Source organism: Pithys albifrons, chromosome 12 (assembly GCF_047495875.1).
Source record: "Pithys albifrons albifrons isolate INPA30051 chromosome 12, PitAlb_v1, whole genome shotgun sequence".
NCBI lineage: Eukaryota > Metazoa > Chordata > Aves > Passeriformes > Thamnophilidae > Pithys > Pithys albifrons.
Window position 1 is genome coordinate 18813206 of NC_092469.1, and position 134640 is coordinate 18947845.

Here is a 134640-nt window from a genome sequence, read left to right on the forward strand (position 1 = left end):
GAGGGCAGGGTTAGATGGGATATTGGGAAGAAATTCTTCCCTGTGAGGGTGGGCAGGCCCTGGCACAAGGTGCCCAGAGAAGCTGTGGCTGCCCCATCCCTGGAAGTGTCCAAGGCCAGGTTGGACAGGGCTTGGAGCAACCTGGGATGGTGAAAGATGTCCCTGCCCATGGCAGGGGGTGGAACTGGATGAGCTTTAAGGTCTCTTCTAACCCAAACCATTCTGTGATTCTATGAAATTACACTTCACATTTTTGCAGCTGTGACAAAAGACCAAATCCAGTTTGTAGGGTGCTTTCAAAGATGCTTTTAATGAGGAGTAGACAAACACAAGAATGACTTCCTAACATTAAACTTAATTGCATTGACAAAAGATATCTCCAGTACTCATGAAACCAAGCTTTGTTTCCCCTGGTGTCTGTGTCATCCCTTCAAAACCAGAGGCTGGGAGTGAGTGTGGGACATCTCACGTGTTATTAAAGGTCACTGAGGGGTCGTACCTGTTGTTCCCATAAGCATTTTTTCCTTATTGGAGTGACAAATGATTCCCATTTGCACCTACAGGGCCCAGGGCAGTCAGTGCTGCTCATGGCACAGTCTGGCAGAGTGCCCCTAGATTTTGGATGTACCCAGCCATGGCTTACCATCCCTCAGGAAGTGCTGGCAGATAGCACAGGGGGGTAACTGCTGAACTGCTTTGGGCAACTGCTGTGCTGGAATTCTGCACCAATGGGCCACACGAGTGGATTTCTCTGCTTTTCTTGGTCTGAACAGCCCCTGGGTGAGTAGTGAGGCCCAGCAGAGAGAAGGTGTATCCTCCTGGTCTGTACTACTGCACCTGCACACCCCACTGCCTTCATCCCTGAGCTCTGTAAAGCATTGGAAGCACCAGCTCCTTCTTCCTGCCCCGGGGAAAAATAACTACTGCTCTACCTCATGTCTAAAAAGGCTCCCATTGCCCAATTCTGAGAATAGCTCATTTTACCTGAAACAAAACAGCTACCAAAACCCCTCATGTTTTCTCTTCCCACACTTCTATGTCTGCAGCTTGGCATGGGCACATCAAGGAGCTGCTGCCTGGAACCCTGACATTGGATAACAAAAATCCCTCTAGATACCCTGAGGAAAAATTACACTGTGGTGTGAAGTGCAGTTGTTTTGAAGGCTTGAGAATGAAGCTGAAAATATTTTTGTTCAAAAGTTTAAATCTTCAATTGAGAGAAATGTGCCTGTGTCTGTCTCTGTAAGAGATCAGACTGTTTTCTCCCAAAGACTGGTGATTTTTCCTGGGCTGTTTAGGATTCTGTATTCTTGCGTGACAGCAAAAAGGGGTCATGTGTCTAGGGAATGTAAAGAAAAAAATTTAACCTTTAGTGCTGTCGCTGAGAACAATTGAACTTGCAGAAAACAAGCCCAGATTCAAATTGTGATTCTTCCCTTGATGACACATCTTAGCGATGCTCTGACCAGTAAGAAATTGCTGGGAGGGGGGGGGAGAAACTGGTGTGTCAACCTTTCTATATGATTTTATTTCAGCTTCTTGACCTATTTCAGTTCTCATGAATGTAATAATGAGGGAGATGTTAATTATTCTTTCATGAACTTTGAGTTGTCTTAGGGACCAGGTCAGGGCAGAGGGAGAGGTTCTTCCCTGTGCTATGTGAGTCAGAGCAGGGATGAGCTCCAGCTACTCACAGTTCCTCCTCCTTACTGGTAACTCTGGTACTCAGTGAGGGACACACAGCCCAGCCATGGGTTTGCTGAGATCACACACATTTTTCTGTTCCTTCTGGAACTCACAGTAGCTTGGGCAAAAAATCCTTACCTTTGTTTATGCCATGATGGTGACAGAACATCAGGGGAAGGTGAGACAGAGACTTGCAGGTTCTTCTGAGGCTGCAGCATTTAGAGATTATTGCATAAGGAGAGAGGAGACTTGTATTTAAGATAAGGATCAATAAGTCAGAGTTAATTAGCCAAAATTGATAATTGAAGCACAAAATGCACTGAGTCAAGCTTCCACATGATCTACTAAAGGCTTGTCCAGACTTCAAATCTGTTTCAGGTTAACTTGAGTTGGCCCATGCTTACATTTGTCACATCAACAAATTCAATGTATTTGTCACAGATTTAGGAATACAGAGTTTGAAGTCAGGTTTGCATGAACCCATTTTTGGAATGGAACACGTGCTGTTGGTGCCCTGTGCTGCCTGGCTCAGGGCTTCCACCTGCAGAACCATTCCTGCACTGCTGCCCTCGGCTCCCCTTTGCCCATTCCCAGTGCCTGCTCTGACCTGGGACATTTAGGGCTCAGAAAGTTCAAAAATTATTAGACAAACTTGTTTCAGTGCTCCAGGTACTCTGGATTTGGGAAAACCTCAGCAGTGACTGCCCAGCACAAGCAACTTGACCAAAAGAGAGCTTGGACAAGAAGGACTTAAGCAAATTCTGCAGGGGAAGGGGAAGCACTTTGTTGGGGCTGTAGAAATGTTTTATGCTGGAGGAGCCCTGCGACAGCTACACCACTATTTACAGGAGCAGGGAGTGACAGGACAAGGGGGAATGGCTTCCCACTGAGAGAGAGCAGGGTTGGATGGGACATTAGGAAGAAATTCTTTCCTGTGAGGGTGGGCAGGCCCTGGCACAGGGTGCCCAGAGAAGCTGTGGCTGCCCCATCCCTGGGAGTGTCCAAGGCCAGGTTGGACGGGGCTTGGAGCAACCTGGGACAGTGGGAGGTGCCACTGCCTGTAGGTGGGAGTGGAACAAGCTGAGCTTCAAAGGTCCCTTCCAAGCCAAACCATTCCATGATGATTTTGTTATCTCTGACACTGACCTAGAGCTGGCTGGTTCTATACTGAAGACTTAAAATACCATATTTTTGATATAAGCCAACTGAGATCCAGCCAGGGGAGGTGATTACTGCTTGCAAACACTTTATGTAGGCAAAGCCCTTATTGTACCTAGAAACTATTGGGATAAAAGTTCTGCATCTCTAAAATGAAAGCCTGAAGATCTCCAGAAGCTCCTGGCAAGAGGATGAAGCTCTACAAGGACAGCACTAAACCTCCTACAGCCATCAACCAGTTTCTGCAGCACTACAGAAAGGTATTCCCTTTGCCCCTGAAAAAGTGATGTGAGGGTTCTGAGCACTTCAAATCCTCAGGTCCCTCTAAAAAGTGCTCAAAATTCTTTCACCTTCACCTCCGGGGCACTGTCATGAGCCCAGGTCTCATGACCTGGTGAAATCATGTGGAGCATGGTATGGAAGGACGAGCCATTCCCAAGCACTTTGCATTTACAGGAGGATAAGAGAAATTACAGCAGCACCTGAGAGGCAGCTGCCTTGGGAGTGGTTTATCCAGATCCCTGGCTGCTGTCAGACAACCCTGTGTTTCTACAGCCACGGACCTCATTTCTTGTAGATGTATTTACAAATAAAGTCAGTTCCATGTCGTTAGGACCATGACTTCATGAGCATGGAGACACAGCAAGAAAAACACAGCACTGGTTAGTTTTGATTTGCAAAAGCAATCCTGTTTGGGAGCTTTTTCTTCGGCCACTGGCATGGAAGAAAAAGATTGAAACTAAAACTTGTGCAATGAAAGCAGTAACAAAGTAACAGACCACTATAAATAAAAGAGAACAGAGTAGATTACACTTAGATTAAGTGTTAACCGACTTTACAATTAAACTATATTAAGAGGGGATAGAATTGGAGGTGTTTTAAATGTTGCTGAATGAGACAATGACAGCGTTTCGTTCCCACCTCAGTTTTCACCATCAGCTCTGGTTTTTAACTGCTCTGGTATTTGAATTTTGTGCTTTCTAGGCTGGAGACACTGTGCTCATTTGTATTTTGAAGCAGTCAGTTTACTTAGGCAGCATTGTGGGCAGAAAGGAATTTTGCCTTCAACCAGACGAGCCACGTAAGGGTTTTCACTCCATTATTTACCTTGTAAATGAGACTCCCGAGGGTAGAGGGGCTTTCAGATGTTTGAAATGCTGTATGCAAAAAGCCTGTACATTTGTCTCCCTTTTTTGTTCCTCTCTTTTAATATTAACCAGCCACTTTCAGTGCTGGTTCTCTGCCTCAGGACAGCAGAGCAACACTTGCTAGAGACAAAAGCGAGGGAGAGGCAGCTTAGGTGTGTCAGCTGGAAGGGCAGAAGCTGATAGAGAAAATCATTTACTGTCATCAGCACACAGCAAGTGTTGCACTTCACAAAACAGGAGGGAAATGCCCTTGGCTTCGAGACAGGGAGGAATCTTCTTCCCACTTTTCATGAACCTTCTCTCTGAGCAGCCAAAAACACAAAGTTCTTGTGTCTTCTTTTCTTCCTTCTCTTGATGTGAAGCTTTTTCTCATACTTGCTTCCCAACTGAAGCAGACTTTTGCAGGACTTGGTGGTTTGTTTAAGGAAAAAGATATGGAATAAATTAGTGATTAATGTAATGGATTCTGTCCTAGGGGTTTCAGTATTGTTATGAGTCAGTCTTCTCAAAATCATGAGATTGGCTTAGTCATCCTTTATTTTTTTTTCCCCAGATACAAACACTGAACCCATTCCCAAACACTGAGCCCATTCCCAAACACTGAATCCATTCCCAACCACTGAGCCCATTCCCAATCACTGAATCCATTCCCAAACACTGAGCCCATTCCCAAACACTGAGCCCATTCCCAAACACTGGGCCCATTTCCAAAACACTGAGCCCATTCCCACCCTGGTTATTTGGGACACAGATGGGACAGCTTTGCTCTGGCAGTATCTGGGCACGCAGCCTGTCACCTGCCAGAGGGACCCTTGGCACCACAGCCTTCTACAGGTGGAATTTGGACATTAGGAGGAATTTCTTCACAGAAAGGATGATTAAACATTGCAAGGGGCTGCCCGGGAAGGTGGTGGAATCACCATCCTTGGAGGTCTTCAAGAAATGATTGGACATGGAACTCAGTGCTCTGGTCTGGTTGATAAGATGGTGATCAGGTGGACTCGGTGATCTCACAGGTCTTTTGCAACCTAATTATGGAATCACAGAATAGTCAGGGTTGGAAGGGACCTCTGGAGATCCTCCAGTCCAACTCTCTGCCAAGGCAAGGTCACCCAGAGCAGGTGACACAGGAATGTGTCCAGGTGGGTTTGGTTTGAGACTCCACACCCTCCCTGGGCAGCTGTTCAGTGCTCTGGCACCTCAGTGGAAAGTTCTTCGTCATGTTGGGATGAAACTTCCTCTGTTTTAGTTTTTGGCCATTGCTCCTTGTCCTGGGCACCACCAAAAAGAGTCTGGTACCATCCTGGCACAGACTGCCCTATCCCTGGGAGTGTCCAAGGGCAGGTTGGACAGGGCTTGGACCAACCTGGGCTGGTGGGAGGTGTCCCTGCCCATGGCAGGGGGTGGCACTGGATGAGCTTTAAGGTCCCTCCAACCCAAACCACTCCACGATTCCACAACCCTCTTGGTGCCCACCTTGGAGATATTTATATATTTATTACTTATCTATAACAAAATCCCCTCTCAGCCTTCTGTTCTCCAGATTAAACACACCCACTACCTCCTCACCACAGAGATGCCTCCAGGGGTGGTGCTGGTGGTGGTTCCAGGGGGGATTTTGGGGCTCAGGGGGGTTTTGGGGGCTCACAGGGGTGGTGTTTGTTCCAGGATGGTATTTTCGGTGCCCTCAAGGGACGGTGATGGTTCCAGGGGGGTATTTTGGTGTATTTTCAATGCCTTCAGGGGGCAGTGGTGGTTCCAGGAGAGGTTTTTGGTGTATTCTGGGTGCCCTCAGGGGTCAGTGTTTCTTCCAGGTGTGTTTTTTGGTGTATTTTGGGTGCCCTCAGAGGGCGGTACCGGTTCCAGGGAGGGTATTTTGGGTGCGCTCAGGAGGTGGTGCCTGTTCCAGGTGAGGTTTTTGGTGTATTTCGGTGTATTTCGTGTGCCCCCGGGGGCGGCGCCGGTCCCAGGTGGGGTATTCAGGTGTATTTCGGTGTATTTCGTGTGCCCTCAGGGGGCGGTGCCGGTTCCAGGTGAGGTTTTGGGGGTATTTCGTGTGCCCTCAGGGGGCGGTGCCGGTCCCAGGTGGGGTATTTTGGGGTATTTCGGTGTATTTCGTGTGCCCTCAGGGGGCGGTGCCGGTCCCAGGTGGGGTATTTCGGTGTATTTCGTGTACCCTCAGGGGCGGTGCCGGCTCCAGGTGAAGTGTTTGTGGTATTTTGGTGTACTTCGTGTGCCCCCGGGGGCGGTGCCGGTCCCAGGTGGGGTATTTTGGTGTATTTCGTGTACCCTCAGGGGGCGGTGCCGGCTCCAGGTGAAGTGTTTGTGGTATTTTGGTGTACTTCGTGTGCCCCCGGGGGCGGTGCCGGTTCCAGGTGGGGTATTTTGGTGTATTTCGTGTGCTTTTAGGGGGCGGAGCCAGTTCCAGGTGAGGTTTTTGGTGTATTTCGGTGTATTTCGGGTGCCCTCAGCGGGCGGTGCCCGGATCCAAGGAGGGTATTTCGGGTCCCTCAGGGGGCGGTGTCGGTTCCAGGTGGGGTATTTCGGTGTATTTCGGGTGCCCTCAGCGGGCGTTGCCCGGATCCAAGTGGGGTATTTTGGTGCATTTCGGTACATTTCGGGTCCCTCAGGGGGCGGTTCCCCCCGCTCTCCCCTCACAGCGCGCGGCGCTCCCGCCCGGTGCGCGCGCAGCGGAGCGGGCGGGGCCTGCGCATGCGCGGTGGGGCGCGCGCCCGCCCGCCCGGCTGGTGCGTGCGAGGGAGAAGATGGCGGCGGCGGGGGCGGCGGCGGCGTGAGCGGCCGGGACCGCCGAGTGCCCGCGGGACGCGCGGCCAACATGGCCCTGCACGGCGCGCAGGTACCGCCCGTCCCCGCGCCCGGACCCTGCCCAACCGCACAGCCCCCCCCCGACCCGCGCGGGGGCTCCCGGCGGGCGGGCGGGCCCCGCGGTGGGGGGGAGCGTGGTGGCCGGGAGTAGGCCCAGGGTGATTGTGCACGTTCATTGAATGTGCGGAGCGGCCGCGGGCGCGGCGGATCCGGCGTTTCCCGCGTGGAATCGGAACTCTGGAGGGGGTCTGGGGGTTGGGGGGTGGCCCTGGGCCGGGGTCGGTGCCACCACGGTGGGGGTCGGTGCTGAGCCCGCGCCCGGGGGTGGCTCGGACAGAGCCCGTGGCTGCGGCTTCGCGTTTTTATTTTGGGTAGGGGGGAGAGAGGCAGAAGCGATTCTATAACGAGAAGGGAATAAGGAGATTTGTAAAGTAATCCTCCCCCTTCCCCCCGCCCAAACCCTCGCTAAAGCCCGAGCGCATCGGGGTGCAAAGGGCTGAGTGTTGCAAGATCGCCGCGCACGGGGCTGCGGATTCCCTGATCCCGCTGGCTGAGCCGCCCGGATTTGTGCACAGAGTGGGGAAAAAAAACTGCAGGCGTGGTGGTTTTTCTGCTGGAAGTTTACAGCTCCGTTCCTGGGCTAATCCGGGGTGTGCTTAGAGCAAAAGGATTGAATGGGTTCACTTCGCTGTTTCTTTTTCCCTTTAAGGTTTTTCTCCCCAGGAAGGTTTAAGGCAGGACTGTCAGGAAAAACCTGTGTTTATTTGCAAGACTTCGTGCAACTTTAGGAAATAATAAAGTTTGGGAAAGTTTGATGGTGTTAAAGGTAATTTCGTCAAGGTTCCCTGTGTTCTGTAACAGACAATGTACTTCATAAAACAGAAGTTGTTTCGAAGAAGGTGATGCTTTCTTTAGAATTGTGTATTTTTTTTCCTGAAGGCATTTCAGGTACACATCAAACGAAGTTGTGCTCTGGTGGCACTGACAGGGATTTCTCCATAAAGAAAAGTTTGTAATCAGTAAAGACTATAATGATATTTCATGTCCAGCCTCATTTATTTATATTTGAGAGCAGCAGGGGAGTGATTTTGTTTCCGTAGGTGGTCTGAGGCCCATGTCAGTTTCTGGAGTTTGTTACAAATTGTTTGAAAATATTTGTATCTTTCAACTTTGCTTTCAAAGTGGAGGAAACTCACTCTGGTTTTGGACTTTTTTTTTTTTTACTATGCTAATGAATGGTGATTACAATCAGGTGTATCAGAATGATTCAATGTCCAGCTCGAGGGCTGTTTCACACCTCGTTTTCCCCTCCCCTGTTTGGTAAGTTTGGGGTTCCCATTGCGGATTTTTTTCTTTATTTAGAAGAATTAAGGGCATTTTTGTGTCTGTAATTAATTATGTTGGTGTACCTTGAAACAAAACCAAGTCAGGCTGATGGTTTAGTTGGCAGTGAAGTTCTGCAGAGCTGAAATTAAAACTAGACTGTAAATTCATCTGAAGTAGTAACTTGAACATTTGCTATTTTAAATCGACTCCTTCTATAGGTTAATGCACATATTTGGGTCTCCTGAGGATTGCTGTGTGAATTTATATAAACTTTGGAAGCAAATCTGCAAGAAATCTTTTAGCCAGTGCTTTGTTTGTGTCATTAAACAGCCCGTTTTTGTATTTTTGGATTTTTTGTTTGTTTCCAAGTGTACAAAGTTTATTTAGATGCTTTCTGGGATTCATGTGAGTACAAATTCTAGAACAATATAATGCCAATTTAAGTAACAATGTTTTGGACTCTTTTGGATGAAAACCCTGAAGAAAAGTTCAGGGATAATATCAAGTGTAGGATTTTTCTTTTCTATTTTAGAATGATAGTGTTGCAGATGAGTAGAAAAAAATAAGATTTTTGATACAAGTTGTCTGCTCTGAGCACAAGATAAATAACATTATTGGGTCATTCTGTTCCTGTCATGATGCAGAGTTGTGGGCAGAAAGAAGTGTGTCATTTTTCCCTGTCATTGTAATTTGGGTGTACAGTAATTGAGATATTTTTTGTCACACAGGGGGATAAAGGTCTTCAAGAAAATGATGCTGCTCTTACAGCCCAAATGCACAGTCAGATTCATGTAACAGTGGGCAGGAATGTTTCCTGTCAGTCTGCACGTTGTGACAAACGACTCATGAAACACTCATATAAAAGGCTTCCTAAGGGGCATTAATTTGGGATGGTCAGCTCATCAGCAAGCACAGGAGTGTGTAGGATAACACGGTTTAGGTATTGCTGGTTTGTCCCTCTGTGTTCCATGTCATTATTTCATAATCATTTCATGAGATATTTAAGTGGTGCTGTCAGACTTCTGGGTGTGTGCTGGGCAAATTCAAAATCTGTCCCTTTTTTTAAGGTGAGCTTTTAGTAAACCTGCTGTATCACTACATGGCCCTAAAGATGTTAAGCTGATCTAGTTAAAACCATTTGTCATCAAGGGCATCTAAAAATCTCTTTAGAAAAAAAGAAAAGAGCTGAAAAACTATTTCCCTGTTTGGAAAGAGTGAAACTGTCGAACTGTACAAACTGTTGTTTTAGCCCCTTTTTCTATTGTTTTTCATAGAAAGAATTAATACAGAGGCATCATTTCTAAATCCTGTGAAAACAAGTTGAGCAGAAGAAAGGATCCCATGGCAGGATGAATCATTTATGCTTGTTTTGTCCTTCCACCATTACCGTGGTGTCAAGTGAACCCGGTGCCATTTTAAACGTCCCTCGTTGCCCCCAAACCAGGCTGGGGTAGAAACCAAGCGGGTTTGGGTGCAGGAAAAAGCTGAACAAGCTCCTGAGCTGCTCATCCTCACCCAGGATGTGTCTGTCTGGCAACCAGAAGAACTGGAACTCGGAACATGGCATGCAACCCGACTCCTGAAACACTGCACTGCAAAGTGCCTCTTTTATGGCCGGCTTGGAGGGCTGTTCCCTGGCAGGGTGTAGGTTGATGTTCCCTTAAGCCAGGGCTGTTTCTAGAAGAACAAAAAAAAAAAAAAGGCAGCAGTCTGCAGGCATTTGTGCTGTGCTCCCTTTGCAGTGCATTGCCTGATGTTTGTGGGGATTAGGAAATCGATGTCTGAGAAATAATGTTAAAAAATGGTTGTTCTGCAGCTGGATGAGTTTTTTGTGTGTGATGTTGGAGTGTCCTTACAGGGAGAAAGAAGTGGCTGGGGAGAGGGCAGTGTGGATTGTGGAAACACACTGAGAATAGGTGGGACACCCTGACCACAGAGTGAAAGGTGGCTCTGGAAAAGGGCAGTTTGGTTGGATTTGGAGAGAGGTGTTGGAGTTCATCCTCTGCTGCAGCTGCTGTTCAGTTGCTGTCCCGTGTTTTAAAGGGCTGGAGAAGCTGAATTTGTGTCCCATTCTTTTATTTATTTTTTGAGCCCTGCTCTCACTGTTCAGGAGGGTCCATCCTTTTGCCCACGGAGTGAGTGGTTACTCAGGGCTTGTGTGATCTGGGAAATTCAGGCTGAATCTGAGAGTTTCTGTAACCAGAAGGTCTCATTTGCCTTTCTAAAATGTGAATGGTGAATCCACACGGAGTAAAGTGGGTGAATGTGGGTTGCTTGACTTAAAAAAAGGAAGTCTGGGAAAACTGACATAGAACTTAAATTTGGAGCTATATGGAAGCCTGCAAATAGACTAAAACCCACAGGTTTTGTGAATCACTGCTATTTTTTTCTGTGCATTGTAGACTATAGCACTGATCTGGAGACGTTTTAGAATGGATCCAGCCATCTACCTATTAATAAATCCAGTTTTTATAGGCAGTTGCTTAGACACACTGCTTTGGCCATTCATGGAGCTGTTAAAATACTTGTAAAGTTAAGTGGGGTTTTGTTTATAGGTAAACTGAGCAGTCTCCTTTCTGTTCAGTGCTCGACACACAACATGCTGTGTCGTACAAAACAGCCAAATCTGTTGTAATAGAAGTTGCTGGCCTTGGGCCATTGGATTATAGTCATTTGTCACTCTAATGCCATTTCAGCAATGTAGATGTTCATTTCCAAAGAATTAAACGTGCTGGAACTGCGTTTTTTTTTCTTTTTGATGGAAGTGTTTTATGTGTGACCATTAAACATACAACTGGGGATTAGGGAACAAAGGGCTGTGCTTCATGGTGAAAAAAAGTGTGTGTGTCCATGTGTGTGTATGGACATTCCATAATGGAATAGTCTGATGGTTTAAAATTGGCATTCTGAGCCCTGTTTTTATTTATGAAATCTCAGCATATGCATTTAGGACTGTTTTAAGTATTCTAAATAATGATTATTTTTGAAACACTTTAAAGGATTCTGTTATGTTGGTGCTCATGTTAATATATTCATTAATGCTTTAATAGAGTAAAACTTTGATGTGCATCAGTCTTTTCATTTTGTATTTGACTCTCTAATACCTCCCTTATTTGCAGATGTTCTTGATATTTTAAATATGTGTAAGAACTTTTCCTCCTTGTTTGCCAGCATAGGATTTATTGATCTTTCAGTGTGTGCTACAAGGTCTGTTTTTCTTCACCTGTAGTCAGGCAGGGGGTACCTTAAATCACAGTAGCCCTAACAAAGTGTTTGTGTAAGGCTTATTTAAGTCATGCACCTTATGAAAAAGCACCTGAGCTTAAAATTAAGAAAGGCCTTTTTGATCCTCTGTGGTAGTCACAGATGTTGGTGCTGGAGGAAAAAAAATGTGCAGGAGAGTTTTGGGGAATTTTGCTTCTTACAATATTGTATGTGAATTCATACCATGTATGGAAGCTTTAAAAGAAGCATTGTATGTTATTTGCATTGGAATTATAGTAGGAAAGAAAGGGATATAAAATCAGCTTCCATGGAGGGTGATGTTAACACAAACTGGAAAATCACTCAGGGGATCTGTAACTTTCTTACTTTGTTAAAAAAGTAAATACCCCAGTTGAGGTTGAGCTTTGAGGTGGAAGAGAAAAATGCACTATCTGTAAGAAACTGTAAAGAAGAACATGTCTCTAAAGGCTGTGTGAAAAGATGCATTTAAAAAAAACATGTAAGAAAGTCGCTTTTCTTCAAAGATTTCTGTGTATGAAAGACTTATTTTGTTTGAATTGCACTGAGTGTGCAGCAGAAACAGCAGAGCTGTTCCCTCAGTGCAACGAGCATGTTTTCCATACTTTCAGAGCCTGTTGTGGTGATTCACAGGTAGCCTGCCTCATTTTTCTCCATGAATGTTGCAGGCTGGCAGAGCGTTTGCTGCTGTAACTTCAAATACAGAAGTCATGTATCATTCATACAAAGAAGTGAGGGCAGCTTTTGGTGTGGAAATATTTTGGCTTGTGTGAGGGATGCCTTTGTAGGTGGTACAGCAACGTGGTACCATCAAGGATACTGTTAATCCCTTTGGTTCTTGGTGCAGGAATTGGGCTGGATGGAGAGGGACATGGAAAATATTCAGTGTCTTTGTGTGATGGGAGGAACAGGCAATTAAATTACTTGTGTTCAGATAATGATTGTGGATCATGTTACTTAGGAGGCTGTTTGGTTGAAAATGAGGCTGTACTGGTACAAAGTATGGGATGGCCTTGTCATTTTAGATGTAAGGATGATAAAAGGAGAGGGAAATCAAGCAGAGAGAAAAGGAGTCATTGTCAGCACAAGAAACAGCTGAAGTGCAAAAAGAATCAAGTTCTCTTGAGTTCCAGTCTCCTTCAGTCTATCCATTAAATCATATGGGCTCCAATAATAGCTGTTACCCAAGAAAGCAAGAAATGGCACTTTAATGTCCTAAAGCATGGAAAAACCTCACTTGCTGTTCCTCTCCTGCCTTTGGGATACAAACCCAAAGCTGCCTCTGCTTGAAAATTTCTGTGGAGCACTGTAGTTGCTGGACACAAAGTTGGAAAAAAGTCAAAGACAACTTACTTGGGTGATTTCCAACACTCCCTTTCTTCTCAGCTGAAGCCTCTGACCACAGACCTTCACAAGGAGTTTAAGCTTGCTTGAATCACAGGTAGTGAGACCTCCCTGACAGAACCTGGGACATCCAAAAAAGGGTTTATGCTGTGCCTGTGCTTTCAGAGCCAGCAGGAATGAGAGACATAAAATCACCATCCTGGCATTGCAAGCGACACAAAATGTAAGTGCAGCAGAACCACGAGGGTGTGAAAGAGGAGCAGTCAAGCTTTCAGGGCAGGAGAAATAAAGCTGCAGAGTGTGCTCATGACAACAGGTTTGTGTTCTCAGTCTTTTGATCTTCACCTTAATCCAGGCACAGCCCTGAGCTGTGGTGGCCACTCTTGTTTGCTGCGAGTCCAAGTGAGCAGAAACAGCAGATGCTGGGATGGCATTGCAGGTGTTGCCACAGCTCTGAGTTTCCTGCACTGGGGGCAATAAAGATAGTGGGCATGTATTACACTTAGCACTAATGGTTGTCACATTAAGGCCAATATGACTTCCAGCTGTAGTGTAATTACATCCATAAAATGGAGCTTTCCCTGAGTTCTCCTCAGTGTTCACCCCTGGATCGATGCAGGAGGGGCAGCTGGGCACATTCTCTCCCCTCTCCCCTCTGTGCCCCTGGTTTGGTGCCCATGGCCAGGAGTTGCCCTGGGCCAGAGGGATCCCTCATTCCCCACAGTGCTCCATGGGGGGGCTGAGCTGTGTAGCACATGCACGTAGAGCATTGTCATGGGAATATGACTTGATAGTTGGTCTGAATTCCTCACAGATGTTTGTAGCCCAAAATTGTAGCACTAGAAAAAAAAACAATATGAAAGGTGCTTTTTAGCCATTTGTTTTGCACATGAATTTTTTTGTGTTTGTGCTTTAAATTTATTTATTTTATGACAACATTTTTAAAACCAAACTGCTTACAATTAGTGAACAACTGCTCATTGGTCAGCCCCAAGTGTGAGTGTCCAGCACATTCATTGTGTTTACTGAGTAGCCAGCAATATTTGGTAATGTCAGACATCACTAGCTTGAAACTGGAATCAGTTTGTTTTTTCTAGTTCAGTTGGTATTTTCTGTCTTATTTGCAAAACAGCCATTTTGAACAATTGTGTGAGTAACTCATCACATTTATGGAATGTCTTTATGATCTGCAAGATGTTTTAATTAGATTTGGGACCAGAGGAGGCAGACTACACCCCCATGAGAAGCGTGTTCTTCCAAAAGCTGCCTAGATTGGTGCTGTTTGAGAGTGGAAGGTATTATAAATTCCCAGTGTGCTGAAATGTGAGGGTGTGGTTTGTTCAGCCTTGTCAGTGTCATGGGCTAGATTGTAATTTGCTGCTCCTTTTGTGGAGGTCTCCAAAAACCATCAGTGGGTGATGGAGAGGATGGAAGAGGTGCTGGAGTTGCAGACTCCTGTGGGGAGAGGCTGAGGGAGCTGGGGGTGTTTAGCCTGGAGAAGAGGAGGCTCAGAGGTGACCTCAGCACTGTCTGGAACTGCCTGAAGGGAAGTTCTGGCCAGGTGGGGGTTGGTCTCTTCTCCCAGGCACTCAGCAATAGGACAAGGGGGCACGATGGGCTCAAGCTCTGCCAGGGGAAATTGAAGTTGGAGAGCAGAAAAAACTTCTTTGCAGAGAGAGTGCTCAGGCATTGGAATGGGCTGCCCAGAGAGGGGGTGGATTCCCCATCCCTGGAGGTTTTGAACCTGAGCTTGGCCATGGCACTGAGTGCCATGATCTGGTAAAGGGACTGGAGTTGGCCCAAGGGTTGGACTTGGTGGTCTCGGAGGTCTTTTCCAACCCAATCCATTCTATAATTCTGTGATTCTATGGATGTGGCACTGAGTGAGAATCCACCATGTCTTGATCCAACCCCACTGTGATCACCAGAGTGCCCTGGGCTGGTGATCACAGTGGAGTTGGATCAAGGGTTGGACTTGATGATCTTGGAGGTGTTTTCCAACCCAATCCATTCTATGATTCTATGGATGGAGCTGTCTGTGTACTCTGATTGCAGAGCCTTGTGGGCTTTATCAGTAACAGTTTGTCCATATACTCTGGTTTAGCCCCTTTTTCTCCCTCAGAAAACAAGAAAATTTCAGTCTTTGGGACTGTAAATATGTTGAGAATTACCTTCAGTGCTCTGTTCTGCATTCTGTTCATTCATATTGCAAAACTAATCTGGATGCTAATGGGAGATCTTGTCCAGGGGAGGGCATGAAGTAGCAGCACTATCAGTGTTAAGTCTTTTGAAATGAGCTATGTAAAAACAAGTGTTACAATTGTCACTGTTACCGTGCAGTGAAGCTACTGCTGTATTCATACCTAGTTTTTAATGCTGTCACTTAAAAATATGAGTGTTTAATATGTTTACTCTCTGGGTGTGGTGGCAGCAGTGCATTAATCTGTGCCCTTGTTCTAACAGTGATCTTGCATCTACATCAAATTGTGTTGCAGATCCTTAAGCTCTAAAATGATCTCAGGGGGCGGTGGCGTCGTGTGGTGTCCCAGTTCTCATTTTAACTTCCGTACCCCTTCTAAATACAAAGTTGCTGTCGAGAGCTTTGCCAGATCCTCCCAGGTTTCCACCTGCCACTTTGCCACACGTTGTGCTGGTAGAGGAGATGAATGGCTGAGAATTCCCTGGGAATCAGGACTTTGGATGGTGTCCCCAGGGACATCCAGCACACACGGGTGTCACCTGGTGAAGTGCTGGGAGGGCTTGGAGTTCCTTCAGGGAGGAAACAACCACTGTAGAATTGCTCCTAAACTTCAGCAGATACAGATCTTAAAATATCAGAGACTTTATTATGTAGTGCTGGTTGTGTTTCATTTCTGTGATTCCCTTGACTCATTTAGCAATCACTGTGTTTTTCACAAGTTCTCTGGTTTATTTTTGGCTGTTTGTCTTTGAGATTATAACTGACTGTGGGCAGGTCACAACTTGAAAAGGAGAAAGTCTCATTCCTTCTTGTTCCTGGCCACTTGAATCTTCTGCTTTATGCTGGTAATTATCTGGATCGTTTTTTCCTCAGTTTGAGTGTTAAGCATCTCACTGATCATTCTGTGTGTGCCAGATCTGGCACAGGGAAAGAGGTGGGGTTGTGAATCCAGCCAAACAAAAAGGCAAATAAAACCTGTGTGGCCTTGGTGAATGGAGCAGGTGGTGTGTGTTTGTAATGACCAGGCAGTGTTTTACTGTCACTGCTGATTGTGTCACCCCTGGACAAGCTCTGGGTATCATTACCTTTTGCATTGACTTTTTTCATTCTCTCTTCCTGGCCAACATGGCTTTGATAGGACTTTGCACCATGTTTAGGTGAATACTAAACTTTTTAGGTTAAATCTCGATCCTGTGCATTCAACACTTCAAAACTTTAGGGTTGAGATGTGAAGTTAGACCTTCAAAGGAGGTGTGCCAGTCCTGGGTAAGGGGCTCAGCTGCCTTCCCAAGGTGCTAATCTGTGTTCCTTGTCAGGAGGGAGTCCAGATAGGTCATTTTTACCTCACCTAATCTTAGCAGTCTCAAATCCTGCCCTGAGTAATTGCTTGTGAAAAGCCTTGTGTGGGTGACTCGTCTGCCGTGCTGCTCTCAGGGATAGGTTTTAATTTTCCACAGCATTTGGCTACAGTCATTCAGAGCCTGTGCATTCATTTCCCAGGTTGTTCCAGTGGATTTTTCAACTTGTTTGACAAACTGGAACAGCAATTTCCTTCCTGCCCAGGGTGGAATCATTCCCCGGGATGGGTCTCTATTGATCCTGTGAGATGTTGGTCCTCTGTGAAGATGTGGAGAGTGGGAATAAGCAAAGAAAATGCTGAACATGCACAAACCTATGGGAAACAAATAAAGATACAAACAGCCTGAATTTCTGTGCAGCTTTGCTTTTGATTCCTTGGCTGTAGAAACGTCATTTCAGTGTAATTTAAGTGTCTTAATATGGTGCCACCTTGGATGTTGGACACTGTATTTGCAAGGTTGGCACTTCCAGCTTCTTGGAAAGAGTGTCCACATGGAGCAGCTCACAAGAGAGACAATATGAGATACATCCTCTCTAAGTGAAGAGATTCCTGACAACAGTAGAAAGATTACATGATTCCAGAATTTTGGTTGATAGTTCAGCTTTTGGAGGGCAGGATGGGCTGACAGGCACTGACCAGTTCTTTTATTCCTTTGCTGTCTACCAATAACTTCAGATCCTGTGTCAGCTCCTCATCTGATTCTTGTTCCTCATCTTCGCCCTCATCAAGCCAACTGTAATATTCTTGAACTACTTAAAATGTGCCTATATTTAAACCTGTTTAATTTCTTAAAACTCACGTGCTTGCACTTTCTTCCTAGAGCTCTGCTTCTCTCTTTTCCCTTTTAATAACCTCATCCATGTCCAGATCTATTAGTTTTACTTCTTTAAACCGTGGATTTGAAGGATAAAAGCAGAGCCTGTGAGGTAAATTCAGGTATAGTAAGCACAGAGGAAGGGCTTTGCTCTGCCAGGGCACTGCCAGGCACCTCTGTGAGCTGGAAGCCATTCCAGGAAAGCCTTTGTTCCAGTAGCCCAGAGCATCCTGCCTAGCTGGGATAGGAATGTGCTGGCTCCTGGATACCTCAGGCTGTGTGTGCATGGCAAGGGAAGCTCCATGTGCTGCTCTTCACCTGGAGGAACTGAGAGAAGCTTGTGGAAAAGAGTCCTTCAGGATCTGAGTTGCCAGCATGTCTGCTGAATAAAGATTCAGTAAAATGTGGATTTATGCAGCGTTATCTGCAGCTTGAGTGGACAGCCAGGAGGTGTCCAAGGGCAATCTGGAATTTAATGTGGCCAAAGCAATGCAGAACTGATTTTAGGGCTATGTTCATACAGGTTTGTCCCACTGTAGGTATCTGGCACTGAACATTGCAGCTCTAATGATTTTAGTTTGGCAGAGAGAGGAAAAAAAAACCACCAAGAGTTTTCTGCTGGGAAGTATTAGATAAAATTACTAAGGGATTGTTTTGCCTGCCCCACCTGTAATAAAATAGTGGTTAAACTGGCTGTGTTCTTGAGTAACTTCCAAGTTCTCCCTCCTCAGAGCTTATCATGCTGTAGTAAAGCAGAATAATTCAGGTCTTAATTGTTTTTGTTCTTCATTATAGAGAGAGTTTACAATTTGCACAGTAAACTCAATAACTAGTTCAGTGCATGAGGAGCCTGAAGAGCTTGAGGTAAATGTGTTTGCTGAGTTATGAAACTGGTGTTTTCAGACTCTTGGAGGGTGTGAATGGAGAGCCTTGGCCACTGGTGTTGGACCAATTCTGGAATTCAGAACTGAAGATCAGGAGTATTCCTGGAACAAGAAAAGTGGGGACTGTGCAAGGTGATGGGTTGGGTTTTATTCTACCTTTTCTCCCCCCTGCTGATTATGTTGATCATTTTATAGGCAACTTCCTTGGGCTGGATGTGCTTCGTGGCAGCTGCTGTTTGAGGTGGCAGGATGCCAACAGGCACCTCGTTTTTGGTAACAGAAAGATGAGTGTACATAAACAGAATTTGTTTGGGTGTAAGAAATTGCCTCATGTTTTGGCAGGTTTTTGTATGGTTGTCGTTCAGTTTGTTGCTCTGATTTAAAATATGTTATATAATTGATGAAAAAGAGCACATCCTTCTTTGAGTATTTGAGTTACAATATTCAGGGTGAATGTTCTGTACCCTCAGGGTGATAAGATCAGGCTGGAGGGCCAAACCTGCCCTTCCAGTAGTGCCTCAGCTGCTGCTCTGCCTGGGAACTGGTTTTTCTTCTGATCAGAAAAGGACTTTTAGAGAATGATCAGTCTTTTTTTTTTTTCTCCCATAATGGAATAAATCCCCCTCAGATTAATTCATGTGCAGAAAATGTGTAACTTCTTCAGCTGTAAGAATTCTGTAATAACACCCAAAAAACCCCTGAATTGGTGGGGGAAAAAAGGAGTGGTGTTGTCATGCACTGTATTTTTGAGCCTTTGATACCTTAAGTGGTGGGCAGGCAGAGTTGCACTGACTCTCGGGCTCAGCTGACCTACATTTACCTGGCTCTGATCTTTCCCCAGGCACTGTGCAGATGTGTTAATGTTCTAGTTTTATGCTGCAGGCTGATGATAAAGGACTGGAAGCTGTACTGAGGCTTTGCTCATGATTCGTTGCATTTTCATCTATTAAAAGCTTTAATATGCAACTGCTCCACCTTAAAGTACAGCTTCATTTCCATACATTTGTATTTGTAAAAGTGGACTTAATTGTTTCATGAAAGGGGTTTTTTCAGAAAGTGATTTGCCTAAAATACTCCTCTGTGGTAGAGTTGTAAATGCATGGCCAGTGGGTGCTCAGAGCTCCTGGTTGTGGGATCTTGGTTGCAAATTCAGAACCTGAAAAAAGCCCGAACAACAAACCTGTTTTTCAGTTTCACAGTTTTGCCTGTGCTTTTTAAAGCATTTTAGCAATGAGTTTCTTGAGATTTGGGAGCTTGGAAAATCTTGTATCTGGTTAAGTAATCGTTTGTGTGGCAAGACTTGAATGGATCTCTGCTCAGAGGGAAGGAGAACCTGAGGGAGGGCTGCATTTTCCTAAACTTCCCATAAAAATAATTGATAAACCTTGAGAAAATGGGAGGGAAGTAGAGGATGAGGAAGCAATGCCAGGTTTGCTGCTGGGATGAGTAATATGAGAGTGTTTTCTCTGCTAATAAAACCCAAGTGCAGTCATATGCATGTGCCCTTTTTTCCTTGCCAGAAAATACACTTCTGTTGAATGGTTCCTTTTCTCCCTTCACTCCAGCCTGTCCCCCAGAGCTGTAAGAATTTAAGCCCAGATTGTCTGACTTAGGCTACACATCACCTATTTCATCTGTTCATATGGGAACTAGTTTGACTTGTTTGGACTTCTGCTTAAGATACTGAGAGGTGGCAAGGACCAATTCAACTGTAAAAGCTTATTTTTAACTCGTTTGTGGAAAAGCAGTTGAAGTGGGAGTATTTGCAGCCTCAACTAATTTGACTGGAAGATCTGAGGCTGTTGGGTAGCAGATGAAAGCCACGTTAATGCTTCTTGAAAGCACAAGTTGACAGTTCATTTTCCCATCTTTCTTGCAGCACAGGTGATGCCAGGAGGGAGATGCATCAGCAGTGCTATTTCTACCCATTTTTCTAGGACAGGCAGCTGTGGAACACGTACTCATCCTGCTTTTATTCCTCCAGGACAATGTTCCTATTGCCAGACTGGAACACCAGTGAGATTCATTACAGGCAGGAGGGTAACATTAGCACTCATTTTTTTGAGTGATTAAGGAGACCACAGCAAAAAACAGTCAACATGGAGAGAGTCTGCAGGTCAGGCATTTTAATCTTTCAGGGTCTTTTTCCCCCTTCTTGGAATTACTTGTGTTGCTGCAGCTTTTTTTGTCTGCATGGTTAAGATGCTGCTTGGTCTGTTATGGTGATCAGAGTTACTGCACAAATATAAAAGTGCTTTTACTTCAGTTCCTGTGTGGTCGAAAACAAAATATGGAATGGAATAGAATAGAACAGATTAGAATAGAATAGAATCAGTTGGGTTGGAAGAGACCTCCAAGATCATCAAGTCCAACCCTTAATCCAACCCCACTTTGATTACCAGATCATGGCACTCAGTGCCACGTCCAGTCTCACCTTAGAAACCTCCAGGGTTGGAGAACCCACCCCCTCTCTGGACAGCCCATTCCAATGCCTGAGCACTCTGTAAAGAATTTCTTTCTGATATCCAACCTAAACCTGCCCTGGCAGAGCTCCAGCCCCTGCCCTCTTGTTCTACTGTTGGTTGCCTGGGAGAAGAGACCAACCCCCACCTGGCCAGAACTTCCTTCAGGCAGTTCCAGACAGTGCTGAGGTCACCTCTGAGCCTCCTCTTCTCCAGGCTGAACACCCCCAGCTCCCTCAGCCTCTCCCCACAGCACTTGTGCTCCAGTCCCTTCTCCAGCCTCGTTGCTCTTCTCTGGCCCCGCTCCAGCCCCTCATTTATTGTGGAGATTTGTTTGGTTAATTTATTTTATGTAATTTATGTTACAGTCTAGCAGCAGTTGGTGTCTTGAAGATGTAAAGGTGATGGCATTGATGAAATGATTTGTTCCAAGTGGTGCAGGCTCTGCTGGAGTGCAGCTGGATGTTACACTTGTAATCATATTAGAGATTAAGTTGGAAACTGATTCCAGTTCTGTTGTGACTGGGAACCCCAGTGACTGACAGTCAGCAGGATTTGGGGTGCTGCTCTGAGAGAGGTGTTTAACATGAGTGGTTTAAAGGGGTGCTGGATACAGGGAAACCTGATTCCTTGCAGGGTGTCAGACTGGACACAGAAATTGGTGACAGCAGCTCAGTGGTGAGTTGGAAACACTGCACCAGCTTTCATAGTCTCATTCATTCAATATTCTCAGCATGAATAAATTGCAAATGTGTTATACTTTAAAAAACCCCTCTATTTATTTAATACTCTATTTATATAATACTCTAGTCTCACAATTTGAGCCTCTTTAAGAAGGAAGCAAAGATACAGGTTTTTGGTGTCCTCCCTTCAGTCACACAGGAAGCAGAGTAGAACTACAGTTGGATCTGCTTCTTTCAGTTGTTTTCAGGAATGGAGTTGTACTTAGTTCTTTTTTGTACTCCCCAGAGCTGTATGAGAATGTTTTGCATTCGGGGCCCAAACTTTAATTGCAAAATCCTGATCAGTGGGAATAAGGCAAATAAATCTGAAGCACTGGAGCATCCATGTCACCAGCAGCTTCATGTGAAGAGACACCATTTCAGAATGACACAAAGTATTTAATTTTGCTTTCACTCTTTAAAACCATTTTTATTTTATGTATTGGCTGTGGTTGTGTCAGTGTCTGGAAGGACACATTGGGGTATGTTATTGTACCAATCCACCTATTGCCATCTCAGTCTTAAGGTTTATTCAAGTGTTATTTGCTTTTATTTTCATCCATGGTCTCACAGGTGTGACATCTGCAAGAAGAGACATCCACATCTGAAAACTCCAAAAGTTCAGAACTTATTAAAAACCAGGGAGGAAATCGACCCTTGTGAATATTTGTCTTTTTAAAGTCACATTGTTTGTTAAACCTCAATATGGAAGATACCAGATGCAAACCCATAAATTTTTGATCATGCATTTTATTATGTTGGTCTGTGTTAACTGAAGTTTAGTTAAATCATGGTAATTTTAGTGGCATCTCTGGTAAATGGTTGAATTGTGTTATACCTGGGAATGGCAGAATGGGATGGATCCATCAGTACCTTTGGGGTTTGCTCTTCTGTTTTTCCATCCCAAAGGAGGAATTTGGTAACACTGACAAGAAAGTGGAAAGGTAGCAAAGGTAGAGTTGTTGTCCCATGAATCCCCCACTCCAAGAATTCCACAAAGCCTCATTCCTTCCACACACCTCCACCCACCCCACAGGAAGTTATTATTTTCCATCCAATTTTCTTACACACCTGCAGATGGAAGATCATTGAGATTTGTGTGGTGTTTTGATACTGCTCTTGGTCTGTGGCAGAAATGCAGCTCACCAGGCTGCAGGATCTCAAGGGACCCTGGAATACCCTGAATGCAAGGCCAGTGGTTGCTCTGCAGGGTTGGATAATCTGGGCAGGAGCAGGAGCAGCGTGAAGTACGTGCTCCAAAAAAAGGGAGAGAGGATTCCTTCCCAGGAGCCAGGACAGGAGAGCTGTTAGAGAGGATGTGGAGATGGATTGAGAAGGAGAGGGAGGTCACATTTGACTGTGAATTAAGCCTCTTAGGGATTACATGTCTTTAAAAGTAAGTCTGGGGGTAATGTCACAGTTGGGAATTGTCAGAACTTTCCCCCAGTATTGATTGGAGTCTTGGAGTTTTCCTTCCAGATCTAGTCTTGGTGTGAAGCTGAATCCTTTGAGCTTGCTTTCTGCTCTCCTGTGTGAGTGAACACTGACACCATTGACTCCTGTTTAACATGCTTTTCAAGCAGCTGCATTTTTGTCTGAGGCCATAAATCAAAATCAATTTTTGAAACAAGCAATTGAATTCTAACCAGTGTTCTTTGCCTGGAGAAAGCTCGATTTTTTTTCATTTTGTCTCAAAATGAAATTCGTGTAGATCTCTTAATTAAACCTCAGCTTTTCACTGCTACTATTTTTGATTATTTTGAGTTTGTACGTTGCCACAAATAGTTTGTGTTAGTGTGGTGGAACCAGGCCTGGGTGTTGCTGGCTGGGCTGTGCCCACGTGCCCTGCCCTGCCTGCCCTTGGTGCTGCCCTGACGTGCCAGGCCCAGCCCAGCCCAGCCAAGCAGCTTAGCCCTGAGCACAACCTGCTCCAGGGCTCACCTGGGCTGTGCATCCCACTGCTCTTGGAGCTTGGGCAGTCCCTTTAGACCCACCACTGGGGCCTCAGAGCAGCATCACACACAATTTAGAGCTTTAGAGCAGGTTAGTTTGGCATTTAAAGGCTTCAATTCCGTGTAGCCCTAATGGGTGTTTGTTCTTAGGCAAATGCACACTTGAAAATGTATTAAAATTGGAATTGGAATCATCTGAGACTGGTTTGGCAAAGTTTTAGCATGTGCTGATGTATCTCTGTGTTTAAGTGTTATTTATAGAGTAAATTCATGCTGATGGTGAGTAGCTTGTGTAAGTTGTGTAAATAATCTAATTAAAGCTTTGATTGTTCCAAGTATTAGATTTTATTTGTCTGTGTGGGGAAAAAGCTGCCTTTGAGGTTTTGAGGTTAGGTGGAATAATTTCAGGAGTACAAGGTAGGACCCCAAAAACTCATGCTGATAATGAGATTATTTCTTGTAAAGGTGTGTTGCTTTTATAAAATCCCAGTTAAAATTGCTTCCTACTCAGGCACTTCAGGTGCAGGAAAACCTTTTAATTTTGAGTCAGTAGTGCAGTGCTCAGAAAGAAGTACCAGACCTGTGATACTTTGCTTAAAAATCTTGGTCAATTAAAAGGCTGGTATTATGTTGTTACATGGAGGAATTAGAGTTGGATTTCTGTAGCTTTTAATAGTCTAAAATTGAGATTATTGGTTTCTTTCTGTTGCATGACTGCATCAAAAATACCTCCTAAAATGTGGTGATAATTCAGCAAGTGTTTTTCTTAGGTGTGTAGTTGGAATATGATAAATTTAATTTCATATGTTGCTGAATAAAAATGGTTATAGTGAGAGTGTAAACCAAGCTAAAGTCCCATGCCAAGAACTGTGAAGCCACTGGGGTACAATTTAGGGATGTGCTGGATTTGGGTGTTGGACTTTCTCACTTGGTGGTTTGCAATTGGCTGTAGGAAGAGTTTTTCAAACATGAAATGTTTAACTGTGCTTCACTCTTTGTATCACAGATGTTCCAGTTTGTTTTGACTGTTGGAATTGTTTGCAGTCTAAACCAGATTATATTAATATTTTTTTAAACACTAAGGGGTTTTAAAATCAAATTTGCCAGACATAAAAGTGTACGTGTATAAATCACTTTTTGTGTAAGAAAACTGTGTTTTGTGCTTGCTGTGGAATTTGGCTTTAAGTTCAGCTTTGGAGTTTATGGATGGGGATGTCTGAGTTGTGTAAACCCCAAGAACGTGAGTTCATTGGAACAGACCACCTAAAGTCTGAGGAGAATCCTGGGCTTGGATTCTGCAGTTCAGGAGAGATGATAGTCCAGATTTTAATAACTATTCTGTTGTTCAACTCCCATCTAGTTAATTGTGTCTTGAAGTTAAGGATTTACCACAGGCAAGACTTGAACCTGCCAAAAAATCTTTTTTCTGGTGGGAGGGTAGAGGAGAGCAAAGAATTCTCTGGAAGGAGCATCAGAGCTCACTGAAAATAAAGGGGGTGGGGCTGGAATGGGCTGGACCAGCCTGAGCAGTGGCTCTCACAGTGGATGTCCTTCCATGTGCCAAGTGTGGTATTTTCCAGTCCTCTTTATCTGAATTGTCAGTTTGTTCAACTTACTGTTCAACTTCTTTCTGGCCTGATATCTCTGTGCTGTCCTGAATGTTCAGATGCTGTTCAGGGAATTACAGTTGGGGGTGGAAGTTCAGAGAAACTCCCAGGTGCTGGGAAATGCCAGCATGCCAGGCCTTTTCCATTGGGAATCTTCTGTGTTCATAGAACCATAGAATGGATTGGGTTGGAAAAGACCTGCAAGATCGTCAAGTCCAACCCTTGGTCCAACTCCACCCCCTTTACCAGATCATGGCACTCAGTGAAATAGATTTTTTAATGTACATTTTAAAATACATTTTAATGTATTTTTTATCTCGTGGTCTTATCTTTTTCAGAGAAATATAAATGCAAAATATCCAAAAGGCTGCAGGAAGATAATAGTGGGAAAAAATGTTTTTTATCTTAGGTTTGTTGGGGTGGTCTGGCACAGGAGGAGCAAAATCAGTGGTGGTTTGGTGTGTTTTCCTACACTCCAGCAGTTTCTGTTCTGTGCTTGTGCACCCAGGGACTGTTGGTCTTGTGTAACTCATCAGTTTAGCAGAACTCTGGAGCAGGAATTCTTGGTGTTTTTCTGTTGTGAGGAGTTGCTTTAGAAGGCAAACCAGCTCCTGCCTGGGGCTGGTATGAACTGATGCCACTCCTCACCCTACGTATTGGTTTGGTCTGAGGTGCAGTTTGTGCTGTGATTACCTGAGTGGAAATCGTGAGGAAAGGGCTTTGTAAACCATTTTAGAACTTAAAGTACTGGGATACAAAGAGGTGGAGTTTCTCATTCCCAACACACTGGTCCTTTTGAAGTTGCAGTGTATCTTAATAAATTTTATTATGAATTTATTAGTTGTATCGAATATAAATCCTTCTTTAACAAAGATCCTTCTCTTTTATTTTTAGTATATTTTTGGGGAATTCAGCCCTGATGAATTTAATCAGTTCTTTGTGACTCCACGATGCTCAGTTGAGGTAAGATCTGCTTTAAACTTCTTTTAGAAATAACATTTTAAAGCTACATCTCTTTGTGTGAATTTGAAATATAACAATACAATTAATATTTTATCGTTCCCTTAACTTGCTAATTTACAAACTGGAGATCCTGATCTTTTTTCCATGTATGTGGGTGTTAAGTCAACTTTTAGAGATGAATTAGTTATCCCACCCTCTGCTTTCAGAGCTGGAGTAGCTGACACTGGTGATGGGATGGTGACAGTTTTCCAGCCCTGTTAGCTCAGCTTTGGTGGCTTTTGTTAAGGGGTGGCTATGGAGGAAACTTCTCAGCAGTGTTCCTGGTGGTAAGGTGGGGGCTGCTCAGTCTTGGGAGCCTTTTGGAGCCAGAGACTGTTGGTATTTTTGTGAGACGGTCAAAAACTACACGATCCCAGCTATGGGGAAGAAAACTGGAATACTTTATTGAACACCTGACCACTTTTTAAGGTTTCAGGGAGACACATGCTAATAGGTAGGAAGGGTTATGGTAATTTCAGGAATTTATGGAGGGAAGACAGCAGGGGATTACAACACAATCTGATAACATTCATTCTAGACTCTTTTCTTATGTTAAGGCAGGAGACAGCTTATCTTCAAGTTGAGCATTACCAAGACTTTGCTGTAAGCTGGATTTCAGATTCCCACATTTTTGGGCAGGGGGAGCAGTGCTGCCCCTCAGTGCTGTGTGTGAGGTCTGAGAAATGCAGCAATAATGAACCAATTACAGTGTCAGTGAGAACCACAGAGTGGAAACAGTTGTCTCAGTGTTCGAGTTCATTACAAACTCGGGTATATTGTAGGCTCTTACTCTCTGCAGTTCTTGGGAGAGGATGATGAAACCGTTTTCCTTCGTGGGTCAGAGTATTATCCCATTGTCCTCATCTCCAGACTTGAAAAAATCGTTTTCCTCTAGGCCAGTTTCCATGTGTTTCCTCCAGACATTTCCATTCAGACATTTCAGTCCTGCTTCCTTCCATCCTCCCCTCTCCACACAGAGGAAATGAGCACTTGAGCCGTGGATGGGGGAAATCCTTTTGTCACAGTTTGCAGACCATTGTTTATGCGACTTAGTTTCCGTAGCTTAATTTTCCACGGTTAATTAGTGTAATACTGCTAAACAATAAAAGGGCATGAAGGCAGTGGGGTGGGGAGTGAGGGAGGTTTAGAAAGGAAAAGGTGGTTTTTCCTTGCCTTTAGAGAGAGCTTTGAGCTTTCTCTGGTAGGTGGGAGGCAGTGCAGGAAGATCTGTAGGTAACAAGAGTTGTGATGATTCCGGTTTCCCACCAGAAATGCAACCTCAGCAGTGACGTTTGCATCCCATGTAGTGTCACCTTAAGTGCCCTCCATCAGCTGTTCTAATGTTGGGGAAGATAAAAATGTCATATTTTGACTTCTGCAAAGCTGTTCTCAAAAAGTATGTTGAGGAAACATGAACCCACAGCATTAGAACTAATCTTAATTCATTTCCTGACTGTCTCAGGTGCACCTGGTTGGCTGTCAGAATAAAGAACTGTGTTGAAGGATGGCCCTTAAGTTTGCCCTTGATCTGGTTCAGTTCAATGTTTTAATTATCTGGATGATGAAATAAAAATGATGCTTATTAGTTTTACTCTGTGCAGATATTTCAGAGGAAATTGGTCTGAAAAAGATGATGAAATTCAAGCAGGACAGGACAGAGGTGATAACAGTGCAGAATGTCTGACACCTCATGCTGATGGCAGGGCCAGCACCTGCTGGTGTCCCCAGGGTCCTTCTCCTACAGACTGAAGGGGGCCTGAGCCAAGGGACTGGTTAAAGCCAAAGGTTGTCTGGAATGTCCCTTTTACATGTGACATTTTTAATACATGTCAGACACCTGTTGACTGAGGGGGTTCAGGTGGAACAAGTCAGTTCAGAAACCTCTTCTTCCCAAAGGTGCAGTTGATTAATTGGATATGTAGGAGACCAAGAGGCTGATAACTTTTTTTTATACTTCCTATTTTCTGAAGGCTTTTAAATCTTTGAATTGAATAAAACCAAAAATTACAAAGTTTATCATAAGCTGTTTGCTGTAATTTGATTAATTGGTTATGTAGGTTGATTAATTGGATATGTAGAGACCAAGAGGCTGACAACTTTTTTTTTTTTAAACTTCCTATTTTCTAAAGACCTTTGAATCTTTGAAATGGATAAAACCAAAAATTACAAAGTTTATCATAAACTGTTGGCTGTAGATATTAAGAATAATTTTTTTTAGCTATTAACCCTAAATCCTGTTGAACCCATGTTCAAAATTATTATGGATAGTATCCTCTAAACAGTCTGGAGCCTCTTTCTGACCATTGTTTCTCACTTTTGACCTGAAAAGATGTTATATTAAGATACACTGTAATTTATGAATGGATCTACAGCATGTGTTCTTCCTATGGACTTTTTATAATGGAATTTAGGAATATTTTCTTGCTACCTGTGATGCACCGTTGTCTGCAGTGCATTAGGAAGGCAGTGTGTGAGTACCTGCAGCTTTAGAGAGTCGAAGGCTTGATAGAGAACTCTTTGTTACAGCATTAGAGTTACTCTGTGGCAAAGTGTCGTGAGTTGCTCTGAGCACTCAGTGTTTTGTCTCCCATGCAGAGCCAGTCGCGCTGTTCTCCCGGAGCCGCTGGAAGGCAGGGCAGCCCTGCCCGCCCCTTCCCGCAGCACAGAAGGCTCCCAGCTGCTCAGGGAGTGTAGGGCAGGTGAGGGGGCACCAGGAACTTCCCACCAGGGCTCTGCCATCACCCAGATGCCACCATTGATACCACATGTGCTTACAGTCCCTATAGAAACTCTGTGCTGTGCTGCTAAATGTAAGAATGTACCTCTGCTGAAGCATTTCCAGAGCCACACTATAGCTGAACCAGGTTGAGAGTCCAAAGGTTTAGGTGTGAGTGTCCTCTGTGCAAAAATGTGTTTCATCCTTCCCCAGGTGTTTTGGCCTGTCTCCATTTTTTGTCTAAACAGAGAATATGTTCCTCATCCTAAAATCGTGGTGAGTTACTCTCAGTGAAGAAAGACCCTGATGCTGTGAGAGGAATTGCTGGAGAGGTTGATGAGCCTGTGGTGTGTAACCAAGATAATCTTTATCTTTCAGTAATTGTGGTAATCTGCAAGGATGCCCGAAGCTGCAGAGTGGGATTTGATAAATATAGAAGCATAAGTTCAAGACATACTCTGAAAATCAAACTTAATAATGATGTTACTTTTAAAGGATTCAGATATTTCAAATGAAACTGATATCAAATGTTTATAGATTTGCTTTGCCTTTAAATAAGTTTCATTTCTTTTTTGTACAGCTCCCCCCATACAATGAAACAGTTTCATGTGGTATTAAATCCACAGGTAAGTTTCATGATGGTAAGAAATCCAGATTTTTGTTCTTTCCAAACTTAAAGGTTGTGACACTTTCCTTAGATTTACTGCAACCTCTCTTTAAGTATAATCATTGAAACTTGCTCAGCAAGCATCCAGGCTTTTATTAGGAAGGTTGTTTTTTAAACTCCTTTATTGAATGACATCTGGCAGGGGTTTGGAAAATACTGCATTGAGCTTCAGCTAATTACAGTGGATATGCCCATTCCTCCTTGATTGTGCTGCCACACAGTCTTGATGTCTTGGTGAGACATTGTACAATGTAGGTGTGAAAATGTGGGAGACTGAAGCTGCTGAACTTCAATACTGGTGAATAAATAACTTGTGTGTTCAGCAAAGAGCATTTTCTGGCAGTTGCAACCTGAAGACTCCTCTGCAGGCATTGCTCTGTTCTGTGTTCCCTTTAACTCTTGTTTCTGTCTGGCTCAGCTGTTTTTCTGGAGAATCCCTTTTCTTTTCTCTCTTTTGATGAAAGTGTGACTCTTGATGTAAAAATACATTACAGAGTTCCCATTTTAAACCTGCAACACTCACACGTCTACTCTGCCTCAATCCCAGCCTGGCCTTTCTCCACAGGTACAAGGAATGGATAGTTAGGTGGGAGTTCCCAGGGGATCATCTCTCTGTGCAGTTTTTAAACCCAGCTTTCACAGTATTTTAAGCAGCAGGTGAATTAGTGTTTGTGTTTTTCCCTGAACCAGAGGAGAGCAAGGAAGCTGAGACTTACCCAGATGTGTATGAGAATGAGCTCAGATCTCCTTCAAAGTAGTGCAGGTGTCTGACTGGACATTTCTCAAAAGTACTCAAAAAAGAGACCCAAAATACACATAAATGTGTAAGAACACCTGATCACTATGCTTGAGATTTTGGCCTTGCATTTAAAGATAAACAAGGTAGCCAGTCATAAGGAAGGATCCTGTTTGAGCACAGCTGGGCAACACTTGTGAAAATTCAGGAGCTTTATTTAGCACAAGAGCAGTTTTAGGACCCTGAGTAGTTTTAAGCAGGAGTTAGAAAGGTTCTTTAAAAAGACCATAATGTGTGAATTGTCTGTTGGTGACAGGGGTGTCCAGTCACCTATTGCTTTGTCTATATGGATTTGAGTTTTGTTCTTTCAGACTGAGATTTTAATGTTGGTAAATCACACAGAAAGTTGGTTTGTACAAATAATTTCAGATCATTCCTAGACCTTGAGAGAACCCCTCCCAGCCCCAAGATTAGGTAATGACACAGCACATTAGGTTTTGCTTGAAAAGTGTCTTTAACAAGCTTGCACTGTACTGTTGCATGCACATTATCCCTGTGATGGCTGCATAAGAAGCTGTGGAAACCAAACTGCAATGTTTGCTTATGCAGAATATTTGTAAGATGACACACACTTACCATGTTGTCACTCCCTGTAGTCTAGTTTTTTTCTATTCTTATCTTCAGTGTTTAACTTACAGAAATAGAATCTCTGTTAATACTCACTAGGAGTACTCAAGTCATGGCTGAAGCTCTAATGTGCAGACTTCTCTTCAGACTAATTAGTGCTGTGTGTTCACAGATTTTGGTGTTGGATGGAGACTGGCCCTGGAGCATCTGTTGCTCCTTGTTTCAATATGCATTCCAAGTTGTGCATGACAGATAGAGCTGTTTCAGTCCATTCAGGAACAGAGCTGTGAACTGCATTGAAACAAAGATGCCCTGAAGCAAAGTGGAAAGTCAAAACAAATAGGAAAAATTACCTCTCCTATTTTCTCAAATGAACTCAACACAATCTTACAGCAAATGAGATTCTGCCAGTCCTTCCCTAGACTAACTATACAGTAGCTACTGGTATTTATTATTCTAGTCCTGCTGGAAGGTGTAAAGCAATCCCTTAGCAGTAACTTCCTAATTTGTGTTAAATCCTGGAATATCAGTTCTGCTTTTGGCAGGATTTCAGCCTCTGCTGTTCTTTGTGCCATAACTGTAAGGGATGTGTTTTGTTTTCTGCTCCCCACTTGCCCCCCTCGTGATTGTTTAGTGTATGATAAGTTGATAAATTCACCAGCATTAGAAATAAAAAGCTCACATGGATTATTTTTTGCTAGATTAGCTTTGGATAACCAAGTGCTGGAGAGGGAGGAGCAGGAGAGGAGTGCAGAGGTGACAACTTTCCCTTTGGGCTGTGGGAGACTTGACTCTCCCATGCAGGGAAACCACAGTCTTTGTTTTGAAGCAATTACAGTTTTTTTAACTGGGATTTTGGAAGAGAACTCACAGATGATTTGAACTGATAAGGGTTTGAATTATGCCCAGTAATTCATTATCGAGGTTGGAGGAGTATTAAGTGTTGGTTACCAGTTGTTGCTTGTGCTTTGTGCTGTTGTAACAAAGGGTAAAGAACCAGCCCTTGGTTCGTGCTTGATATAACAAGTTGCTGCCCAAGCAGATGAACTAATGAGGAATAGTTTTATTGTGGAATTGTGTCCGTATCTTTTAAACCCTCCTAAGCTTTGCATTGGCAAGTGAGTGAAGCTGTGGCTGGTGTGGAGCTGTGAGTGCAGGGCCAGGCCAGCCCCGGGGCAGGAGGTGATTCCCGTCCCTTCCCTCCCCTCTCTGGGTGTCAGGCAGCAGCTCCCACCTCCCTGGGCTTTATCAAAAGAAACTTCAGCCCTCTCTTGGGTGGTGATGGCTCCTCAGAGATTGCACAAGTGGCTGCTGAATGGCAGACAGGCAGGCAGGGTGTTAGAAAAGGCTTTCTGGTGGGGAGAGGTGAAGGGAATTTGGAATTTGAAGTTCAACATTCAGTCTTGTTAAGATGCTTTAGAGAAACCAGATGTGTTTGGAGAGTTTTTACCCTTTTTTATTTTGAAAAAGCCTCTCTTAGGCTGACTGGCAGCAAGGTTGAAATTGATATGTTTACTTCTCATTTATTTAGGTTACTAGAGCAAAGCAGAAAAGCAATTAACATCAGTATTATTGTCATTCGTCCATATTATGTTGGTATTGCAGGTGTAATTCAGAGCTCAACACACATTAAATGTTTGTTAATCTTCATGTGATATGGAAAAATATATTCCCTGTAGATTCTTGTTGGTTTCCACATGTATTTTTAAAACTGAAATGTTTGTCAGCAGACTTTTCTAGAAAGTAGTGGTAGAGTTTCAAAACTGTTCTGTTGACAGTCAAATAGCAAAACATTCCCCACTAGATTCTGTCTTCCCATAGGATTATTTCCTTAGATGTATGAATAACTTCTTTTCCCTGGGAACTGTTCCTTGTTTTTTTTCTTTTTTTTTGTTGTGTGGAAACAATAAATCTGCCTCATATTATTGAGTCTGGGGACTCTGAGATGAGCTCAGTTGGTTAAAACTTGATTGTATAATGCCAAGGTCATGGGTTCAATCCCCTGTGTGGGCCATTGACTTAAGAGTTGGACTTGATGATCCTTGTGGGTCCCTTCCAACTCAGAATAGTCTGTGATCTCTTACTTGAAAATATGCATTTGTTGCCATGTCAGACATAATGCAAGTTGCACAAAATCTTAAAAGTTCAGTGCTGTATCCCCTTATATTCCTTTAGAAATAGTGTCTGGTGTTCTTTGGTTCTGTAGTTTGCAGTCTTAAAAATGTGTGTTTTACCCTAATCTTTGAGGAAACCCAAAATATTCAAATAAATGTCTTGGAACAGTAACATGTGTCATAAACACCTACAAAACTTTAAGCATGAAAATGGGAACTTGCTTTTAACATGCCTGAAACTGTTTCATAAGTTTTATCTCTTTATTTGATGGTTACTGGAATAGTTGTAAGTGAAGTATTCAGTGCATTATAGCACTAATTAAATTCCATGGAATTGCAGAACTCTGTGGCTGACAATATTTTGGGATACTGCCATGAGAGTATCTCGTAGTGTCTCTTTAAAGTTCTAGGGTAAATAAGTAATAAAACAAAAAAGCCCATCCATAATTTTTCAGTACTGCTCATAATACAAATTGAATGCTGACTTGAGTATCAGTTGTGTTTCTTGACATAAAAACCTGGAATCATATATATCATATTCTCACACAGTAACAAATTCAGTGGTGATAAAATGAAATAAGTTACCCATGAGCTTAGAGTTTCAACACCTGTAATTGCAATGTTTTCATGCAGTTAATGAAAATATTTTTTTGATTATTAAGGGTTGTGATGAATCTTTGGTCATGATAAATCACACCAAGAAAATCAGACCCAACCTCTCAAAAACTAAACTTCACATGTAGAAGAGTTAAGGAGGAAAAGGCTTGAATTTTGTAATTGTCAGTAGAGAAGACTGGGCTTAAATATTGCACCATATTTTATAGGCAATTATCCAGTAATTAACTTAATGCAGATTATTCCTAAAGTCATTGGACTTTAATAGTTTTCCTTAAGAAGTGAATTTAATAGGGGTTATTTGCAGGGGCTGTGCAGTGATGTGGAAAATTACATATTCTGTGTAAGAAAACCTGAGTCATACTCTGTATCTTTAAGCAACTGTTTTGAAATAGTCGTCAGGACTGAGATTAAGAATTATTTTTGTTTGAGGTAATGGAGTTGAAGAAAAATAGGGAGGTTTTTTTGTAGCTTCTTGATTCGATGTAATTCCCTAACTGAGATTTGCTTTCTCTTGTCCAGGGGAAGAGTATCAGAGAATTGAGTTTGGTGTCAATGAAGTTATTGAGACTCAGTCATCTGTCCTCAACACCACCGACTACAGTATCTCAAGTACTCTGAATCCTCAGGCTCCAGAATTCATCCTCAGCTGTGCCCCTGCTCAGAAACCCCCCGACGATGCTCTCAGCGAACCCAACTACAACTCCATCGACTGCCAGTTCAGCGACCCCGGCCTGGCTCTGGACAGCGGCTCCAACGCCGAGAGCGACGCCTTGTCCGGCGGCCTCGGGCAGAGGGAGCGCAAGAAGAAGAAGAAGCGGCCGCCTGGCTATTACAGTTACCTGGAGGCCGTGGGGGACGGCGTGGCCGCCCCCGAGGCGCTGGTGAACGGCCACGCCGGGTCTGCGGCGCTGCACGCCGAGGACACGGAGCTGGCGGGGGACGGGCCCTCCCCGGCCACCCCCAGGACTTGCGGCAGCCCCGACCACCCGGTGGACTTCGTGGCCGGAGCTGTCCCCGCCGGGGCTGTGCCCAGCGCCCCGGACTGTGCCAGGACTGCCGGGCAGCCCGAGGTATGCCGAGTTCCTAATTCTGAACAGTTTTGCATCCCCTCAGAGGCCGTCAGAGATAGCCCCCTAAGGACAGCTGTTGTACAGTCTTATGCTGGTACTGATACTACTGAAAATCTTGGCGTTACTAATGGACAAACACTTGAATCCTCTGGTGAGGACACAGCTGCCAATGGGGTAGAATTGCACACTGTGGAAAGCACTGACTCAGACCAAGCTAAGCCTGAGGAAGCTTCACCTACTACTGAGGCAACAGTCCCGCTTGCAGGATCAGTCCCAGTTAATCAGCCTGCAAAGTCGTGGGCTAGTCTTTTTCACAATTCCAAGCCCTCTGCTTCCACATCTGTGGTCTATGTTGAGACTAAGTATACCCCTCCTGCCACATCTCCTGTGGTCCCTGAAAAACAGGTTGAAGTCAAAGAGGGACCTGTTCCAGTTTCAGAGGATCCTGTAGCCATAAAGATTGCAGGTATAGTTAATACACACGAGTGGATGTTGCACTGCAAGGGCATTAACTCTGCTTGTAAACAGGAGTGTGCAATATTCATAGGCAACATTCCTCTGCTGGTGTTTCCCTGGTAATGAGACGACTGTTCAAACACTGCACAAAGGATGTCATTTGAATAAACCAGTTTTGTATCCCCCTGAGTAAACATTCCAACCAGGCATTGCCATGTCATTACCCCAGATACGGTAAAACTGTTGCTGCTTGTCAAACAACTTGTCAAAACAATGTTTTAAGTGATGTGTGACTTTGAATAGGCTGGTTGTGTTCAGCTGTGTGCTGAATAGGCTTGTTCTGAAAATGGTGTTGTACAATCCAGTATTTATAATCCTGTAGTGCATTCCTTTACAATGAGCCTTAATATATTTATATCAAAGAAGCTGAAATTCCTGGACACTGCACAGCAGCTGAAGTGTCACATCTAAATAGGTCTTTTCTTCAGAAATTCTGATTCAGGAAATACCATATTTACAGAGATGCTGTTTGAGGGGTCTGTCCTTCCAGTTTTGAAGAGTTACTGTTGTTAACCATTATTATTTTATCCAGAAATATTGTGAGCCATTCAAGAATAACCATAAGGAGCTGTCCACAGGGTGCATCAGGAATGAGTGATAAAAAGGCTTTAACTGTTGATCTGTCATATTTGTGGTTCAAATGGGAAATGCTAGAAAGTGTAGGATAGAAAATGTAGGATTTTTTGCAAATTTGGTCAGAAAACACAAAGTTTTCCCAGCTGGTTGCATTTTGTGTCATTAATTCATGAATGTTGGAACAAAAATAATTAATGTAAGCCTGTGAATTGGTCTGTACATGAAAAGGCTTGTGCAAAATCCTGCTCTTTGTGCTCCAAGCCAATTTACAAGTGCAGTGGTGATTTGAGTGTGACAGCTCCAAGGCAGATTTCTGCTCTGACAGAGGCTGACCTGGAGGTGACTCTTCAGAATGCCCAGAAGCAGATCCTGCCTCTCCTGCTCTCCTTATTCAGAATTGTCTGTTGAGAGAAAAGCTGTCAGAGCAATGTGTATTTTGGTGTATTTTCCACTTAGGTGTCACAAACACATTTGACTGTATTAAATATATATATATATTTAAGCAGGTGACCAGAGTTTGCATGATGCCATCCATGTGGAGAATGATGGAGTGTTGAAATCTCAAGCTATCATTTAGTAATGACTTTTAACTTAAAACTCTTCTGTGACAACCACAAAGCTGGAAGTGCTTGCCATAAATGGAAAAGGTTTTTTGTTCTTGTCCAAGTTGCTTCAGCTGTAAGTTAACTTTGTAGACTTTTCCTGTTTCTTTACTTTTTTTTGCCACCAGGTGGGAGCAGAGCTTTTTATTTTGTGTTTCATGTAGCAAAATGGCAATGTCATTCTTACACAGTTTCCTTCTGCACCTTCACTTTTAGCTCACTGGGGATAATCTGAGTGTAGATAAAAGGAATTCCCAGCTCATTGTAGCTGATTTAAGTAGAAGTTCTGTTGTTGCAATTGCTCTAATTTAGATGCTGCTGATTTTGGTATAAAATGTTTGCTTGAAGATGTGAATGTGCTTTGTTCAGTGGAAAAAGGAGATTTTCTTTATTTTGCATTCTTCAGTGTTCTCTGTCCTGTCTCAGTGCTTTATTCAACCCCCCCACTCAATAATGTGTTGCAAGAATTCCATGTGGTGATTTCCAGATGGACCATTTGCTGTGTTTGTACCTATTTAATTCCAGCTCTTTCCCTCATTGAGCATCACTGTGTGAGGATCCAGAGCAGTGCTGTAGCTTTGTCACAGTTTTTATTTAGAACAGGTGCTCAGGATACAAGAAAAGTTTCTTTTCCAGGCCCAAATTGTTGGTTTGTGCCTTAATTTCAGCATTTTTACAAGGGAGGTTCATGTTCCAGAGGTGCCTTAGAGATAATTTCATGCTGCTTGATTCGACCTGCAAAGATCTGTGGTCTTTGTCCTCAAATTTAGATGGAAGTTACACAAGATAAGGACTAGGAAATAAATAGAATATACAATTTCATGTTGACTTTGATGAGGAAATCCCCCCAAGAATTAATTTTGGCAAGTGTCCAAGCTGGACCTGCTCTGCATGTTTAGACAAGGGCAACCATAGTAATTTTATACACCTTAACCTAATTTAGGTGCCAGGACAAACATTTAAATAATTAATTTGTAAGGGATAGTAAGGTTATAAAAGGTATTTATTAGAAATAAGGCTCCTTAAGGCTTCATTTGCCACATTTCACAGCTACTCAAGGTTATAAATGGTATTTATTAGAAATAAGGCTCCTTAAGGCTTCATTTGCCACATTTCACAGCTACTCCCCTCTGATGCTAATTACCTGATGCTAATTAATAATGCCTTATATAATGTAAGTGAGCTAAGGAAATAAGAGATTTGAAAACCTTGTAGGCAAACATGGGAAATTTGGGGTTACTTTGTCTCAGCTGAGATTGTTGGAGTGACCATGGAGGTAAATTCAGACAGGCAAATTCATAAAGATGATGATGATAATTCACTGTTCTCCCAAGAGAAAAGGAGTTAGTTCAAATTGTAAGAAAAGTGTTTGAAGATACTTTCTGATTGCCAGGGTAGGTGAGTGCTGGAGCAGGTGGAGTGGAGACATGCAGGGTTGGGGAGTTGTAAATAATTTATAAATGTAGCCTGTTGCACATCCCAACTGCATTCCTGCAGACCCTGGTTTTGTGTGGGGTTATCCAGCAGGGTTGTCCTGGGATTTTGGAATCATTGTCCAGTTTTGAAGAAAGATCTGACAGACATAGTTATATTTCTAACATGTTAAATCCTCAATTTTTAGCACTTCAGCCTCGATACTCTGTCCACCTGGTTTCTCTTTTGTTTGGACTTGCACTGATTAGAAAATTACCTTTTTTTTAGAAAAAAAAATGAACAGGTATTTGTAATAACACGACCTGATGAATGAACTTCAGCAAAATGTATTTTCTTTACCAACAAAAATGTCTGAACATGGTAATACTGTTCTAGATCTGTTTCCAAATCAAGGCTTTGTTTCATAAGTCACTGCCCTCCAAAGGGAATGTGAGTTCTCTCTGATTATTAACATGAACTTTCCAGCAGGTTTTGAAATTTTAAGAAGGTTTTCTCATGGTTGTAAGTGTGTTTTCTTCTAATACTCTTGTATAAGTTCTTTCAGTTACTGTGTAAATGTGGTATTGAATGTAATTGCTGGACACAAAAGTAGTTCTTTGTTAAAAGAAACAAAGCTCACAGTAATTGCACCAGACCCTCTTACAGAGCAGCTTTGTGACCACAAGAGGATGCTAAAGGTCCTAATAATACCTTTATTGAGCATGATGTGAAATGGGGAAGAGTTAATGTAAAAAGTTACTGGTAGACATTCAGAATACAACCTTTTTCCATTGTTTTTATCTTAAATTCCAACAGTATTTAGTCACATTAACAGAAACATTATGTGAGCACAACATGGTTCAAATGTTGCTGCTTTATTAATGCATCCTGAAATACTTGATCAGTAGTTTAACAACATTTCAGCCCCCACAGAAAAGTTTCCATCTGCAGCTGTGCCACTTTCTCAATTTTACATCTCTTTGCTTTCAGTAATAGACTGACTTAAATTTCTTTCTATTTTCTGGCAATTTTTTTTTGTTAGACTGGTGGTATCTGCAGGACCTTAAGGGGAAAGAGGTGGTTTAGAAGTAGAAGGATTTTTGTGGATTTTGTTTGCAGCTTTACCACCTCCACTGCTTAGTTATTCCCCCTGTGTCCCCTTTTCTTGATTGTTTGGTCCTGGTGAATAGCTCAAAATTTAAGTTTATCCAGTGTAGCTTATAGAGGCCTTCACATCTATTCTAAAAATAAATAACCCCTTGACAGACAATTACAACGTTCATTTGCATCTGTTCATTCTGACTTGTATACCTCTTGTCCTTATTTTGCAAATTTAAAATACACCAACTCCAATATTTTCCTTAAACAGTTTTTATTTAGGGACATAAATAGCAGGTCAGGATTCCTGGAAAAACTCCCCGTGTTGCTCCCAGTTTCATAACTGAGACAGAATTATGTGCAGTGGTTTCTGAGTTTTAAGCTTGGGTCATTGCTGAAGGTTTTGGAAGCAGGAAAGCAGCAGGAATTATATTATGTAAGGCTGTTATCTCCTAGATTTAAACCAGTAAATAAAACAGCCTGTTCTGAAGAGCACAGTTCCATCTCTGTGTCTGTTTGCACTGAGATGTTTTTGTTGTAAGAGAGTGGATGGTGAAACTTGTGAACTGGGACTGCTCTGTCAGCTTCATCTTCAAAGCAGAAGAATTTGGGAAATACTTCATAAAATCTCTGACTAGTGATGGCAGCTACCAGGATTTTGTATCTGTGTAAATAAAGGCACCTGCTTGTAGGGAAACAAAAATAAACACAAATAGGTCGTGTTGGTTTCTGTCCCAGCATCCTCCTGAGCGACCTCCAGGATGTCTCCAGTGGAAGAAACACGTCTGGTGTGAAACACAAGCAGTGCTTGAACGGACTGAGAGGGATTTGCTGAAGTTTCTGGGAACCTTGGACATTGATCTGAATGATTTTGTGATGCAGCAACAGATGTTTGTTTGATTTGACCTGTGAGTTTTGTTGATGCTCAATTTGCTGTTTCTCATCCTGCAGAAATACTGGAAAGTGTCAGGCTAATACATAAACCAGTGTCTTTGCAACCCCGAGGGCTGATCAACAAAGGAAACTGGTGCTACATCAATGCTGTATCCTTCCCTGGGAAAAATGAACACTCTTAACTTAAATTGGTGTATTGTATCTGTCAGAGTTTTTCTGGATTGTTCTGGTAAGTATTTTGTGGAGGTGTTTGTCTTCCCACATCCTGCTCCTGTGGTTAGGATGTTGAAGTGTAGCTGCTGGAAATCCAGGGGGATTTGGGCTCTTGGAGTCTCTTGCCCACAGTTCCCCTGCAATCCTATTTGCAGTTTGTTCCCTGTGTCAGAATATTGCAGAGCTGTAACTTTCTCCTGACTGGAAACCTTCTTGCAATTTCTAGTTCTGTTTGCTCATGAGTCCGTGTATCAATTTAAGTGGTTATTTGTCTTTTGTACTTGACATAACTGTTCTTGTAGGCTTTGTTTTGGCAGTTTGGTACTGGGATCATTTGGGTTTGTGTGGAGCAGACTGTCACAATTATTGTTTGAAATAATCCTTTGACACATTGCATGATGGAGGATGAGCCTGCTCTTAATGTATTGGAATTTTCTTCTCCTGCAAAAATAACTTTGAGGAACAGAGGTTGTCCTTCTTCAGTGCTATATGATGATATTAATAAAAAACGAGCAATAAATTTTAAAATTATTAATCTTATGTTAACAAGGCTCACCTTGAGTGGCAGGTGGGATATTTTATGTGCTGCTATTGCTAGCGAAAAATAATGAGACCAATTTCAAGACTGATCTCATGGCTGAGCCCAATAAACTATTTCCAGACCAACAATTCTGCTTTAAACTTTAGCTTTTATCTCACATAGCCAGTTGTGCACTCAGCTGGTCATACACCCCTATTAGCTCCTGGTTTTTCAGTCTTGAAGTGTTAGATGGGAATTTCTTACTCAATTTTTGTACACTGTAGGGATCAAATTAATCTCTTTCTGTAGCTCTTGAGACTGATGCCTTTTTTTTGTCATTTCCCTCCAGTCTTTCAAGGCATTCCCTTTGCTCACTGGTCTCACCAAGCAGCACACATTGGTGTGGTTTAAAACTGTTCTTCCCTCACACACTGGAGTTTCACTGGCTGCTCCCAACTCTTTTCAGGATGTCTCACATCACTGGAGCAGTTTTGTTTTGGATACAGGGCTTAATCACCACCTTTATGTGCAGTCTCTCAGCTGCCTCCTTCCATCCTTCTCAGAAAACATGCTCCAGGTTATCTCTTGCCAGTTTTCCAACTGGTGATTGTATAAGGTCTTTCCTATGAAGGTTCTTTTCCTCTCCTGTTCCTGAACAAAATGTTTCCTTCCCATTTCATTAAACTTTTTGCCATGATTAAAATATCACTGCAGGTTATAAACTGCTGGGTGTTTTTAGCATAACTTGTGTACATCACTGGTTAAAGTTGTGATAAAACTTCTGCTATTCCTGGGTTGATCTACAGAATAAAAATACAGCATATAATTTTGGATATAATTGAGTATTTGGTTAATACACAGATGAAATTTTCTGCATCTTTCCTTAATGGCACTGCACAGACCCTGCAGGCCTTGGTTGCTTGCCCTCCAATGTACCATTTAATGAAGTCCATTCCAATGTATTCCAAGTCCCAGAGGCCGTGCACCTCCACTCCAATGCTGGACAGTTTGTAAGTAATGTGGGGAAGGAAATGAAAGGGTCACCTGACTAAGTTCATGCAGAAACAGCTAACAAATAATTGTTAGAACTTGATCTGTATCCAGAAGTCTCTTTGCTGTGTTTTTTGAGTGATCCTACCTTGATATTTTACAACTACTTGACTAGTCAAGGAAGACACTTCCTGTTGCCTTGGGAGTATCACTTTTAAATAGTATTTAATTTGCCAAAATGAACCACGAGAGCCACAGGAACCCACCCAACTCCTGGGTTTCATTACAGTGATCAGGTTGATTTCTGTGTCTGGACTTTACTCAGACATTGTGATTGATACTCTCCTTCTTGGCAGTCATAATGGCAATGATCTGATTGTCTTATTTGTCCTTCTCCTTCTGAACTTGCTGCTCATGTGTGGTCGTTCCCTCCATTCTGTTGCAGTGTTCGTTTAATGAATGAGTTCACTAATATGCCTGTACCTCCTAAAGCAAAGCAAGGTGAGTGGCAATGGGGGCAGCAGAGCCATAAAGTGATGGTGAGAAGCCTTTGGGATAAGGATCTCTCTGGGTGATGCACTTGAGACCTCCAAATACTGGTGCTTTTAGGAATTCTGGGATTTCTTGATACTTAACATTTTACTGTTACTTTTTGTGCCAGTGTTGCACTTTTTCTTATTGGTGGTTCAGGTCAAGAAGTCAGAAAATGTTGCAGCTTAAATTTTTTCTTCTATTTGGTGGACCAAATGTACAAGTGCAGTAAGAGTAGTTCTTGTTGAAGGTTCACTTAAGTTGCCTTCTAAGAATGTGCCCTTTCTAATAAAATCATTTGATATTCACTGTATTTTATTCCACTTCCTTCCTTACTTATTTCCAGCTGTTTAGTTCATCAGGTTGCTCAGTTCTATCATCCTCCCTTAAACCCTGAACTCACATTCATTGGGAATAAAATGGGGCCAGAAGAGGTTTCTTGAGCAGTTGGAATTGCCTGCAGGAATATTACCTTGGCTCCTGATTCCAGAGGGAAAGCTTTGGAAATGTAGGATTCCTGCTAATACAGATTTAGGCTCAGTGATGATTATGTAGTGAGGAATAGAACATTTTTTGATGCAAATAAATGATCTTACAGACTTCAGGTTTTTAATCTTAATTTCAAATCAAGTCTGTTGTATTACAGACTTACAAAAACAAGCACATTCCTGAAACTGGTTTTTATGTAACATGATAAGAAAATATCACAAGGAGCTGCTTGTTCCAGTGATTTCCAAACAGTTCAGACATTTCTGTGGTTTCTTTTCTGTAAAACAAATCTCACTGGCTTATGCAACTGATTATACTTGTAGGTCATCTGATTGTGTAGTTTTCAAGTATGGTTTGGAGGCCTCGTGTTGCCATCAGGTGGAACATTCTGTTTATTGGGTTTTTTTTCTGCAGGGAGGAAAAGGGATCTGTTAGAACTGCAAGTTCACTAAAGCTCTTAGGAAGTGTTCCTGGAGTACAACAGTACAGACATTTAAATAGAATCATAGAATGGATTGGGTTGGAAAAGACCTCCAAGATCATCGAGTCCAACCCTTGGTCCATCTCTAGTTCATTTACTAGATCATGGCACTCAGTGCCACGGCCAAGCTCAGGTTAAAATTAGAATAGAAATAGAATAGAACTGTTCTTTTATGGTGGCTGAGAATATTGTTGTTAATCTTCAGAGTGTTTACTGACTTTTCTGAGCATCTGTAAGTCTGTGCAGGGTGATTGAAAATGTTTAAGATAAAAGAGCACCAAGAGTAGAATAAAACAAATTAATAGAAAAATGTTGGATGCAAAATGTAGTGATATGTGAAGAAAATGTTCAAGTATAATGTAGAAAAACTCCTCTGTACTGTTCTTTATATTAAGTTCTCTTTGGCCTTGCAGCTTTAGGTGATAAAATAGTGCGAGACATCCGACCAGGAGCTGCCTTTGAACCGACCTACATTTATAGACTCTTGACGGTTATAAAGTCAAGTCTGTCAGAAAAGGTGGGACCCAAAATCCTTGGCTCTGGAATTGCATTGCAGGGCAGTCCCTGTCCTCAAAACTGTGCAAAGCCACCTGTCTGAATCTCTGCTCAAACACCACTAAAATCAGCTAATTGGCAGTTCATTGTAATGAAGCTCCGCTGTCTTGGGACTTAAATGAGTTAATTATTGGGTTGGCAGTTTGATATGTCAGAATAATGAAAAAATTGCTATTGGAATGGACCATCTCTTTTTATAAATGACATTATTAATGGATTTACATTTTAGAAATGAGCAGGTGGTCATTTTTGGGAGGGATTCACCCACGAATGATTGAAGGCTCAGAGACTTAAATACTATTTCAGGTTTAGTTTCAATTTAAAGGAAAGTTAATAGTTCAAACTGTCCTTTGATTTGGCCTTGGCTTGACAGCAACTTTTAATAGTGGTTTTAAACAGGGGGGGGGAAAAAGGTTAAATGGAATTTGCATAGAGAAGGCTGCAAATATACCAAGTCCAGCTTATGTGTTTATTTACTGCTTAGGGCAGTTTGCTTGGAACTGGTTAAAAATAAGTTACAGTAAAATTTAAACTTGATTTGACACTGTAACTTAGGCTGAGTAAATGCTGCATAAGCTAAATTAATAGGAGAAAGCTGGATGTTCCATGTCATGAATCTTCTGTTAAAAGGAAACCATGAAAATGTCATAGAATTAATTGAAAAAAATGTTTTATTCAGGGCAGGCAAGAGGATGCTGAAGAATACTTGGGATTTATCCTCAATGGACTACATGAAGAAATGCTGACCCTCAAGAAACTTCTCTCTCCACATAATGAAAGTTAGTGCATTTTTTTCCTTGGTATAAAACAATTTATTTAAAATACTGTGTTTGTGTGGTGATTCTGTAATACAGAGTAATGTTTAGAGTAGGTGCTGAGATGGGGATAGAATGCCATGTTTTAGGAGACTCAGGCATTAACAAATAATTAAAATCTGGATAAAATGAGCCCATTCTGTCCAGTTTATAAATGATCTGAAGTGTTACTGGATGTTCTGTAAATGCTCTGAATGACACACAGTCACATACCTGGTCCTCCTAAGCAACAAAAGTCTGTATTACAAATTTGTACATTATTTGAGGTTAACTCAAGTTGACTGCTCTTGTCTTCAGTCATAGATGTGTTTGTCATTCATAATACCTGCAGTGTCAGTTGTTTTCTGGGCTCTTGGCTCTCCCAGTGGGAGTTCAAAATGTATCCCTGTCTTTTTTCACTGATCTTTAAACCACTGTTCAAAATCTTCTTTTTGAAGTGGAAAGTTCTAGACTAAAGCCTAATTTATATCCAGTATAAAACAGCATATTAAGTGATTTTAAAATTCTTCCTGACGAAGTTGGGGAAGAATTTTCTTTGGAAGAATTATAAGAATTTTTATGCAAAGTGCCATTTTATTTTATAGTGACTTTATAATTGAGCCCCCTGTTAAAAATGAAACAAAATACTGCAAGCCTTAGCCAAGTATGGAGTTAAGATCACTACTTATCCAATTTCTCTTCAGGAGAGTAAGTTTTTTAAGATAGAAAATGGTCATTCCACATTTTGTTCTATAGCTGTGTGCAGTTTTTAGCCTCCTCACTTGGGCACTTGCAGAGAAAATATTTGCTAAGCTCTGGGTTCCCTGTAAAATACCTGTGCAGAGAAGGAGTTGTATTTAATAATGGCTTAATTATGTTTCCAGAATAACACTTGACTTTCTAATTTTCTGCCCCATAAATTCACTGCTAAAAATATATCAAACTTTGTTAGAAAACTCCATTTATTTACATACAGTCCCCAGTGAGGTGCATTCTGTTAACACATGCCTGGAAATTCTTGTCCTCATTTACTTATCGAATCCAAGATCTGTGGAAACATTTTATCCTCAGCAAGTTATTTCACAGAATCACAGAATCGACTGGGTTGGAAAAGACCTCTGAGATCATCAAGTCCAACCCTTGGGCCAACTCCAGTCCCTTTACCAGATCATGGCACTCAGTGCCACGGCCAAGCTCAGGTTAAAAACCTCCAGGGATGGGGAATCCACCCCCTCTCTGGGCAGCCCATTCCAATGCCTGAGCACTCTCTCTGCAAAGAATTTTTTTCTGCTCTCCAACTTCAATTTCCCCTGGCAGAGCTTGAGCCCATCGTGCCCCCTTGTCCTATTGCTGAGTGCCTGGGAGAAGAGACCAACCCCCACCTGGCCAGAACTTCCCTTCAGGTAGTTCTAGACAGTGCTGAGGTCACCTCTGAGCCTCCTCTTCTCCAGGCTAAACACCCCCAGCTCCCTCAGCCTCTCCCCACAGCACTTGTGCTCCAGTCCCTTCTCCAGCCTCGTTGCTCTTCTCTGGCCCCGCTCCAGCCCCTCAATCTCTTGCCTCAACTGAGGGGCCCAGAACTGAACACAACACTCAAGGTGTGGCCTCCCCAAGGCAGAGTCCAGGGGAAGGGTCACTGCCCTGGGCCTGCTGGCCACGCTAGTTTGGATCCAGGACAGGATCCCATTGGCCTTCTTGGCCACCTGGGCACACTGGTGGCTCCTGTTGAGCCTCCTGTCCCTCAGTCCCCCCAGGTCCCTCTGCCTGGCTGCTCTCCAGCCACTCTGTGCCCAGCCTGGAGCGCTGCAGGGGGTTGGTGTGACCAAAGGGCAGGACCTGCACTTGGCCTTGTTGAACTTCATCCCATTGGAATCAGCCCATCTCTCAAGTCTCTCCAGATCCCTCTGCAGAGCCCTCCTGCCTTCCAGCATTTCTCTTCGGTTATTGGCCTTGAAAATTGTTAATCTGTGTGACAAGCTGAATGTGTTTTCCTTGGTCCTCTGCAGAACTGGCGGTGTCCAACGGCCCCGAGGCTCAGGCTGGCCCCGAGGAAGAGGAGCAGGAGGAAGCAGGAGAGGGCAGTGAGGACGAGTGGGAGCAGGTGGGGCCGCGCAACAAGTCCTCGGTCACACGCCAGGCTGACTTCGTGCAGACGCCCATCACGGACATCTTCGGGGGCCACATCAGGTATGGGGCCTCTGCCTGGAAATTACTGCAGCCTGAATCTCTTCAAGGGTCTTAAACCAGCACGTTTTGGGAACCATGGAATCATAGAATCAGTTGGGTTGGAAGAGACCTCCGAGATCATCAAGTCCAACCCTTAGTCCAACCCTACTTTGATTGCCAGATCATGGCACTCAGTGCCACGTCCAGTCTCACCTTAAAAACCGCCAGGGTCGGAGAATCTGCCCCCTCCCTGGGCAGCCCATTCCAATGCCTGCCCACCCTCTCTGTAAAGAATTTCTTCCTGATATCCAACCTAAACCTCCTCTGGCAAAGCTTAAGCTGTGCCCTCTTGTCCTACTGTTGGTTGCCTGAGGGAAGAGACCAATCCCCACCTGGCTCCAACATCCTTTCAGGAAGTTGTAGACAGTGCTGAGGTCACCTCTGAGCCTCCTCTTCTCCAGGCTGAACACCCCCAGCTCCCTCAGCCTCTCCCCACAGCACTTGTGCTCCAGTCCCTTCTCCAGCCTCGTTGCTCTTCTCTGGCCCTGCTCCAGCCCCTCAATAAATATCCTTTCTGAACTGAGGGGCCCAGAACTGAACACAACACTCAAGGTGTGGCCTCACCAAAGGCCTGAGCATGTAGAAAATCTGTGTGCTTGGAATGTTGGTGTCTGAGGATTCCAAAGCACTTTAGAGCTGCCTGGTTTTTGTGTCCTCTGTGAATTCTTGACTCGTGTTGTAAATAAGGATAGTCAGAGATAGTGAGATTTATGAAGAGTTAAATCTGATCAGTAAAAGAAGAAAATAAAAGAAAAAATTGTGGACCACAGACACTTAATGCTTTCCAGAGAAAGTTATGTTTAATAGTTAATAAATGTTAAAGGTAAAAGAAGTCTGGAAAAATATAAATGACTGCAAGATGTTACTGGAATGAAAAGAATGTGGGACATCACTTATATTCAGGTCTGATACCAGATGAAGGCAGAAAGGAGATACTGAAAGAATATTTTTTGGAAAGGAGGCTTCATGACTTGCTTGGAGAAATGTGTAATTTAAAATGAAAGCAAAGTAAACACTTGCTAAAAACATACTCCAAAACAAAACTGCTAGACTTGGAAAATTATTTTTAAATTGGAGACAGACACTTAATTGCTGGTGTTTGACTCTCTGTGTTGCCAGATATTCAGTCTAGAAGTGTGAATAATGTGGGCTAGTGCCTTCTGCCTGTGAAATGCTCTGAAATTGTTTATTCTTCTGGGGTTTGAGCCAGACAGCTGGCAAATAAAATTATATTTTCCATAGAATTTGGCAGGCAGATGTTTGTAGGTATTGATGGACTGCAACATAGATGGTTCACATACCCAAGGGGTTGTATATCCCTTAAGTATGTTCATTGTGGTCAGAGTTGTTGAGATCTCTACGTGATTTCCATTAGTTTTTATATTAAAATACTGAGAGAATGTTGTTTTCTGCAGAAGTCCACAGAAAATGATGTAAAGCAAAGGTGATACTCAGTAAAGGCAAAACTGAGCAGCAGAAGCTCAGGGTCCAATCCAGCATCTGTTGTTTGCTGGCACCATCCACAGTATTTATCCCTCACACTTCTCCCCAGAAACAGCATCCCATGGGATGTTGGAAAACCTCATCCATCCTCTGAGGCTGAGGGTGGAGATAGGAAGGACTGAACACACAAATGCCAGTAGAATTCCACTGAAGGAAAGCATCAGAAACTGGGAAAATGGAATGGAAAAAGCAGCTGGGAAAAGATGGTTTGAATTGGCATCTTTAGGTTTGGGGAACTTTTGAATTGGGAAACTTTTAAGGTTTGGGAAAGTTTGTCCTTGCAAGGCTTGAGTCTATTAAATGCCCATTAGGCAAAACCCCATAAAGTCTGTCTTAGTAATGTGAGACTTAAATGTGCAAGTACAAAGTTTTCCTGGAAAACTCTTAACGTGGAATTCTTGCAGTGCACAATTAATTCTTCCTTGAAAATGATGCATTTCCTCTTGTCTAGCTGAGATTTGTAATTATCCTAATAAGGGATGCTGCTACTGAAAAATCACAGTCCAGCAAAAGTTTTGCTGTCAAGTTCTGCCTATCTTTGAGAAGAAAATGTTACAATATAATTTCTAATATTTTTAAGTCTTTCTTAACATTATCTTTTGGAAATATCATTGCTATTACTCATTTTTAATACCTAGTCTTGAACCCAGTTGGAGCTGTGAGCATTTTGCTGTGGATTATTTCTCTCAAGAATGGTTTGCTTGAAAAAAAGAAGTTGGGAAGTGTGTCCAAAAGCAGGGAAAGGTTTGTTTATTGAAACACTGTGCTTGCCATATGCTGGAGGGTTTGTCCTTAAATACAGCCAAGGAGGAAGTGTTAAACTGAAATAAAGATGCTGCTGTGCTCCATACTCTCTTTCCTCTAAAGGATATAGATCTGCCAGTAAAAAGCTGCACTGGCTGTTTCTGTTGGTGCTTCAGGGCTTTGCCTCAGTCAAAGGGACTCTTTTGTTTAACATGCATTAATCTGAACGTGACCATTTCCTGCCTGACCTGGAGACATTCCAGCCATGGCCACTTGGATCAGAGCTGTGTTAATTATAATTCTGCTTTCAAGCTTTGTCATGCATAACAGTGTAATAAATGAATAATTTCTTTGGCTGTACAAAGCCACTTTTTTGTAGCAGCTGGAGCTTTTTAATGCAACTACCTCCTTCAAAATAAAAGGAAAAAAGTCTTGATTTTTTTTTTTCAGTGAAGTTTAAGAAGAATGAAAGTCAGGAAGATCCACTTAGTGCAGTGGGGACTGTCCCATTGCATAAAACAGTGCTCACCCAGCCAGGCTACTTAAAAGCTGCAACTGAACACACTTCAAACAAAAATAAACCCCCCAAAAAACCCAGAAAACGTGTTCTCATACCCCAAAAGGCTCTGATTTATTTACAGAGGAAGTAAGTGCATGGACAAAGTCTGGACACAGAAAACGATGTGAGGAAAAGGAAATGCCAGTCCTCGAGGGAGCAGAGTTTGTATTTCCTATGGCAAGATTGAAGCAAACCATTTAAATTCACTGTGAAATTGGGTTTAGTGAAGTGACTAAAAAATTTGTGTATTTGTATTGGAGAATGTGGAATCAGTTTAATTTTTACAGCAGAACACAGATAAGCTTTAGCAGTTTGCATTTGTGGAGATCTGTTGGAAAACATGTTTTCAAACCTTAACACTAAAAGAGCCTGGAGGTGAATTTTTTAAAAAAAAATACCTTATCAAAAATTTCAAGTTTTTGATGCTTATGCAAGAACTGTTTTAATCTTTGCATAAATAGAACAATGCAATTACAACCCCATTCAGTGTGTTCTTAAGTGGATATTGAAATAATTTAAATTGCAATAAAAACTGAGTGTTTCCTGTTGAAATTTAAAGCTTAACCTTTATATTTGAGTGACTTAAATTGCTTTATCCTTCCTTGAAGGTTCTGTATTGTTGAAAACGCCACTTTATTCCATTTTAACTTTTGTTTTTCCCCCCACAGATCTGTTGTTTACCAGCAGAGTTCCAAGGAGTCAGCCACACTGCAGCCTTTCTTCACCCTGCAGCTGGATATCCAGTCGGACAAGATCCGCACGGTGCAGGACGCCTTGGAAAGTTTGGTGGCCAGAGAGTCTGTCCAGGGATACACCACAAAAACCAAGCAGGAGGTGTGTTCTGCTCAGCCCTTTTTCTTCCAGCCAAGTGCCACACTTCTTGAAAGGGTTTTTTATACAGCCCTTGCTGCACAAATAGTTGTTTGAACACACTCTTGTGTTAACAAAAGAGGGAGGAACTTTTTAAGTGTCTTGCAGCAGTAAAATGTGTTACTCTTGAACACCTACACTGAGAGGAAGGGAACTGACCCTTATAAAACCATGCCTGAAAATAACTGGTGTAATAACTGGAGATTCACTGCATTAAATGAACAGAGTGCACTGTGGGAATAATACACTGTTATGTTTAGCTGATCATAATACACTGATTCCTGGGAATTGCCAGGTTTTGTTACTAAAGGAGCAGCTCCTCAGAGTATCACTTCAGAGCAGGCTGTTGCTTTAGGAGGAAAACTCTTGGAGCCCAATACTTGTCTAGATATGTATGTGGATGTCCTTGAGGGGTTTGGATTCACACATTTCACTTCCAAGTCAAAAATGGAAATATTCACTGGCAGGAGGCCTGGTGGAGGTCAGTGATGATTCTCTCTAAAATATCTGATGATCATGATCTTTCTCTCTGGATTAATAATCTGAATTCTTTCAATAGTCAGTAACACCTCCACTGAGTGTCCTTGGCATCACTGTGGAGTTGATTAGTTTGCTGTACACAGCCCTAAACCCCCTATTTGTCTGTAATATATTCAGTTCAAGTAATTGGCTCACAAACTCATAGAATATCCTGAGCTGGGAGAGACCCACAAGGATCACCCAAGTCCAACTGCTGACCCTGCCCAGGAAAGCCCAGAAATTACACCCTGAGAAATGTTCTTCATAGTTGAAGAATATGTGGAAATAGCAATCAAAATGAATGGTGGTATAAAAGCTGTGATGGCAAAGGAAGGAATAAGAGGAAGGAGCTGTTCAGCATCAAGAAATAAAAACATGGACGTGGAGAGTTGGATCCAGATGTAAAAATCAGTGTGTCAAAGGCTGCTCTGAAAAAGAGAACACTGATTTTTCTCAGTGATACTTGGACAGTGAATAGGACTGGGACCTGGACTGGGTGTTCCTGTGGGGTCTCTGGAGTTGTCTTGGCTGCTTTAAGAGAAGATTGGAGAAGCACAGCCCAGGATTTGCACGAGTGGTTTTACCTGATTCACAGGGAATGGAGGGGAAAAGCTCCTGAAATCTCCATGCTCTCTGATTCCCTGCCACTCTAAGTACCAGGACATTTTATTTTATATTCTCAAGTAGCTCTTTTTTTCAAACAATACATAGTAGTGATAATTGGAGCAGAAAAATCCCTCCAAGGAGGAAAAGCTTCCCTTTGGCCTTGCAGTTTGAGAACTTGTTATTGAGGGTAATAAAGGAATCTTTCCTCACTAAGGCACTGCCTTGCTCCTTATGGAGGGCAGTGGTGAGAACTTCATCTCTGGTGTGCCTGGATGGCTCACAGGGACATCTCCTGCACACTCTGGGGGACTCTGGAGTTGTGGCTGTTCCCTCTGACATTCATGTCTGTATCTTTGAGTTTTCTCAATACTCAAGTGAGACAAAGAAAAGATGGATCGTTTTCTTTAGAAAGCCAGAGATGAATGCCTGAAATTCATCTGCATTCAGTACTCAGAACATTTATTTCTCCAGTTGTTTTCCATGTGAAAGAAGCATTTGCAATGCAAGCTCATCATGATTTACCACGTGGATCTTGTTTTGCCAGTCATTCATTTTTTTTTTTGGTTTTCCCTACAGATGGTTTTCACTTCTTGACTGACAACCCAGTGCTCAGTTAGGGGGTTTGGAAGAAATGGGTGTTCAAATTAGGTGTTGGAGGTCTGGGCTGGCTTATTGCAGAGTTTGGATGGAAATACAGGCATCCCCAGTGTCTTCTAGATCTTCTTTTTCCAAAAGAAATTCAAGTTGAAATAGTTCTTTTTATATTAAAATTGAAGGCAAAAAACTGTAGTGAAAAAGCATTGTCTGTAGAACCAGCCAAAGGCTTTGCAGACAGTAATTTCAGACTGTATTTTAAAGAAGTGTTTAATGTCCACTTTACAGAAGGGACACTCAGGACAATTGATAAAGCTCAAAATAGTTTCATTATATTACAAAGAATTATTGCTGTCTCCTGATTGTTTTAATCTGGATTAAATCAGGGGCATAGAAGAGCTATAAAAGAGTAGTCTTCCACATAAATCTGAATGATTTCTCTGAAAATTTGTTTTTTAATCACTTTGAGCTGGTTTTGATTGTTTTTTGTGTATTAATATAAACAAAATCAGATTTTCATTCAGTGTGTAATTAGGCATTTTAAATGCAAGTAGCTGTTTAAAATGGTGGGCCATTTTCTTGCTGTTTCTGACTTAATTTCATCTGCATTTGAAGGAAATTGTTCTTGTTTCTTCTAGTCCTACAGTTCAGTTGGTTAAATCTTGAATATTTCACCAATTTATATATTTTTAAGAGATTAATTTTTATCCTCACTGAAGTGATTTTCCTTTGTCTCTTATTTCTGTTTGCAAACCTGTTCATGTTTTGCTCTAAAAGTGAAGTCTCCTGAGTAACAAACTGGCTTTAACTCATTTACTTTTCCAGCTTCCCTTCCCCTTACTCCTCAGGAGGGATCTTCACATTCCCTGAGCTCAAAGTGCTCCTTGATGACCTCAGGGCTTTTACTTTTCAGGCTTGGAAAGAGATTATTATTAATAGTTTTCCCCCATGAGTTTCTATTCCCCATTTAGTAGTTTGTAGCAGAATCCAGCCCTGTATTGAAAAGTGCTATGCTGGTGATTGCCAATAAAGAGGTTTTTCTCAATAAAAAATGGAGAAAAACCTTAAGCAGTTATTTTGAGGAATGTTTTTATGTCTTAAATTTCTAGGAAGGCAAAACATTTTTGTTCTGCAATTCCGAGCTCAGTTTCAGGTTTACAGACAGCAACTTTGTGGATTGTTTGGTTAGAATTATATGAAAGTCACTATTTAGTAGAGAACAGTGTGGTCATAACTCATATTTCTCTCTCTGAAATGCTGAGTTCTCCTTCAAGGCAACATTTTGAAGATCCAGTGGAGTTTCCAGTCACAAACTGCAGCTTTTATCATAATAACGTAACTATAACAAATCTGGGTGGGTTTTTTTTTGCAAGTGTATTTAAAATTAAATATTTCTTCCCCATTTGAAGGAGCAATTTTAGGCAGTTAGCAGGAACTGAGAGGTTTTCTTCATCCTTTTGTGTGTCAGGTGGAGATCAGCCGGAGGGTGACACTGGAGGAGCTGCCCCCTGTGCTGGTCCTGCACCTCAAGCGCTTCGTCTACGAGAAGACTGGGGGGTGTCAGAAGCTTATCAAGAATATTGAGTATCCTGTTGATCTGGAAATTAGTAAAGGTAAAGATATTTGAACAGGAGTCCCCTTTAGAGAAAAGATGGCATTGTGTTTCCTCAGGGTATCTGTGTTTGTTTGTTTCTTCTGCACAAGATTTTGTTTTCATCGTTGTCTGAAAATTTACTAATTTGGATGAATATTTTGTGTGTTTTTTTCCTTTTTTATTTTCTTGAGTTTCTGGGTACAGTCTTGCTGAACCTGACATTGCCTGTGGAAGAGTTTGAACATCTCTTTTGCAAAGAGCATTATGATGGAAGGTGTAAAAACCTTTGTCACTTCTAGACAATGGGCTGACTCTCCTGTGGATTTATGGAGTAGGGTTATAAACTGCAGTAAATATCAATAATGGGAAGGGATCCTCTTGATTGAGAGCTGTGTCCCTGTACAAGGCTGTTGCCAAGTAATACTGGATATTTTTGTCAGAGATTTAATTCAGAAAAGTGACAAATTATTTAAATAATTAGTGGTTGATGGAAGGAAACTGGTGTTTTATAGAAAATGCAGCCTTGTCATTGTCTGACAGCAGGAATAAATGGGAAGAAATCAATAGTCTGATCTTCTGCTCTAGTTATTTTTTCCTTCATTTTTTGCTGGTATTTGTAAGCCTTCAATAAACTACAGTGTTCAGCAAACCTGAAGATGCATTTCCTTGATTAGGATTCTGCACCTTTCTTTAAAGCTGCAGAAGAAACTTCAGTTAAACTTTATGATAATGTTGGTTTCTCTGAGAAATAATTGATCCTCTTGCAATGGGATTTCTGAATTTGCTAACTCTTGCCTTTGTGCTTTTGTTTTCCTCCTGCAGAGCTACTATCTCCTGGTGTGAAGAGCAAAATTTTCAAAGGCCAAAGAACCTACAGGCTCTTTGCAGGTATTTTATCTCTGTGCCTCTGGTCCCTGTGTTGCCAGTGCAAATCCTGCATAAGGCATTGTAGAAACACTGGAGTTCCCTGGATTATAGAAAGTATTTCCTTGAAATTTCAATGAAGGAGCTTGTAGCTGTGAAGTTCTTGTTTCAGTGGGGGGTTTGTATGTACATACTGTGTATGCACATGCAAATTGTTACATCTATATTTGTATCTCTCACTGATCCAACTTTGCCAAAGGTTTTGCAGATGCTTTGGATTCTTAATTTACTTTAATCTTCATTTAGAATTATTAGATTTGGTATGCTGGAGAAACATGACTAATAGTGCTTTGGACAAGAGGCTGGAGTGGCAGGACAAGAGGGAATGGCTTTGCACTGCCAGAGGGAAGGGTTGGGTTAAAAAACTGGGAGGGAGTTCTTCCCTGTGAGGGTGCCCAGAGAAGCTGTGGCTGCCCCAGCCCTGGGAGTGTCCAAGGCCAGGCTGGACAGGGCTTGGAGCAACCTGGGATGGTGGGAGGTATCCCTGCTCATGGCAGGGGGTGGAATGAGATCAGCTTTAAGGTCATCCCACCCAAACCATTCTGTGATTCTACAGAGAATCACACAGAATCACAGACTATTCTATGTTCGAAGGGACCCACAAGGACCATTGAGTCCAACTCTTAAGTCAGAATCAAACATAAGTGAGCACTAAAACCCACTTAAATATTGTTGCCTCAGGCAGACCATCCCTGGAGGAGCAGTGAGGGGAGAGTGGGTTGGCTCTGATGGGGGGAGAGGGTGGGTCGGCTCTGATGGGGAGAGGGTGGGTTGGCTCTGATGGGGAGAGGGTGGGTTGGCTCTGATGGGGAGAGGGTGGGTTGGCTCTGATGGGGAGAGGGTGGGTTGGCTCTGATGGGGAGAGGGTGGGTTGGCTCTGATGGGGAGAGGGTGGGTTGGCTCTGATGGGGAGAGGGTGGGTTGGCTCTGATGGGGAGAGGGTGGGTTGGCTCTGATGGGGAGAGGGTGGGTTGGCTCTGATGGGGAGGGGGTGGCTTGACGGTGAGGGGAGAGGGTTGGCTCTGATGGGGAGTGGGTTGGCTCAGCTGGCCAGAGCAGGTGCCAATAACGCCAAGGTCGTGGATCCCACCCATCCCCTCCGTGTAAGTTTGGACACTGTGATCTTTGAGAGCAACCCTTGCCCCTCTCCTCCCCTCCCCGTGTCCCTACAGTTGTGTATCACCACGGGAACAGCGCCACGGGTGGCCACTACACCACGGACGTCTTCCAGATCGGGCTCAACGGGTGGCTGCGCATCGACGACCAGACGGTGAAGGTGGTGCACCAGTACCAGGTGGTGAAGCCGACCGCGGAGCGCACAGCCTACCTCCTGTACTACCGCCGCGTGGACCTGCTCTGACCTGGCCCTCTGTCCTCCCCTGCAAATGCTCTCTGAGTGAAGCTTTTGTGAAGCTTTTTTGTTCTTTTTTTTTCTTCTTCTTTCCCACCCCTTTTAATTTTTTTTAAATTTTTTTTTTTAAGTTTTCTCCCTTTTTTTTTCCCCATCCCCATCTCGCAACTATAAGAGTGATAGAGAAAACTACCCGTGGGTTTGTACACGACTCTTGTGTTGATGAAGTCGCTCGGTTGGAAGACTCAGTCTGGTGAATCACAAAAATATCAAGCAAAAATTAAATCTTGAGTTCATGCTGAATCCTAAGAGAAATAAAGGGATTTATGTTTAATTCCCACTTTCTAATTGCGTAGTAGAAGAAAAACCCTGCACCAGCAACAGAACTTGTAGATTTCTGTGAAAATGTTTTATCTTTAATTCAGTAAAAAAAAAAAAGGGAAAAAAAAAAAGAAAAAACGTAAAAACAAACAAAAAGAAAAATAAAAAAAGCTCTCTCTGCTTTCCCCAATAGTTTTTTGATAAGTGGTAAAATATGAGCCGACGTGTATGAGATGGAAATGGTCCTTTGTGCTTCAAAACATGTACAAACTGCAGAGTTGCTGGTTCCTGATAGGAAGACACATTTTAATAATTGTGCGATGAGAAACTGCTTAAGTACACATTGCAGATCAAATATTTGGAGTTAAGATGTTAGTCTATATAGATGGGTGATTGTAACTTTATTGCTATTAAGAAATTTCAAACTGCATTTATGCTTCTGTGTACATGAAATTAAGAAAATGGGCAAAATAATTAAGATTGATATTTCTTTTAAGTCTGCTTTGTTTAATTTTGCTGTCTGCTCTCCTATAATGTTGAGTTCCTAATTGTACACAGTTTAGTGATATCTAGAAGTATAAAGTTGTCGCCCATCAATAAAAGTCACAAAGTTGGTTTAAGGTGTGTGTGTGGGTTTTGTTTTTCCTCACATGGAATTTCCCTTGGAAATTCCAGAGATTGTCATGGAGCACTTCTACACGGTGTAGGGTGCCTTCCCTAAATGAAGGGTAGATGATTTCATTTTACAGGTTTCCTGAAACTTCAGAAATGTCCTCATTTTGCTCTGGGATGGAACTGAACTTGGAGGGGAGAGGGAGAGGAGCTCAGTCATCCCAGGGATGTGGCAGTGCCAGGGCTGAGCCCTGGCCAGCCAGGAGAGGGAATGGCATCCCTTCTGTATCCCCCTGGAAGCCTCACACTGTTGTTTCTGAGGCAGGTGTTGTTTTATTTGTCTTCAATTAAACTATTCCCTCCTTTAGCCTGTTGACATTTTCATGGAAAACTTTTGGTAAAAATATGTGTTGGAGGAGCAGCAGGACCTGTTGAAAGCCCTCCTGGTTTGCCCTGACTTGTCTTCCTCCTCATCAGCTGGTGAAGAGCTCGGGATTTTCCTGCCTGTGGATCACTCCTGGCAATGCTTTACCACTCCATCCAGGAAGGAGCTTCCTGCCCAGGGCTCCAGCTGTAGGTAGGAGTGTTCTGCCCTGTGGCTTTTAAGTTGGTCCTGCTCTCAACAAAGCTGGGTGCTGATGAGGGATGGATGATCAATATTAATTTTATATCACTACTGCAATCCTGATGCTCAGAAAGTTAATTGATGCTTTGTCAGTTCTTTTGGATATCCAAATGTATAATTATTTTTCATAGATAAGCACATTTTTATAAGTTTTTCCTGACCTTGAGACACTGTTCTTGATTTTGGTGATGTTCCACCAACTCTGAAACGTTTTGTGTCCGAAGCTCACTTGGATTTTGGCCAGTTGCAGGGAAAACCTCAGCTCCTGCCTGCTCCCTGGGCACTGTGCCCTGAAGCTGGGGCTGCTCAAGGGCTGTGCTCCCAGGGTTTCCCAACGATGGGAATTGCCCTGGAGCCACACTGGTGAGACACTGGTTCTGCTTTGATTTTGAAATGACTGCTCTGTGCTGGTTATTATTCACGTCCTGTTCCTGCACCCTGGTTGAAATAGTTGTACTGCAGAAATCCTATTTTTGATTACTCTTGTGGCTGTGTTGGGTATTTATTTACCTGTGCATTGTGAAAAGGTGCATTTCTGACAGTGCAGGTTTACCTGAATAGTCCAGATAAAACTACAGGTAATCAGTAATTAATATATCACTTGATAGGGGTTACAAGTGTTATTAATTAAAGATACAGCAATGAGTCATTGCCAGTTTGAAATCAAGTGTTGAAATCCTTTCTTAGGATGACTTGGAAGTAAGTGTTCATTCAGATGGTAGGAATGTTTAGGTTTTTCACTGAGGATATTACAAATGCACTTGTTGGTAAAATGCAACTTCTGCAGTGTATTACTCAAAGGGAAATAAAACCCCAAAACTGTGTGACAACAGTGATGTGCACACACAGACACAATTTTTCTCTATGAAGCTACTCCCCTTGTTGCAAAACAAGGGGTTTGCAGCCTTTTGATCATTGCTTTGTCTGTGTGTGATTATGTAGAAGAAAACCCCAACCCCCCCCGCAACACACCGTAAATCCGGTGGTTGTTTACTGATGTTTAACCAGGTTTTAAGCAATCTGTTTTGTTTTGTTTTGTTTTTTAAATGCACATTAAGATCTAAAGTTGTCAAAACTGGAAACTTTGGGCGTGCATCAGCTGATGAAACATTTTAGGGAATGTACTTTATTGTGAGAAGGTGGGGAAGAAGCTGCAGGTGAACCCATGAGGTTAGTCCAGGTTGCCCCAAAACCAGAGAGCAACGAGAAAGGATAAACAGGAGTCACAGTGCCAGGTATTTGTTGTGTTTAGGAGTGAATCTATAAATGCCTGATGTGATTTTGGGTCTTCACACTGTTAATTGATCTGCTGGAACAACCTCTGGATTGCCACACTTCTGTATGGCCAAGGGAGTGGGGCATCTTCACCCCATCCTGGTGGAGGGCAGATGGATGTGGCAGGGGTTTCTTGGCACCTCTGCCCACTGCATCACCCTCGGGCAGGAGGAGAAATGTAAACAGGCAGCAAAGCAGGGCATGGTTTCCCCAACCTTGAGCATGGCATGCCCAGTGCTCACTGTGCTCTCCTTGTACATGGCACAGAGAAGTTCCTGCAGGTTTCACCCTGGCATTGCCCTTGTGCTCCCCCTGCTCTGGAGCAGGAGTCAAACCCAGACAACAGCAGGAGTTACCCTGTGGGTTTGAGCCTCTCCCCCTGCTCTCTGCCCTGCCCAGCTCAGCTGCCCTTGGTGCCTGTTCGAATAGGAAGGGAGGGGGAATGAATTGAAGCTGAAGATCAAGACATGCTGTCTGCCTGGGCAATTAGGAGGGCATAGGGAAATCTGTGTCTCTTCCCATTCATTGGCCAGTCCATTAAAAGCCTCTCTCCTAATATATACTTATATATGCAGCCTGCTTTATGTGGCTTTTACCACATATGAAATGGAGACGTTATAATTAAGGCAGTAATAATGGGGAATGATTAAAAGTAACTGCTGATTGTTTTGGCTTTAGTTGAACATATGACCCCAAATTGCTGACTCGAGACAAAATGAGGTGGATAAAAAGCCTCTTTCCAGGCTGTGCTTATCCCTAAGCACAGCCATACCTTGTACAGTGAAACCATCCCGGTATATATTCAAAAATAAACTAAAAAATCAAATCTTTGTAGAGCAGTTGGGTTGATGCAGCAGTCAGACAGCCCAAACCATCCTACGGGGATTCATTTCCCAGAGGAACATTTGTGGAGATTACAAAATACCGAATTTCTCTGAGGTCTGGAAATTATTTGTACATCAGCATGTGAGATGTAGAATGAGTTAATTCAGCTTTATGGTAATTGGGGTGAACAGCACCTTCTGAGGGCTGTGAGTCAGGGCAGGGCAGCTGTGTGGCTTTGGGGTGGCAGCCTGTGTGGGGGCACAAGGTTCACTGTGCTGGCCCTCGTTAGTTGGGGAAATTGGGAACTGGGGGGGCTGCAGCATCTTTCAGCTGATTAAATAAGCCTTCAGGAAACACAGCAAAGTCACTGATCCAGAGGGAATCAGATGAGCAAGTGAGCAAAAAAGGATACAGTGATTTTACAGTAAAGCAGTTCAGAACCTTCTGTCAGCCCAGTTCTGGGTGGTCTTTGCCCGTGTTGGTGGCAAAGCCTGAGCTTTTTTGGGAGCAAACTGTGCCCAGATTGCACTGAATTGCTCCTGGCAGGGTAGAAGTGCCAGGTCCAACTGCTGGCCCATGTGTTGTCAGTTCACATACACAGTTTGTTTGGAAGTAAATAGAAACTCTTTGTAAATACAGCTGAGAGTGTGGCCGGTGGGTGTTGTGGCTGGGCCAGGACTGGCACTGACTGGTGAGGACTGGCCCTGTCTGTGTAAAACGGAGCAGAAGATACACCCAGAGTGCTGGGAATCTGCAACTTCTTGAACAATTCTCAGGAAAATGGTGTAAGAGGGAAAATGAGATGAGCAGTTATGCCTTGGAGCTGATGCAGAGGGTTCTGTGCAGTTGTGCTCCCTCAGCTGTGCCAGTCTTTGAGCGAGTTTGATAAATGCCCTCCTGCTTTCCGAGCACTGCTGGGTCTAAACAACCCCCTGGGAATGTCTCGTAAACTCCCTTCTGGTAAACAGTAAATAAAAATGGTTGGTGTTTTGCCTGAAGAAATAAATATTGACTGGCTAGAAGAATGGAAGGATTTTTTATTCCCTGAGAACTTTGGAGAGAGGACTGGGCGGTGGATTTGGGAAAAAAAAATCATGTCAGCTTTGCTTGGACGTACCAGGAGAGCCTGATGTTGCCCTGCTGGGTTGTCACTGGTGCCACCTCCGCAGAGGGGACACCCTGGGGATGTGCTGCCCGTGGGGATCCCACGGGATTGCCGTGCTGGTGGAGCTGCTGCCGCAGAGGTGCCGTCACATCCCCGTGTTGTTACTCATCACACTGGGTTGTTTTTTCCTTTGTTTACTTCAAAAAGGAAGGAACTTTCAGCTTGTCTTTTGCTCAATCGTTTCCTTTCACGGTGAGTAAAAGCCTGAAGTGGGCACGGGGCTGGATGTCAGAGCCGGAGCTGTTGGGACATCAGCAGTGCAGGAGCACAGGGGAGTCCTGGGGGGGGTTTCACCAACTTTTATTTGCCTTATTCCCTGTAGCTCCCGACTGAGCCCTGGGGAATGTCAGCGCCGGGAGAGCTTTGGGAACAAACTGCAGAGCGGGGATAAATCTCCCGTTTCCCAGCAAACACCCAGCTCTGGGAAAAAGGGGGTTGGAGCTGGGAAATCCCCAATCCCTTGCTGTGGGGTTTCCCTGTGAGGAGCAGGAATGGCTGAGCTGGTAGAAGAGAGGAGCCAGCTGGCTTTAGTCCCTCCCAGGGAAAAAAAAACCCCTTTCCTTGGATTCCCCCTCCCTCGGCACCAGAGCCCCTCAGGGGCACTCCGGGAATCCACAGCACTGCGAGCTCTGCCTATGGGGAAAGCCCAGCGAGCCCTTTTATACCCTCTGGGGCTGCCCTCCTCTTCCTCCTCCTCCTCCTCCTCCTCCTCCTGTCCCCTCCCGGCGCTCCCGCCTTTGGGAGGATGGTCCTGCTTTGCTGAGCCCCAATGACTGACTCCAAACTGCTGCGATTCCACTCTCTGCTCCTCGCTCCTGCCTCCTTATCGTGGCTTTTTCTCCCCCCTCCTTTCTCCCCCCTCCTCTTTTTCCCCCCTCCTTCTTTTCGTTCTTCCTCCACGCCCGTTGCCAAACCCTGGATGATCCTGGCTTGTCCTCTTTGCCTGGAGAGCATAAATACCACTGGGGAGCTCTGTGAGACTGCACTTGGGTCGAGTTGCTGAGCTGAGACCGTGCACATCTCGCACCTCCCGAGGCTTCTTCCATCCTTTTCCCCTCCTCCTCGTTTAAATATTTCACATACATAATTTATTTTCCACAAGCAGGCTTGGAGAAGTTACAATTACCTGGAGACTTGGAAGTGCTCAGCAAGGTAAGTGTGGAGTTTGGTCCCTGCTTCTGAAATGTGGGTTGGGGGTTGTGTGCAAGAAATGACTCTTTTAAGAAGGCACAATTTTAGTAACTTCTCCAAAAAGTTGCTTGGATGGTAAAAAAGAACACAATGATGTCTGAGCTTCCCTTAAATTTGCTCTGCAGAGGTTAATGTAAGATTAATGCTCATTAATCTTGAATGAATGGGAGGAGTTTGCAAGTACAGGAGTGGATTTCTGTGCAAAGAGAACTTATCCAAGGGGTGCTGTAGCAGCCTCTGAGAGCTGATACCTGTGGGCACACTGGGATGAGCTCCAGACTTTGTGCAACTCTGCTGCAAAGTCCTGTGTCAAAGGAATTTCAGTGTCACCACATGTGGTGTCTGTTACCAGTGGGTTTTCCGTGTGGTTTTATGTAGAAACTCACCCACTTGGGTTCTGTGGGAGTGGATTGTAGTGGAAGATCCAGATGTTTTGGTTCTGTGGGAGTGGATTGTAGTGGAAGATCCAGATGTTTTGGCTCTTGACCTTGAGGATGCTGAATCTGTGGTGTGTTCAGGGCAGTGTGTGCAGTTGTCTTGTGTCAAGGAACTCGTGATGCTGCTTTTCTTTGGAAGCCAACACAATTCTTTGAGGCTTGAAGTGTGTGCATCCCAAACAGATGACCTGGAATTTAGTGCATTATCTTGTGGCTTTATTACTGGATTTCTTTGCACAGTTTAGAAGCTGATCCCAGGCTAACTCAGTTTAGGAGCTGATCCCAGACTAACTCAGTTTAGAAGCTGATCCCAGGCTAACTCAGTTTAGGAGCTGATCCCAGACTAACTCAGTTTAGAAGCAGATCCCAGGCTAACTCAGTTTAGAAGCTGATCCCAGGCTAACTCAGTTTAGAAGCAGATCCCAGGCTAACTCAGTTTAGAAGCTGATCCCAGGCTAACTCAGTTTAGAAGCTGATCCCAGGCTAACTCAGTTTAGAAGCTGATCCCAGGCTAACTCTACTTTGCTGTTCTCTGTTATCCTGACCTAACTTTTGCCTTTTCCTATCCTGCCAGCTTGTGCCATGTGTAGCTCCACAGGTCCTGGGGTGCTTTAGCTGCTTTTGATGCCCCATAACCCAAGAGTAGCCACCCACTCGTGTCCTTTACCAGGGAGGCAGCCAAAGCTCAGTATCCATGAGGAATAAGGTGACATGAGGACATGCTGAAGAGCAGGAGTCAGCCTGCATGTGGCTTTAGCAGCCTCACATGCCAGGCTTCAGATGCAACCAGCTCTCCTGCTTTCCCTGCAAAGCAGACACCATCCATTAGCTGGGGAAATAGCTTTCTAAAAATAATCTTTTCCAAAGTCCAGTGCTGTTCTTTTAACTCCCTCAGACCCCAGAAGAAGGCCTCCCCTCTGTCTCCACTTTGGACAGGCTTTGCAGCATATTAAGGAGTGTGTTTCTGCTGACTCAGTCCTTTCTGATGGCTCCCAGATGTTTACCTGGCACCAGTCTCGAGGGCCTGGTGTGTTTAAAGGGAGCTTGTGCTAATGCTCCTCTTGAACCCTTGAAATCAACAGCAGAGCCTTCCTCAGCTGACTGTCAGCTGATAATTCGCTGTGAATAACATCTCATTCCAACTCAATGGCAGCATTTCCAACCCTCCTGGATGAGGAGCTCCTGATGGAGCCCTGAGGCATCACCCCAGCTCTGCAGAGCTGTGACAAGTGACCCAGTGTTTCTTTGCACCTGGGCATGAGGATGTTGGGAGGCAGATGGATGGACATCTGAAATCAGTGAGAGCTCTCTGAAATATGAGCATCTTTCTGCTGCTTTCAATTAATTGGCCAGGGAGCTCTTTGCACCCTGTCCCTCTCTGATCCCTTTATCCTCCCTTTGGATGCTCAGCACTCCCCACCTCGAGCCAAAGCAGAGGAAGGGACCTGCCCACCTTAAGTGAAAGAGAAGAGAAAACCGAAGTGACCTAATTTTAGAGAGGTGCTGGTACCCCTCGCTGGCAAATGGGATGCAGGGAAGCCCATCCCGGGGAATAAAGCACCAACTGTTGCGAGGTTTGGGCTGGATCCCAAAACAAGGCGCGTTGCCGCGAGTGGGGCAGCTCCTCTGGCTCTCACATGCTCCAGCTGATTTCTTTCAATCTGCCCTTTCTGAAAGTTCAGTGTTTGCCTTAAATGGGTGGTGGATTCGGGCTGCTATTTAGCAAAGGGCACCCTGCCAGGCGAGGGGTGCCAGGGCGGGCTCTGAGCGCCGGCTGTTCCCGCCGGCTCAGCCTCCCGGCCGGGCTGCAGGCAGAGCTGCCTCTGCTAAATGGCCACATTGTGAACGGCCCGTGGCAGTGCAGCTATTTTTAAACTCTCAGGGAAGTGCCTCAAAGTAGGAATTGTTCCCTGAATTTGGGTCAGACCGTCTACAAGAGCAACAGCTCGTTTTGCCACCCCTGCCCCTCTGTAGCCGGGTTAGAAACTCGGGCTCCTGCTCGGGGGGGAAGTGAATGCCACAAACAGGGCTGAGAAGAGGATGAAGTTAAAGGAATATTTGTCCCAGTGCCACTGAACGTCCTGTCTTCAGGTGTGCCTGGAGCTGGGGACAAGGCACGTGTTTGGACTTGCTCTGCAGGGCAGGAAATGATGAGAAGCTCTCACCTAAACGGAGCAAATGACATCCTGCATTGTCCTACCCCGGCAGAGCTTAATGTGCTGCCTGGAGAGAGGCTGAGGGCAGCTGTTTTGCATCTGCCTTAATATTCTGTACAAGAAAGAAGCCTCATGCTGGGATTTGTGTCTTTTGTGTAGTCAGCCAACACATTTTCAGGGGTTCTCAATGGTCTCAGAGTTTTTTGGGGCGTTCCTGCTTGTCCAAGGCACCTCGTGCTTGTCACTGTCCTCCATGGATGAGCTGGGTCTGGGGAATGGGGGTCTGGGGCTTCGTGCTCGAGAGAGGCTTTTCCAGCTGGGAGCTGGATGGCTTTTCCCTGCCTTGGATGGTTTCCAACTCATCTGGTCTCAGCATGTCCAAATCCCGTGTCACTGGGATGAATCTCAAATGATTCCTGCTAATCTGGGGTTTGTTTCCTGCCGCTGTAGGAATGCTTTCAGCACTGCTGTCAAAAACAGAGCCTCACCTTGTGTTGTAGCCAGGGATGGGCGAGTTTTCTTCCAAGATTTAGCCCTAAGGAGGGAGATCCTGTGCTTGCTCTGCCTCCACGAGTGCTTCTTGCTCTGGTTGATCCTTCTCCAGTGGCTCCTGGATCCTGCTAAGGAGCAGTGGGTGCTGCAGAGCCCTGCAGAGCTCAAACTGCCTTCCCTGAACAGCTCCTGATCAAAATAGGACCAGCCAAGATGTGCAGGGATTGTTAGAGGGATAAATTGGAGCAGGGGCGAGGAAGAGTTTGGGAGTGGCAGGTGGAGCAAGGGAGAGGGATTAAACAAAGCTTTTTAACCCTGGCAATGACCAAACCAAGTTCATCCGTCAGAGCCCTGGGTGCCAACAGCGTTTCCGAGGGCATGGGAATGCCTGATCTGGCCAGGGGCAGGTGGGTGCTCTGTCTGCTCTCCCAGTGTGCCATAACTCCATCCCTGGCACTGCTCCTGCTGTGACTGTTATCCCACTGTGCCATAACTCCATCCCTGGCACTGCTCCTGCTGTGGCTGTTATCCCACTGTGCCATAACTCCATCCCTGGCACTGCTCCTGCTGTGGCTGTTATCCCACTGTGCCATAACTCCCACCCCTGGCACTGCTCCTGCTGTGGCTGTTATCCCAGTGTGCCATAACTCCATCCCTGGCACTGCTCCTGCTGTGGCTGCTCTCCCAGTGTGCCATAACTCCCACCCCTGGCACTGCTCCTGCTGTGGCTGCTCTCCCAGTGTGCCATAACTCCCACCCCTGGCACTGCTCCTGCTGTGGCTGTTATCCCAGTGTGCCATAACTCCATCCCTGGCACTGCTCCTGCTCTGGCTGTTATCCCAGTGTGCCATAACTCCCATCCCTGGCACTGCTCCTGCTGTGGCTGTTATCCCAGTGTGCCATAACTCCATCCCTGGCACTGCTCCTGCCCTCTCTGCTCTCCCACTGTGCCATAACTCCCACCCCTGGCACTGCTCCTGCTGTGGCTGCTCTCCCAGTGTGCCATAACTCCCACCCCTGGCACTGCTCCTGCTGTGGCTGCTCTCCCAGTGTGCCATAACTCCCACCCCTGGCACTGCTCCTGCTGTGGCTGCTCTCCCAGTGTGCCATAACTCCATCCCTGGCACTGCTCCTGCTGTGGCTGCTCTCCCAGTGTGCCATAACTCCCACCCCTGGCACTGCTCCTACTGTGGCTGTTATCCCAGTGTGCCATAACTCCCACCCCTGGCACTGCTCCTGCTGTGGCTGTTATCCCAGTGTGCCATAACTCCCACCCCTGGCACTGCTCCTGCTGTGGCTGTTATCCCAGTGTGCCATAATTCCCACCCCTGGCACTGCTCCCATCCACGTCACTGGGGCCCCCCCTGAGCGTCACTGCCGTCAGGGCTTGGGCTTGTTTGGTGTCCCAGTGACATTTCCCATAAACAGCTGCTCTCCCATCCCTGGCAGCTGCTCTGCTGGAGCCCATGGATGGAGCTGGGCTTCTGGAACAGTTCTTGCTACTGCCTGACCTCTGCTTGTTGGGAATTTTACTTTCCATTTTATTCATATCCATTCTCTGCTTTAGCAACTGCTCTTGGTGGGAATAACTTCCAATGTCTCTCCCCCTCCTGCCTGTGAAGGGATGGAGCTGGGACTATCCCTCTGGGCATTCTGGGGTGGCACCTCCACCAAAGATGCCAATGGTGCAGGAGGCATCCTCTGCCACGCCTGGGCAGTGCTCAATGCCCACACACCAGTGGTGTAGTAAAACCCAGTCCCCATCACTCCTGGTGTTGTTCAGGTCTTCTTGTCACTGGGATGAACGGTAATTGTAGGCACCACTCTGTTCCAAGCACAAATGTGACCTCATTGCTGGGGGTCACATGCACTGAGAGCCTCTCTGGCACTGCTCTGACTGCCCATTTCTCCTCTGGCACTGCTCTGACTGCCCATTTCTCCTCTGGCACTGCTCTGACTACCTGTTTCTCCCCACATTCCAGGCCTGCGTTGAGCCACAGGAGTCCCAGGAGGAAACTTCACCCTCATCTTCATCTCTGCTTCTGCTGGCTGTAGAGGAGGAGTCATGAGTGCTGCCCTGCCTGGGATGGTTCCTCTGGGATGTGTGCTGCTCCTGACAGTGGCAGCTGAATGCTTTATCTTGCCCAACTCGAGTCACCTGGAGAGCATCCTGAGCAAATATCAGGATGGGGAACCTCACTCCAGATCTAAGAGAGCCATTTTATTCTCAGACAGACAGGAGATACTGATGCTCCACAATAAGCTGAGAGGTCAAGTGTACCCAGTGGCCTCTAATATGGAATATATGGTGAGTCTGGTGCCTGATACTTCACTTTATTACTACTTTTTTTTAACTGTATTTTAATTTTCCTTGTGCTGCGAGAGATGTAGCAAATTTCCTCTGAAGTAAGTTTTTCTCAAGAGGTTTCCTGAAGCAGTTTCCTTCCAGAGTGAATGATGTCTTAGATCACTGGACTGTTTTGGTTGGAAAGGGCTGGAAACAGGTCATTGAGTCCATCCACTGCACTGTTTCAGGACCAGTTCCATTATTCATAAAGGAGCATCTGGCCCAGCCCTGGATGCATCTCCAGTGATGGCAATTCCACAGCCTTCCTCAGCAGGTTCTTCCATTACCTTAATGTCATAAAAGCATCAATTTTTCCCTACTGTTTAACCCATGTTCTCCCTGTGAAAGCTTTCAGGCTGTTTTGGGGCACCACAGTCTGCTCAGAGGATCTCCTGATGGTCTTTGGGTTGGCATTGGCTGCCACCCATCACTGGAGGTGGCACTGCCCTCTTGTCATACACTGATCACCAGAGCTTACCAATGGGAGCCAAACATCCATGATGCTGCTGGGAATGTGCACAGGAGGATAAAGAAACAGGGCACGAGGGATGTGGCTCCACCTGCAAAGAATTTGAATCACTGGAAATAGCTGGAAAGACTTGAGGAGTTCATGGGTGGATGGGTCAGTGCTGTTGGCTTTTTGTAGTTCAGGAAACCAAAATAAAAGTTTGGTCAATGTATTCTCCCACTTCAGAGGGAGAACTTCAAGGTCTGAGGACGAAATATGCCTTTGCCATCAACAATTCCCATGAATAGCTTTTCTTCACCTGATGCCAGAGACCCCACTTGGAGCTATTTTTGCCATGCCATCAAAATATTACAGGGCCACAAAGTGATGTGGGCAAATAATTATTTTTTTCGTGTGCCTTTTCCCAGTGTGCAAATATAGTTCTGACTGAAACAGTCTGACTTCAGCTGTGCACCTCTGCTGACGGGATCCAGTGACTAATGATTTGTTAAGACCATTTTTAAAAGGGTAAAAGCAAAGTACACTTGAATGTCACATAAAATTGTTTGCCAGCTCTGCTGGAACGAGGGCTGCAAATGGAAAATCCTGCCTTTTGGGGACTGTAGGGAGAAGGAAAAGAGAAGGGAGGGCAGAGGGCAGTGAGGAGGGAGAGCTGTCCGTGGGCAGAGCTCACCCCGCTGCTGCTCTGAATGGTTTTGTCACAGGAATCTCGTGCCTTTCGAAGAACCAGCCGTTGTGTCCCTTCCTCAGCAGCTCCCACGTTATCCTGCAGGGAAGCACTGCCAGGAGAGGCAACTTGAGTGCCTTCCAGAGGGTAAACAGAGGGCCTGAGCGAGGCCAGTGTGTTTGGGTTGGCGCTGGGCACGGCCTCTGCCCCGCTGCTGTTGGCACTGCCCTGTTTGCCTTTGCTCAGGCAGCTTTTCTAGTGGGTTTTCTGGCTGATTGAGGGCAAATGAAAGGGCCTTATGTGCTGGGAAGAAAGGAGCTGAGTATAAGATGGTGCTGCTTGGAAGGGCTATAATCAGCCTTTCATGTGCTCCTGTTTACTCAGGATGACTTGGAAATGCTGTGGATAAACTGAGTGGGGATTTCTCTTTAATCCTTTGTCCTGCAGAGGACATTTCTCATTTGGGCTCCTTTAAGAGGGTGGTCTGTCCTTAGTGCCATAGATAAACTTTTTCCCTTTAGTGCCTGTCTTGGGTTGAGCTGGCAAAATTCCAAGTGTCCAAGACAGAGAGAAAAGGTTCCTCCTGCCCCCAACTAGCCAAGAGAAAAAGAAGAAGAGGGAGAGAGGAAAAAACCCTCCAAACTAGGTTTATACTGAAAATAACTATACAGAAAAGAGGAAAGAGATAATTTGGGGAGAAGTAGGTAGAGCTTGTTCTTGCCCATCAACCTCCAAACACTGCCTTGTGAAAGCCCTTTCTCCCAGCTCCATATCTGGCATATTTAAGTGATCTAAAATGGCAATGGGAGCAAATGTATTCCAGGAAAGGGATGTATTTAACCACTGTAGGATGAGCTTCAGTTGGTGGACACTGTTAATAAGAAAGCAACACCACAGTGAGTCCTATGACTTATCTGGAGATGAAAAGAAATACATTCATATGGGATAAAGGTAAAGTGAACTGAAAAAAATGAAGAATGAGACAGTTTAGCTGCCGGGCTTGTGTAATTAATTGAAAGCTGGCACAGGTATTCAGTGTTAACAGAAAATGAGTGAGCAGTGCCCAACTTCCTGAGGAAGCTGGGCCAGCACAGAATTCCCCTAAACCCCTCCAACAATTCTGTGATCGACACTTGCACTGCATATTTGGAGTGTGGAACAGCAGTGGATGGTGCCAGGGCCAAAACAACCCCCCTGTTAACAGGCCCTGAGTGAAAAGAACAGGATGGACCAGAGTGAAAAGAACAGAATGGACCCAGAGTGAAAAGGACATCACGGATCCTCCTCAGGCATTGTGACCTTTCAGGATGGCTTAGTCAGATGGCTTTCAGCAGTGATGAAAGACAGAAGCTTTGCCTCTTGCAGAGGCCTCAGAGACAGCTGGATAAAGCAAAATTGTTCTCAGTGCAGATCGCTGGAAGGAAAATAGTTTGTTTTCGTGTGTAAGGTATTCATCCTTCCTCCTCCCCCTCAGCTGGGGGGGCTGACTTTCCCTGCCAGGATGGGATAGTGTTTCTGGGGGGGTTAGCAGAGCACACCCAGGGCTCTGCCAGGACATGCCAGTCCAGCAGTTTTCATGGCATTGTGAAAAGGAAGCTGCCAGTGTTGCAGAAGGTCCAAGCTGGGGAGGAGAATGAGTGAGTAACCTGATCACTGCAGCCCAGGGGGCTGGTGGGAGGTTTGCAAACTCCTCAGGCTGAGCAAGTACAACTCCTGTGGGATGTGTTGTTACTGAGTCTGAACCCACAATTTGCAGGGTAATGTGTGCATGCCATGCATATATTTTACATGCACAGTGTATGCTGTGCTTTGAAAGGTGGTTTGCAGGAGTAAAGAAGAGACTCCATGTGCTAAATCCCTTGGAATCACACGTATCCAAAGGATTCTCAGCCTCTGCTTGTGAAGGGAACTGAGCACAGGTTCATTGCCCCTCTGGCTTCAGCAACCTCCCTAGATCCTGCTTTAAATATTGGCAGAAAGAATTCTTGCAAATATAGCTGGGAAAGTCTGAAATCCCTTTTTTCTTCCCCCTTATGTTTATTGCTCTGAAATAATTCCAGCATCTTGACCACATCCATGTCTGAGAAGCAAGAGGCAAATAACTGCTCTGATTTAACTGGGCTGGCTTTGTAATGTGACCCCTGCAGAAAGGAGCTTCTCTGCTCCTTCCCACTTACCTGGTGAGCTGCTTTTGTCCGAGTGCATTTATTTTATCCGCAGGCACCACAGGGAGATGGAATGAGGGTGTTCACATTATTTTCCATGGGATGGCCTGTTGCTCACAAAGTCTCTTCATTAAATCAGGAGACCTAGAGCATCTCTGAGGCTGCTGTGCTGGAAAGCCTGAGGAGCTCTTGGAAGAGTTGCTGTGGCTTTTGTGTTGCTTTGGAAGGCGAGTTGTGGCCGGTCACTGTGAGTGCAGCAAGTGGGAGACCACAACAAGCTGCAACACTCTGCTTGGCTGGAGCTTTGGCAATGTGTGTGTGGTGGGTCCAAGCCCAGCACTTTCAAGGCTGAGACAGAAATTGGTTTTCTTGCCCATGTCAGAGCCGTGTCCGCAGGGGGGTTGCGGATTGACGTGGGTTTGCTCGGTCTCTGGTCAGCCCAAGCCAAGCTGATGAGCTCAGGGCAGCTCTGGGATATTGTTGGAATCCGGGTTGCTGAGCATGTTCAGTGATAAGCTGTTCTGGGAGGCCTGGGCTGTGAGCTCAGTGAGATGAGCTCATGTTTGCCTCACAGAGGTAGCAGAGACACTGCATTTTCCTCTCCTCTTATCCAGGGATGCACAGTCCCTCCCAATCCCAGCTAGAACTGCCCAAGACCGTGTCCTTTACTCACTCAGAATGAGCACTTGATGGTTTCTAAATGTGTTTGAGAGCCTGAATGCCCTCCAGCCCTTCCAACAGGCTCTGACAGGTCCTTTGATATGTTTGAAGTTCCTTTTCTTCTGGAGAAGACAGGACTTGGAAAGGGCAGCTTGTTGTGATGGTAAATGGCCAAAGAGGACAATCTTGTGCTGGCACGTGAACGGGCTGGAGACACGTTACAAGAGCTCTCTCCTCTCTGCTTTTATTTGTAGGAATGTGTGGTAATATTTTAATCCCAACGAATGATCCTCTGAGGGCTGTTGTGAATAGAGCAGCTGTCAGAGCTCACACAATGAATTCAGGGCAGTGGCTGCTGGGCCCAGCAAGTCTGGCCTTTAGAACAAATCCACTCCTGGGCAGTGAAGCCGCTTTCCTGTTTGCCTTTGTGTGGAGTTTGAGCTCTGCTTTGGCTTCCAGCTGGGTGATGTCCCATGAGCAGTGATCTCACACCAACGTCCTGGCCTCAGTGGGAACACAAATGGGATTTGTCACTTCCAGCCTCCTGCCTGTGGCAGTGAGAGGGAGATTAGTTTAACAGCCCTGGGACTTGGCCACCCCAATGCATTTGACTGCAGCCCTTGCTGGACTCTGCAGGTATTGAGGAAGGAGGTGGGACTGGGACACTCAGACCCACATTCCTTGCCTAAGAGCTTGGACCAAAAGTCTCCAGCTGTGTGGCAGTGGAGGGCAGGAATCCATCCACAGTTGGAATTCCCCTTGGTGGGAATGCCTGGAGATATCCTGATAGTAAGGACAATGGATGGAAAACCATCATCAACACAAGGACTGCGTGTTAGAACTTTTGCAGGTCTCAGAAAGAGGTGTCATGAAGAACTGCTGGGATCTCCCACCTTGACTTTGAATTCTTTTATTTTTTATTTTTTAACAAATTAGAAAAACAGCTGCCAAGACTATCCTGTGTTCTAGGATGGACAGACTAGCTGGGTTCTTGAGCTCTTCCCAGGTGTGATTGTGTGTTTTCTGCTGACCAGTGTAAAGCACCTCCTAAGAAGCACAGCATCAACCAGGGAAAATCACAGCCCCTTTGGTGCCCTGCACTTGAATGACAAGGAAACATCTTGAGAAATGTGATTTTAGGTTGGGGCACATCACTGAAATGTTCTGGCTCCACCAGGACAAGGACAGCCCAGACAACAGGAGTGAACTGTAATTTAGTCTTTCTCTAGTAACTGCTGTTGGTTTAGTTTCTTGATCTAATAAGTCTGAGATGAAAAATTGACCTTTTCTTTTCTCTCCCCACACCCTGAAGACCTGGGATGATGAGCTGGAGAGATCAGCCCATGCCTGGGCTCAGCAGTGCATCTGGGACCACGGGCCCAGTGACCTCATCAGGTCCATTGGGCAGAACTTGGCTGTTCACTGGGGCAGGTAAGAGTTGGGGGGCTCCAACTGATGGACTCCTGGAAAAGTTTGCTTTGATGCTTGACAGAGTGCTGGGGAAAGGGAAGAAAAGCTGAGGATCATTAATTGTGACACCTCCAGCCACCTTTAGCTGGCAGTTCCCAGCAAACCAGCCTTGATTTGGGCTCCTCCGTCCATGAGTAGCTCTGGGTAACCCATCTATAACCTGCTTAAGGTCACTCCTACTCCAAAGGAGAACTTCTCCAGAGGTCTTTTTGCTCCTAAATCTGCTCTTTCAGAGAGGGGTTCTGGCATCATGCAGAGAACCAGGTGAAAGCTGAAGTTTCTCAAGGGCCATGTCTGGATTCAGCTGCTGGTTATGAATTGAATTATCTCTTGCTGTATTTTCCATAAATATTTATCCACCTCCTAATTTCTCTTTACTGAAAACACTTTGCAGATATTGTTTTGTCCACCTTCCTGGGGTAAGTTTTTAAACTAGAGTTGTTAACCCAGTTAGGAAAGATGACATCAAGGCTTCCAAATGGATTTTCCTCTCCACCTTAAGGTGAATTTTTTTGTTGTTAAGCCCGTTGTAGGTTAAACCTGCTTTGCACAGCAAACATCTTGTACTGGCTCAGGAGCCCTGAGGGTTTTCCACCCATTTCCTGGGTGGAAATGCAGTTCTGATTGTTGTAAATCAGGCAGAACTCAGTGGAAAGCAATGGAAATTTGGTGGTGTGAAATGAGCCTGATAGAAAAGCTGGGCCCATTTTTGTTGGCAGAATGAACTAATGATTGGAAAATTGAGTGGTTAATGCATTGGAAACAAAGTCAAAAGATCTTGCTGTTCTTGGCTCTCCCCCAAGTGTTCAAGGTGGCTCGTGGAGGTAGATCCAATCTTGCTCCCTTTGCAGTCACTGAGAGGAAAGAGAAATCAGATTTATCTCAGCTTTGCCATAACTCGATTGCCTCAATTTCCTCTCCCGTAAAATGGGATTCGGAAAGTATTCGCCTCATGACATCAGGAGGTGGGTGTTTTGAAAATACTTCTAATGAATGATTCTTAATGAAAAGTTGGCTGGGAGAGAGAGCTGCAGTTGGCAATGATTTCATCTGCAGTTCTGGCAGTTTGCTCCCTGGGAGCTGTTGAAAGCAATAAAAAGCAGCGGCTTCGGTGCAGTTTGCAGAGCTCTGTTTGCTCACTGTGTGTCAAACACGTATGAGGTGGTTTGGACAGGGAGCTTTGACACTCTTGGGGCTCCTCAAACAGCACCAGGAGCATCAGCACTGCCACAGGCTGTGCTACCCAGGGCAGAGATTGCACAAAGCACAGGGGGGGCTTTGGTGCAGGGGAGGTGGCTGTGAAAGGTGGGATAGGGCTGGTGAAGAGTCTGGAGAACAAGCCCTGTGAGGAAAGGCTGAAGGAGCTGGGGGTGTTTGTCCTGGAGAAAAGGAGGCTCAGAGGTGACCTCAGGACTCTCTACAACCCCCTGAAAGGTTGAGGGGTTGGTCTCTTCTCCCAGGCAACCAGCAGGAGAATGAGGGCAGGGGCTTAAGCTCTGCCAGGGGAGGTTTAGGTTGGATATCAGGAAGAAATTCTTCATAGAGAGAGTGCTCAGACATTGGAATGGCCTGCAACCAACAGTAGGACAAGAGGGCACAGCTTGAGCTCTGCCAGGGGAGGTTTAGGTTGGATGTCAGGAAGAAATTCTTCATAGAGAGAGTGCTCAGGCATTGGAATGGCCTGCAACCAACAGTAGGACAAGAGGGCACAGCTTGAGCTCTGCCAGGGGAGGTTTAGGTTGGATACCAGGAAGAAATTCTTCATAGAGAGAGTGCTCAGGCACTGGAATGGCCTGCAACCAACAGTAGGACAAGAGGGCACAGCTTGAGCTCTGCCAGGGGAGGTTTAGGTTGGATGTCAGGAAGAAATTCTTCATAGAGAGAGTGCTCAGACATTGGAATGGCCTGCAACCAACAGTAGGACAAGAGGGCACAGCTTGAGCTCTGCCAGGGGAGGTTTAGGTTGGATACCAGGAAGAAATTCTTCATAGAGAGAGTGCTCAGGCACTGGAATGGCCTGCAACCAACAGTAGGACAAGAGGGCACAGCTTGAGCTCTGACAGGGGAGATTTAGGTTGGATACCAGGAAGAAATTCTTCATAGAGAGAGTGCTCAGGCATTGGAATGGTTGCCCAGAGAGGTGGTGGGTTCTCCATCCCTGGAGGTTTTTAAGACAAGACTGGATGTGGCACTTGGTGCCATGATCTGGTAATCACAGTGGGGTTGGATGGAGGGTTGGACTCCATGATCTTGGAGGTCTCTTCCAACCCTGCTGATTCAGTGATAGTGCTCCAGCTGCTCTTCACCAGCTCCTGGTGGGATGTGAGTGTGGAAAAGCCCCTTCACTTTCCAAGCTCTTGCAGTTTTAGCTCCAGGGTGCTCCCAGATTTAGCAAATTGCCTGGTGGTGAAATCAGCCCATGATGGCTTTTGGTGTGAGATGTTTGGCAAAGCCCAACTTCTGTTTACTTTCAAAACACAACTTTCTGCCAAACTAGGAGTTATTTTGTAGTTGTGTGGAAAGGTGGGGAGGGCATTTCAGGTCAGCAGCACTTGAGGATCATGTCAAACCTATAAATAATACAGAATTAAGTCAGGCTGTGAATCTGAGGCAGAAAATCATAGAAACACACAACAGTTTGGGTTGGAAGGGACCTAAAAGATCATCCAGTTCCAGTCACCTTGCCATGGGCAGGGACACCTTCCACTGTCCCAGGTTGCTCCAACCTGGCTTTGGACACTTCCAGGGATGGGGTAGCCACAGCTTCTCTGGGCAACCTGTGCCAGGGCCTGCCCACCCTCACAGGGAAGAATTTCTTCCCAGTATCTAATCCTAACCCATCATCTGTGACATTTTCAGTGAGATTTTTTTAATTTGATAACTTCCACCAGACTGTCATGATTTAAACTGCCTTTTTTCTCCTTCAGGTATCGATCTCCAGCTTTCCATGTCCAGTCTTGGTATGATGAAGTTAAAGATTACACATTCCCTCACCCTCATGAGTGCAACCCGTGGTGCCCAGACAGGTGTACAGGTGCCATGTGCACCCATTACACCCAGGTAAAGCACCCCAAGGGTTTTGTACCCAGACTCTCCACATCTCCCTGGTCCCATCTGTGCTTGGATGGGGGTGATTCCCTCACCTGCAATAACTTCCTTCTCCTTGCAGATAGTCTGGGCCACGACCAACAAGATTGGCTGTGCTGTGAACGTCTGCAAGCAGATGAATGTGTGGGGAGAGATCTGGGAGAATGCCGTCTACCTGGTGTGCAACTACTCCCCCAAGTAAGGCAGAGCAGCTGGGCTCTCTCCAGCCCTCCCCAAACTGGCAGCTTGCTCAGGATCTGGGGGAGAGATCTCAGGCAGTCTGGACTGCTGGTTGTGGCTTGAAATTTTCTCTCTAAGGGCTGGTTCAAAACTCCCGAGCACTGCCTGGAAAACTGAATGAGGAGCGTGGGCCAGGCTGGAGCTTTGATGTTCCTGCCATGGGAAGGGAAGGGAAGGAGGAGCAGGAGGTGGCCAGGATGGAGCTTCTTGCTCTCTGCTGTCAGAGGGTGGTGGTTAATGCCAAAAAAACCCTGAAATAACTGCGTCAGTGAAGATCTCCCCGGCTCGATGCTTTGCTTAAATTTCAAAATGAAAATTACATTTCTTTCCTGCTGCCTCCACCTGGCAATGGCTGTTAATGTTTTCTGGTTTAATGGCTAAGAAGAGAAACATTCCCCCACTCCAAGCCCTTGGCAATTTAAAACTTCAACCCGAAATGAAATGGGGAAATTTCTTTTGTACAAACGGAGTGGCTTGGGGAGCATCTGACTGCTGGGGATCAACCACAGTGCAGAAGAATGCAAAGGAAAAGGCTGTGTGGGTGCAGAGCTGGCATGGCCCAGGCACAGCTTTCCTGGGGGGTTGATAAGCCCCTCTCCCCACTCAGACACTGAGCATGTTGTGCTCGTGGTTTGGAGGGGTTTAACAACCCGCTCCTCGTGTGGGATCCCAGCATCTCTCCCACAGCAGGCTGGGTGACTTGCACATCATCCACTCAGGGCTGCTGGATGGAAAAATACTCTATTCCTGCAGTTTCTGCTTAATCTTTTCTCCCTGGCATCGGTGCACATTGTCCTCATCTGCCTTATAGGTGGAGACAGCTGAAAGAGCAATAACCCAGGAGCTCGTAGCCACGGGCTTAACTCCAGCATCTTCAGCCTCCTCAGCCCCCAAAGTCTGCAGGACAAAGTGCCAAAATGGGCTTTTATTTTGAGTAGCTTTTTGAGAAAAAATGCAGTAATCCATTGATTTATTTCTGTTTACATAAGATCTTGGTGTTTATACTGGAATATAATATCAAAGAGATGCTGAACACCGTTCATTGAAGTAGACCCCTACAAATCTCATTTTGGAGGTGAAATGAGCAAGAGCATTTTTTCCTACAAGGTTTTCCTGGGCTGGTTGTTTAGTCTTTGCTTAGTTGCTTTGGGCCAGAGGATGTTTCAGAGCTTGGGGGTCTGATGGGTGCACGTTGCTTGCAGGGGCAACTGGATTGGAGAAGCGCCGTACAAGACTGGCCGTCCCTGCTCCGAGTGCCCCCCGAGCTACGGAGGAGGCTGCCAGAACAACCTCTGCTACAGAGGTGGGTGCTGGGGGGCTTGGGACACCCTCTGGGATGGGGGAGGATGCTCAGCAAAGTTCCTAATTAGAACCAGCCCCAGCATTGTTCGCCTTTTAATTAATCCCCCTCTGCGTTTCGACATCGCGACATCGTCGGCCGGTGCCGAAACTGGAAATCCCTGAAGTGCTTCAGATCTGGAGCTCGGGCTTGGCATGTTTTCCTGGGGAAAATGAAAGAGCTTGGAATGGGGGGAAGCAGCTCTGAGCTTCCATGGGTTTGGTTTGGGTGCTCCAGCAGGACTTTGAGCGCTGGCAGGAGCGACCCCGTCCTCGTTGGGGTTTGTTTGGGAAGGGAATGTTCTCCAGGGTTTCCCAGGGCTGATGTGGGTGGGCACAGCTTGGCCACCTGTCCTGCTGCTTTGGGGACTGGGGATGGAGCCTTTTCCTTCCTCCTCACATTGAGATTATCTTGGTTGGTTAAAACTTGGTTGTAATAATGCCAAGGTCATGGGTTCAATCCCCTCTGTGGGCCATTGACTTAAGAGTTGGACTCGATAATCCTTGTGGGTCCTTCCAACTCAGAATAGTCTGTAATTCTATGATGGAGCCTTTGCCTCCCTCCCCACCTTGGATGGAGCCTTTGCCTCCCTCCCCATCTTGGATGGAGCTTTTGCCTCCCTCCCCACCTTGGATGGAGCCTTTGCCTCCCTCCCCACCTTGGATGGAGCCTTTGCCTCCCTCCCCACCTTGGATGGAGCCTTTGCCTCCCTCCCCACCTTGGATGGAGCCTTTGCCTCCCTCCCCACCTTGGATGGAGCCTTTGCCTCCCTCCCCACCTTGGATGGAGCCTTTGTCTCCCTCTCCACCTTGGATGGAGTTTTTTCTTCCCTCCCCACCTTGGATGAAGCCTTTGTCTGTCTCCCCACCTTGGATGGAGCTTTTGCCTCCCTCCCCACCTTGGATGGAGCCTTTGCCTCCCTCCCCACCTTGGATGGAGCCTTTGCCTCCCTCCCCACCTTGGATGGAGCCTTTGCCTCCCTCCCCACCATGGATGGAGCTTTTGCCTCCCTCCCCACCTTGGTTTCCACAGCTGCAAAGCAACTGCAGCAATTCGTGTCACATGAAGAAGGGAAGAAGATCCAGGATGGTTTTCCCTGACCTGTGGGAAGAGAAGTCCATGGAGTAAACCAGACCATCATTAACCTGAGCCCTCCAGGGCAGCAGTGATGTCCCTCAGCAGCTCCTGGGGTCATCCTTCTCCTCCCACATGTTTGGCTTCCTGGAGAACTGGGCTCCAGGTTCCCTGGAGACTTGCCCAAAGCTCCAACCTTGCATTTCTCATCTTGTAGCCTGTGGGGCTTTGGGGAGGACCCCAGTGGGCTGCAGTGGGGAGAGAGGAGGAGGTGCCTCCTGGAATATGCACCCTTCAGCAAGTTTGTGCCTTCCTTCAGAAGGAAGAGCTCTGTGGGAAGCAGAAGCAGCAAATCAGCACTTTCTTTTGACTAATTAGTGGGGATACTTTCAAATCTTTATTGTAAGGTGCTCTAATTGCTGCTTCATTCCCTGAGGAGTGGGAGAGGAGCAAATTCCCCCCACACTCCCTGTGCTGCATTTAATGGGTATTTTTCATCTTCCAACTCTTTTAAAGAAGATCCTTGTTAAACCAAATCCCCTCCCTCTAAACATGAACCTGCCTGATTTCCCCATCAGTGAGAACACTCTGTGACCATTTTTAATCCTCTCTCTCCTACCAAGATCACCATTATGAAGATCCCAGCCTGGCTGAGACAGACGAGACCAATGAAGTGGAGATACCCCAGGTGGCAGATCAAAAGCCAGTGAGGTTCTACCCTCCAGAAAGCAAGCCCAGCAAATCCATCAAGCCCAAGAAAATCATCCCAGAATCCTACATGAGTAAGGCAACCTCTGGCTTTTTCAGTTCCTTCCCCTGTACTCTGTGTTAGGGAGGCCACACCTTGAGTGTTGTGTTCAGTTCTGGGCCCCTCAGTTCAGGAAAGAGTTTGAGGGGCTGGAGCGGGGCCAGAGAAGAGCAACGAGGCTGGAGAAGGGACTGGATGTGGCACTGAGTGTCCTCTTAAACACCTCCAGGGACAGAGAAACCCACATGTCTTGATACAACCCCACTGTGATCACCAGCCCATGGCACAAAGTGTCATGGGCTGGTGATCACAGTGGGGTTGAATCAAGAGTTGGACTTGATGATCTCAGAGGTCTCTTCCAACCCAACTGAGAAGAGCAACGAGGCTGGAGAAGGGACTGGAGCACAAGTGCTGTGGGGAGAGGCTGAGGGAGCTGGGGGTGTTCAGCCTGGAGAAGAGGAGGCTCAGAGGTGACCTCAGCACTGTCTGGAACTGCCTGAAGGGAAGTTCTGGCCAGGTGGGGGTTGGTCTCTTCTCCCAGGCCCTCAGCAATAGGACAAGGGGGTACGATGGGCTCAAGCTCTGCCAGGGGAAATTGAAGTTGGAGAGCAGAAAAGAATTCTTTGCAGAGAGAGTGCTCAGGGATTGGAATGGGCTGCCCAGAGAGGGGGTGGATTCCCCATCCCTGGAGGTTTTGAACCTGAGCTTGGCTGTGACACTGAGTGCCATGATCTGGTAAAGGGACTGGAGTTGGACCAAGGGTTGGATTTGATGATCTGGGAGGTCTTTTCCAAACCAATCAATTCTATGATTCTGTGAATTTTGAAGTCCTTTTCTGTGGGAAAAGGTGTGGAAAGCTGAGGAGAAAGTGAAGATGAGGAGGTTCAGGGAGCAGAAATAGCTGGGAGGGTGTTTGAGTGGAGGGGGAGGTAATCTGTGTGAAAATTCACTGCTCGTTGGAGAGAAACCTGCCAGAAGTGGAGCAAAGCTTTCAAAAGCCACTGGTGCCTTCTGTGCTTCAGTTTCCTCCCAATATCCCACCTATCCCTGCCCTCTGGCAGTGGGAAGCCATTCCCTGGGTCCTGTCATTCCAACCCTTGTCCCAGGTCCCTCTCCAGCATTCCTGGAGCCCCTTCAGGCACTGGAAGGGGCTCTCAGGTCTCTTCTCCAGGTGAGCCCCCCCCAGGTCTCCCAGTCTGACTCCATGGCAGGAGTTCTCCAGCACTCAGAGCATCTCCATTACCTCCTCTGGACTTGCTCCAGCAGCTCCATGTCCTCCTTATCTCAATCAAATATCAATGTGCCAAAGCTCCCCCCATCAGTCATCACTTCAGGAAATATTGGGTTTATTCCCCATTTTAAACACTCTGCACTCAGCAGTTCCCCCTTTGCAGCTTTTCTGGGTTTTTCAGTTTGCTTCCTCTTTATTTCTGGCTTGGGAGGATTTCTGAAGTGGTTTTTGGAGCTGCTGGGACTTCCTCAGTTGTTTTCTAACCGTTGTTAATTAAAAGAGACTTATTTAGCAAACAAGGTGAGGGAAGCCAACACATCCTTTTCAAGTTTATCTGCTGGAATCCAGAGAGTCTGTAATTAAATAGAGAATGAGAGCTCTGACTGCAGACCTGGGGCTGTAAATCAAAGCCTTCCTCTGTCAGATGCTCCTTCCTCGTTAATATTCCAAAGACACCTGTCCCAGGTGAAGGGTAAAAGAGGCACGAATTGCTCCAGGCTGCATCAAATAAGGTGTTTATCTTTCTGCACCAAAGACCTCCAGGAAAGGTGTGTGGAGGTTGTTCCTCTCTGTAGCTCAGGAGGAGGTTGAGCTCTTTCATTCTGAAATATTTCTTTTTTTTTCTTTTCTCCCCAGCACAAGTCATTACCTGTGAAACCAAGATGAGAGACAAATGCAGAGGCTCAACGTGCAACAGGTGATGTCTCATTGATATTTCTTGGAACACTGTGGGAAAAAGGAATCTAAATATTACTCAGCACTTGCAGGCTGTGCTGTGCATTTTTGGTGACTATCTGAGTAAACCTCTTTAAAACAAACCAACCTAAAAACCAACAAAACCCAATTAAAAAAAAAAAATCCCCTAAATTTCTCTTAATGCAAACCTTCAGCCAAGCCTGGCAATGAGGTGACTTGGTTTATTTTATGATGACCCAGAGTTTCAGGTGTCCAAAATAATTTAGTACATTTTGGCAGACTCGTTTTTGGAGCCTTTTTCATGCATTCCACTGCTGGCCAAGCCAGACCAATAATTCATGGCTTGTCCCCTCCCAACCAGTCAAGAACTTCTGGTTGAGGTTTCTGCAAAGAACAGGACAGTTTATCACTTGGAGCAAACCCAAATCCACAGAATCTAAATATTGGTCAGGCTCTTAAGGAGGGGTGGAGAAACTGTTTTAAGAAGCAGCTCTTTTGCAATCTTGTTTTTTTTTTTTAAATGGAAGAATGACGTGAAGTGAATGGAATGACTATTAAATGGAGTCAAAGGCTGTTTTTCTTGAATTGTTGTTCACCACCCTCAAAGATATTTATCTTCCCCAGGTATTTGTGCCCAGCTGGCTGCTTGTACAGTAAAGGGAAGATCTTTGGAACATTTTATTATGAAAGTGTAAGTACCTTTTAATAGCTCCTGGATGTTGTTTGTGGGGAGTTGGTGGCAAAAGCAGCAGTGGGAAATGTCAGCCATTCCTCTGCAATTTGGCTGTGCAGATTCTCCACTTGTGGTGCTGTGAAATGGTGCTAATAAGGGTTATCTGTATTTTCCTCATCTTACTGATGGGGAAAAAAAAGGAGTCTGGGAAGGCCAAGGGATTCCTCAGACATGATTTTATTATGGGTTGTCCTTAATGTGGACACTCCTGGAAGGTGATGGAAGAGCATCAGTGGCCATCTCTGTTCATTGCTGTGGGAAACACTGTTAAATGCTGGAACCAAATAAAATTTTGGGGCTGATCTCCTGGATCCTGAATTAGCAAGACAATTTATAAATAAATCATGGCAGTGTTTGCCCATTAAAATGATTTTTGGGGTGAAGAATAAGATTTTTTTTGGTTTGAAATTGGGTTTTCTTTCCCCATTCCAACTCCTCATCCACGATATGTCCCTGCAGCTTCTGTGATAGAAAACAGCCACCCCCTCCAAGTGGTGTCAGCAGAAATATTTTGGCTTGGAATATTTTATTGAGAACTGGAATTATTTCAGACTGGTCTTTCACTTCCAGCTCTGCTTTTCTCCTAAACTATATTTAAATGTATGGCTTTGTTATTTAAAAAAAAAAAAAAAGCTTCCCATTCAACCAGGCAGTGCTTAAAATAATAATAGTAATAAAAGAATAGGGCTGTGTTGGGAGAGCAAGATTTAACAACCAGATTCCAAAGGGGTGTGCTCAGCTTGTTTTCCACTTGGTGCTCTGCTGGTGCTTTAATTTCTGCTTCGTTTTTTGCCTGGTGGTTGGGCAGATTTTTTTCTCACTCTCTTTATTTGTGCCCCTGCCAGTCCTCAAGTATCTGTCGTGCTGCCATCCACTATGGCATCCTGGACAACAAGGGAGGGCTGGTGGATATCACAAGGAAAGGGAGAACACCTGCTTTTGTCAAGTCCACCAGGAATGGTGTGGAGTCTTTCAGGTATTGCCTTCCCCAAAAACTTGTGGTATTGCCTTAAATACCAAATATATTCGAGTTCCAAGTGATGCTGAATTCTCTTTGTTACTCCTCTGTAGGCACAAAGATCCAGGTCATTCTGCTGTGCTTATTTTTTTTAAAATAAATTTCTTTGTTTGCTTGTTTTGCAGGAAGAGTAAACCTTCAAATGCCTTCATGGTTTCCAAAGTCACAAGTAAGTTTCAAAAGTTGAGGGAAAAAATTATTGTTGCTGAAGTTTTATGGGATATTTGAAAACACCCTTCCTTTTAAGTCGTTGTGTCAAGTGGGTCTGTACCACAACCAAGTCCTGGAGTGGTGATCCAGCATGATCCAGAAACCTGGAATGATTGTCCACCTCTTATGGGCAATTCCACCACCCCCCACCTCGTTTTTCCGTGGGTATTTCAGAGGAAGGGGCAGAAAACTGGGATAATGGGCCATTCCCAGCAGCATCTGCTGGTGATGGATTGTGGTGGGGTCCAAATTTCACCTGCTGATGGCCAAGGGGTGGAGGATGAGCCATCCATGTTTGGGATGAGCCATCCATGTTTGAAAGCCTCAGTCCAGTGTGAGCACTTCTAAAAACTGGAAAAAAAGAAGTAGTGGCTGATGTCCTACTGCAATATTGTCATGAAACACAGAATACACTTGAAATTAGTTTGTAGCAGTGAGTCATCACATTTCTGATGGCATACAAATAAATACTGTGCAGTTCTGCTTTTTAAACCATCTCCACTCGCAGAATACTTTGTAAAATTCCTCCCAGACTTTGATTAGCTCCCCCTGAGCCGTTTTCAAGGAGAGCTGTAGGTGTCAGGGTGTTTGGACTCCACATCTGTAGCAAAACCCCATGTTGTGGATCAGCTGCTTCCCCCTTTTCAAAGCTGGGATGTTTGCAGGGCCACGTGGTGGTGTGGAGGCAGAATTCCTGCTGGGAGCTGCTCTCCTGTGGGAAGGAGCAGCCTCCCCCTGGTGCCCTCAGCTGGGTGTCCCCAGGCGTGCTGGGGGACTGCTGGGTGTTTTCTGCACTGCCTGAGCTCTCAGGTGTGATAATTTGCCTTTCCCTCTTTCAGCACAGACCCTGGATTGCTACACCACAGTGGCTGAGCTGTGCCACTTCAAGAAGCCAGCGAGCCACTGCCCCAGGTAACCCCAACCTGCTGTGCTCCAGGCAGGGGATGCTGAGCCCCCAGACCTGGGGGCTGCTGGAGCAGAGCTGCCTTTACTGGAGGAACTGGAGGAGGGTGTTGGGAATGGTGGGTTTCCTCCTGCCACGCTGCTTTTCTTGGCATCACAGCAGAAAATTCAGGTTATATTTTCAGAGCAGTCACCTGTAAATCAGGCTGTGTGAGCCCATCCCAGACACCCTGAGGTGTGAGTGGGCAACTCCACACTCTGCCTTTACTAGTTTGGGGATGTGGTTTTCCTTCCCACCTTCAAACATGGAAGAAGGTTCTAGAAAGCTGCTCCGTGCAGGAGGAAGTTGTGGCAGGGCAGGGGAGCACAAACATGCCAAGACTGACGTGCCCACCATTGTGCCAAAGTCCAGGTGCTCCCCTTTGGAAAGGTCATGAAAGACCAATCCCCCTTCACTGGTCCAAGTCCCTGTATTTGTATTTCTGCAGTAACAACCCAATGTCATCCGAGGGGAACAGATAATTAAATTCACTGTTGCCACCTGCAGACCAGATGCAGGCACTTGGAATGTCCCAGGAATGCAGCTCTTTTTCCTGTCCAGCCTTGATATGGAGAATAAACCTGAATAACTTGTTTTCTAGGATTTATTGTCCAGCCCACTGCAAGGACGAGCCGTCGTACTGGGCGCCCGTGTTTGGCACCAACGTCTATGCAGATGTGAGTGTGGGCCCTCCCCTCTGCCCCCTGTGCCATGGCACTTGTGCCACAGAGCCAGGGCACGCTCTGGCATTTAGGGAAAAAAGCCAAACTCTCTGGGATCATTGTGGGAATGGGTGAATGGGGGTCAACATCGACTTGGGGAGCCCTTGTGCTCTCCAACACTGACTTATTCTCAAGGAGTTGAACATGTCACTTGGAAACTCCTGGCCTGATGGTCAATGGGCTCCTGCTCTTTGGCACAAATCATTCTTGGAGGCTTGGCCATGTCACTTCACCTCTCCCTGCCATGTGGGCTCTGGGTGGGGAGTTGTGGTGGTACTTTTCTGCCTTTGCAAAGCACTTTGGGACCTACACTGTGCACCAAAGGGGTTTTGTTATGTACCCTCACACTACAGAGCTGGCAAAATGAGACTTTCTTTCCCCTCCCCTGCCCTCTTTTTGGGAGCTGAACAGCATTTCTGACGGAGCTCAGAGCAGTGGAAAGAGCTGGTTTTATGGGTTTGTTTTTCTAAGCTCTGCTTGTGGGGATGAGCAGAGACTTGATGCTAAAACTGGGCTAAGAGTCATTTTCTTGAAATCTTTTAAAATTAGGCCTCCAAAACCTGGGTCTTGATGTTTTTCCATTTGTGGGTGCCTGGTTGTTATGTTTTTCTCCTCCTTTTTTCTTTTTCCCATTGAATGTTGCTCAGAAGTGTCAGCTCCTTGGCTGCTCCTGCACTCTGGAGGAGCAACAAGTTTTTTCAAAGCCTTGGGAGAAGCATCAGCTGATTGTGGACCCCCAGCTTGGGGTCACCTTGGAGCTTTGCAGACTCCTGAGGAAAACCACCCTGCAGAAATCATACAGTCATTTGGGGAAGCAATTTTGAAAGCAATTTTAAAAACAACCTCAGCATTTTTTATTTTGCCTGAGACCCACTTTTGGAAAGGTAGAGCTGCACAAACAGGTTCTGCTGGCCTGGCAAATCCAGCTGCCTCCCTGGGTGCTCCCACCTGCAGGAAATGGGAAATAGTTTTCTCTTTTTTTCCTGAAGACAGAACTACCTCAGATTGCCCCTGAATTACAAGGTATTAGGGGAGGAGCAGCATCCCAGGCTGGCCCTGCAGTGATGCAGAAGGATTAATGTCCTTTCATGAACCACGAGCTCCATTTCCTCTCAGCCTCCTGGGGATTGTTTCATAAACGGGGGCATGGATGGTGATTTGGGAGAAAAACAAAGAATAATATCATGAAAAAGTATTTGGTCGCTTCCTAAAGGGTTGGGTTCAGCTTTTCCTGGACTGCTGTGCTGGGAGGGTGATGTGGGGGTGCTAAGGAAGCACTGAGGGTGTCACCAGGGTGGGAGGTTGGCAGCAAAGCAGGTGGAACCAGCTGGAGAGAACAGGTTGAGGTGGCTCTGAGTGAGGCTGCAAAAGGGAGAGGGGTTGATGCTGGGAAGTTGAGATGGGAAACACCACACCAGGCAGGGGGAATTTGGGGAAAAGCTGTTCCCAGCAGGATGCTCTCCAGCAAGGGAATGCTGGGAATCAACCCAAGCCCCCTGCTCAGGAATAATTAAAACAGGCAACAAGCTGGATGAGGCAAGTGCTGGTTTTGGGAAAGGCTCTGGGCAGCCAACTTCATATCTAGTGTGGCACCTTCATGGCCCTGGGGGATTTGTGCTCCAACTCTGCCTTGTTAAATAAGTTATCTAAAGGAAAATGAGGCTTTTGGCCCCATTTCCAGCCTGCAAGGTGCCCTCTGGTCTTTTAGCACCTTCTCCAAAACAGCAGGTTTTGCACTAAATGCTCTGGCAGGTAAAGGCTGATGGTCTGAGCTGTGGTGACCAAAATACTTGGCTGGTCCAAGGAACAACAGAACTCCCTGTGCTTTGGGCCAGAGATGGTGTTCACATTTACATGATCCATGGAAAATACATAAAATTTGGTTTTCCATGAAGAAAAAGCTGAGATATGAAGAATGGGTGGTTGTTATGTATAATTCTGGTTTTTATTCAGGGAGCACAGGGGACCCTGGGTCAGTTTGTGTAAAGGAATTTTTAATCACTTTAAATACATTCTGGTTGAGTTTTTGGTTTGCTCATCATTATAAAATTATCTTGGATTGTGAGTTTATATGTGGGTGCTTCTGGTGGCTTAAAATGTAAAGAGGTATTGGCAGCCTTTGCTTTAGAAAGCAAAATGGGAATTCAGACTGTGGAACAGGGACACAGAGGAGACTGAAATCTGGGGGTAAATGAACAAAATGCAAGAAATATGCAATGGTCAGAGTGGACAGGCCTGGTGGTCACAAAATCATGGAATGGTTTGGCTTGGAAGAAACCTTAAAGATCATCTCATTCCACCCCCTGCCATGGGCAGGGTGACCTCCCATAGACCAGGTTGCTCCAAGCCCTGTCCAACCTGGTCTCTGTGCTGGAGCTGTGTGAACACCCACAGCTCCTTCTGAAGGTTCTAAGAGAGCTTTTGAGTTTCACAAGGTCCTGTGATTTGTCCCTCTGCCTGGCTCCTGGTGTGACATGGGCCTGCAGAGGAAACCCATCCCCATCCCTGCTCAGGAGCCCCGTGGAGTCAGGAAAGAGGAGGAATCTCTGCTTGTGAGATAAGGTCTTTCATGCTTGTATCCATGGCTGGGTGGAGGACCTGCCCAATGAGGCAGGTGATTGTCACCAGAGCGAGCCAAGGGCTCAGCTCTCAGGAGACAAACTCAGTGGTTAAACCAGTCACTCTAATGAGGAAATTCTGGGTGATTAAGCTCATAGTCACAGAGTATTGTTAATGACCCACTACAAAGTGGATTGTCATTTCATGGTGAGTGCCCCAGAGTCCACTCAGGAAATTGTCTCAGAGCATCCCAAGGGGCTTCACCATGCAAAGCCCTGCGTTGTCCATGCAGGTGTTGGACTCCTAAATTTGAGCAGGAAGGCCTTACTCTCCTCATATCTCATCTTCCAAAAGCTCTGCAATCAATTCATCAAAGCACAGCCCATGCTGGGATGGGAAAGGGCTCCAATCCAAGTGATAAGAGGAGCTTTGGGGTAAGGCAATAAAAGTCTGTTGGTCAAAGCTTTGAGTGAGCAGCAGAACAGCAAGTCCTGGGAAAGAAAAAAAACCCCAGGAATGCTTTGAAAAGAACATTGTTTAGGGATGTCTCCCAGTGGAGAGTGTTGCAAACTGATTCAGGGCAGTTTAATTTTCCTGAGCCAGTTTTAGATTTGCAGATTTCCCACCACATCTTGGGGCGGCTTCGCTGCGTGTCCTCCAGACAGGGCGTTCCTTTGCTCCCCTGACCATGTATGGAAGCAAAGCACCCAACTGGCACTCAAACCTCAGTGAGCTGCCAAGAGATAGGCCATCCAAAGTGATAAATATATAGGGGACAAGGCAAAGCTGCCATATATGGCTGCAGGAATGAACAGCACAGTCTGTATCCTACGTGTGCAACGGGAACGTTTGCCCTTGGCAGTGGTTTTGTGGTGCTTGGATTTGTAGTGATCAGGGAGTGTCTGGGTTGGGATCCTCACCTGCTGCAGCTCCCTGTGCAAAGCTGGGCTTTGCTTTGTGTTATTCCAGCTTGCTGTATGTAAATCCTCTGGAGCTCATGGCCAAGTTTATGCTGTGTCTCAGCCTTCTCTGCTTTTGCTCTCTTTCCCTGGATGCTTTGGGAGCTTAGTCATCAGTTGCTGGTGTTTTGTGTTCCTCCAGCTCTTCTGATTCTGCACATCTTGGAGAGCAGGGGAATGATGTGCAACAGAGAGGCTTTATCCTTTCCAGAAATGTTAATCTCCCTCCACACTTGGTGTTGTCTGAGGGGGTAATGCCTGTCCAAAAATTACACCCCTCACTGTGCTTGTGCTTTTCCCAGAAAGAAGGATTTGAACTCTCCTAGATAATTAGTGGTCACTTGCCTTAATTCAGGAGAAAGGGTTCCTTTTCAAGCAACTCTGTGAACACACTTTGCTGAGGTGGTTTCTCTGTTGCAGACCCAAGAGGCCTTGGCTGGAAAGTTGTCCTCAGTTCAGCTTTGGCCCCGGGTGAGATGGAGAAGTGTGGATTTATATTGGATATTTGAAAGAAATTCCTCCCTGTGAGGGTGGGCAGGCCCTGGCACAGGTTGCCCAGAGGAGCTGTGACTGCCCCTGGAAGGGTCCCAGGCCAGGTTGGATGGGGCTTGGAGCAACCTGGGACAGTGGAAGATGTCCCTGCTCATGGCAGGGGGTGGCACTGGATGAGCTTTCAGGTTCCTTCCAACCCAAGCCATTCTGTGATAACCTCCCAGGTGCAGCTCCACCTCAGGCAGGATGATGGAAAAGCTGCTCGTCCTCTGCAGTGGTGGTGGATCTTCTTACAACCAGGGCTTATGAAGTACCTGCAGGATCTTCTCCTTGGCATCTTTTATCCCTAGTTTGTCCAAAATAGGGACAGAATTGATTCATAACAGTTTCTTTTTAATTCCCTGGTTTTCCTTGGTGTTTATGGGGTTAACTCTCCTTATAGAAAACACAGACAGAAAATCCAAATAATCAATTATTTTTCAGAGCTCCAGTATCTGCAAAGCTGCAGTGCATGCAGGAGTCATCTCAGATGAAAGAGGTGGCTTTGTGGACGTGATGCCCGTGGAGAAGAAGAAGAGTTACGTTGGCTCCCTAAGGAACGGCGTCCAGTCGGAGAGGTGGGATTTCTGTCCTCTGTTCTTTGCTCTCCCTTTCTGTGGTGAGGTCAGTGGCAGGTTGAAGTCAGCAGATATCAGCTGGGAAGGCTGTTGGGCTGGAAATATCTGACTTCAGAGTGTCACTGTGAATCTGGAGAGCCAAACAAGTAGAGCGTGTTGTCCTCTCCTCCCTTCCCCCAGTGAGGAGCTGCTTTCAGGTCGCTGTGAAGGGTGGGAGATCCTGCTCAGCCTTGGCTGATTTGCTGATGCTGCAAGTCCATATTAATACATTTTGCTGTGTCTTTGACACATTAAAAGGCCCAGGTATTTCTCCAGCTTTCAGCCTGGCTCATGTTTTCAGGCTTATAATTGGAATTTCCTTCCATTCTGGGTTGTATTTGTTAACTCATGTCCTCTACTCTCTTTGGAAGAAACATGATTAAATTAATGCCTTCAGGGATGATCTTCTTGAAGGTGGGTTTGCCACCCTTGTAATATTTTTGCAGTTCCTTTTGGGCCAGCCTTGCTGGTTGCAGTGACCAATCTCAAATCAGCTCTTCCAGAATCCCACACCTCCCAACGACCTCAATGGCCAAGTCACAGCTCATCCAGTCCTTTCTAATTAGAAACTGCTCTTTCAATCTGTGATGCTTTTTTTTTTTCTCCCAGATATTTCTCAAAGCTCTCCTTGCAAATACAGAATTTCCCACTGTTATGGGTGGGGTTTGATCACAACTAACTTTGCCTGCTTTCTGTAGTTCCTCTCTTATAAATACCACAAGAAATCCTACCAAGTTTGGTGTTTAATTTCTACTAAAGCCTATCCCAGAATGCTCTAGAGCATCTTAGCACATAAAAATAGACTGAGACAGGGAAGGTATAAGTGTTAAATATGCTTTTTTTTTTTTTAGCATAGACTATCAGGGTCAACATTTTGCAATTTGGGAGATTGGATTTAGGCAAAAACCTGTTCCTTTGAATTTTTTTTTTTCTGTCTTGCTTGCACTTGTCTTTTATACTCACAGACAACCTTATTCCTTGGATGGCACACTGTGCCCGAGCTAAGAATAGATGCCACTGCTGGCAGGGCCATGGAATATGAGCAGCCAGTGCTGATCTGGGGGTGAGGGAAACCAAAGATGTTTCTCACAGCAGGGATGAGCACAGGGATTTGGGAAGTGGCAATAAAGAAACAGCTTCATGCTGTGAGTTCCACCAGACTGTGAAACAGCCTTTCCAAAATTAAGGTGAAAAGTTGACCCTTTGGGACATTGGGAATAACTTTAGGTAAAGACACACACCCAAAGAGGTGTGGGAAGAATTATCTTTAGGATTTTCTGAGTCTTTATCCTTGATGGAATGTTTATTTTGTGGGAATATAAAGTTTTGTCCTTCTCCTGGGGCTTTTCAGCCCAGCAGGACTGAAGAAATAGGACCTGGGGATAGAAACACCTCCTTGTCCCCACAACTACCCAGAAGTGCAGGTTGGAGATGAATATCCATATTATTGTCATTTAGCATGAGGGGATCTGGCTCCTCTCCTTGACAGCACCAGGAGCCAGGCCAGACAGGCCCTGGGAACCTGCCAGCCTGTTTGACAACTGTTTTTCAGGAAAACATGTTCCTTTTCATGCCTGAATCTCTGCCTAAGGGAGCACAGTGTTCCTTGGATCAAAGCTTGGCCTGGAGGGAGAGGCTGTTGCCTTCCAGCTCCTTTTGTTGGCATCACCACTATAGATTTGGATTGAAAACATCAATCAAAGGTGCAATCATGGATTTGTGCCTCTTATTGTTCATCCTTTATCTTTCTCCTGCTCCTGGTAGGAATGAGATAGGAGCAATTTGGAATGGCCTGTCCCACTTTGGGTCTTGCAGTGTCTCTGCCTTGGGGAGGCCACACCTTGAGTGTTGTGTTCAGTTCTGGGCCCCTCAGTTCAGGAAAGAGATTGAGGGGCTGGAGCGGGTCCAGAGAAGAGCAACGAGGCTGGAGAAGGGACTGGAGCACAAGTGCTGTGGGGAGAGGCTGAGGGAGCTGGGGGTGTTTAGCCTGGAGAAGAGGAGGCTCAGAGGTGACCTCAGCACTGTCTGGAACTGCCTGAAGGGAAGTTCTGGCCAGCTGGGGGTTGGTCTCTTCTCCCAGGCACTCAGCAATAGGACAAGGGGGCACGATGGGCTCAAGCTCTGCCAGGGGAAATTGAAGTTGGAGAGCAGAAAAAAATTCTTTGCAGAGAGAGTGCTCAGGGATTGGAATGGGCTGCCCAGAGAGGGGGTGGATTCCCCATCCCTGGAGGTTTTTAAACCTGAGCTTGGCCGTGGCACTGAGTGCCATGATCTGGTGAAGGAACTGGAGTTGGCCCAAGGGTTGGACTTGATGATCTTGGAGGTCTTTTCCAACCCAATCCATTCTATGATTCTGTGATTCTATGATCATTTAGTCCATTCTAAGTGGGTTTTTTTTTCCTTTTCTTGGTCTCCAGCTTGAAGAACCCTTCAGATGGCAATGCCTTCCGAGTGTTTGCAGTGAAGCAGTAACTCCCCAGGGAAGGTGCAGTTCCTTTGGGAGAGCTCCCTGTCGACCTCCGGCGACTCGAAGGCTCCTCGGGCGACGTCACCTCTGCCCTCCCCCTCCTTGCCCATCTCCTTCAGGGAATTCTAAAAGAAAAGGGAAAAAAAAAGAAGAAAAAAAAAAAGAAAAACAAAGAAAAAGTCAAAAAAAAAAAAAGACACCAGGTTCTGACCCAACTGTTCTGACCCAGCTGTTCTGACCCAGCTGTTTGCATCTCATCCCACCCGTGCAGCGTCGGATCTTCTCGTCTCGTGTTCCTCTTTCTTTAAGGGCATTCAGCAACCACAGACTCTTCTGACTCCCAACTTTACGAGGTTGTGCTACACAGAACGGCGGTGGCTCGAGGGGCAGCAGGGAGAGGGGGCTCAGCCTGGCCCTGGATGGTGGTTTTGGGGTGTTTTCAGGCACCTTCTGCGACGGGTGAGGCTCAGGAGCGAGCGGCTGTCCAGGCATTGGACGCTTTGAAACGGGACACTGGTGGAAAAGTTGCATCGTCTGGGGAGAGGATGGGCTTTGGGAGAGTGGTTTGGTGTGGTTTCTGTGCAAGAGAAGAGATGATTGGGCCTTTTCCCAGCGAGGGGATGTGCCCAGAGCTGCTGTGTGAGGCACATCCAACGATGGTGTCACGTCTGGGGAGAGCATGTTCCGGACATGGAGGCTTTGGGGACTGGAGCAGGGTGGAAAGTGGTGGCAGAGATCCTCAGTGCAGCAAATGAGGCCACCAGAGAACCAAAAGAGCAGGTTTGGTGTTTGCTGGTCAAACACTCCCAGGGAAGGCAGTGAATCCTGTGCTGGCACATCTCATCCCATATTCCACGCAAGTACAGTTAAATGCAGTGTATTGTTTTATACAGCAGTGCTGGTTGTTCTATCTGTAGTAGTTAAATAGTGATAAAATTAATCTTATTTCTGCTAGGGAGGGTTGCATCCATAGAGGGCAGGTTCACTTTCCCTTTGTGAAGCTCCTTGTGGTGTGTGCAGTTCTGAGACTTGAAAGATGGGGCATAAATCGGAGCAGATTATTTTTTCCTGCCCAGTTTGTGATGCCAACAGATCCCCACAGTGAGTGTAAATGCTGCACCTGGGGGCAGCTGATACCCAGGATGGGAGGTTTGGCAAAACTCCTGGGTGTTGTAATGATATTAATTCCTATTTTATTATTTATGTCTTGACGTGCACCCAAATGCCCCTCAAAGCCAAGAGAAGGGTCAACCATGACCTGCTTTGTTAAGGCAGAAGAGTATCCTCTGCTTTAGATCAGAAATGAATTTTTAGAGTTGGTCTAAACACAAATCTGGGGGTGTTTTGGTGCATCCACATCATTAGGCATGAGAACACAATGCCAGCTGTAGTCCTTCCATTCTTGTAAATGCAGAGTCCTTCTCCTCAAAAACTGAGTGATAATATTGGGTAACAAATGGGGACATGTTTCCCTCTCTTTGGCAAATGTCTCACAGCTGCTCTGAAGCTCAGACTGTGTTTGGTTTAATCGAGACAGATTTAAGAGCCATCTCTTCAAGCTCTTTCAAAACACAGACCAAAACCATTTATGTGATTAAACACTTCTTTAATTCCATAAACACCGTGAAATCAGAAAGGAAATTACATTTAAATGACATTTATCGCTCAGTTTGTCTCAGTGATGGGGATTATTTCTCTGTAAAGTCTAAAGGTGGAAGGAGACCTTTTGTAAAACATGAAGTTGGAGCTGCTTTGCATCGTCTCCAAAAGAGCTGCACAGAAAACCTTTGGGGTGGATAGAGAGAAGTGACTCTTCTTGTCTTATGCAATATTGTCCTCCAAGGTGTACAGTCTTGACCTTAGATAGGAAAACTGAATTCATTTTTTAATTTCTAGGTAAATTGAGGTTAAACCCAGCTGGAACATATCTTAGAAAAGCTGCTGGTTGGAAGCGTTTGAGATGTTGGCAGTGAGGTCAAGAGTCCCTGTTTGTGCCCACTGTGAATAACTGGGATGTGCATGGTCTGGTTCCAGCCCATCCAAGGAATCTGGGACCACCACGGGCCAAATGGCAGCCAGAGGGCTGTTGGTTGAGTTGGAAGGAGACAGAGATGCCACCAGGGACTGCACATGGAACCCCTCGACGCTGCCGTGGGATGGCACCTCCGTGGTAGCCACGGATGGAGAGCCATGGAAGGAACTGTGAGGGCTCTTGGAGCAAAGCCCAGGGGATCCCTGTGAGCACATAACAATCCAACCAGCTTGGGATGGACCTCCCTGATGGGAAGGGGCCGAGGGAAGGGTTGTGATTCCAACAGAAATATCCTAAACCGCTTCGTTCAAGTTACAGTCGCGTGTTTTTCTCTTCAGCCAACTGGTTTGGATTTTTAGAAACCGCCGTTAATTTAAGTCTGTATCTGTTTATTTTTGTATTTGTTGTACAAAAGAGAAATTGTGACTTGCCTACACAAATATTATTGGAGGTCCTGGGTGCTATGAAGTTCAACATACCTCCAGCAGACCAGGGGCCAGCAGGGCCTCCAAGGCAGTGGGGACATATCAATTCCTTGCACTCACCTGTGCTTTGCTGTTCACAAACAGGTGGGACAGCACCAGTTTGGAGCCAAAGATTTGCTGCCTTTATTTCTGATGCCAAAACACTTCTCAGCCTCACGTATTTCAGTGCAGCTTAAAGGTCCTTTATCTCCCCAGGTTCCTCCTTAGCCCCCAGCTCAGCAGACTTGAAGGCTTTGAAGCACTTCAGTCCTAGTTGTTCTTTGCCAATAAATGGATTTTTTGGCATTATTGCAGAGTATCTGGCTCAAGCAAACCTGCAGAAAACACAAGCAGGCTAAAAGCTGAAGAGGTGGCTGGTGAGCTGGGGGGATTTGTTGGCTCCATAAATCCATGAACTTCTTCATTTTAAGACATTCAGCCAACAGCTGATTGAGGAGGCTCCAGCTGGTCAGTTGTGCAGTCTAAATATTTAGGGCCAGTTCATAGAGTTGCTTGTTTTTTGTTTTTTGGGGTTTTTTTTTCTATGAAAAATGATGTATTTTACTTCCTATGTATAAAAGTTACTTGTAAATTTTCCTGTGCCTTTGCATGTTTTCCAAGGGGCCGTGTGGTTGTTTATAAAGTAGATTTTTTTTTTGTTTGTTTCTAAATACAGAATTGTAAAATATCTTTTTTTCCCCTTCGCCTTCCATTTTATTTTGACTCCTGAATTATTTGTGAAATAAAACCTTCCCAGAATGAATGCTCCCCTTGTCCTTAATGCTCAGCCAGAGCTGGGGTTGTGTTTAGAAGAGCTATTTGGGATTACTCTTGGGGACTAGAGAGACCCCAAAGGAGATTGGGATGTGCAGAGTCAGTTCCACAAACAAATAAATTAAACTGCCCAATACCCAGGCATTAAAAGTCACCAAAAATAAGATGTATTCTTTAGTGAACCAGCTTGAGAGCAAGGGAAAATCACTGTCTTGAAATCCCTGCAACATAAGGGCTGAGCTAATTAACGGGTTGGAAATAGTGATTAATGAATTAGAACTGAGGTGAACTTGTCCCCACCTGAGCAGGATGTTGTTAAATGTCCCCTTTCTTTTCTTGAAGGGAAAAGTGGACAGACTTTTTTAATTCCCCTTGAAGTTTTCTCCACTTGCTGACAGTGCCACAAATCAAACCAAGTTGTAATTCAACCCTACCCTGGTTTCAGGAGCAACACCACAAGGGGGTTCATAACTCAGCCTCCAGGCTGGGCTGGGGCCAAAAATGTGGGCTGAGCCACAGCAGGGGGTCCTGATGGACAAGGAGGTCATGGAATTTTCTGCTTTTCATTATATACACAACCAGACCAAAATCAACCCCAGACATGGCCCATTGCACTGATGGTTGAACTGTCTTTACCTGTAAAACCCAACCCAGATATTGCCCTGCCAGTGATTCCTGTAGAAGGAAAAGTCCACGGCTGGTGAATTCCAAACTGCCTATTTGAACTTGTTGATGCCCAATTTGTGCTTTCTCTCCTCTGTTTTTGCTGCTGCAGAAATATCTCCTTGTGGGAAGATTTTCCTGAGTGAAGCTGAAGGGTAAGCAGAGAGGGGGTTTCAGGCTGATGGTCATTGGGAGCTTCCTTAGCCCATCCTATTCATTGCAACAGTTGTTTGATTTCCTATTTGTTGATGCTACAAAATGCCCCAACCTGGGAGTTGGAGTCAGTTGACCTTGAAGGTCTTTTCCAGTAAAAACCATTCTATGGTTTCATATGTGGTGAAATTTAGGTCTCTGTTGGCCTGGAGACTGAAACAGTGTAATATCCAACACTTAAGGCTGAAGTTAACACACTTTGTTGGGTTGGCTGACTCACCCCTTTGGGTTAGATAACCCATCCCTTTGGCTTGGCTAACCCATCCCTTTGGGTTAGATAACCCATTCCTTTGGGTTAGCTGACTCATCCCTTTGGGTTTGATAACCCATCCCTTTGTGTTGGCTAACCCATCTCTTTGGGTTGGCTGACTCACCTCTTTGGGTTAGTTAACCCATCCCTTTGGGTTGGCTAACCCATCCCTTGGGGTTAGTTAACCCATCTCTTTGGGTTAGTTAACCCATCCCTTGGGTAACCCATCTCTTTGGTTTAGTTAACCCATCTCTTTGGGTTGGCTAACCCATCCCTTGGGGTTAGTTAACCCATCTCTTTGGGTTAGTTAACCCATCCCTTTGGGTTGGGTAACCCATCTCTTTGGTTTAGTTAACCCATCTCTTTGGGTTGGCTAACCCATCCCTTGGGGTTAGTTAACCCATCTCTTTGGGTTAGTTAACCCATCTCTTTGGGTTGGCTAACCCATCCCTTTGGGTTAGTTAACCCATCTCTTTGGGGTTAGTTAACCCATCCCTTTGGGTTGGCTTCAAATCCTGCACCACTGTCTCTGGTCTTGCTAACGATTGTGTCCTCCTGTTCAAGCTGAGTGCTTTGTCCTCTGCTCATCCACCAGAAAATGGAGCTGTCATGAGTCTCCTCTCCGTGAGATGACTCCAGGTAAGGGAAGGTTTAGGGCAAAACACAAAGAGGCAGGAGAAAAATTGAATTTTATTTTCCATGCTGAGGGTGGGATTCAGATTCTTGCTTTGGTGCAGAGGGCATAAAATCTGGTGAGACTGGACGTGGCACTGAGTGCCATGATCTGGTAATCAAAGGGGGGTTGGATTAAGGGTTGGACTTGATGACCTCAGAGGTCTCTTCCAACCCAACTGATTCTATGATTCTATGAAAGTAGAGGGGAAGGGAAAGGAAACTACATGGACTTCAGTGAGGGTGACCTGTTTGTCCACATTGCTGGTGATCCTCTGGGGTCAACAAGAAGCTGAGCTCGCCCAGCTCGTTGCTTCAGGCAGAAATCCCTCGGTGCTGGTTGTTTAGCTGAGCTCATCAGAGGGTGTGTATAGCATGGCCATACCTTGGGGTGGCTCCTTCCAGAAACCCACAGTCATTTATAGGATGCCCCAGGCAATGTTTCCATTTTGCTAACGATGGGGTTGGCTCTCATTTATATTAAGGACCTACTTGAAGGCACTTAGGAGACATTTATGCCACTTTAGGGTGTGGATAGAGGAGTGTAAAGAAGCCTCAGTGTAAATAGAAACCACCCTTCTATCTTGTTGACAGTGGTTAAAATAGGGTTGTGGAGTTAAGTCAACAGCCAAGGTTTGCCTTGTGCAGCTCCCTCTGCTCCTCACCCCTGGGCCACGTGAGCAGGACAGGGTTGTCCACAGTGTCCCACTGCTCAGCCAAGGGGATGAGGTGTCAAACTGGACCCAGGGATATTTATAGAGGGTGAAAAGTCAGGAGGCTCAGGTGGAACATGAGAACTGAAAGCAGAAGGAGGCACAGACTTAAATAAATCCAGAGCTTCAGGATGTCTCCCAAGTGCTGCTTCTCTCCTGTGGTTTAGAGCATGTGGGTGACCATGACCTCAGGAAAGGACCTGCCAACTCATCCACTGCCCTGAGAAGTGCTTGGCACTGATATCATCCTCAAGTCTTTATTTCAGTGGCTGTCCTGAGGTTTCTTTATGCACATGTGTCTTTTGCACATGTGGAAGATAAAAAAATACCCTCCCTGAACCAAGTCAAGGGGCAGAGGACAAGATTGTCAGACACAAATATCCACCAGCTTCTCCACCAGCTTAACAGGCTTTGCTAAGTTTGGGGGAAAAAAGAGTAAAATCTAATTGGTTGACTGTAGGAGAGTTTTTTACACCATCTCACTTGGTGTGATTTAATCAAAGTATGGTTTGTATGAATGGAAGAGGCCTCCAAAACTGCATCAGTGCCTGGGGGGAAGAAAAAGTCTGCAGAAATCACCTGGCACTTGGAAGGGAAGAACACAAGGATTAATAAAAGCTGGAGACAACAAGAAAGGTGTAATTGAGCCCAACTGAGATTAAAAAAAAAGAGTCAAAAGCATCACGTTGTGGCCAAAGGGAGAAATGTCATGTCAGATGTGCAAAGAGGGACCCAAAAGCAGGTGAGAAACGTTCCAGCTTGGCTTTGTGCTGCTCAGGTCTCTGGTGCACTGTGGTGGTGTCTGGGTTTGTCCATTCTGGCCTGGAAAGTGCTCAGCTGGCTGTGGGAAGTCCAGGAGGAAACAAAGAGAGACCTGAGAGCTGAAACAACCCTCAAGAAAGGAGGAGAGATTGCTGAGGATGGCAAAGGTGAGGAAGAGGGAAGCACAGTGAGGGGAGAGAGGGGGTTTATTCTTCATGCCTAAAGGGGCATCACTGAGAAGGGATGGGCTTAAGATGCTGTAGAGATTGGCCATTAGTAAAGGTTCTATCTGGAACAATTATCTGTATGGTCTTTTCAGGCCACCAGCCAAGGGCTTTAAGAATATACTGGATGGAAGCTCCTAAAATTAGATCCTGCTTTAGGAGGAGGGTGGGCTAGAAGATGTCTTGGTGGCCCTCCTGGTCAATATTTTTGTAATTTCCAAGGCCAAAGGAAACATGACATTACATGGGAAGGGATATCATCTGTTTGGACTGGGATGGGGCACAGACATGGCCTGGCATCGTGCCATGAGTGATACAGAGATGGGCTGGTAGAAGTGGGCCAGGTAAAAGTGTGCAGCACCCTGTCAGTAGGGATTGAGGTGACCAGAAATCAGATTTGTATCAGTTTGAAGGAACACACAAGGATCATCAAGTCCAACTCTGAGCATATAACCCATGCTGGGATAGAACCTGCAACCTTGGCATCGTCAGCACCAGGCTCTGACCAGCTGAGCTGATCCCAAAACTAGTCATTGCTTTTCTCACTCTGTTGTTCAGGGGGTTGGGTTTGTTTGATTCATTTTTTATCTGTGCGTCCTTTGGCAGACAAATGAATCCTGTGGGACCTTGGGGTGGCTTTGCAGATCACAGAGTCACAGAATACACTGAGCTGGAAGAGGCCCACAAGGATCATCAAGTTCAGTAGACTTGGGGACCTCCTGTTGTGTCTGAAGTAAAACACTGGGGACAACTCTTCAAAAATGCTGCTCTGGAACACTGGCAAGGGCTGATTTAGGGCATCCCTGCAGGGATGTCACTGAGCAAAGAGCAGAGAGTGGCACAGACTGCTGAGGGGCAGAGGAGGCATCTCCTCCCAGTGCCAGGCATGGAGCACCATCTGAGGCCAGGCTTTGGGTGGGAAGGTGGAGACCATGGAAATTTTCTGAGGGGCAGAGGAGGCATCTCCTCCCAGTGCCAGGCAAGGAGCACCATCTGAGGCCAGGCTTTGGGTGGGAAGGTGGAGACCATGGAAATTTTCTGAGGGGCAGAGGAGGCATCTCCTCCCAGTGCCAGGCAAGGAGCACCATCTGAGGCCAGGCTTTGGGTGGGAAGGTGGAGACCATGGAAATTCTCTCCTCTGCAGAGTCATGAAACAATCTGTGGTGCCTGAGGGCAGGTGGCCAGCTCAGCAGGCTGTGTGTGCCTCTCCAAACATGAGGGGGAAGCCAAACTGACTCCAAGCCTTGCAGCAAACCAGCTGGGCAGCCCAGTGCTGGACAAGGCTCTCCTTGGGAACAGCTCCATCAGCAGAGAACAATGATTGCTGGCACTCCAAAGCACTACACTGGAACTTGGTTGGACACCAACCACTTGAACAAGAGCAATAATGTTATGAACCCTCCTCAAGTTTTCATGAGCTCCAAAGTCTCTAGTCTAGACCAAGAAAAGGACTTTGAGAGCCAGCTCTAGTTGATGTTGTGGACAGCTCTGGATACAGTTCCAGAAAGTGCTTGTGAGCCAGTTTTAAGGAGAGTTGCTGGGAAAATGGTGAATCCCAGGCCCCTGTGCAGGGGTTGGCACGAGGTGGGGTCCCTGCCCCCCCTGGGTGTCCCTCAGTGACGCAGGGAAAGCTGTGTGAGGTCTCTGCTCTTCTTATATAATCCATGACTTCAGATCAAATCAATGCCAAGTACCCAAAAAAGGGATGGCTTGTGCTCCCTTCCCGTAATCCCAGCACAGAGTTGGCCTGGGACAGTTTTGCCAGTAAAAAAGAGGTTTTTTTTCCTCTGCCAGGAGATGCAGATTTAAAATTAGCTGTGTGTGTGTCTCAGCAGGGCCATGGGGAGAGAGCCCTGAGAGCCTCCAGCTCGGTGGTGCCACAGGAGAGCCCAACAGCCCATTTAAGCCCATTGGCCTGGAATAGTTTTTCCAGTAAAAAAGAGGGTTTTTTTCCTCTGCCAGGAGATGTAGATTTAAAATTAGCTGTGTGTGTGTCTCAGCAGGGCCATGGGGAGAGAGCCCTGAGAGCCTCCAGCTCGGTGGTGCCACAGGAGAGCCCAACAGCCCATTTAAGCCCATTGGCCTGGGATAGTTTTGCCAGTAAAAAAGAGGGTTTTTTTCCTCTGCCAGGAGATGCAGATTTAAAATTAGCTGTGTGTGTGTCTCAGCAGGGCCATGGGGAGAGAGCCCTGAGAGCCTCCAGCTCGGTGGTGCCACAGGAGAGCCCAACAGCCCATTTAAACTGGGACCAGCAAGGTTGGTTCAGGGAGGGCTTACCTGGTTGGTGACAACAGAAATCTCCATCATGGGGACAACCAGCCAAACTTTATAAAAATCATTCCTAGAGTCAATATTAATGAGTCACAGATAGTAAATATTAATAAGTCATGCTCTGGGAACAGAAATATTAGCAGGACCTGTAAGGGAGGTCTTTTTTTTTGTCCAATATTACAGAATTGGGGGTGTGTTCCTCTTTATTTTTTTTTTAATATTTGGGCTTGGCAGTGCCAGCCTTTCCCTTCTGGAGCTGCCCTGAGGTCTTGGGGCAGTGAAGTTGGTTGGTGTCCAAGTCCCAGCAGGGAAGGGCCCCAAGCAGGGAGGGTGTTGAGCAGCTCTCCCCACCCAGGGCTCAGCAGCAGTTGGGAACTGCAGGGCTTCAATCCTTAATTGCAAATTACACATAAATGAGGGGATTTTTTGTTGTTTTTTTTTTTTTTTCACTGCCAGCCTGACCTTTTGAAAGAAAAAATCACCCCCCAAACCAACCCCATTTATGCCAAGTCTGTGCAACCACCCAAAATCCCAAAGCAATTTGGTCTCATTAAGGAGCAAACCAGAGTAAAACCCACCCCTCTTTTTTTCTAGTGAGGCAGTTTTAAGTAAAAAGTGGGTTTATTGATCAAAATGTTAAAAAAAAAAAGAAAAAGGAAAAAAAAGTGATGCTGAGCTTTGAAAAGTGACATTGAAGTTATTTCAGTCATTGCTATTCTTGTTTGAACTTTTGGCTTCTCAAAAATTTGGTGGTGCTGAAAAGCAGTAATGAAAAATTGTAATTAATTTGTGTTGTTTTTTCTTCTTCTTCTTTTTTTTTCTTTTTTTTTTTTTTAGTTTCCCAGGGTGTATCCCTGGCATTTTTTGGCTCATGTGGAGGCTATTTTAATAAAAATCTGCCCCTGACATGTGGCTTAGTCCTGCCTGGTGCATTTGCCCCTCGTGTTCTGCACGACTCAACCTGTTGCTGGCAAAAATCTGTGTGTAACTCCTCAGGGGAAGGGTGGAAGAGTGACCATGAGCTGAGTGAAAAACTGCCCTGAAAAGTGTCCTCAGGGCAAAAGGGACCATGTTCTTCATGAGAAGAACTTTGTGCCAAGTGGAGGTTTTCTTCAGGGTTTCTCTGATTCAGCTCTCTATAATATTTATATATTTATACATATTTACTGCTGCCTTCAGGGTGTTTGATGCAAAGAAGGGGAAAAAAAGCCCCCAAAAAGCCACAAGTTCATGGAGTTCTTAAGCCTGAAGACATTCAAGGTATTTGTTGCAAATAAAGCCAAAGGCCTCACGTGCTCCTGGGAGAATTCTTGGAAAGCTGCTCCTTCCCTTTTCCTTGATAATGATCTTTATGTGTTTGGTGTGAACACACATTTCCCATCTCCTGTTGCTGCTTTTCTAGTTTGGACAAATTAAGTTCTTGTTCAGACACTGTGTTTTCCAAAGGGTTTTTTTTTTTTCCCTCCAGCTGTTTTTTTCTGCCTTCTTTGGAGTTTTTTCCCATCCCCTTTGCCACCCCTGGAGGAAGGTGCTGGCTGTGTGGGCAGGATGGAATCCTCCTGGAGCACTCTTGTTCCTGCAAACCTGGGTGAGGATGGATTTCTCCCCAACAACTCTGTCCCCCTGACTCAGTCTGTGGCTCCCTCTTGCTCCTGGATTTTTCCCACTCTCACCTGGTTTCTCTTTTCTAACTACAACCCTTTGCTTTTTGTGCAATTTGATTTTTTTTTTTCATTTTGACCCATTTCACCAGTTTCCCAAGAATATTTGGAATTAACTCCTAACTGGTAAATCTCTTGCAAACCTTCCTGCTGTGACACAATCTCAACCTTCCCAAATTCTCTCCTTGTTGCTTCATTCAAGCCCATCATTCTCCCTTCATCCAAACCCTGAGCTCAAACCCCACTTAGACCTGACTCTGAGTTGATAAAATAGAACAGGATGTTTTAATTAGTCCCACATGGATGTTCAGGGGGTTTTGTGTCTGTGTTAACCAAACCTCGGGCAGGGTCTCAGTTTGGCTCTCAGGGAAATAAATCACAGAATCATAGAATGGATTGGGTTGGAAAAGACCTCCGAGATCATCAAGTTCAACCCTTGATCCAACCCCACTGTGATCACCAGCCCAGTGCACAGAGTGCCCTGGGCTGGTGATCACAGTAGGGTTGGATCAAGACATGGTGGATTCTCACTCAGTGCCACATCCATAGAATCACAGAATCATAGAATGGATTGGGTTGGAAAAGACCTCCAAGATCATCAAGTCCAACCCTTGGGCCAACTCCAGTCCCTTTACCAGATCATGGCACTCAGTGCCACGGCCAAGCTCAGTTTCAAAACCTCCAGGGATGGGGAATCCACCCCCTCTCTGGGCAGCCCATTCCAATGCCTGAGCACTCTCTCTGCAAAGAATTTTTTTCTGCTGTCCAACTTCAATTTCCCCTGGCAGAGCTTGAGCCCATCGTGCCCCCTTGTCCTATTGCTGAGTGCCTGGGAGAAGAGACCAACCCCCACCTGGCGAGAACTTCCCTTCAGGCAGTTCCAGACAGTGCTGAGGTCACCTCTGAGCCTCCTCTTCTCCAGGCTGAACACCCCCAGCTCCCTCAGCCTCTCCCCACAGGGCTTGTGCTCCAGTCCCTTCTCCAGCCTCGTTGCTCTTCTCTGGATCCGCCCCAAATCTCCAAATCCTTGTTCCTCCTCCTTTTTTCTGGTGTCCTGCTGGGACCATTATCCAGCTCTTAGCTGAAGAATGTCATATTTTTTCACCTCTCTGGATAAAACCAGTGCTCTTAGCCCAGCCCTTTCCTTTCAATGCTGTCTCTGCACTTCTCCAAGTGTCCCTTTTCCAAGCTGTTTTCACCGTGTCCAACACAGGACTGTGTCACCCTTTGCTTGTGTTGGGGGACAGAGAGATGAAAATCTTCATCAAGACATGAAGCAATGACAAGATTTTATTGGGTTATAAGCCCTGGGGCATGAAGATGGCACAAGGTGGTATTTTAGAAGCAGCAGCACCCAAAGGGTCACTCCAAGTGTCAGGTCTGAGACACCCTTTGGGCTGATTTCTTGGTGTTCGGGTGTCTGATGTCACAGTTTATGGAAAAGCAGATGTTGGGTCATCAGCATGACTTGTGGTGGCCTGAATTAGAAGAGGAATTGGGTGGGGAGTTTGCTCTCGTTGTGCAGAATTTGTGGTGCAATTTGCTTTGGTGACAGGCTGGGAACTTTGAGGTAGAGAAACACGTTGGGGAGATGGACAGCAAAGGCTTTGATTTGTATTTTCTGGGGTAGAAACCTTTTAAATGTGACCTTCACTTGAGGTGTTGTGAGCTTGGACAGGAGCAGAGCTCAAGGAGTGGCTCAGTTGTGAAACTCTGAAGGGAATCAACTGTCTGGTCCACAGATGTGGAATAATTAGAGAAATTATTCTCTTTATTCTGCTTCGTGTTCCCTCTTATTTCTCTTTATTCTTCCTCACTGAGGCTTGTGTTCCCTCCTATCATGGGAATACACCCCCAGAAATACCTGAAATATGTGAATTCAAGTCAACCAGGGCTAGAAATTCATTGATTAAATGACAAAATTTAAGGGCTCTCAATTTATCTTTCCAGCTCTTAATTGCGTTACATAAATGTGATTACGTTTGATAACAATGGAACAAAATGTACCAAAAATCCAGGGGGAAAAAAATGAGATTGGAAAGAAAACAAACTTCATTCCTGAGCTCCACTTGGACTCTTTACCTTTTAAATAAAACCATCTGTATTTATATTTTAGAAGTTTCTCCGGGACAGATGTTGACAAACGGTGCCGTTTCCTAATCAGTAACCTGGATAATTGTGCAGCCAGTCCTTAATTCTCCTGTGCAGAATGAGGTGAGAGAAGCCAGAAAAAGAAATTATTTGCCAAAAATCTTGAAGAAAAAGAGAGAAAAAAAAAAAAAAGAAGGGATATACAATGCTGGGATTGGAGCTTTGGGCAAAACAGCCATTTATCCTTGTTAGAGTCAGGTAGACTCAAATAAAACTGGGTGGACCAAGAAACTCTTCTCACCAATCTAAAATATTTTCTTTCTTGACTTCAAGCACAAACTTTCGGTTGGGACATGGACTTTCCCCAAGCCTGGAGTGTGCTTGGATCCTTGGCTGGGTTTGTATCTACATCCTGATTCTGTTTTAACTTCAGGGATTGTTTATACACACAGAGAAACAGAACAATCTGTTTTCAGAGCCAGTTAACCAATTCCTGTTAATTAATGCTAATGAAATAAGGATGAAGAGAAAGAAGGACAAACAGCACAGGCTCTCACTCAGTTCAGCAGTTTGAATTCCACCCCAACCCAAACCCCAGACCAGCTCTGGGCTGTTACTCAGGACTGCAGGAGTTGGGTTAAACCAACTGAGGAGCAATAATTTGTCCCACAGTCCATTATCCAACTGAGCAGCTCCTTTCTGTGGGATACTGTGAAGGCAGAGCTGTCATGATGTCATGACAGGCTCATAAATATGCCCATTTTTTGGGACTTCTGACTTCAAAGGTCCCCAAATCCCTGTGGGTTTCCGAGGGCTGAGTATAGTGTGGGGATTAGTCACAGGTTCCTGAGCTTGTGTGTTCCTCCCTGAGCACACAAGGACCTTTGGTCTGACCCAATCCATCCTTCTCCTGTCCCTGTAGTCTTTTTCCTTCTCTTTTAACCCAGATTAGCTCACTGGGACTGACCAAACTGAAAGAAAAATGTTTTTTTTTTTCTTTTCAGTGTAGACACAACATCAGGTGTCCTTGTTCCAACAAACCTTGTTGGAGTGGCTGAATGAAACAGAAAGGACCTGGGGCCTGTTCTTTATTTGAGTTCTTGTCTCTACAGTCATTCAGATTGGCTTGGAGAATAAAAAGAAACCCCTCCTCTTCTTGCCATAAATCAGAGTTCTGGCTCATTCCTGCAGGAAGGGACTGTCTGTCCTGTAGGGACTGTCTGTCCTGTGTCCACCCTTATTCCCAGCTCTGTGTCACAGTCACAGGACCTGATTAACTTCAGGGACAGGCTGTTACCTCCTGGTCCTTCTAACAGCCCCCAGAAGGCTGAGAAGACCTTCAGGTTGGGAGTCTTTGGCATCTCCTGCTGTCTCTTCTCTGCCCAAACTGTCCTCAGGAAGAGCTGAGCCACAGAAGGGTTTGTGTTTTGGCAATTTGGCATTTTTGGTCTAAACTGGCTGAAATGTGGGACAGATTTGGAGCAGGAGATGGGGCAGCTGATGGCCCTCAGTGCAGTGGGAGGTTTATTCTCTAGAACTGCCTGAAGGGAAGTTCTGGCCAGGTGGGGGTTGGTCTCTTCTCCCAGGCACTCAGCAATAGGACAAGGGGGCACGATGGGCTCAAGCTCTGCCAGGGGAAACTGAAGTTGGAGAGCAGAAAGAAATTCTTTGCAGAGAGAGTGCTCAGGAATTGGAATGGGCTGCCCAGAGAGGGGGTGGATTCCTCATCCCTGGAGGTTTTTAACCTGAGCTTGGCCGTGGCACTGAGTGCCATGATCTGGTAAAGGGACTGGAGCTGGACCAAGGGTTGGATTTGATGATCTTGGAGGTCTTTTCCAACCCAATCAATTCTGTGATTCTCAAACCACCCACCCTCCCACCCTCTGTTTCCCTCTCCTTTTTTAACTCCATATCCATCCTCCCCTTCCCTCAACCTCCATCCCTTCCCAGCCCTCCATGGCTGGTGTTAAGATTTCCTACATTTTCAAGGCCTCCCTTTGCTCTGAAATGTTTTCCTCTGGGAACCAAAGATGCTCCTTCAGATTTACTGTCCTAGTGATGAATATCAGAACATGCAAATTGTGGGTTTGCTGCTGCCAGAACTTGGAAGCCACAGGTAGAAAGTTGCAGGCTCCTCTTCCTCTGCCAGAAGGGGTTTTTTCCTTTGGCTTTTTCGTGTTCCTGCTCAGTGCCATCTGCCTGAAGGCTTTAGAAGGAATGCAGGGGAGCTACAGAGTTTCAGCAACTGGTGCAATAAATTAAGCAAAGAAAGTGTGTGGGTTTGATAGGGAGCAAACACAAACATGGGCACAACAAAAAAAGTCATCTTTGTTCCTGTGAAATCCAGAGGAGCTGAGGAGCTCAGGCAGGAAAATGCTTAAACTAAATTAATTTCCAGAGAAGGTTTGGGAAGTCACAGGAAAAATATGAGTGGGAAAAGTCTTGGGTTTACTCCACCAACAAGTTACCCACTAATGCTGCATTTCAGGAATGCACTTAAGTGCATGTTTCTGTAGAGTTAAATCCAAAACAATGGGAAAAACTCTTTAGGGTTCCACTAAAATCACACAGGACATTGGAGGTTGGAGGGGACCTCTGCCCAAAGCAGGATCAACAGGAGCAGGTTGCTGAGGTGCTGATTTTATTTAATATTTCTTTCTCTGAGTGGTGACTTGAGTTTGACTTTTATCTTTCTGAGGTCAGTGGGACAGCAGGGAAAGGGTTTGAGTTCCCATGTCTGTGTCTAAGGCAGTGGCAGGTCAGATGATTTGCAGGCTCTGTATTTATTTTGAGGTGGCAGTGACCCTGACACTTCACTGAGGGTCCCCATGAGAAAACCACTGTATTCTTGACTTCTGAATAGTTTGAGTCCATCAATAAAGGACTCCTTTAACAGTTTAGTTAGTTCTGTCCAGCTGGTGCTCCTGGGTAATGTGTTGTCCAGTGGGAAGAAGAATCAGCAGGAAGAGTCAAGGGAGGAGCCACTCAACAGCTCTGCTCAAAGGCTGGAACAAACCCCCAGAGAGGTTGTGAACTCCCCTTTTTTATGGAGATTTGCAAAGTTTGGCTGCAAGAAGCTGGGATGGAATTCCTTACAGTGGAAGGTGTCCCTGCCCGTGGCAGGGGGTTGGAACCAGCTGAATTTGCTGGTCCCTTCCAACCCAAACGATTCTGGGACTCCAGGAATCCAGGAATTCAGGAGCCAGCCCTGTTGAACAGGGAACTGGTCCCCTCTGAGCCCACAGTGCCCTGGGATGCTGCTCTTCTTGCAGCTGGAGCTTGGAGGATCTCACCAGCCACATGGTCTCACACCTCCTGGCTCTGAGCCAGACACGTGATTTCTTCACAGGATTCCTTTTCTTTTTCAAATACCTGGGTTTTTTTCAAGCACTGAATGCCTGTTTTCCTCTCCCCTTCTCTCCCTGAGCGAGGGCAGGAGGGCTGGCAGCTGCCAGTGGGCACAGAGGGGGTGGGAGAAGGGGAGCAGAAACTCCAGATTCTGCTCTGCACTGGCTCAAAGTGCATCAGGTGTGAGGCTTGGATGGAGATTTGTGGAATTTGATGCCTTGCCCAGACAGAGCTTGAGTTCAATCCCTCCAAGGCATGTCTGGCCAGACTCAGCCATTGTGTCTGCTCCTGGAATGGGAATATCCTGCTCTTCCTGTTGGAGCCACAGGACTGTTTGCTTTCACAGGTCACTTCATTTGTCTCTGGCCCTGCCTGGGATAAATCACTCCATCTCTCTGGCAGAGCTGTTTGCTCTGGGCCTGGGGGTGTCCAGATCTACCTGAGGTGGGTTTTGCCTTTTTGAGCTGAGTGGTCCAGCCTCAGGCTGCAAAGCTGTGCCCCAGGAGCCTGGGATGAGCTGCATTAATTAGAGCCTGCCCTCTTGCTCATTAGGTAAAACCTAAGGCAGAGAGTGTGGATCTGAGTGATGGCATCGAGGGCATTTATTTGGGCACAGCTTGAGACTGAGGGCAGCGATTTTGGCTGTGATTAATGAAGCTGGTTTACATTTGCACCATTATTTATGCTGTGCTAATATGACATCAGTAAAATCCACTCCTTTGAAGGATCAGCCCAAGGTCCCACCTGTCTAAAGCTCGTCCATCCCAGGTGCTCCAAGCCCTGAGCTCTCACTGCTGTGTCTCCTCTTTAATCTTTACACCACAACTACAACGAGCACACAGCCCAGGGTGACTCCCAGAAGGGTGGCTGCAAAATATTCTTATTATTTCAGCTGGGACAAATCCCAGACTGATCCATCAGTGGAGCTCAGTGTGACCACCCCACCAGCTGAGGCACAGCATCCATCCCCTTCCTGGCCACACATCTCAGGGGGCTTTGGTCTCCTGCTGCCTTCTCCAGGAAGGTGGGGTGGGCAGCAAAGCCTGTCCATTTGGAAAGGCCTGGAGAGGCCAAGATAACCCTCCCTTGGGCTTGGCAAGGCAAGGCATTGCAGCACATTCCTTCCCTCTGGAGCTGTGCAGCCAGACAGGGCTGGCAGGGTTTGATTTTTGGTGGGGGAATGAAGTTTAATCCCACCCTCTGTAAACTCAGGGAGCGAGAGTTTGAGGAGAGCAAGAATGTCCTGACTCTGAGCTGGGCCAGGAATGAATATCCCAGTTCTTGCAAGAAATACAGTGTTGTCTTCCCAGAGCAGCCAGGGCTGAATAGCTGCTTCTCATGTGAAAAGAATAATCTCTCTCAGGCTTCAAGTCCAGGCAGACTTGTCTGGCTTTGCTTTTAGGTACAGGTGTCCTGCCTCTGTCCCTGAATGCACAGGCTGGGAGGAGTCCAATGCTGCACAGAACATCATCCCCAGCAACTCAGATCAGATGGCAGAGGATGGATCAGAAGGGAAAGGCAGAGTTCCCTGGGACAGCCCTATCCAGGTATTTCTCAGGGACAGCCTTATCCAGGTATTTCCCAGGGGCAGCCTTATCCAGGTATTTCCCAGGGACAGCCTTATCCAGGTATTTCCCAGGGGCAGCCCTATCCAGGTATTTCCCAGGGACAGCCCTATCCAGGTATTTCCCAGGGGCAGCCCTATCCAGGTATTTCCCAGGGACAGCCTTATCCAGGTATTTTGCAGGGACAGCCTTATCCAGGTATTTCCCAGGGACAGCCCTATCCAGGTATTTCCCAGGGGCAGCCCTATCCAGGTATTTCCCAGGGGCAGCCCTATCCAGGTATTTCCCAGGGGCAGCCCTATCCAGGTATTTCCCAGGGGCAGCCCTATCCAGGTATTTCCCAGGGACAGCCCTATCCAGGTATTTCCCAGGGGCAGCCCTATCCAGGTATTTCCCAGGGACAGCCCTATCCAGGTATTTCCCAGGGGCAGCCCTATCCAGGTATTTCCCAGGGACAGCCCTATCCAGGTATTTCTCAGGGACAGCCCTATCCAGGTATTTCCCAGGGACAGCCCTATCCAGGTATTTCCCAGGGGCAGCCCTATCCAGGTATTTCCCAGGGACAGCCTTATCCAGGTATTTCGCAGGCTTGATTTTGCTTCTGGAAAACTCTCATGTGTCCTGTGTTTTGGTCATTGATGGGTTCCAACTGCAGCTGGAGGGGACCAGCTGGACATCTGGCTGGCTCTGGTTAATTAGAATGAGGGGATGACTGCATTAAAATCAGAGTGTGAGTGAAGTGGTAGGAGAAGAGAGGTGGGAATGCTGCTCCTCTGTTTGCTGCAGGTCAGTCACTGTCCTGTCAATCCCAGCTGTGCCTGTGCAGGCTCTGATAGGCCATTGCAGGGGTTCTTCCTCTCACCTCCTCTCCATCAGCCTCACCAGAGCTTCTCCTAAATGCCTCAGTTTTGTAAAGCTGGCATGTTCTCCCTGATCCTTCCAGAACAATCTTCCAGCTGGTTGTTAGAATGTTGTGGTGGCTTTTTGTGGGCTCATTGAAAAGGCTCAGAGTTACAAGGTGCTTCTGGTCCCACCAGCCCTTCAAACTGAAGCTGCTTGGGAGAATCTTGGGTAGAATTTTCTTGGAAATGGGCAGGTCATGACCATCCTTGGCATAACTGGTGGAAGTCCAGACTACAGTCCTGGACACAGCAACCTACCCAGGCTATGGAGGAGAAATGTATCCACTGTGAGTTAAGAACCCAAAAATGTGCCACTGAATTCTCCATGGCAATCCAATTACCATAAACAGTAATTAAAATAGTTCTTGGCCTCCACTGGCATGAGGAACGTTGCACACTGTTATGTTTTCCACAGGCAAAGAGCCAGAGTCAGCCTTGATGTCTCTTATTTGACACAAAGGGAATCCCAAACCTGGGGCTTTCCTTCCAAGGCTTCAGGGAGCTCCCCCAGGGCACTGCTCACCCCAGCCTGGGGTGTCCCTGCTCTGAGCCCTGCAGATGGACCCACGTCTGGTGGGGCAGAGAGGGGCACAGAAGTGATGGCCCATCCTGCTGAAGGCACCTCAGGTGCTTTGGGTTGAGAAATAAGGAAGAAAAAGGTGACCAAGCTTTGCAATAACCCTTTAGGAGAAGAGAGCTCAGGTCATAAATCTTTCTGCCTTTACTCTGAACTTCCTGATGTTTCCACCTTTAAGAGCAGCACCAAACCCCAAGTAAATGGTTTGAAATGTAATGCATCTTTAAAATCGAATAACTTTTATGTTCTTACTAAGTAGTGTCTCCTCCCTGGGAAACTGTTATTTTCTTTTAATGCTGAGAAAGAACCTTTGCAAAGGAAAAAAGGACCAAAAATCAAACAGCAAATGGCAAGAAATTTGTTCTCAGAACTTGGGGATACACTGATGTGACAGAGGTTCCAAAGCACCTGGAAAGGTCCTGGTGCCAGTGGGAGTTCCTTGCTCCTCTTTCTCTGTGGGTTTGCTCTCTTGTATCTGTTACAGGTGAAGGAAACTGGGATGTTCCCTGTGCTGCAGCCACTGGGATTATAGGAATGTGAAGGGTGAGGATGGGCTGGACTGAAAGGATTTTGCCCTTATTGGAGCACCTGCAAAATACTTTGGATCTTGAGCTGTTCAGAAGCTGGATGTGAAGTGCTGAGGTGCCTCACACCTTGAGATAAGCTCAGTTGGTTAAAACTTGGTTGTAATAATGCCAAGGCCATGGGTTCAATCCCCTGTGTGGGCCATTGACTTAAGAGTTGGACTCGATGATCCTTGTGGGTCCTTCCAACTCAGAATAGTCTGTGATTCTGTGATTCTTTAAGCTGGGTCTCCTCTAGACCAGGTCAAACACTTGGGCAGTCCTAAATCCAGGCAAATCCAGCCTCAGGCACACTCAGGGACTTTGTAGGGAAGGCACTGGGAGGGATGGACAGTGGTGGCAGCACAACAAAGGGTTCAAGACCAATCTCTCTCCTCCAGCTGCTTTGTGCATCTCCTTGTGCTGCATCTGTTGGTGAGCACAAGGTTTGCACAGAAAGGGAAGGTTCATACAGATGAGCTAAAGAGGCTCGTTTAAAATCCACCATCAGGCTCTGCTGGGTCACAGTTTCCATCCTGAACAACTGTCTGAGCATTCAGCTCCCATAAATCTCAGCTCCATGTTCAGCTCCCTTCCAGCTGACGCCACGGCAGGGCAGTGACTCACTCCAAAGGATTTCTAGAGAAAGGCTTGATGAAGGACAACAAAAAAAAAAAAGAGAAATAGGCAAAAGTACAAAAAGAAAAGAAGATGCAGCCAAGACATCAGTGATGAAGTGGAGCAGAAGAGCCAAGCTGGGGCTTGGACTGCGGGGTGGGACATCATGTGCTGGGATCAGGAGATCAAGATTTGTGCCCTGAGGGTCCAAATGTCAGAGCACTGAGTGCCCAGCAGGAGAAATCCCTCGTGGAGGGTGAGTGATGGGCTGGGATGTGCAGCCAGCAGGGGGAATGTCAGGAGTTTCTACAATAAGATATATGGGCCTTATATATCATTCCCTGGCAGGCTTTGTTTGCTGCTCCTTCAGCTATCAGCAGGTGACTCAGAGGGGAGTTGGAGGCGGTGCTTGCTCGTTAGCAGGAGAGTGAGAAGGCTTTAAGAACATCTCTAGGGAGCGCAAGCGACCCGGAGCGCGGCGAACAGGAGCGGGCAAACAGGGGCGTGGCACGTCTGTGAGGGCGTGGCACGGCAGTTTGCACGGCAGTTCGCACAGGCAGGGCAAACAGGCAGGGCAGAAGCCTAGGTATTTCTGCAGCTTTTTTTTTTTTTTTTTTTTTTTTTTTTTTTTTTTCTCTCCTCTGTTCATTTGTTTCTTTGTCTCTTTCTACCTTTCCCCCCAGCTTAAGGCAGTCATGCCTCCCAGAAAAATGAAAGCTGTTGCTCCTGTCACCAGTAGAGGGGTGTCAATACAGACAGAACCCTCTAAAAAGGATGCAGCCACTCAGGCCTCCGGCTGCATAGACTGTCTGAGCCTGGACCTACTACCAGAGGACAGTATGATAAGTGCCTGCATACGATGTGAGCAGGTGAACGATTTGCTGGGTCTGGTGGCAGAGCTAAAGGAAGAGGTTGATAGGCTCAGAAACATAAGGGAGAGTGAAAGGGAAATTGACTGGTGGAGTCACACCCTTTCCACCCCTAAGGAAGCCCAGCAGGAGGTGGTGAAGCCCAGCCCCTCCTGCCATCAGGCAGACGGAACAAACCATAGGGTTGGGGATGAATGGAAACAGGTGCCTGGTCAGAGAGGCAAAAACACCCCCTCTCGACCCCTTTCACCTGCCAGGGTGCCCTTAAAAAACAGGTATATGGCCCTGGACTCGGGCAGTCTGTTGGAGGACAGTCAGGAGGAGGATCTATCTACAAGATCTTCTGGTTACCCCCAGCCTACCGGACGGGTTACGACTACAGGTAAGAGAAAAAAGAGAAGGGTTGTTGTAATAGGTGACTCCCTTCTGAGAGGAACTGAGGGCCCTATATGTCGGCCAGACCCGTCCCACAGGGAAGTTTGCTGCCTTCCTGGGGCCAGGGTGAGGGATATTACCAAAAAACTTCCTAAACTTATCCAACCCTCAGACTATTACCCACTGTTGGTTGTCCAGGTTGGAAGTGATGACATTAATAAAAGGAGTACCAGAGTAATTAAAAAAGATTTCAAGGCACTGACCCGATCTCTTCAGGGGACAGGAGCACAGGTAGTAATTGCCTCAGTTCCTGTGCTAGCTGGGATGAATGAGGAGAGGTTTAGGAAAGCCCAGCTTACCAACAGGTGGCTTAGGGGATGGTGCTATCGTCAAAATTTTGGGTTTTTTGATCATGGCGCGAACTCCGTGTTGCCCAGTCTCATCAAAGCAGATGGGCTTCATTTATCTAGGGAGGGCAAAAGAACTGTAGCCCATAAGTTGGCAGGGTTAGTTAGGAGGGCTTTAAACTAGGTTTGAAGGGGGAAGGGACGGCAACTGGGCTCTCCAGAGACAGGCCTAAGAGCATAGAGCCTGAGTTGAGAATGAAATCAATGGCCCAGCTGAAGTGCATGTACACCAATGCACGCAGTATGGGAAACAAACAAGAGGAGCTGGAAGCCATAGTGCAGCAGGAAAACTATGACATAGTTGCTGTCACAGAAACGTGGTGGGATGAATCACATGACTGGAGTGCTGCTATGGGGGGCTACAAGCTCTTCAGAAAAGACAGGCAGGGAAGGAGAGGTGGAGGGGTGGCTTTATATGTTAGAGAGTCTCTTGACTCTGTTGAAGTTGAGGTCAGCAGTGACAAGGTTGAGTGCCTGTGGGCCAGAATCAGGGGCAAGGCCAACAAGGCTGACACCCTTGTGGGAGTCTGTTACAGACCACCCAACCAGGATGATGAAGGGGATGAATTATTCTACAAGCAGCTGGCAGATGTCTCAAAATCTCCAGCCCTTGTTCTTGTGGGTGACTTTAACCTGCCAGATATCTGCTGGGAGCTTCATACTGCAGAGAAGAGGCAGTCAAGGAGGTTCCTGGAGTGTATAGAGGACAATTTCCTTCATCAACTGGTAAATGAGCCTACCAGGGGAAAGGCCCTGCTAGACCTACTATTTACAAACAGAGAGGGGCTGGTAGATGATGTAGTGGTTGGAGGCCGCCTGGGGCATAGTGACCATGAAATAATAGAATTTTCAGTCCTCAGGGATGTAAGGAGAGTCACCATTAAAACCTCTACCTTGGACTTTCGGAGAGCAGATTTTGGCCTATTCAAAGAACTGATTCAGAGCATACCCTGGGAAACAACCCTTAAAGGTAAGGGGGTCCAGGAGGGATGGACATGTTTTAAGAGGGAGATTTTGAATGCACAGCAACAGGCTGTCCCAGTGTGCCGAAAGGCCAGCCGGAGGGGAAGACGGCCAGCTTGGTTAAATAGGGAGATTCTGCAAGAAATCAGGGATAAAAAGAAAGTTTACAGACTATGGAAAAAAGGGCTGGCTACTTATGAAGAATTTACAGATAGAGCTAGGTCATGCAGGAAAAAAATTAGGGAAAGAAAAGTGGAATTTGAAGTAAATTTGGCTATTTCAGTTAGGGATAACAAAAAGTCCTTTTATAAATACATTAATAACAAAAGGAGGGGCAAGGAAAACCTCCATTCTCTGTTGGACTTGGAGGGAAATATAGTTAAGGAAGATGAGGAGAAGGCTGAGGTACTTAACACCTACTTTGCCTCAGTTTTCACCAGTAAGACAGGTGGCCCTCAAGACAACTGGCCTCTGGAGCTGGTAGACAGGGAGAGGGAGCTGAATACCCCTCCTGTATTCCAGGAGGAAATAGTGACCGACTTACTGAGCCAGCTGGATCCTAACAAGTCTATGGGACCAGATGGGATCCATCCCAGGGTGATGAAGGAGCTGGCAGAAGAGCTTGCCAAACCGCTCTCCATCATCTTCCAACAGTCCTGGCTCTCTGGGGAGGTCCCAGATGATTGGAGGTTGGCGAATGTCACCCCAATCCACAAAAAGGGCTGCAAGCAGGACCCTGGCAACTACAGGCCTGTCAGCCTGACCTCTGTGCCTGGCAGGGTTATGGAGCAGTTCATCCTGAGTGCAATCACACAGCACCTTCAGGGTGGACAAGGGATTAGACCCAGCCAGCATGGGTTTAGGAGAGGCAGGTCCTGTCTGACCAACCTGATCTCTTTCTACGATCAGGTGACCCACCTGGTGGATGAGGGGAAGGCTGTGGATGTGGTCTATCTGGACTTCAGCAAGGCCTTTGATACTGTCTCCCATAATATACTCCTGAAAAAGCTGGTAGCCCATGGCTTAGACAAGTGTAGCCTCTCCTGGATTAAGAGCTGGCTGGAGGGTCGGGCCCAGAGAGTGCTGGTGAACGGAGCTGCATCCAGCTGGCGGCCAGTCACCAGTGGTGTTCCCCAGGGGTCTGTGTTGGGTCCAGTCCTGTTTAACATCTTTATTGATGATTTAGATGAGGGGATTGAGTCCATCATCAGCAAATTTGCTGATGACACCAAGTTGGGAGGGAGTGTCGACCTGCTGGAAGGCAGGAGGGCTCTGCAGAGGGATCTGGATAGACTTGAGAGATGGGCTGATTCCAATGGGATGAAGTTCAACAAGGCCAAGTGCCGGGTCCTGCACTTTGGCCACAACAACCCCCTGCAGCGCTACAGGCTGGGCACAGAGTGGCTGGAGAGCAGCCAGGCAGAAAAGGACCTTGGAGTACTAATTGACAGGAAGCTCAACATGAGTCAACAGTGTGCCCAGGTGGCCAAGAAGGCCAATGGGATCCTGTCCTGTATCAAAAATAGCGTGGCCAGCAGGACCAGGGAAGTGATCCTTCCCCTGTACTCTGCATTGGTGAGGCCACACCTTGAGTACTGTGTTCAGTTCTGGGCCCCTCAGTTCAGAAAGGATATTGAGATGCTGGAGCGGGTCCAGAGAAGAGCAACAAGGCTGGTGAAGGGACTGGAGCACAAGTCCTATGGGGAGAGGCTGAGGGAGCTGGGGTTGTTTAGCCTGGAGAAGAGGAGGCTCAGAGGTGACCTCATCACTGTCTATAACTACCTGAAGGGAAGTTATAGCCAGGTGGGGTCTGGTCTCTTCTCCCAGGCACTCAGCAATAGAACAAGGGGGCATGGGCTTAAGCTCTGCCAGGGGAAATTTAAGTTGGATATCAGAAAAAAATTTTTTACAGAGAGAGTAATCAGGCATTGGAATGGGCTGCCCAGAGAGGTGGTGGATTCACCATCCCTAGAGATCTTTAAATGCAGATTGGACATGGCGCTGGGTGCCATGATCTAGTAAATGAGCTAGAGTTGGACCAAGGGTTGGACTCGATGATCTTGGAGGTCTTTTCCAACCCAATCGATTCTATGATTCTATGATTCTATGATATTTGATGCTGCTTTTCTGCCTTTGGCTCTGCCTTCTGTCAGTGCTCCTGTGCTTTTCTCCTACATTCCACCCTCACTTTATCCCAGGATTTCCCAGGCCTTGTGAGCAGTAGTTGTTGTCACTCTGGGGAGTCATGGCAGCTCCTTTCTAGGGCCTGCCTGAGGGTCACCTTTTGTACCAAACAAGAGGTCCAAGGGTCTTTTGTCTCTTCTCTGACCAGGTTTTTTCCCCACTGTGGGAAGAAGAGTCCCTGGGAAACTGCTTTGCTTTCTCCCATGTGAACCCAGAGGTGGCTGAAGGCTGGCAAGTCTTTGCCTCTGATTCCAGACTGAGAAGCCCAGCAGAGCAGCTGAGCAAGGTGTGAAGGGAACATCTGAGCCTCTTCTTGTCCAGGAGAGACCTCGAGCACCAACCTGGGAGACAGAGTCACACAACTGCACACTCAGGGCTTGCAAAGGACTAACTGCCCACCTATAAATCCAATTTCTGCTCTACTTATTGCATCTCTCATTAATCCTGAGTGGCAGCAGTGGCAGCATGTCTGGCTTCAACAAAGCAAAATTTATTCCCTATGTCAGATGCTCGTGACAGGTCAGGCTTGAGCAGCTTTGGGGTTTGACTCAAACCTTGCTGGTTGTTTCCTGCCACAGAAAGAGCTTCCTCACAGGCTTTCTGTTGTCTGGTGGAGGTTTCTGTGTTGCTCTCTGGCTTTGGCATAGGGATTAGATGGCAGAAGGTCTTGCTGTGACAGGAAGGGTTTCTGTTTGCTTGGAAGGGGATGGCAGTGGGACCATGAACTCATTGCTGGGCTGCAAATCAGCTGTCAGAGCAAGGAAATGCTCAACCTCAACCCAACCCAGACTTGCTTTGGAGCATCCTGGGGAACAGAGGGTTCTCCTGCACAGAAACACCAGGAGACACAGCCCCAGGAAGGACAGGGAAAGGTGTCAGCAGCCTGCTTGGAGCACTGAGGCCACAGCAGCTCCTCTGGCCACCAATTCTGGGCTTTAGCAAAAGCCTGAAACAAGTTTTGAGGAGTGTGTCTGGTGACCAGCCAAGGAACTTATCCTGGTTAAAACTTTTCCACTCTATCTGGCAGAGCTGTGACTGCACACAGAGGGTTGCACAACTCTGTCCCCCAGAGCTCCAGAGAGCAGGGAAAAGGCCAAGAGCACCCCAGGGAGAGTCCAGGCAGCACTGAGATCCAACAGCTTCAGAGGAGAAATAGAGATAAATTAATGTCTAAACTCACTCCATGCACCAGGTGCAAGGACTGTGGTTCACTTCTTCAAGAGTCACCACACAATATCAAGTCCAGCTGTAGGAGACACCAGGAAAAAAATTGTTTGGTTCAGAACTTGCTCTGATGCTTTGGTTGTTCTGTGGGTAGGAGAACCTCTGCTTGCTGTGGCCTTTTCCTGAGGAACCATCAGGGATTAACAGACATCCTGGATGGTTTTGGTGGGTAACTTGGTGGCTGGTTTGAGGTGCAGAGAAATGGAGATGAGATAAACCTCTGGCCCCCTCTGGACTCCCACTCCCTTGACACAATAAAAGCCAAAGAAGGATTTCTATTGGGCTTTAGAGAGTAATTTAATGATTTACTTTTGATCCTGCTCAACCTCCTCTCCAGGCACAGCCCAAATCAGGGAGATAGCCCAGATATCTCCCCCTTATCCTCCCCAGCTGGTTTTCATCTGTTCACAGAAAGACAACAACAGCCTTTTGGGAGAGGAACAGAGAGAAACTAATACCAACAAGGCAATTACAGTGGGGGTGTGGAAGGCAGAGGAGCATCCAAAAGTAACCAGCAGAAAGCAGAGCTGCACGAGGTGAGTCAACAAACTCTGGCCCAACTCCTGTTCCATTATTGAACAATATTTCCCCCTCAAGTTTAAAACCACTGATGCTTCTACTGTAACTCACCTGCTGTGGCAGGTCTGGATTGACTTTCAGCTTACACAGTTTTCACTGCTGAATTTATAGGAAATAGAGTGGGGGTTTTAATGGTTAGAGTGTTTTCAAGCAGAGGGAAATAAGAGAATGGATTTTCATGTAACAGCCTGCAGAGGTGTTTGAGCTGAAGAGCATTTGCTTTAAAGTTCAGGGGTGTCAAGCTCTGCCCAACTTACCTCCCATAAATTTGAAGCTGATCTTATAGTTCTGATGATATTCTTTTTATGATGCATTTCATGCCTCATTTCCTGGCAGATTTACAGCCCTTACACAATGCTGGGGGAGTGACTCCACATGCTTCATGTCAACAAGTTCTTTTTCTTTTTTTTTTTTCTGCCCCTGAAACTCCTGCTGGTTGGAGTTGAGTCATATTTCAGTCAGAGAGTGTTTGCTCCTGTCAGCTTTGAGCTGCTCTTGGTCATCCCAGAGATCTGGTGAAAATGGCCCAAAGGGTTTGGACTGTACAGATGGAGGGCAGTGAACAAAGGTTGGCATTCCTAGAAATTCCAAAGCCAAAACTGAGGTTTTATTTTAAAATATTTCTGTATTTTGTTCTGACCACCTGAATTTTGCCACAATTAAAGGGCAAAGTGAAGCCCATCCTGCACCTACCAGGTGTCCTTTCCAGAACAATCCCACCCACAGAAACAGAGAGAGGAGAGAACAATGTCACTTTTTACAGCCTTACAGATGTGCAAATATCTCCAAACACAGAGGAGCCAACAATAACCCACCACAAATCATGAGCTGTTGCAAAGAAAACACCTTTCCACTGGGCTTTGAATAAACCCTGTGGCTTGGAGGCAAGTGCAGGTTGGCCCAAATGTCCTGGCTGATGCTTTGCCCCTGATGGTCCCATCACCATCTTGGCATCACTCTGTGCCACCCTAAAGTCTGACACCTCTCAAAGCCAGAAACAGCAAGCACAACACTGTGCTTTTATTTATTTTATTTTATTTTGTTTTATTTTATTTTATTTTATTTTACTTCAAATCCAGAAACAGCAAGCACAACACTGTGCTTTTATTTATTTTATTTTATTTTTATTTTATTTTATTTATTTTCTTTTATTTCAAATCCAGAAACAGCAAGCACAACACTGTGCTTTTATTTATTTTATTTTGTTTTGTTTTATTTTATTTTATTTTACTTCAAATCCAGAAACAGCAAGCACAACAACACTGTACTTTTATTTTATTATTTTATTTTATTTATTTACTTTTATTTCAAATCCAGAAACAGCAAGCACAATACTGTGCTTTTATTTATTTTAATTTTATTTTAATTTTATTTTATTTCAAATCCAGAAACAGCAAGCACAACACTGTGCTTTTATTTTATTTTATTTAATTTATTTTATTTTATTTTAATTTTATTTTAATTTTATTTTATTTCAAATCCAGATACAGCAAGCACGACACTGTGCTTTTATTTATTTTATTTTGTTTTGTTTTGTTTTATTTTATTTTATTTTACTTCAAATCCAGAAACAGCAAGCACAACACTGTGCTTTTACTTTATTATTTTATATTATTTCTAATCCAGAAACAGCAAGCACAATACTGTGCTTTTATTTATTTTATTTTATTTTAATTTTATTTTATTTCAAATCCAGAAACAGCAAGCACAACACTGTGCTTTTATTTATTTTATTTTATTTTATTTTATTTTATTTTATTTTATTTTATTTTATTTTATTTTATTTTATTTTATTTTATTTTATTTTATTTTATTTTACTTCAAATCCAGAAACAGCAAGCACAACATTGTGCTTTTATGCAAAAAGAGAGGAATTAAGATGATTGCCAAACTCCAAACTAAAAAAAAAATTAGGGCCAAACCAGACTGTGGGTTTATTATCACTCACCTCACTGCTCCTGGTGTTACCCTTTGTGGTTTGTGGCTCCTGCCCCCAGCAATGGCTTTGCTGGACCCCTCTGCCCTCTCATCTCTCTTCATAAGGCTCAACATGGGATTTGCCAAAACCTTTTCCTCAAAAGGTTGTCAGAGCCTGTGAAAGTGTTTTGGACACAGCTTGAAAGCAGAAGTTTCTTTGTTTCCCTTTCTGTGTTTTGCAGCAAAGGTCCAACCTTTTCCACAGGGAGAAGGAACCTTCCCAGTTGTTACACCTTTAATATTCCTCATTTCTTCAATCCTCCCTTAGCACCATCTCCTCAAAACTTCCCAGGAAATGCTGCCTATTCCATAAGTCTTCTTAATTTTCCTGTATTTTCCCCTACTCTGGTTAGAGCTGGAAGTTCTCCAGGGTGAAAACAGGACCACATTTGGGCAGTTTGTCTCTGATATCACCAATTTCATCTGGGTTAATCACCAAGAAAGGAGGCAGCAGGAGGACCTGTCAGCTCCAGGTAATGCAGAGAAATTGTGGATTTTGATGTCTTGCCTTTTAAAGGAGAGGATGGTTTAAGGACTGAAGAATCTGGACCTCCTCACTCCTCTGACACTCAGCTCTCCACCACCATCAGATGTTTTCTTGGCATTCCTCCTTTGCAAAGAATAGTGGTCACCTCCCCCAGACCCAACTAAATGCCCAACTAAATGTGGCTTGTCCCTCATCCAAGAAGCCTTTCCAAGGCACCTGAGTGAGCTGAAAATGGAATTGCAGTGTTGAATTGGCAGCAACCTGCCCTGGACCGAGACCTTCAGAGCAGGCTCAGCCCTTTTCCTCCTGATTTCACTGTGGAAGCAAACCCAGAGTTTTGGAGACAGGTATGAATAAAATAATGCTCTTTGCAGTGCCTGATGGGGTTTGGTCATATTTTTGGCTCAGTTGGTTAAAACTTGGTTGTAATAATGCCAAGGTCAAGGGTTCAATCCCCTGTATGGGCCATTGATTAAGAGTTGGACTCGATGAACCTTGTTGGTCCTTCCAACTCAGGATAGTCTGTGAGTCTGTGATTTTGGCACAGTAATTACATCTCTGTGCATGTTTATCGAGCTCCAAGAGCTCACATGATCCTAAACTTTAGAATGTCTGAGAATCTTCATGTTTTCCCTCTTTTCTGTTGGTTGTACTTACAGAAACACCAGCAGGGAAGCCCAGCAGCAGTGGCAGCAAAGGTGGTGTTGATATCCAGCTCAGCTGAGAGAAATTGAAATTTGTTTCCTTTCAATGCCGTGCCAGGAAATGACAGATATAAAGATAATTTTGCCTGTTATGATGTGATGACAGTCCCGTTTCTCTGTTAAAACGTCACTAATGACTCAAGCCCTGCTTTCCCACCCAGGCTTGATTATTTCCAACTTGCAGACACATCAAACCACACAGAGTTGTGGCACTGGATAGTTCCTCGTGGCTGGTGGTCTGGCAGCTGCTCAGGTGGTGCACAGGAGAACCTGGAGAGGGATAAGCATCCTGGAGAGCTTGGAAAACTCCTCCTCTCTCTCAGTCATGGCAAATAAACACCCCCAGGGGCAGGGAGAGCAGTCCTGGTGGAGAGCAGCTCCTTCAAAGGGGGGTTCCAGTTGAAATCTGCAGGCAAAACATACCTTGGGAGAGGGGAAATGTTCTCAGAGAGAGGGATGGGACAGAAAAAACACCAGCCCAGAGTGTTTCCTGCCCTCATGCCAAGGTTTTTTTGTCTCTCCTGGAGAAAGGTTGTCTCCCTTTCCTTAGGGAATGATGTGCAACCCCACAGAGAAGCAACAGACCCTCAGCCACATCAGATGAGCTTCTGCTGCCTTTGCTTTGCCTGTGCAAGTTTGGTCCAGGCTCAGAGGAATTAAAGCCCGGTATAATTAATCTCATGTTTGAGTCTTTCAAATCAGCCAATGAAGACTGGAAGCAATAGTTGCATGAGTAAGTGCAGAAGGGCAGGAACACGTTGTGGTGTCTGCTGCAAGCTCTGTTTCTCTGGAAACAATGACTAAGAGCTTCTCCAGAGCAGGTTTGGTGTCCATCCAGGCTGTGTGCATGAATCAGAGCTGGGGATCTACAAACTGCTGCTCTTTTTACTCCTGGAACCCTCTGGCTTTGCTTCTGGGCTGGAAGAACCTGATTCACCCCCTCTTGTGTCCACTGCATTACTGCAAGTGCTGGGGAAGGACCAGGGGAGGTGACACCAGAGGGTTGTCCCATCCCAAAGGTGCAGCAGCTCCCTCTGGGCTCAGTTTTCAGTCTGATGCAGAGTTTTCTCACCTGGTGGGGCTGAACTGGGAAACACTGAGCACAAACCCAGAGTGTTGCTGTCGTGATCTGTCCCTAATGCCGGTCACACCCCAGAGCTTTGCACACAGGAATTATGCTGGAATTCCAGGAAAATCACCCTGTCTATAATCCCTCCAAACAGGGAGTGATAATCTACAAACAGGGGGTGATAATCTATAAACAGGAGGTGATAATCTATAAACAAGGGGTGATAATCTATAGACAGGGGATGATAATCTATAAACAAGGGGTGATAATCTATAAACAAGGGGTGATAATCTACAAACAGGGGATGATAATCTATAAACAAGGGGTGATAATCTATAAACAAGGGGTGATAATCTACAAACAGGGGATGATAATCTATAAACAGGGGTGATAATCTATAGACAGGGGGTGATAATCTATAGACAGGGGTGATAATCTATAGACGGGGGATGATAATCTATAGACAGGGGATGATAATCTATAGACAGGGGGTGATAATCTATAGACAGGGGATGATAATCTACAAACAGGGGGTGATAATCTATAGACAGGGGATGATAATCTACAAACAGGGGGTGATAATCTATAGATAGGGGGTGATAATCTATAAACAGGGGGTGATAATCTATAGACAGGGGATCATAATCTACAAACAGGGGGTGATAATCTATAGACAGGGGGTGATAATCTATAAACAGGGGGTGATAATCTATAGACAGGGGATGATAATCTATAGACAGGGGATGATAATCTATAAACAGGGGGTGATAATCTACAGACAGGGGGTGATAATCTATAGACAGGGGGTGATAATCTATAGACAGGGGATGATAATCTATAGACAGGGGGTGATGATCTATAAACAGGGGATGATGATCTATAAACAGGGGGTGATAATCTATAGACAGGGGGTGATAATCTATAGACAGGGGATGATAATCTATAGACAGGGGATGATAATCTATAAACAGGGGGTGATAATCTATAGACAGGGGATGATAATCTATAGACAGGGGGTGATGATCTATAAACAGGGGGTGATAATCTATAAACAGGGGATGATAATCTATAAACAGGGGGTGATAATCTATAGACAGGGGATGATAATCTATAGACAGGGGATGATAATCTATAAACAGGGGGTGATAATCTATAGACAGGGGGTGATAATTTATAAACTGAGTTCAAAAGGAAGGAGAAGGCTGCAGAAATAAGGACATTTGCAACATCAATCCCATCTTGAAGCAGCTCCAAGGGCAGTTGTATTTAATAGATTTAACCTTGTTCCAACAGCCTACTCTGCTGGAAGAGTCTGAGTGATCCAGAAAGACAGAAGTGACCAGGGAAGAGGTGGGGCACAGCCAACATCTGCCCTTTCAGCACCAGGGACAAAAGAGAGGAGACCAACAAACCAACCAATCCAGACATTTCCACCAGGCCTGATGTCAATTCAAGTGTCTTTATGTTTCCTTTAATTCTATTTTTCAGTGTGGTCCAAAAGCCTATCATGGACCGTGGCTTCATTTTCCAGTGGTTTGTCAGCCTAAAGAGATGCCATTCCCTGGCAGACTGTTGTTCCCAGAGTAAATATGTTTTTAGGCACAGAGCAACAGAATCCTCCAGATCTGCAGAGGAGCTGCAACCCCTCCTGGCAGTGTCTGAGGCAACATAAAGGTTCTGTTTCCATCCCTTCTATTTATGGCAAAGCAAAGGCCATTTATCTCCTCGATTCCCAGGGGATTGGCTACAGCTCAGTCAATAACCAGGAATTACTGCTTGGTTGAGCTATTTCAGGGAAAATGCAGAGGATGGGAAGAGGATGTGCCTCAGCAAACACCCAGTGTCTCCAGTCTGGTTTCCAAAGGGGACCATGGGGATGCCCTCAGCTCTTCCTTAAAAATTAACTTATTTCATTGCAGAAATGAGACTTGTATTTAAACGTTTGCTTAAATTAAGCTGAGATTTCACAGAATCATAGAATGGATTGGGTTGGAAAAGACCTCCAAGATCATCAAATCCAACCCTTGGTCCAACTCCAGTCCCTTTACCAGATCATGGCACTCAGTGCCACGGCCAAGCTCAGTTTCAAACCCTCCAGGGATGGGGAATCCACCCCCTCTCTGGGCAGCCCATGCCAATGCCTGAGCACTCTCTCTGCAAAGAATTTTTTCTGCTCTCCAACTTCAATTTCCCCTGGCAGAGCTTGAGCCCATCGTGCCCCCTTGTCCTATTGCTGAGTGCCTGGGAGAAGAGACCAACCCCCACCTGGCCAGAACTTCCCTTCAGGGAGTTCCAGACAGTGCTGAGGTCACCTCTGAGCCTCCTCTTGTCCAGGCTGAACACCCCCAGCTCCCTCAGCCTCTCCCCACAGCACTTGTGCTCCACTCCCTTCTCCAGCCTCGTTGCTCTTCTCACTTGGGTTGGAAGAGACCTCTGAGGTCACCAAGTCCAACCCTTGATCCAATCCCACTGTGATCACCAGCCCAGGGCACTCTGTGCCCTGGGCTGGTGATCACAGTGGGGTTGGATCAAGACATGTGGGATTTTCTGTCCCTGGAGGTGTTTCAGAGGACACTCAGTGCCACATCCAGTCCCTTCTCCAGCCTCGTTGCTCTTCTCTGGCCCCACTCCAGCCCCTCAATCTCTTTCCTCAACTGAGGGGCCCAGAACTGAACACAACACTCAAGGTGTGGCCTCCCCAAGGCAGAGTCCAGGGGAAGGGTCACTGTCCTGGGCCTGCTGGCCACGCTAGTTTGGATCCAGGCCAGGATCCCCTTGGCCTTCTTGGCCACCTGGGCACACTGTTGGCTCCTGTTGAGCTTCCTGGCCCTCAGTCCCCCCAGGTCCCTCTGCCTGGCTGCTCTCCAGCCACTCTGTGCCCAGCCTGGAGCGCTGCAGGGGGTTGGGGTGGCCAAAGTGCAGGACCTGCACTTGGCCTTGTTGAACTTCATCCCATTGGAATCAGCCCATCTCTCAAGTCTCTCCAGATCCCTCTGCAGAGTCCAGATCCCTCATATCACTCATCTCTGAATCTCTGATGTCCCAAAAGAATTCCATCCACAAACCTCTCAACCTGCTGGCTCTGGGAGGTGATGGTCCATAGGCAATTCCAGCCTGAGGTAAAGGAATTAAGGAATTATCTGTGGCCCCCCTGCAGCAGGAGAGGACCCAAATGGGGATGTACAGACATGGGACAGTGAGAAGATGTAAAACGCCCTCCAATGTCTCCCTCAATCCTGGCAGGGACAGGCACAATTTCCCCCCCACCCCAGACATTCTGTCATTGCAAAGTTTTTCTGAGAGCAATTCCAGACATAAAGAAAAAAAAAGAAAGGAAGAAAGGGAATATTTAAGTTCTCCTGACTGGACCAGGAGAAATTCCTTGTGGTTTAACTGGTTAGACTCAGCTATATGCTGGCAGAGGGCCCAGTTTGAGGAGTGATGGGAGATGTGTCCATGACTCTGAGATCTTCTGGAGGGTCCTGGAAGGGCTACCTGGATGTCCTTCAAACTTCTTCTGCCCTGGGGTTGCCCAGGGAACAGCACATTGGTCATGACAGGTCCTCATGTTGTGATAGGTGAGACACACTGAGATTTTACACATTGCTCTGCTGAGCTGTGCCCATCACTGATGGCCCTTTGGCAACCCCTGAGCTGTTATTTGATTTATGATTGCAGGGCAATAAACACTCTGCTATTTATTTCTGCCCTCAGCACCTCATCTGGGTTTGGAGGAAGCCTGATGTGTCTGAGGCACTTTGGCAAAAGTGGAGGGCAAAGTGGGGTTATTTCTGGGGTTGTTTAAAAAAAATAAACCAACACAAACCTGAAGGAGAGATTATTTTATTTTATTTTATTTTATTTTATTTTATTTTATTTTATTTTATTTTATTTTATTTTATTTTATTTTATTTTATTTTATTTTATTTTATTTCTAGGAGATGCTGAAGGACATGTGAGCCATTCTACAATGTCACCCCAGGAAGACTAAAGGAATTAAAGAAGCCAGAAATCAGGTATATACAATTCTTCCCTTGGTATTTTTTTAAATAAGTATTTGGAGAAAAAGAGGCTTTTAGATAAAATACCCTAATTTTTTGATGAGTATCTATACTTAAAAAATTAAGAAAAATAGGAAATTCCCTTCATTGGAAAATTCTAATAAAAAGAAACTCCGTATCTATTTCTTATGGAAGATTTTCCCCTCCTTGGTATCTGAGCAGATGTTTTAAATTACATGATGGCTTTGAAAGTGGAGTAATTTCTGCTGGGAGTTTACCAGCTCCTGGCTTTTCTCTCAAGAACAGCTCTCTTGTCTCCCTGTAGCTTCTCTAATTAGGCTGTAAGTTTGCAAGAAAGGGCTTCAAATTTCATGTTCCATGGGATGATTTCACATTCTATCAGTGGCTGCCTTGGGGTCTTTCTCTTTGCTGTGCCCACTGCAGGTTTAGGTGGTGTCTCAATGAAATCCCACTCCCTAAGTACAATTACTGATGTAATTATAACTCCTGATAATGTCCCACTTGTTCAGGTCCTTGTGCTGGCTCAGGGCCTTTGTCTCCCAGCTCTTCCTCACCCAGGATTTCTCACATTCATTGAACTGTTCTCGTGTGTTACAGGGGAATAACTGAGGGTTTTAGAGGGTTGAGGGTTTATATTGAGCTGTTGGATTGTTCCTGGACCTTCCTTGGTGGCTCTTGGATGTCACTGCTGTCCTCATGCAGTGAAGAGTAGAGTGCCAGGTTAAAGTAATGGAAATTAGAGCCAGTTGGTTTGGAAAAAAAACAGAGTCAGAAAGGGTATAAACTGCTGATCTGGTAAGGAAAGCACTGGGAGAGAGTTGTTTGTGCCAATGTTGGCTCCAGGAAGGAGGAGCAGACAGAGAGGGATGGGTGGTTGGGTTGGAATTCTCTGCAGCAAGGCAGAAACCTGAGCCCTGTGTGTTGTGAGAAAGTGCCCTGCAGGTCCTGAGTGTGCACAGACCCCTCTGGACACACACAGAGACCCCTCTGGACACACACAGACCCCTCTGAACAGACACAGACCCCTCTGGACACACACAGACTCCTCTGAACAGACACAGACCCCTCTGGACACACCAAACCCCTCTGGACACACACAGACCCCTCTGGACACGCACAGAGACCCCTCTGGACACACCAAACCCCTCTGGACACACACAGACCCCTCTGGACACACACAGAGACCCCTCTGGACACACCAAACCCCTCTGGACACACACAGACCCCTCTGGACACACACAGAGACCCCTCTGGACACACCAAACCCCTCTGAACAGACACAGACCCCTCTGGACACACACAGACCTCTCTGAACACACACAGACATCTCTGAACACACACAGACCCCTTTGGACACACACAGACCCCTCTGGACACACACAGAGACCCCTCTGGACACACCAAACCCCTCTGAACAGACACAGACCCCTCTGGACACACACAGACCTCTCTGAACACACACAGACATCTCTGAACACACACAGACCCCTCTGGACACACACACAGACCCCTCTGGACACACACAGAGACCCCTCTGGACACACACAGAGACCCCTCTGGACACACACAGACCCCTCTGGACACACACAGACCCCTCTGGACACACACACAGATCCCTCTGAACAAACACAGACCCCTCTGGACTCACACAGATCCCTCTGAACAAACACAGACCCCTCTGGACACACACAGACTCCTCTGAACAGACACAGATTCCTCTGAACAGACACAGGACCCCTCTGGACACACACAGAACCCTCTGGACACACACAGACCCCTCTGGACACACAGAGACCCCTTTGGACACACACAGACCCCTCTGGACACACAGGTTTGGTCTCCACAGTTGGGAGGAGGAGTTTCTTGTCACTCTGCTATGGTGCCCCAACCCCAGAGACATGAGAAATGCTGGCAATAAAAGTGCTTCCTCCAGCAACACCTTCAGTGCTGGCACTGCTTGGTGGGCTCTGAGATCACATGGAAGCAGCTGCTGCTGAGGACACATAACTCCTCTCACTCACTTTTAGCACATGGAAACCACAAAGAGAGTAAAAAGCAGCTCAGGGCTGAAGAATGAGCTTGACATTCCCACCTCCAGAGGCAGGAAACAGGAACAGTCCAGCAGTGCTGGCATGGAAGGCACTGAGCTCAGCTCCATGGCCTTGGCCAAGCTTGCTGACCAAAGACCCAGCTCAGCAGAGCTGGAGCTCACTTGGCTCCTCCTGCACACAAACTGAGGTTCTCTGCATCCTGTCTGCTGCCATCCCATGTTAAATAACAGGAAGGATGGATTGTGTTGGAGAGAAGGTTGCTGAGACATGGGGCTTGTTTTGTCCATGGCACAGCAAAAAGAGCCTTTCTCAGCTCCAAAAAGCTCCTTAACCCAAATCAGCAGCTCTACAAAGTGATTATTCCTGGTAGAGAAAGTCCCATGGCCCCGCTGGTAATTCCATCCTGTGTCATGAGGTGGAGACCCACCAGACGTGGATTGATCACGGAGGGCACATCTCCTGGGCAGCAGCAGGGCATGGAAGTGCCATGAACCCACCCCCACCTGTCCTCCACATCAGCTGGAGGAGAACAACCCCCAGACATGCCCTAGGATGTGATCCACAACCAAATTAGAGAAAATTCCATGATAAAGGAAGGGAGGTGCTCTGTGGGTTGGTCTTCAAGCACAATCAGGGCAATGGAAGGTTTTCAGGATACTCATTTTTCTATACCTGAAAGAGGAAAGGCTGCCTTGGATGGGACCTTAAAGGTCATTTTCTTCCAACCCTCATGTCCCCCAGATACCTGAAAAAATCAAGAGCAGGTACAGAGCTGAGTTTTATTCTAGAACTTCAAGCTACCTGTGTCCCAAGAGCTCAGATTTCAGCCTTCAGGTTCTTTGCCACAAGGAAATATTAAGTTCAAGTCATGGTTATGTTATGCTGGACCTTTCAGGAGGGACCTCACCTAACTGGGAATGTTCATTCCTTTCCAACTCTCCTTCCTTTTGCTGTCCCTCAAAGAAACCTGTAAATAAATCTGATTCTATGTTTTCATTCCTGGAAAACAGAAGTCTTGGAGAAACGTCCTCCTTCGCTCCTGTGGTACAGAACATGAGCTGTGGTGTGTCCTGTGGCTGGTAAGAGAACTTCAGAAGTGGGCACCTCTCTGGAGGTTCAGGCTTCCCTCTTCCTTCTGCTGCATCCAGAGATGTGATGGTGGCTTTGTTGTTCAGCAGGGCTGGTTGGCAGCAGCTCAGCCTTCAGGAAAGGCAGGGCAAGGAATTCCTGCTCCCTTCAGTTTGGTCTTCAGGATGGAGCTGAGTGGCTGAGTGTCCTGCCTGACTTTAGGGGTAACTTGTTTCCTGGATGTGTTGCTCCATTATTACTTTCTGAGTTAGTTCCTCCAGGTTGATTTTTAATTTTAACCAGGTTTGAGCTTGGTGCTTCTAATTCCAAAATCCCAGAATGGTTTGAGTTTGAAGGGATCCAAAAGCTCCTGCAGTTCCAGCTCCCTGCCATGGGGGCTGCTCCCATCTCCATCCAACCTGGCCTTGAACACTTCCAGGGTTGAGGAAATCTGCAGATAAAGTCCTACAGGATCTCAAGGATCAGCCATGTGAGAGTGTCACAAATTAATTGCAGCTACCAGATATGAAATAATGATTTTACAGCTCTTTTATGGCTGGCTGATATCTCTGAGTGCTGCAAAGGCACACTCTTTAATCAGTGGATTTCCATTCACGTTTCCTGTGGGGATCTGTCCAAAAGAGGTACCTTCTGAACCAGAACTGTTAAGGAGGTCCCAAATCTCCACAATAAACTGGAAATATTCCCTGTTTAACCCACCCAGCAAAATCATAAACCTGGTACCACAGAAATGCAGCAAAATCATAAACGTGGTGCCATATAAAGGCATCTTTTCTTTCCTGTTTTCTCCTCTCTTTTAGGAACTCCATGGTGTGTTTTCACTGGCTCAGAAGGGATGAGGAGCAGGAAGTGGTTATGGGGAGAGGATGCCAATCTCCAGGTTAAAGCCCCCCTGGTACAAATCTGTTCCATTCCTGCTGTGCCACATCAGCATAGCAGGAAGGGCACAAGAAATGGCACCAAATGGAAAGCAGGTGAGAAATCCCCATGAGTTGTGTGTCCAACCAAAGAGGTGACATCAGCCCTGTGTTCCTTCTCAGAGACAAGGAGGACATCAGGAAGTCTCCTAATCCTTGTTATGTGGCCAAAGGATGGAAACTTGAAAGGCTTCCAGGGAGACCAGGGATCAAAAGCATCAGCATTCAGTTCTGGGGGGAATAAAACTTCCCATCCCATGGAAAAATCAAAGCCCAGTAGCTCAGTGTTGTATCTGTCTCTGAAAGGTATTTGAGTTGACTTCTAAAATTATTCTCTTAGTCAGAGGATGGTGATGGTTTCTGAGTCCTTTCAAGTGTTTTCTTTGAAGCTGCCTGAGGATGGATGAGACAATTCACACCAAGGGAGCCCAGACTGGGAGCAAGAGGACACAACTCAGAAAGGGCTCTCCTAAACACTCTGCAGAGTTTTTTCTTTCTTTTTTTTTTTTTTTTAATAAATACATTCCTAATCAATCTGAAAAATGCTACAAAAAGCCCACAACAACATGTCCTGACAGGAATGTACTTCGAAGAACACGTTGTGCTCAAATCTTTTATTTTCACTGCAAAGTATTTCAAAATGGAGGTTTCCTGCAGGGCTTTTAATGCAGCTTCTGTGGCTCAGGAGCTCTGCAGAAGGTTTCAGGTGGGACCTCCTGCCTCCCAGGGGCTTGGGATCTGAAGCTCCTAAGGGGATTCAGGAGCTGAATCTCCTGAGGAGACAATTTAGGCACTTAGGGCTGAAACCACAAGTGGAAAATGTTGTTTGGCCATGGTTGAGCTCAGCATGTCTCAGTCCAAAGCAGAGATCCTTAATCTCCAACTCTTTGGCTCGCTGCCCGGTTGGAAAGCCTCTGAAAATCCATTGGCACCTCCATTTTCACCAGGAGACTCCTCAGGCATCAGAATGTCCCTTTCTGAGTCCCTTCTGCCAATGTCTCTGGGCAAACTGACTGTCACTGTCCTCAGGAAAGTGGAGCAGAGATCAGAAGTCCACGTCTCTTCATCCCCACCCTTGGACCACGGAGCCTTTGGGTGTTCCTCCATTTGGCCTCTCTTCTCCAGAGACATCTGGCTACAGAGGGAGGGTGTTCCCAGGGTGTTCCCAGTCCTGGAGCTCAATGTGGAAGGTGGATGGAGTGCTGAGCCAGGGACAGACCATCAGCCAGCAGATCTGGGCCACCCAGCCCTCGTGGAGACACAGAACCGGCACAGGATGCTGGAGCAGATCTTGGCCCAGGGGTGAGGAGAAGTCTCATGGCTGAAAGGTGAGTCCCCCACCAGCACAGCTCAGAGAAGGGGTTGGTGAGGGTTGTGCTCTGGGTGAGGACTCTGCCTCAGGGCATCTCCCCAGCCATGGCCATGGTCACCCTGGAGCACCTCATGCCCCAGGAGGGCTGTGCCTGAGGGCATATTTCTTCCCTTGGCACCTTCCCTTGGCCAGCAGCTCCCTGGTTCCTATGCCAGCTATTTTGGAGCCTGGGCCACCATGTCTTGCTGTCTCCAGAGGCTGGAGAAGGAGCCTTGGCAGCAGCTGCCTGCTCTGCACCTCAGGATGTTCTGCTGCCTTTGCTCCTCAGCCTGGTCCTCAGCTGACTGGAGATGCTCAGCTCACTATTAATTCAAAAGTAAATTATTCTTGCCAACCTTTTCATCATCACAGAGATCCATAAAGACAAGCCTGGTTGTTTTTCTCCCCACTCCTTTATCCTATTAATTTTTAAAGTTTTAATTACCTTTCTCTTGGTGATGAACTGCCAAGGAATAAACTTCAAAAAGCACAATCAGCTTAATAAGAAAAAGTCTGCCCTGAGTGTGGGTGGTGGGTTCAGAGCAGCTGAGAGAAGGACAACCCCAAGCCACTGTGGGACTAATTTGCCTTGTGCCATTAATTAATTATGCCTTATCTCAGTGGAGAGAATGGGATTCTCATTACTGCAGTGAGCTTTCCTAATAGCTCATGTTAATGAAGAAATGATTGAGGAAAAAGGAAGGAAAGCAAAGAGCAAGGCCAGAGAAGAGGCCCAGGGTGTGAGGTGCTGATCACACTCAGGAGAGGCAATAAATCCCTGGGGGTGTTCAAGGGGCATGGCCATTTCCTGGGGCTCTCCACACCTCATGGGGTCAGAGGTTGAGCCTCCGTGTGTGTGATAAGAAGGTAAAGCACGACCTAAGCTGCCAGTGGGCAGGAAAGTGCCATTTCTCCATGAGCTTTGCTGGGCTGGATTACCATGACCTGATTTCTTGAAAGTCTGGATTTGTTCTCAAACTCTTATCAACCCCTTTGCTGTTGGTTGTGTTGAGCAATTTGCCACCCCAGTGCCAAGGCAGAAAGAAGGACAGAAGGTGACATAGAGAAGGACAGAAGGTGACATAGAGAAGGGTAGAAGGTGACAGAAAGACAGAAGGTGACAGAGAGAAGAACAGAAGGTGACAGAGAGAAGGACAGAAGGTAAGAGAAGGACAGAAGGTGAGAGGAGGACAGAAGGTGACATAGAGAAGGACAGAAGGTGAGAGGAGGACAGAAGGTGACATAGAGAAGGACAGAAGGTGACAGAGAAGGACAGAAGGTGACAGAAAGACAGAAGGTGACATAGAGAAGGACAGAAGGTGACATAGAGAAGGACAGAAGGTGACAGAGAGAAAGAAGGTAACATAGAGAAGGACAGAAGGTGACAGAGAAGGACAGAAGGTGACAGAAAGACAGAAGGTGACATAGAGAAGGACAGAAGGTGACAGAGAGAAAGAAGGTAACATAGAGAAGGACAGAAGGTGACAGAGAGAAGGACAGAAGGTGACATAGAGAAGGACAGAAGGTGACAGAGAGAAAGACAGAAGGTGACAGAAAGACAGAAGGTGACATTTAATCTTCCCACGTTTCCCACCTGGGAGAGAAAAAGAGCCCTCAGTGCAGAGGCTGAATCCTGGGAATGTTGTTGTCCTTTGTTTTCTTGGTGCTCCTGAAAGCTCTGAAGTCTGGGAGGACCCTGACACTTTGAAGGGACTTTTTCATCAAGGGTGGTGGGTCCCAAACTCTGAGATGTGACTCTGCAGCAATTGGAGTATTATCCTTCTACAGAGAAAAGAAAAAGTGGAGCTTTCCTTTCCTTTTGGGAATTTTGACTAAGCAGCATTATGAAATACAAAGTGTCAGGAGTGGTGCCTGAAATTAGGACAACCATCTCCCCAGTGAGTCCCTCAGCTGATAATGTGCACTTGGGCTCTTGCTCATGGTTTTTTTATTGACCTGGTGAAGATTGGGGGTTTTTTTAATGGTGTAAGAGCCCAGAAACTGCTGTGGTGATTCTCTGGGCAGAAAGTGGTGCCTGTCTCTTGTGTGGAGAGAGCAAAAAGGTCCTCAGACTCCTGAGTGAGGCAGGAACATTGTTGGGAAGGGCTTCAACCTCCTTTATGTGCCCTTGGACAGTTGTCTTAAGCCCTCCGAAACTGTCACATGAGAGACTTGAGTTGCCATTTCCATGTCACTGGCTGGAGTTTTAATCCCAAGGCTTCCATGAGGGACATCATTCACTGCTGGAAAATCCTCAGGTTCTTGCAGGGAATGTGGCCTCGTTGTTGTGGGAAGTCATCGTTGTGGGAAGCCCCTAAACCACCGAGCAGTGGCCTCTGGGAGGGTGTGCTGGGGAAAGACCTTGCACATGCCACCCCTTCCCTCCCAGGGGCAGCAGCCTGGGCACTGGGGTGGGTGATCCTCTGCTCTGAAGCTGCAAGGCAGTTCCCAGGAACATCTGCCAGGCCTTCAACTACAGCTCAGAATACTTTTATTTGTCCTTTCATTCTCTGC

The 134640-nt window shown here is 45.8% G+C and overlaps 2 protein-coding genes across 2 annotated transcripts; both read left to right on the top strand.

Moving 5' to 3' along the window:
• The first annotated feature begins 6727 nt into the window (after positions 1-6727).
• On the top strand, positions 6728-56385 carry USP10 (ubiquitin specific peptidase 10). The gene is made up of 14 exons (XM_071567176.1): positions 6728-6849; positions 25627-25695; positions 29031-29076; positions 33732-34748; positions 39439-39530; positions 41015-41124; positions 41550-41605; positions 43019-43122; positions 43840-43939; positions 45961-46141; positions 49655-49820; positions 53044-53188; positions 53992-54057; positions 55266-56385. The coding sequence occupies exons 1-14, from the start codon at positions 6829-6831 to the stop codon at positions 55451-55453; spliced, it is 2361 nt and encodes a 786-aa protein (XP_071423277.1). The 5' UTR covers positions 6728-6828; the 3' UTR covers positions 55454-56385.
• A 4765-nt stretch (positions 56386-61150) lies between these two features.
• CRISPLD2 (cysteine rich secretory protein LCCL domain containing 2) lies at positions 61151-94750 on the top strand. Its single transcript, XM_071567643.1, has 15 exons — positions 61151-61419; positions 66526-66851; positions 72164-72282; positions 75249-75381; positions 75491-75606; positions 76851-76951; positions 78685-78843; positions 80677-80737; positions 81361-81427; positions 82315-82445; positions 82613-82656; positions 83537-83609; positions 84242-84317; positions 88856-88989; positions 91446-94750. Exons 2-15 carry the CDS (start codon positions 66609-66611, stop codon positions 91498-91500), a joined length of 1512 nt encoding a protein of 503 aa, XP_071423744.1. The 5' UTR covers positions 61151-61419; positions 66526-66608; the 3' UTR covers positions 91501-94750.
• Positions 94751-134640: the final 39890 nt, after the last annotated feature.

Coding starts and splice junctions, on each gene's coding strand:
- USP10 (XM_071567176.1), top strand. CDS start 6,829: ATGGCCCTGCACGGCGCGCAG. Junction 6,850..25,626: donor TGGCCCTGCACGGCGCGCAG/GTACCGCCCGTC, acceptor TTTTATTTTTAG/TATATTTTTGGGGAATTCAG. Junction 43,940..45,960: donor TCTCTCTCCACATAATGAAA/GTTAGTGCATTT, acceptor GGTCCTCTGCAG/AACTGGCGGTGTCCAACGGC.
- CRISPLD2 (XM_071567643.1), top strand. CDS start 66,609: ATGAGTGCTGCCCTGCCTGGGATGGTTCCTCTGGGATGTGTGCTGCTC. Junction 82,657..83,536: donor CATGGTTTCCAAAGTCACAA/GTAAGTTTCAAA, acceptor TCCCTCTTTCAG/CACAGACCCTGGATTGCTAC. Junction 83,610..84,241: donor CCAGCGAGCCACTGCCCCAG/GTAACCCCAACC, acceptor CTTGTTTTCTAG/GATTTATTGTCCAGCCCACT.